The sequence below is a fragment of the Phyllostomus discolor genome, chromosome 4 (assembly GCF_004126475.2).
Source record: "Phyllostomus discolor isolate MPI-MPIP mPhyDis1 chromosome 4, mPhyDis1.pri.v3, whole genome shotgun sequence".
Taxonomy (NCBI): Eukaryota; Metazoa; Chordata; class Mammalia; order Chiroptera; family Phyllostomidae; genus Phyllostomus; species Phyllostomus discolor.
Window position 1 is genome coordinate 183,053,001 of NC_040906.2, and position 144,179 is coordinate 183,197,179.

General features: G+C 41.0%; 1 protein-coding gene and 1 long non-coding RNA gene across 2 annotated transcripts; both read left to right on the top strand.

The window, feature by feature from the left end:
• Nucleotides 1-439: 439 nt before the first annotated feature.
• On the top strand, nucleotides 440-70,196 carry TMEM200A (transmembrane protein 200A). Its single transcript, XM_028509415.2, has 2 exons — nucleotides 440-1,287; nucleotides 67,207-70,196. The coding sequence occupies exon 2, from the start codon at nucleotides 67,223-67,225 to the stop codon at nucleotides 68,699-68,701; it is 1,479 nt and encodes a 492-aa protein (XP_028365216.1). The 5' UTR covers nucleotides 440-1,287; nucleotides 67,207-67,222; the 3' UTR covers nucleotides 68,702-70,196.
• Nucleotides 70,197-116,764: 46,568 nt separating this feature from the next.
• LOC118499925 lies at nucleotides 116,765-120,810 on the top strand. The gene is made up of 3 exons (XR_004902463.1): nucleotides 116,765-116,776; nucleotides 120,589-120,594; nucleotides 120,677-120,810. It is a non-coding gene; the product is annotated as an uncharacterized LOC118499925 (long non-coding RNA).
• The last annotated feature ends 23,369 nt before the right edge of the window (nucleotides 120,811-144,179 follow it).

A 144,179-nucleotide genomic window follows, 5' to 3' on the forward strand; every position in this document is an offset into this window, starting at 1 on the left:
GGAGTTGAACCTCAGTACTGTTCTTCGTAGCTCTCAACGATCCACTTCATCCTCCTTGTCCCTGCCGCTTTCCCAGAGCCCCTTTCCGGGCCAGACTCCGGGTTTATCCTTCGGGCGTTCCAGAGCAGCGTGGACCGTGCGGGAGTTTGCGGTGTCGCTAGGAGCCGGTGTGGCTCCGCTCGCGCAGCGCCCGCGCAGCCCGCCAGGGGGACCCCGGCCCGCCCGGCGGCGTCTGATAAGAAAGACTCCGAGGGGCGTGGAAGCGAGGCGCCTGCTACCAGAAAACCGGATTCCGCCGGGACTGTGCCACTGCCCTGGGGACTGGCGGGTCGAGATCTCCCGCTCTGCTGCCCGGGGTTCCACCCCAGAAAGGGCGCGCCCTGCGGTGGGTGTGTCCCTTTCCATCCTCCGGCCTTCCAGCCCCGAGAAAACCTCCTGCAAGCGAGTATTTTATTTCCAAATATAGGTCTGGTCTGGGTGATCCTGGCTCTAGAAGTGCAACTTTGCGGCTGGGGCGCGGGTCGGGGGCGGGGGGCGGTGAGCGTCCTGGAGTGGGGAAGAACAGATCCTGCCTGCACGGATCACTAGGAGGCGGGACACGGCCGGGAGTTCCCACGGGTCGTGGGCGGTGGCGAGATTGGCTCCGGGCAGCTGTCGTGCGGCTACGGCTACGCTCCTGGAAGCCAGCCTCGAACCCATACACAGCCCCCCACCGGCCTCTTAGGCACTTAGGGCGGGAGGTTTCGTTGGGATCCGTCTGGAGCCGAGCGGAAAACTTTTCCCTTCCCAGTCCCACGGCCTCTTTTGTCTTTCTTGGCGGCTGCGACGCCAGAGCTGCGAGTCCCTGACCCCGGCCCAGCGCGCCCCGCCTGCTGACCACCAAGGGCAGGCGCGCTGGGATTCCTTGCTCCCTATGGCGGCGGCCAGAGGGCCCCCGACTAGTGGGAGTCCCAGGCAGCTGAGCGCCCTCCCCTCAGAGGCTGAGGCTGATCCGAGGGTGCGGGAGTAGGGACGTCCCCGTCCCCCCACCACGGTCCTGCACCCCTCGCCACCCGCCCCCTTGCCTGACTCATCCGCCCCCGGTGGCCGCGCGGCATCCGCTGCCCGAGCCCCGCCGGGATGGGGAGGAAGACAGCGGCTGCCTGCGGCTGCCGAGATTTCTGCTGATGCCCCCGACCCCAACGCCGCCTCCCTCGCTAGCCTCCGGAGGCGCCAGACGTCCCAACAGCTCTTGGGGTGAGAGCCCGGAGAAGCGACTGTACCTCCAAGTCCCCGCGCTCAGGACAGGTGAGGGGGAAGGAAAGGGTGCTGTCGGGGTGGGGAGATGGGTGGGCAACCGCAGCAGCCGAACCAAGGCGTATCTTCACCGCCCCCTTCCCCTTGCTTCAGCTTCCAGAGTTAGGGTAAACACTGTCTCCTGAAGTTTGGGAAATAAACTAAGTCCACCATCCTCAGCTCTAGATTCCCCGGTCCCTGGAGCGCAAGACCAGCCCTGCGGAGCAGTCTCCGAGAGCCCGGAGCCTTGGCGCGCCTGGCTGGGTTTCTCCAAGCTACACCCTCCTTTGTTTCCGTTCCAGAGTCAGCTTTCTCTGTAAAGATGTTCACAGCGTTAATTTATAGTAGTCCCTGGCAGGAGCAAAGTGTGCTCAGGGGCTCCTAAAGCATTTTCTGTCAGTGGTAGTATCTACATAGGCAAAATGGAGAGGCGAAGCATTATTTGCCAAACTCAGCATTACTCTTCTCCCTGTACAGTCTGTCCTTAAGAGAAAGGGCTGAGGGTTTGCAAGATTTGCCTCATTAATCATTCTTTTGCTATAATTAATTGTCCAAGCCAGCATTTCATATTGGGTGGTTGTAAGCTCTCTACTGTGTGTTTTCTGCCCTTAGGTTTACACTGAAAATTGTGTGTGTGTATTTGTGACAAAAAAAAACAACAACAATTCATTGTTCAGTACCAGGCGTTGGTAATGTCAGAAAGTCATATGCTTCACATCTATGTAATTTACTGATTGTAGTCAACCGCGGAACACCATAGTCTGGTGTATGTAAGAAATAAGTATCCTGAACTAGTGTCTCTTACCTACCTTGCTTTTTCTTCCAAAGACCTTCAGGAGTAGTGTGGGCAGTTGTATATATTGAAAACATTTCAAGAGTCAACAACTGTTCTTACTTTTTGAGTAAGAATATTAAACTTTTGGTTTTGCAGTCAAACCAAGGTCTGGTGTACAGTAACAGCTGTTGACTTTGATGGTTTGTCATGCCTTGCGTTGCGGTAACACTTACTACGCAAAATGACCTTCAGTTTAGTATTTGGCTATTGATACTAGAATATAGAACCGTTTTGTGAAAAGTAGGCTAAATTTTGAATCTTCTTAAATCTTACTCTATTTTTCTGCTACTGTTTACCCACCCATACAGAAGCACTGGCTCGTAGTTTTATGCTTTTCAAACAGCTTACATGAAGAGAAAGTGTCATTTTAAACTAAATATTTCCACTATGTGGAAATATAGTTAAATGCTTTAGCAATTTAATGTTATGGGGTTTTTTTACTCTATTTTAAAATTTTATTTTAAACGTTGTTCAAGTACAGTTTTCTGTCCTTTACTCCCATCTTTTTTTTACTCTTAAAAATATATTCTGAGGTGTTAGGAATGATTTTCTCTAAGGAAGTCCTAAATAGAGAGCCCATAACTGTGAGATGATTTAGCTGTAATGTGTAACCCTGGTTATATATATAGCTTTGTATCCCAGGCTGGGGAAGCTCGGTGAGAGAGAGTTGTGGCGTGGGGCGGCTCTGTGTGCAATTTCCAGGCAGTTGGCACAGGGAGGTTTTACCTGTTGCTTCTGTGTCAGGTCCAGGTAAATGCATGTAGTGTCCCGAAGATACCCGTAGTCAGAACGGGTTCTGAAGGAAAGATCATTGTGAAGAAGGGTGACTATACTTGTTATTTTAACTTGGAGACACTTTTAGTGAAGATTTTGAATGCACCAAGAGTTCGACTGTGGTAGCTGGACTGGTGTACTTTCCACATTTTGACAACAGCTTGTTGGGCAGAGAAAGGCAACTACTGATGTATAGGGGGAGTAAATCCAAATTGTTTGTTTAAATGTTCTCATTCTCACACTGACTCTTCTCTTAAAGGAAAAGAAATTCACCTTTAGCTTAGGGAAACCGGGAAGAAGAAAGATAAAAGCAGATGTCACATTTTGTATTTCTGAAACTAAATAAGTAGATGATAAAGTATGTCCTCATGGCAATGCGTATTGCTTTTCTAATAGAATGCAGAGTTTAAAAGAGGAGGTAGTTTAAAAATAAATTTCATTTAATGTTACTCTCTTTAAATAGGAGACAGCATGGGAAGTCTTCGTCAAGGGACACACAATTGGAATAGGAACTTGTGTGGAGACGAAACAAATCTGCAGTGATATGACCCTTTTATTTTAGTGAAGAATGTCTGAATTGCAGTTTTATCAAGTGTGCCCATTTCAGGACTTAAGGTCTGTTTTGTCTGCAGAGGTGTGACATGTACCCAGCACTGAGAAAGCACAGATGAACACTTGTAGGGTCAGGCTCCCTGCTGCAAGGCAAGGTAGCTACTCCTATGGGAGCTTACAGACTGCTGAAAAGGGGACAGGAAAATGTGCCCCGGTCACTAGGGTCCTGGGGTGGTCCTCGAGCATTAGGGGTTGCCAAAGGCATTGGAAGGGGAATTAGAAAAACCAAGTTGTTGTCCTGGCCAAGCCACTGATCATGTGACCCTGAATACATTCCTCGGCCTTTCTGAGACTTCGCCATCATTGACAGATCAAAGCTTTTGGACTGTGATCTTTCCGTCCTCTTTTTAAAATACTGCTTGACAGTCCTAGGGGAATTAAAGAGAGGGAGAAATCTGAATGGAGTGGAGAGGTGTTGGTGCCCTTAGTAGAGCTAGGGTGGGGAGAGGACACAGGGAATGGGTGTTGTGGTGATAGTAGGAGGTAAGGAGATCTGGCCTGGGGCATCTGGCCCGTCTGTGTTCACAATGCACAGTCAAGTAAATATAAATACCAGCCTTCGCTTAGTACTTCATGGTTTTCAGTGAGTTTTCACAAGTAATGGCAAGTGATTTTCACAACCCAAGAAGCAAGTAGAGCGGAAAGGTGATGAAACCAGGACTAATGCTGCACAGTAGCTCGGAGGAGCAAGCTCCGTTGCCTTTCTGCAGAATTTGTAGAGATAAGAGAAGCTAAATAGGACATGCTTTGGAAAGCTTGTGGAAATGGGAGAGAGCGATAAGGTTGGCTTCAGATTTTAGTGGAGGTTCAAACTTCTGAGTAAAAATTTAGGTTACATTCTGGAAGGGAAGGGTCTCCAGCTATGAAATAGAGACTTGAAATCTCTTGAATTCTGATCGCTGTTGAAGTTTAGTCTGATGACTCCTGTCTGTGCCGCCTGTCAGCTCACCTCCCTCTCCTTCCCCAGCAGGAATTCTGGGGATTTGATTATTACAGAGTCATTGATAAGACTCTTCCAAGAGCTTTCAGTGCAACTGGTAAAGGGAAATACTCATATAAAGGTGTGGATTTTGGGGCCATTGTGTTGTGCATTAATGGGATATGTTCCAGTAACAGGTTATGCTTTGAAAACTTTGTTGCTGGAGGTGAAATTACACAGAAGTCACAGAACTTCCTTCCTGCAGTGTCCTCTTCGTCTGCTCAAAGCATTAGGTGTATCAAGGGGGACAAGCCCCTCACCCACCACCCCACTCTGTGTTCCTGTGGAAGAGAGTTGGTCAGGATTCATCTGGTTATACATGTGAGAGTTAACTAGGTTAAGCAAAGAGGAAGATTTATTGGCTCACGTGACTGGAAAGTCCAAAGGTGGACTTTGCTTCAGTCAGAACTGAATGCCAGAAACACACAATTTTGTCAGTGTTCTTTCTTTCCCTGCTTCTCAGCTCCTCTTCTGGGTGAGTTTCATTCTGAGGCCCTTTTCCACGTGCCAAGAAAGATGATTGTCAATGGTTCCAGGCCTGCATCTCTGGGCGTTAGATCCATAAGAAATAAGAGGTCCTGTTACTTCTAGTTCCCATTTGCAGAAATCTCCTGGAAGCACTTGGATTGGCCCTGCTTTGATGTCATTAAATGAGTCTCTGTGCCCATCAGAGAGGGGTACCATGGTAGCCTTAGACTGGGCCATGTGTCCAACACTGTGTATGTGATGCTAGTGGTGGGGTGGAGTGGAGGAGACTATTAGGAGCACCATGACGGACAGTTCTGTCCAGTCACATTGAGGTGTGGTTCTCCCAAGTTAATGATGTGGTCAATCAAAAACAACGGACTGTGGCTGTTAAAGAGAGTTGCCCACTCCTTATTTGGGACAGTCACCTGCATTGTGATATCAAATTTGCACAGGGAGACAACTCAAATGCCATGCAAATTCCAGAAATGAGACCTTCCTCCCAGCCAAGGCAAAGCCTGGTGACGAAATAATGCCCCTTATGTCTTGACGTTGCCAAAAGGACTGCAGTTCACAGAATAGTATTGCATGAGGAACCCACCATTTATCTATATCTGTGTACTTTTAGCAAACACTTTGTACCTTATTTCCAGCTTAGGAATTTCATTTCCGGAAGCCCTGGTCACTTAGAGATCATGAGATCGGAGGCTCCTACTTCAAGCATTATACATCAGTGAAAGTCTGAGCAGGGAAGTGAAGTGATGGACACAGAACTATTGTTTATATACATTCATTGGGTTTGCGGGAGATGGGCAGAGGGGAAGCAGCAGGCTCAGATGAGGGTTATCACTTAGGGTATAGGTCCCAAATTAGAACACTGGTATATGTGGACAACATTATGAAAGTCTGGTGAGGTTGTATGTCAGGATGAAGGAGCATCTGTATGAACAGGAGCATTTTTGTGATGAACTGGATTAAGAGGGACTAGACCAAGTAGATGGGCGGGGCCAGTAGGTGAAATGGCTGTGTATTGTGGGCAGGTTCACAGCAACCAGACTGTGTAGAAAAGAGGCCTGTGGCCACCAGGAGTCCTAGGGACAAAACCTTTATATGTGTAGCACTCACTTTTATTGAAGACCTACCTAACAGACTAGATCCCATGCTACTACATTCATTATGTTAGACCTCATAATAGTCCTCTAAGGTGAGAAAACTGAAAGTTAGGGAGGTAAGGAACTTTCTCAAGGTTATGTGGTCATTAAATGGTGGAGCTAAGACTCAAATCCTGGAGGTCTGAAACAAAAAGCTGTGCTTTAAGACCCTGTGCAACATGACCTCTCATGCCGAAGGTCAGAATACAGGGTGGCAGGCCAATTGAGGGACAGGTGCCGTGCTGTGCCTTCTAATAGGCAACCAAAATGCCAGAAGTTCAGTTCAGACAGAGAGGGCGGGATAGAGGTTATCAGGGTGAAGGTGCAGAGCAGCCATGCTCAGAGGCAAACTGGACAGGAATGCCAAGTTAAAATAGATTCTTGGTGTGGGGTCTGGGATGTAGCAAGGGAAGTGGATGGGAGTGGTTTCAGGAACAGGTGGGCAGTTCTGTAGAACAACTAGGGCTTAATTGTTGATCTGACAACAAGAACTCTACCATCTGCTCTGACGTCACATTTTCATCCTAGTGTAAGTCACTAAGAATATGGAATGGGCGACTGACTCCTCCTGGGGAGACTGGGTTCTGTTAGTAGTCAGTCCCTGTAAAGAAAAAATAGCTAGCAATTAGAGTATTTTCCATGCACCTTACATACATAATCTCACTAAATCTTCATGAGAGACCTAGGAGGGGAATTATTAGGGCTGTTTTTTTTTAAACCCAGGAAATGGTGGGGGCTTAGAGCGGTTGTTACTTGCTCAGGCTTCTGGAGCTAGACCAGAAGATGACCAAGCGGTCATGGATACGCAGCTCCGTCTGAATCTAGACCTCTTCCTGGGTCTTCAGGGAGTCATCCTGGTCCTCGCAGGGCAAGGTCAGTTTCAAATTGGGCCATAGAAGTGGGGAAGGCAGCAGGGGCATATGTTTGTACAGGGAGACCATGAGCTAACGGTCGGACATCTGGATATAAGAGATGAAAGCAGGTCATCTGAAGACAATGGTCTGGCAGGGTTATATCCGGCATTGGCAGAAAACCTAATAATCTGGTACATTGTTTTCTGCCTCAATACAAGATCTCTGTCATTATGTAGGATCCATACGTCAGCAAGTCAGATGTTTGGACGACTTAATTTTACTTGCTGATTTCAGTTGAAGAGCAGGGACCTCTGCCAGCTGCCATGGCCTGGATTTACCTTTATATGTACGGGTACACATGATAAATAAGAGAGGGAGAGGGAGAAAGAAAGAGAAAGTGAGGGAGGGAGGAGAAGAAGAAAGAGAAGCACTAACACACACTGAATGTGTTATAAAGGTCTAAATGAAACTATTTACTAATGGAACACCATTGTATCATTCCCCAACAAATGCAAGGTCAAATTTGTATCTTCTTAGATGTATGACTGGAGGTGGGTCTTCACTATGTGTAGTGGACTGTGTTTATATGAGATAAGAGGAAGGGGAATGAGAAGATATATGAAAAACCATATTTGAGGCATTTGTGAGAACTCATAGCCTATTTGGGGAGGTAAGCAACCATGCATGAGACTTTTAAAACAACACAATGGAATAATATGATTTTTAGAGTTGGAAGGATCCTTTAGAGACTAATCAAGACTATAGTACTAGCTAACATTATGAAATACAAACATAACAGTAGCAGCTGAATGTAAGTGTTATGGAGACTAAAAGAAATGGAGCCATCGGAAACCTGGAAGGTTTCCAGGAGGAGGAGGAGAGTTCTGCTGAATACACGTGGGCAGAGAGATGAAAGGAGAGCATTCCAGGTGGGACTGAGAACTTGGCGACAGTGTGCTGATTGGGGTAGGAGGGTGTTTAAGGGAAATAAATGGTAATGAAAAAATGCAATAAAAATAAATGAAAAAAAAAAACAATAAGAAAAGAACTTATCAGTGCTCTCCAGCCAGATACCACCAGGAAATTACATGTAGTAAAATAGGGTTTGCTGCTTATTGTGGTGAGTGAGAATATACACTATAGGGAAAAGTGGGGCATCTCAGTAAGAGGGTGTTAGAAATTAGTTATTATGGCATTTGGGCTGTGTTAAGTGCTTTGGGAGAGAGATTAAAGAAGCAGGGCTTTGCTCTGGATTGGAGCAGGGATAATCCTATGATTTTGTTTCTTACTTAATCTTACCTAAAAGGAGGCAAGGCCAGAGAAGCTAACACTATAATTGGCAAAGAAGCATCAGGCTCTCAGTAGCCAGATTAGGGAGACATTGGTCATTTTGGGGCTGGATAGTGTTTGTGTTTTTGTTTGTGTTCAGATATGAGTACCGGTGGTCTTGTTTCTGTCCTGATCCGTGATGGTCATGAAGCATCCTTGTCTGGTGTGGCTGTTCTGTGGTACCATTTCTGTCTAACAGGGGGACATCAGGTTGTAGCTGTGGGTGCAAGGCCAGCTCTCAGGTGTCAGGAGCTACCCTGCTCTTTCAAAAACTGGAAATGATACTCTAGAGTATATCACATTCCATGCACCAACCAAGATTTCCATTACAATAGGACTCTGTTGAAGTGATTTTTTAGATAATGCTAGATAGTACTATAATCTTGATTACCCTTTAAAGATCCTCCCAACTCTAAAAATCATGTTATTCCAAGTTGTGCTGTTTTAAAAGTCTCATGCATGGTTGTTTACCCCTCTACTCTAATAACTGATTTAACAGGATTTATTACATGGCCACTGTTTACCCGGTGCTGTGTTAGATTCTGGGGATGTCAGGATGACAGCAATCTCAGGAGTCTCATAATCTAATGGAAGAGCCAGATATAAACCAATGATCGCCGTACATTGAAATGAAGCCGGTAGAGGTAACAGAATAGGTAAAGAATGCGAAGGTCTCTCGGAATAAAAGTAATGCTGAGCAGGAGCAGGCTCTTTCGCAGATAACGAGCTAATCACAGAGGTGCTGATAGGTTGCCAGCTGCTGTTCCTTTTTGAGAATCAATATCTTTGGGCTGAAATTCAGGGTGAATCAAAAAAAAATATCTCAGTACTGATTTTGGCATAGGAGAGGCACAAATTTTCACTCAGGGAATGTACATGTGCAAGTATTTGTAATATTGTAGAGTTAGCGTTTCTGAAGTGATTTTATTATTTCTAGTCATGAAAGCAGTACATGCTCCCAATAAAAACTTTGGAAAATATATTAAGTATAAAATATCAAGGAGAATATTTTCCTATAATCCAATGACCCAAAGGCAACCATAGCATTTTGGCATTTTTCTTTCCTTTTATTTTTAATGAATTTTTCCATAGTCAATAACATATTACAACCTACTCTGTTTGCTTAACTTCATGTCCTAAATATTTTCCAACTTCCAGGCAAGCTTTATTAATGTCTGTATAATATTTGATTGTATGGATACACCACAATTTATTAGTCATTCCTTCAAAATTGGACCTTCAGGCTGTTTCCAAATATGTTATTATAAATGGCACTTTGATGAACTCTACAGATTTCTGATTACTTCTGTAATGAACAAGATCCATGGGAAGGGTAATTCCCGGGTCAAAGGTAATGAATGTCTTAAGGTACTTGATGGTTTAATGCAAAACTGGTTTGTAGAATAGGGGAATTTGTGATTAACAGTACACAGAAATACCCCTTCACTATGCACTAGGGGTTTGTTTTTAAAATTAAAAAAAAAATGTACTACACCATGGTTGGGTAGCTCGGTTGGTTGGAGCGTTGTCCTACACACCAAAAAGGTTACAAGTTAGATTCACAATCAGTGAACATGCCCTGGCTGGGGTGGCTCAGTGGATTGAGTGCCTGCCTGTGAACCAAAGGGTTCAATTCCTAGTGAGGGCACATGTCTGGGTTGTGGGCCGTGGCCGTGGTGAGGGTCGTGTGAGAGGCAACCATGCATTGATGGTTCTCTTCATCTCTTTCTGCTCCCTCCCCCTCTCTCCAAAAACAAAAAGTTAAATCTTTAAAACATCAATAAACATGTCCTAGGGTGAGGATTCTTTTTTTTTTTTTTTTTTTGAAAAAAGCTATCACTTCAAAACAAGTAACAGTTTATGCTCTCAACTGATTTTGTTCCTTTGTTACCAAAAATTGCCTTTTAGAATGTATACCGGTAAAAGATTGTTATGAACCACTCAATTAAAAACGTATTTACAAGTGTTCTTGACTGCAGACGGGGCCGCAACAGAGAGAAGATCAATGCATCTCAGAGCCAATGATATGCACGTTCTGGGCGGGCACTCGGCGGACCATAGTGCCGAGAATCTGCAAGGGACTTGTGCTGAACTTTCGAATTTGAATGAAATATTGTTAAATATAGAAAAATGATGCAGGACAGGAGCCCCGCTCTGCGGAGCCAGCCCTCTGCTGGCCCCACGTCTGCAGCTGGGCGGCCAGGTCCTTGCAGTCCCGGAAAGCCGTGACTGCTGTGCGCGTGGTCCCTACGCTGTGCGGTGGGCTGTGACCCAAGTAAGGGCAGACCCGTGTCTGTTTTATTCCTGCGTGTGTCCCCAGAGGGTGGCCCGGGACCAGGCTGTGCCGGCAGGTAACACATGTGGTAAGATGTGTTCTGATGTTTGATGTGAGAACAGTTGGGATTCCCCGCCTTCCCTCCCCTGACCCCACTGGGGAACCTCTCCTCCATCGTTCACTGATTCCCTCACCGCACGCTGAAGATCTTGAATTTGAACCTTGTGATTGCCTTCCCTTTTCCAAAGAAGAGCACCACATCATAGGATCTAGTTTTCCCAGTGATGCACTTTGACTCATTCCACAAGCTGGAGGAACTTGAATGTCATTTAAACTGCGAAAGAGTTTTGTTGTGCTGTGAAAACATTACTTGAGACTACAAGGGAACTAGTAAACTTGCCCTAGCGGTCAATGGGAGGTGGATTTTGAGTGCCAGTTTTAATTTTCCACAAATGCTATTCTCCTACAAAAGTAATTCACAACTAAAATGGAAATAATTTTGGTGTTCTTCGAAAAGTTGAAGGAGAATATTATGCCATTATGACTCTATTTTCTTTTATGGACCTCAGTCGGTAATTTGGAACAAAATGGTTTTCATTCATTTGTTCACCAAATCATTATTTAGTGAGAGTCTCTCAACAGTTGCTATTAAATGACACTAATTAACTGTAAGATGTGAGGCACATTGTACACAATGATAATATAGAAAACCATGTAGAAAAGCATGACCTATCCATCTATTATTTGCTTTCTAATAAGACATGTAAAAGTTCTCATAACATGCGCGAAATAGAAAACACAACTCCTGTGGGAGGTGCACTAGTTAATAATTGATTTAGTACATGTTTGGAGCCTGCAGCTCAGAGCAGGGTGGGGAGCCAGACACAGGTGGTGGTGCACATACATTATAGCCGGGAGGATGGGCGGCAAAGGAGTGAGTGCATTTCGGGGGTGGGAAGGGCTAAGAGGAGAGTGAAGGAACCTGATGTGGCAGACCGCCTGGGCTCCTCCAGTCAGTGGCTGCGGAGGGGCTGGTTGTGTTTGAGGCTCTGGAACTAAGGCCTTTAAAATAATCAGGGGCCAGCCTTGCCTATTTGGGTGGGAAGGGGGTAGGCTTCATTCTCCGTTGCAGTGGGAAGCCATTAGCAGGCTTTCCTTTCGGAGTGTGACAGGTGAGGTCACTTACTAGAAAAGGAGCCCAGGTCAGGAATGGAAAGTGGTACCTCTTCACTGTGATGATAGCCCTGGGGGTGGGGGCAGAAGCAATATTCATGTTTGTCACTCCCTGTGTAGTTGTGCTCAAAATGTGCCGTGTGTCATGTGTGACCAGAGTCCTTCCATAAACAGTGTATCCACCTTCAAAGGGTTTTTTAATATAAATAAAAATAAGAAACAGTATTATAAATACTGTCTTCTCGGTAGGATGTAAATACCTTAGTTCACGGCAAAGATTTTTATTTTGTGAAGCATATATTTTTACTTTTCTAAAAAAGATTTTATTTATTTATTTATTTTTAGAGAGGGGAATGGAGGGAGTAGGTGAGGGAAAGAAACATCCATGTGTGGTTGCCTCTTGCACACCTCACTAGGGACCTGGCCCGCAAGCCAGGCGTGTGTCCTAGACTGGGAATCAATCCAGCGACCATTTGATTCTCAAGCCAGCGCTCAATCCACTGAGCCACACCAGCCAGGGCGAACCATATATTTTTGAATTGTATATTCTATACATTCAGTAAATGTTTGTTGAATTAATTATATTGAATCTTCTATAATGTCAGGGAAAAAAATCACTCTAGCATATAAAATCACATTTAAACAGTGTTTTCATGAAAAGACCAAATAATTTTTTGAAAAAACTTAGGTAAAATGTTAACTGTATTCTGATATTAATAATATTTTAAGATTATATTCAAAGTGTTAAAAATTGAAATATTGAAAATTAAAATACACAGCTATAATTATTTTTATGTTTCTCCCCACCCCCACCTCCTCAACGTAGGGAGAACGTTCTGGAAAATCCATCTGTTAGATCAAGCTTTCCTTATCATCAGTTAGTCTTATCACACTTTACTTGGCATATGTAGAGATTCCTTATTTATTTTGTGAGTTTCCCAACCTTTGAACTAATATCTATTCAGGAATCTTCTGCCAACACCTGCAGGGTTAGAGCAAAGCTGAGAGTTTTGAAGTAAGATAATCTATAAGCCTCCCTGATTCTGAGTTTAGGGAAAGGGGATGGTATTGAGTGAAATCATGGATTAATTCACAAGAGCTTCATATTCAGAATGTGGTTAAGTGAGTTCTAAGAGCCATTGCAAAAGGAAGACAAAGATGAAAAAGCACACGCTATCCATGTCCAGGTAACAAGGCCATAAGAATGAGTGTGTCCTCATTCTCATTTCTACTGGGGAGTCCCTGCTCTCCCGCCCCAGCTACCAGAGGCCCACTGTTCATTGTAGGTGTTGGGGGACTCAACCCCACCTGCCACGCCACAAGCCCAGCCCTGCCTTCTTCAGCCTCCTGGAAGGAATGGGGGTTGGAGGGCTATCTCGTGGCTCTCCTGCTTTGTGGTCCAGGGACTAAGCTGCTCTTCCCAGCCTTCTCCCTGGCCTTCATTTACTCTTGCAGCATTGGATGGGAAGATTCTCAATCCTACTTCCTTTTTCATTTCTTGTAGATCATCACTCATTCATTCATTCCTTTATTCATTCAAAAAATATTTTCTGAGTACCTACTATGTAGTATTTTAGGCACTGGATATACGTGTATAACAGGAAACAAAACGAAGTTTCTCTCCTTATGATAAACGTTGTTTCTATCCAAAGTTTCTCTACGTACCAGTTGGAGGAGACAAGCAATGCACATATTAATTTTTTGTGACAAACAATAAGAAAAATGAAGCTGGGCTCAGGGACAGAGAGCAAATGGGTTGGGAAGTAGTGGGGTATAGTCTCAGAAGCTCCTCTGGTGAAGTTGGACATTGCACAGAGACGTGAGTGAAGGGAAGGTAAGAATCGTTAGAATGCCTGGGGAGGACAGTATCAGGCAGCAGGAATAGGAAGAGCAACGGCCTAGAGGAGTCAGCAGGTGAGGTAGGAGTTGGCTTGGAATGTTTGAATAGCAAAGGGCCAAGGTGATTCAAATAAAGCAAGGGTTCATAGAGAACTTTGGACTTTATTCTGAGGAACAGGGGAAGCATCCGCTGGGATCCTAACTGACAGTGAGAGCTTTGCTGGGCTGCATCCTCAAGGTCATTACTAGTCTCAGAAGGAAACAGGCAGTGAGTGGAGGCCTGTGTGTCTGTATTCATCACCTGCTTGATGGGCCTGAACTTAATTCAGGGTTCTCAGAAGCCGTGTAATCAAATAAAAATGACATTGATATAGACCTTGAAGCAAGCATAGCCCAGAGAATTCCAAAGCCAATGGGAGTTGTTTTACTTTGGGTGTGAACAAAATTTTGTTGTGATTTTGAAACAGGGTGCATTCACAGATTCAGAGCATGTGAGCTGAGAGGAGGCTTTTTCATCCAATAGTGGGAAATATGAAGCCCGAGAAGCAGTTTTCTTTTTCTAAAGCCCATTTACCAAATACTAAATGCAGGTACAGGATTAAAATCAGGCTTTTCACCACCTGATCTGGGCCCTTGAATAATTACAGCGAAACACATCCAATAAGGAAAAGAAAACCTGGGAAATTCGGGTTGAAATGAGCTACTAATAAGAACCAGGGCTGCTGGGGTCAAAGACTTGGTGCATTTCCAGAAAACCTCCTTAAACATCAGCATTTTTTTGGTCAGAAGATACTCATGGAGCACTTACTATGATGTAGGCACTGGGTGTGTGTGATGCTGGGGAAAATGCTGTGAATGGGTTGGAGAGGGAGCTTATACTCTGATAGTAGGGGCAAAAACAATTACATCATGAGTAATGGGTGTAATTAGTGCCACAAAAGCATACAGGTTGCTAAGAGAGAGGGCTGTGAGTCATAGGGTTAGTGAATGCTTCCCCAGGAAATGTAAGATGAGATCAGAAACCAGAGGAGCTTGTCTGGAGAAGATGCGTGCCAGAGAGAGAAATCCATGCAGGCGGGTTGAAAAGGGAAAGAGTTTGTGTTTTGTGAGGAGCAGAAAGAAAGCCCTGTTATTGGATCATAGTGAGCAGGGGAGAGAGGGTAGAAGGACAGGTTATAAGCTGGGCAACAGTCCACCACGTAGTGCTGTGAGTGAAATGGGGAGGGTCTGACACTTGATCCAAAGTGCAGGCTTTGGAAAAAACAGGAAGGCCAGGAGCTGACCTACATTCACACAGAGCTCCAGCAGTTTCATGGTGAAGGAGTTGGAGGAGGCAAGAATGCATGAGAGAAAAGAAAACAGGGCTTGGGCTTGGGTGGCGGCACTGAAGATGGAGAGGAGAGACAGTGAAGAGGTTTGTAAAGCAGCATCAGCAGACTTTGGTAACTGACAGCACATGCGAAATTGTGGCTGAGGACATGCCAGGATTTTAGCATGAGCAAGTACGTGGATGGTGGAAGACTATACTCAAGTTCCATTCATGAGTTCAGGTTTGGACGTGCTACATCAGAGAGAGGTGCCTGTGAGACATCCCAAGGCAAAGAGCAAGTAGACATTTCCACAGATGGGTCTGGAGCTCTGATGAGAAATTTGGAATGGAGACATAAATTTGAGAGTCATTAGCATGTAGTTGGTGATAAAGCTGGGGAGAGAACAGAGACTGAGCAGAGAAGGTGACTTAGGCGCCCACTTTGGGGATTTCCACATTTATGGGTGGTTATGGAAGCCTGTGGAGACATAGCAGCCCTGGAAATGGGAGAGGAGCCAGGGTGGGGTGTCATTTGTGAGAGGTGTACATGACATTAGCAGTGAAGTTTGGCACATGCTCCTCAGTGAGCCCTTTCTGAAGATTTGGGTTCCATTTCTTTTTTCAATTCCATCCACCAGTGAAACTCTGATGTTGTCTATAGCCTTCCAACTTTTGGGTGCAATGAGATTAGAAACTAGCTGAAAGTTTTTTTTAATTTCATGTCATAGTTGTTGACACTGCATAAGGACAGACTAGATATACCAGTCATACTTTCACAAAAAAATAACAACAATAGCATATCTGAAGGTCAGTTGTATCATGCTGATTACTAATCTATTTTTACTATCAATTCTATTGCTGCCTTACAATTTAGTAGGTCTTTATATATTTTAAAGCATTTGAATATACTTTTTAAAATGAGACATAATGATATATAACACTATATTAGTTTCAGATGTACAACATGGTGATTTGATATATTATGTGTATATTGCAAAATGATTACCCCAATAAATCTAATTAACACCCATCACCAGAATAATTAATTTATTTTTGAGCCCTGGCTGGCATAGCTCAGTGGACTGAGCGCGGGCTGGGAACCAAAGTGTCCCAGGTTCGATTCCCAGCCAGGGTACATTCCTGGGTTGCAGGCCATAATCCCCAGCAACCGCACATTGATGTTTCTCTCTATCTCTCTCTCTGTCTCTATCTCCCTCCCTCCCCTCCCTAAAAAATAAATAAATAAAATCTTAAAAAAAAAAAGAATAATTAATTTCTTTTTGTAGTGGGAACTGTTAAGATCTACTGTCTTACCAACTTTCAAATATACAATACAGTATTGTTAACTTTGTCACCGCACTCTGCATAACATGCCTAGGGCTTGTCTTATATGTTTATTTTAGAGCATTACTGGGTCACATATCATCTTTGTGACAGATGTTTTTAAAAACCACAAATAGAGTTCTAGGCTGTTTGCTTTTCCTGGACACTACAAGGGAAGTATGTAATTTAAAAGGGGAGTGCTTGAGCAGCTATCAGAAGACTCAGAGGATTACCCTGGCTCTGATCACAAAATCCATTTCAGCTCATTAAAATCACAGAGAAAAACACCTGTTACTGAGGGTGGTCTGTGATGGCCCCGGAGGGAGAATCGCATCTTTGTTTCCGTTTGCCTGCAGAGAGAGACACGCTGGAGAGCTGCTAGTAGTACAGGGAACTAACGCTCAGAAACAGACAATCATTCTCATGTGAAGTATTGTCAAATTAGAGGTGATTAGCTACATTCACTTGACATTTTCTCTAATCTTCTGGTTTAGCCTTTTACTTTTCTATAGTTTCTTATTATATTTAATCATTACGATTCAGTGGTAACTTCATTTACCAAAAGAAGTTATCAGAGTACTTAATAGTGCTTTTATTATGGCCATAGGACCTTCTTAAGTTACGGCCGAAAAGTGTGAAGTGAAAACTCTCCTGGACTGTCAGCCCTTTGGGAGTTAGCACGATGCTCGCCAGAACCCGCTGCCATCTGGCCGCCTCGCTGACGTGGCTCTTCTTCAAAGATATTTTAAAACATATATAGTCAACTTTTGATTCTGTGGGCTATTTATGACTTAAGTGAGATTTTGTTTGACAGAGAGTCCCATTACCAGGGGTAGTTTGAAAATCACTGGGGAATTTGAGCTTTACCACCTAAAAGCTACGCCAGCCTGGTCACATTACTTAACCCTGCTGGGCTCACTCATCCTCAGCGGGGACAACCTGACTGCCTTAGAAGGGTCATTGAGGGTTGCAAAAGGTCATGTCAGTGAAGGATCCGCACAGTGGGTGGCACAAACTGGACACTGCCCTGTGTGTTCACTTCTCTCCTGCTCCCTTCTCTCATTCACCCCCGGGCGCCCTTTGCACCCGTGCCCTGCTGGGTGAAACAGCTGTTACCTCTGCCTGTTATCTATGCTGAAATCCTTCCTAGGGGAAGCACTCTGCGTTTTTCTAGATCCACCTCTTCTGTCCAGTTTTCTCCTGCCTCTCCTGGGAGGGTTGACTGTACCTCCCAGCCCTTTCTCAGTGCTTTGCCCATGCCAGCAATTAAGCCTGATGCACTGAGAGTGATTCTCGCAGCTTCTGTCTCAATCTGATACCAGGAATGTAAGTCGTGAAAGTGGACCTAACGTCTCCCTTGGAGCAGTGAAAAGAGTTGAATGGAGGTTGGAAGGAGGGTTTTCTGTTGTTGTTTTCCGCTAGCGGTGTCAGTGCAGGCAGTACTGCAAGAAAGAGCACACTCTGGCTCTAAGATGTGACCTTGAGCGGTCGCCTTCGGGACACCTGTGGATAGGGGTCTGGAGAAAGGCTGCAGCTCTCTAAGAAGTAGCCCTTCTTCACCTGCCCAGGGAAATTTTCTCCCCATCTTTTGGGGGAGGGGGCAAGGCAGCTGCACTAAGCAGGAACCTGTCTGCTGATGAGTCTGCCAAGTTTCTGTTACTACGTTTCTTCTGTGGAGTCATTCTTCTGAGGCTGGGCTATCCAAGGTACCTGCACTGGCCCCCTCGTGACTCCAGACCAGATGCAAACTCTCTCACCTGGTGAATTGTGTGAGCTCCTCAGGGTTGGGTGTGGGCTCCACTGTGCTCACGACTCCTGTCCGTGGTTAGCGAGTTGCTGAATTAGATTGAATTAGGGCAGCAGCTCTGAAGGGTTCATAGGCACCTGTAGCATTGGGTACAGTAGAGTCACCTTGACTGCGAAGTTGGTCTTATCAAGCGAGGATGTTAACTAGTTCAGAGGAAGCGCCGTCCTGACCAGAATGAGGCAGCCAGGTCGGGCTCGCTGGCACTCCCAGACACCGCCAGATGGGGAGGATTAAATGGCAGTAGATAACCCAGTTCTTTTTTTGGCCTTATTCAGTTTGATGTGTTGTAAGATCCATGAAGCCATTCTAATAAAATTTAAAGTTGAACGCTTGAATGCCTGGCGGCGGCAAATACCCTGGTTCCCATAACTCATAACTCAGCCCTGTCTCTAGATATTGCTTTCCAGGTCTCTCTGAAAACGCTGATCAACGAATTCTGCCCTGTCATGCTCAAAACCCACTGTCTCCATTTTTAAAAAAAACTTTAATGTTTTAATAAATCACATTTGGTAGATGTAGAAATAAAAAGGAACATCAAAAAGTGGTGAATACTGTCTTCAGAATGAGTACAGAATTTTTTTTCCTTTTAAAATTGCTTCTGATTAATTCTGACAGTTACTAAAACTTTGAAGGCCAAATGAACCCAAAGAATAATTTACTTAAATAATATGAAAAAATCACTTTCTTAAGTACTTTCTCAACATCGTAAGTTGGTTTTACCTTTATTTCATATAAAATAAATTTCCCCTTTATGAATGTATTTTTTTAGTTTATTGTAAACACTTGTCCTGGTACTGAAGTTTTTGAAAGCATGCCTTTCTAAAGGACGCATGATGTTCTGTTACCTATGTTTTTAAATTACAGTTTTTAATTAATAAAAAAGGTAATGTTAACTTGTGTGACATTTGGAACCGTCCTTTGCAGTTTCTTTGATTTAGGAAAGAAAAGCATGTTTTTCAAAAGAATCATTGGGTATTTTGGCCTTTTCTATCAATTTTAAGTGATGATCAAATCCCATTGCAGTTAAAGTTGTCAGAGGGCAGATAACTTTCTTGCAGACCTTTCTGATAATGTTTTCTCTTTTTAAAAAAGATTTTATTTATTTATTTTTAGAGAGATGGGGAAGGGAGAGAGAAAGAGAGGGAGTGAAACATCAGTGTACGGTTGCCTCTAGCACACCCCACACTGGGGATATGGCCTACAACCCAGGCATGTGCCCTGACTGGGAACCAAACCAGCGATGCTTTGGCTCTCAGGCCTGTGCTCAATCCACTGAGCCACACCAGCCCGGGAAAGTTTTTTCTCTTTTTAGAAGTTTCATGGTGTCAGACAGTTTGGGATTGTTTTTCTTTTTCTTCAAATATTACAAAAGTTTACATTTGGAGTACATTTATTTACTGCCTCTTTGCAGAAGGATTTATCTCTAGCACAGTGGTAGAGAGAAACACAAGAGACCATTTGGTCGTTTTTAATACAATCTTTTGGATGTACGTGTGGAAAGAAGTAGTCAGAAGAAAAGTGTTTTAGATCTAGAAAGGGAATTCACTTGGTTAACATTGTGTGCCATGCATGTACTATACTTCTGGAGCATTACTAATTATGGAGATTACATAATAACACTTTACATGTCTTACGTTGTGGAGCCACTGCCAGGCCTGGGGGTGCCAGGGCTCCCGCCTGGGATCACCTACCTGCAGGTGAGTCAGTGACAAGGAGGAATGACATCAGGGCTCTGGGGGCCTGATTGTCACCTGGAAGGTGGCTTTTTATGGTCATTTTTATAATCTGTTCTTCCAGTGATATAACGGAGTTCCTTTAAATTCTAAAGAGTTTATTGTCTGGGAATTGTCAGGCCATTCTTGTTGTTGCTGCTGCTAACCTTATTACATACGGCAGTTGTCTGTTTTTGCCAAATCAAAGTTCCTCCAATAAATTCTTTTAATGCACAATAAAGATAAGTCGCTGCCCTGGTAAAACATTCACTGTAAAAGTAGGTTCATAAATCATTTTGTAGAGGGAGGCTGTTTAACAAGGTTGTTCATCCAAACACCCCAGAGGAAATGTCTTTATTGGGAAGCCGTTGTCTAAAGAAAACATTATTTCTTTGCAGTTCTGTAATTTTATAATGACATCATGTTCTGCTTGGAGTAAAAGGAAGTTTATAACCTTTAACCAGCTATCCTTCATACCCTTTTCCATTTTCAAAACTTTTCTAAGAGTCTGAGCATCAGTCAACTCATAATGCTGTGTAATCTCACGTATTATAAATAAACCGCAGGAAGAATTTTCAGAGGAGTTTTTTACAGGTGACCTTTTTTTGCCCTTTGACCATGTTGTGAAAAGGAAATGAAAGTCCCCTTTTTCTGAAATCATATTGATATTTTGGGGGAAATTGCTTACATATTTGTGAGGGGAGGGCTCTTAAACTTGAGCGATCTGGAATTTTCCTACGTTCTTTATTTCATTTGTGTGTATTTATCTGGGTTTACACAATAACTGACACGCAGTTGTTGCTAAAAATATCTAAAGTATTGAAGGAGCTTTCTGGTTTCCGTTCTCTGAGGTGCTCCCAGCCCCCTCTCTGGAAGGTAAATGATGTCCAATGAAGTGAGACAGGAGCTGAAACAGGGGCAGGTCCTGTTCTCTGAACTCAGGGGAAGGGCGAGTGACACGGGTGTGACAGCATTTGCGTGTTTAGAAGTCTCTGCTGAAAGGGTAGCAGCCGCGTGTGCGTGGGGCAGAGCCGGAAGCTGCTCTGGACTGAGATTCTGCCCATCAGAGCGAGTGAGGGCTGCCTAATAGTGCACCGCTCCCTGCCTGCTTTTAGGAGTTCCTGAAGGAAACCATGCTGTTGTCAGCCATAGAAGCTGGCTTGTGGGAATCCATGGTCGTTTCAGACCAGCAGCGAGAATCTGAGAAGTTTAGAGAAGACTTCTAATCTCTTCATCTGAGATGCCATTGCAGCCTCCCCGCCCCGCCCCCCCCCCCCCCCCCCCCCCGTGGATGCAGCATTGCGCAATCTCTGTCCCTTTCCAACAGTAAGGAAACCGTCTGGGTTTAAAAGCTACTCTAGGTGATTAACCCTGAAATACGTTTTCACACGCCCCCACACAGGAAAAGAAAGAAAGAAAAAAAAAAAACTAGTCAAAATATAATCTCAACAGATAGGACCTTGGAACATTTTCTCATATAGCAAATTTGTTTTGCATTACAATACTGTTGTTTTAAAACTGTGTTAAAAGGCGGTGCTTTTGTTTCTCCATCAGCATCTTGGAAGGCCAGGCCCCTGCAAGCCCTCCCTCACAGAGAACCTGTTTCTAAACGTTTCCCTTGTGGCAGAGGCGGTCACATAGCTTACTCCAAAGTGAGTGGGTGGAAGAGGGCTTCTTCTTTAATTATCAATTCTAAGAGGAACTGACCTTTAAGGCTCTAGCTCTATTGTTTTGTGACCAAATGTGTCATGTGAAGGTGGTAGTGCAAGACGTGCTTGAGGAGAAAGAACGAGGGACCACCTGTCCGCAACGGCCGCCCAGACCTCTTGTGTTTATAATAAAAAATAATATTAACAACATTAAAGACCTTGGTAAAAATTCCCATAAATTCCTTTGTAGCAGAACACATGCTTTTGTTTGAATAGGGTTTTGAAAAGGTTAGGCAACCCTGGATTTTATGGACACGACCACCTGATTTCTCAAGTTTGTTTACAGTTGTCTGGGCCAACTTCAGTCTGTGGAGGGAATTCTGGACCAAAATCCCGGCACAGTTTCCACATCTGGAATAGTCATACAGGAAGCTCTCTGGCAAGTGCACTTGGGAATAGACAGGTTTAAACGTTCTGTCTACAAGGGTTTCGAGCCCAGTCCAATGTCTCTTTATTTATTTATTTTTTTCTTTTTGGAAGCTTTTGAAGTCCTGTTTGTTTTTTTGTTTTTTTTGTTTTTTTTTTGTGAAGGAAGGAAAGAACATGTAAAATCTGAGGGTAGCTATTGGAATGTTTTAGAGAATTGGAAATATACAGTGAGTTTCTGCTTCTCAAAATGACTTTCTTTTCACAGATGGAGGTTTTCATGATGAGTAGTAGTATGAGAGTGAAAGTGAGAATGGCAAGTACCACTCAGGAAAGAGGAGGGCAAAATTTTACAGTTCGCTAGGTTTATCATGCTATACACTAGCAGAGGTCCTTTGGAGATCATTGTATCCACTTCAGTAATCCACATACCAGGAAAGTGGAGGAGGCGGAGTTTTAGGTAATAATGAGGCTTGATTAAGAAGCTGGAAAATGTGAAAGGAAGTAGGATTATTCTGGAAATGAGAAGACTTGTATTAATGGTTTTCAGATGTAAGAATTAAATCTCCTTCTTTAAGGAAAAATAAGTTTAAAAGGAAATTTGCTTAAACTACAATATTAAGAAATTAGCTATTTATAGATACTTCTTAAGTTGATAACTTCCAAAACAAATGCTCAAGAGAGGTGTTATATGTGTCTTCAGAGAAAGTGGGACCCAGTCCCTTGGTGTGACAACTTGTTGCTTAGGTAAGTTCTGTTTCTGTTGATGTTCTATGTGCATTCTTGCTTATGTATATGTGTTTCACACATGTATAACATTTCATAATCTAAATTTATACATTCTTATTTTTTTCTATTTATGATAAGGTGATTGACTCCTTTAGTGAATGACATAATTAGATAATCATGCTTTCTCAATCTGGATATCAGAAACGATGGCTGTTAATATTTTATATTTGTAAGTATATATTTGATTTTTAAAATAATTATGTTACTTAAAAATTACATGCATCACTTGATTATAAACACTAACATTACCAAGACTGGAAAAAGAAAGCATTTGAATAGCCTTACTTAATGCATAATTATCATAATTTATGTGAATTATATCAACTAAAATCCATTGCATATAGTAGGTGCTTAATAAATCTGATAGTGGATTGGGACTTCCCAGCAAGGAGCAGATGTCCACTAAGATCAGATGTCGGCAGAGTCCTTCTGGAGTCAGTGCTCAGATTTGTGAGGTTGCTCTCACCCTCCAAGGCAGCCTTGAGTGTTTGAGTCCTCTGCCCCGGTCGTAGTTGGTTCTGCTTCATTGTAGCAGGACTTCTCACCCTGCTTACTGTTTACAGTCTGGGCCATATAATTCTTTGTTGCGGGAGGCTGTCCCCTGCAGTGTAGGATGTCTAGCCGCCTCTGTAGCCTCTACATGTGTTACTAGATATCAGTAACACTCTGACTCAAGTTGTAACAATGAAGAATGTCAATAGATATAACTTCTTTCCCATTAGGAACAAAGTTGCCTTCATTTGGGAACCACTGTTCACAGCAGTCTTCCAGCATTTACACTTTGCCATGTACTAATCAGTTTGCTTGTGCCCCCTCTGCACCAGACAGCCAGCCCCTGGAGGGTGATGCTGTGTCTTTGAGCCAGAGCTCCCACACGTGGTAGGAGTGCAATAAATACAGAAAGATAAAAAGGAACAGATACTTAACTAATCAGTTCTAGGGATTGTGTTGGTTCATTATATAGAGTGGATTTTTGTTTTCTTCTGGACCAAAAGGGTGAGGACTTGCCATAACCTCAAGTCTCTTTTCTGAGACCTTTAATGTCACCACATGCTCAGACTTTTCTCTCCCACCATGTCCTGATCGTTGACAGAATTATGCAGTGCGCTCACTCCAAAGTAGAGGGTGACCTGGGCTTGGCTACCTGAGACTTTAGGCTTCAAGGTCCAGGCAGGTATGAAAGACACCTCTCTCTCTTCCTCCATCAAACCCTGTAATGCCTTCTGCACCCAGGTTCCAACTACCACCTGTGCCCTGAAGATCCCCAAATATGTGTGTCTGGCATAGAACCTTCCTATTAATTCCAGAATCACGCTTTCTAGCCCAGTAAGAGACCTCTTCTTGTACAGTTTGTAATCTTAGACACAGAAGCCCTGTGTGTCTGAAGCTGAACTCATTCTTGTGCTTCTTTTGCTCCTGTTAAACTTCCTTTGGGGTTCTTTATCCCAGAGACTGGTGCCGGGCTCTGGAGTCAGTCTTCTGTTGCCACAGAATGACTCAGTGTTACCGGGCAGATGATTTCCTTACTGCCTCTTCATCTGTCAGATGGATACTGATCTCCCAGGGTGGTTGTGAGGCTTAAATAAGAAAGTATATGTAAATTAGTTATATGATGCATGTAAATTACTTACCAAAAAAGTCTGTCCTGCTTAACAAATGGTAGGCATTGCTAATTGTCCAAAACTTGCTTTAGCTGAATACCTGACAGCCATCTCTAACTTTATCTGTCAACGGTTACCTGTTCCCACAGGACAAAACCTTACATTTTGTTAACCCTACCTCCCATTTCAGTTCCACGTGCCCTGTCCTTCCGTTTCGAGTGCAATGGCTTCAGTGTAGGCCTGGCCTAGATTGGTACAGTAGCCTTTTAACCAGCCTTTCTTGCTTCCAGTTTCACCTTCAGTCTATCTGTGCATTGTCTTGCTGCCTGGGTGGAGATATTTTGTAGCGTCTCCTGTTGTCTTTGTAATGATGGTCAGCCTCTCCAGCACACGGCAGACGGCCCTCTGTGACCTGCCTGCTGCTTACCGTTCAGTCTCACCATCGATGTTTCCCGACACGCTTTAGCAATCTAATCCCATGCTTTCTTGCCTTCGTACCAGCTGTTTCCTTTTCCTTGTTTTTCTTCCCTTTTCTTTGTTGGGTGAACATCTATTCATCTTTAAGACAAAGCTCCATCATCTCTAAATGTCAGAAGCAGTGCTTGGCCACCCTGCCCTGAGGTCCTTGCTCCACCCTGTGCTGACATTTGGTATGTATGTATGTTCTAGCAGCTAACGTGTATAGCTTTGGTTTCTCGGTGGTGTCCCTCACTAAATGGTGATTTTTTTTTAGATTGAATTCATTTTGGTTTCTATACTGAGTAGCTAATTTCTTAGCACATACCAGGTTTGTTTAATAACTATTTCTTGTTAAATAAAGCTAGGATTTCAGAAGATCGAGTGAAGCAGAATAGACTGACAAAATTGTAGGAACAAAATGGAATTGGAATAAGTTGACAGAATACCAAGCAGTTCTGGGTGTTACAGCTTGCTGCCTCCTTTTAAACGGTTCCTGCCTTTAAGGAACTCGACTCCATAAGGGAGAAAGACCAGAGGAAAAATAAATCAATTCTCACAATAGAGGGCTATTTTAAAAGGTATGAACCTAGTATCACGGCATTAGAGACGAAGTAATTTTTCAACAAGTGGAGTCGTGTCGTTGCCTGAGGGCCAGAAATGATCAGCTCAGACATCAAAGGCAGGTCAGGTATGCAGTGCCATGTGTTTCACATCGGTTTCAAGCCTCCAGTGGCTGTAACAGCTGCACCTCCAGGGCTTGATCAGAGGTCACGTTTAGTGGTCCAGACTGTCTTGGGATCACATGGCCTGAACCACAAAAGATGCTCATGTTTTGGCATTTTCGACCTGAGCATTATTAGATTGGTTGGCTGCTAAGGGCAGTAGTCTTAAAAGTCCTTTTTTCAAGAAGATTATTTTCGGGCAATTCATGCAAGGCAGGGAAACACACTGTTCACTTTCTCAGCACTAAGGGTGACTCAAACATCAGTTAGCGACATCGCTAACCATTTTAACCTACGATTTTTACAAAGGAACCGTATTGGTCTCCTTGCTCCAGAGAACATGTTTTTACATTGCTTGAATGCGTGCTTTTATAAATTACATTTGAAAAATCTCCAGCTGCTCTTTAGCTTTTGGAATCTCCTCTCTTCTGAGAAAGGACTTCCTTTCTTGATTTTACAAATCGATTAGCACACATTGCTCTGAAATTAGAGTCATAAATGAATTTTCATCCCCACTATGTGCACACTGCATTGCTGTCGAGGTGAAATAGCAATGAACTACGTCCCCAGTTGTTGTTAGTGATTCAGTAAACTGCACTTGTGAATCGGTTGTTAGGATCAGTTGTTAGGTTAGTATTCACCTTTTCTCAAACATCTTACACCAGCCTCAGAGGATTTGGTTCTTGACTGCTCTGTATCCAAGGAACCAATACCCTTCCGCACCCCAGGCTGGATGGAGTCTGTGAGCCTGAGACTGCTTAAAGAAAAGTGCTAAACTCATGCCCAAGTAAGACTTTTGATCAAGGCCAGGTATGATTCTGCCGTTTGACACCTGTCACATTGAAATTCCCTACAGGAAGGAATAGTACTTACTTCTGCCAGCAGGTTCCTGCAGGAACTGGAATGACTCCCTGTAAATACGCAGAGCAGCAGGGGTGGAAGAGCTTTCCTCTCTCCCCATGCTGCTTCTGCTTCTGGCGCAGGCCCGGGGATCGGCAGGGGCGCCCCACCTCCGCACAGTCTGTGCTGGGGGGTGAGGGATTCCTCTGATTTCCAATTACCGGTTTCTTTACATGTGGGAGGACATTTTTTGGCACAGTTTATCCTCTCCTCTTGATGTCTGGCTGATGCTGCCCTGCCTAATTTATTTTTTGGCATCCTTTATGCATTTGTTAAGATGTCAACGGTATGTACAAAGCATTGGAGTGAAGGTTGAATTTACATCCTGGAGCTTCTAGTAGGTCCGAGGTATTAGAAGCTTTCTCTTTAGAATAGTGGTCACAGTGCTGGCTAAGGAGAGGGGAGTGGGTGTGATTTACTTCCCTTCTTGCAAAAGTCTCCAGACCCTTCAGTGAATAATGAATCATGGAATCTCAAATTTATAAGCAGGTTGGGATCTGAAAGTTTGTGTCATCTCTTGCCTTCATTACCCAGCTGAAGAAATTGAGGCCAGGAACACTTAAGGGACTTGCCCAAGGCCACGTAGCTGGCCAGTGCTGGACCTTGTGCCAGAATTCTGGTCTCTCTTTGCCTTGTATTATTCTTACTATATTACAATGTTTTGAAAGTAGTGGGCATTCAGTAAATTCCTTTAGGTGTATCAAATATCTGTCTTCATAGATCTTTCTGCACATAGGATGGAAAAAAAGAACCTCTCCCCTTTCCCATTCAAAAAAATTCCTGAAGCTTCTTAGCCATACTGGATGCATTGGCTCTGATCCTTGCCGCTAGATTGATTGCCTGGAAAAGGAGTCACTTCCATAGCTTTCCCGCTTCAAGTGGTTGGGGCCCTTCGTTGAAATGCCAGCACGCTGGAACATGTCAGAGTCAATCTGTGGTTTGGGAGGCTGTGGGAAAGCAGTTCCCATCGCCTGCCCCGGACGGTCTGTTCTGTTGTACTATCTGAAACATTCATAGCAGATTTGTGAAGGCATACTCAGGAAGAACATCTCACGAACTATTTCTTCAGAAGGGATGCTTATATAAACAACTAATTGGAGTGAAAGTAGCTCAGAAAATACTTCAGGTTCTAGTTGAGAATCTTAAGTGCCCCATACATTTTTAAAAAGTTCTTAGTAAACTTGATATTAGGAAGTGATTTTTTTTTAGAAAATAAAAGGTTAATAATAATTTAAGTTTCTGTTCATAACGATTGTTTTTATTTTTTACTTTTTCAATTCCAGCTGGCATTCAATGTGATCTTAGTTTTCAGGTTTTGCAGCAGAGTGGTTAGACATTTATATCACTTATGAAGTGATCCTCCTGGTAAGTGGTCCCCACCTGGCACTGTACGTGGTTACCACAGTATTATTGACTATATTTCCTATGCTGTTCTTTGCATCCCCATGACTATTCAGTAACTGACAATTTGTACTTCTTAGTCCTGTCTCCTTTTTCATCCAGCTCCTTAACTCCCTCCATCTGGCAACCATCACTTTGTTCTCCGTGTTTATGAGTCTGTTTCTGTTTTGTCAAAGGAATTGCTTTTAAACTCACTGGTCAAATGGAAGTTTTGTTGGTAATGATGATAAAACAGGCACACCACACACTTCCTTGACTGTATTGTGTTACATATCCAAGAAGTTAATTCGGGCAGCATCCAAGTCTGGTTGAATTTACAGCAAATGCTGCACACAACAGCAGGTAAACTCTGGTGGCCGTAAGAGTGTGGTCACTGGAGATAAGAATCGGTTTTTGACAGCATTTTAAAACAGGCAGGGATACGAAGCTTGTGATGGCACCGTTAGAGGCTACAACTTCACCCTTCAGCATCCCATTTTCCTGGAGTAAGTGGGAAGATGACGAGAAAGGATATTTGGTGTTGCAAATCATATTCAAAGAAAATTATCAGATCTATTTACTTATGAGCTTGTTTGCAAAATCAGTATAGTTTAATTATTTGGCTTAAAAATACCTACTAAAGTTTTTAAAAATTTCTCCTCTCAGACTTTTTTGGCTCATGTTCCTGATGTTTGTGTGCATAAAGCCAGCAGTGTCTCGCACACAGTAGGTGTTCTGCAGACACTAGCAAGTGATGGGGGAAATGATGTGGGAGATGAAAACATTTAAAAAATCTTCTGCAACATTTATGTATGTATGTATTCTTGTTTAATTAATTTTTATTGGAATTTTGAGAAATTCCTCAAGCTTAGTTTGGATTTTTTTTAAACTAAGAATATTCCAAACTGGTGATGTAAAAGTTGTAAAGAATCAAATTTCTCAAGAGAAAATGAGGGAATTGTTTTTTTTGTGATTGCTATTGTTGTTGGATTTATAGAAATAATATTTATTTCTCTTTTTAAAAAGCAAGTCATAATTTATCAAAGTGTAAAGAAGTAAATAAAAGTTGGCAGTAAGTTCTTACTCCAGAGAAATTGTTCATATTTTGTGCATAGCCTTCCTGACGTAAAAGATCCTATAAAATATACGCGCATTAGATATACACATACACACTTGTGTACTTTATGTATTTAACAAAAAGAGAATCATCCTATGCCTGTTTTTAAACTCCCATGGAAAATGGGAATAGGGCGATTTAAAAAATGGTAACAAATTTAAGAAACTCAGGAGACCTAAATGAAACCTTTTCTAAACAATCACCTTTTCTATTTATATATTATTAGGGATTTACTAACTGGTTAGGATATACAATGGAACTTTTTATTGTACTTACAGGAGTTACTTGGGCATCTATTAAATTTTAAAGAAGCTTGATTTTTGTGTTTATTATTCAATAAACCTGTATTGATTACCTGCCATGTTCCAGAAAATAATTTGTGGGTGATATTTTGGCTTATTAGATTGATCCATGTGAAATTGCTGATGTTTGACCTTCTTTCCCTGCAGAATCAGCAGTTTTATGTGGTTCCACCTGACATCAATGCAGCTTCATCCCTCTCCCCTCTTGCCTCCTTTCTCCTTCACCCCCAGTTGCTAGGAGGGAGGAGGCTTCAAGATTCAATAATTTACTATCTCTTCTAGAATTTGATTCCATCCATTATTCCTATCTTTCTTTATGTTTGATACATTCCCTTTCTCTTTGGCTCTTGTCCTTCGGCATATGTAATATAGCTGAGATTTTTCAAAGTGTATATAGTTTATTGTGAAACACACTGCAGATGCAAAAAAGAAGTAGACGTCTGTGCAGCTTAAACAACTCATAATGAAGTCAAGGAGTTTTTATAAATCCTGTATTTACAATTTACTTAATTTTACAGAAAATTGATAGAAAGATTACTAAGCATGTATGTTAGTCCCTAGCTGGTATGGCTCAGTGGATTGAGCTCCAGTTGCAAACCAAATGGTCGTTGGTTCAATTCCCAGTCAGGGCACATGCCTGAGTTGCAGACCAGGTCCCCAGTAGAGGATGCACGAGAAGTGACCACACATTGATGTTTCTCTCCCTCTCTTTCTCCTTCCCTTCTCTCTAAAGATAGATAAATAAAATCTTTAAAAAAGAGCCCTGGCTGGTGTAGCTCAGTGGATTGAGTGCCGGCTGCAAACCAAAGTGTCGCAGGTTCTATTCCCAGCCAGGGCACATGCCTGGGTTGCAGGCCATGGCCCCCAGCAATCGCACATTGATGTCTCTCTCTCTCTCTCTCTCTCTTTCTCCCTCCCTTCCCTCTCTAAAAATAAATACATAAATCTTAAAAAAGTACATGTTAGATGAAGCTAAATATCCCACCTGTTAGAAATGTTATTTGTATAATATCTTCTTAATTTACTGTTAAGATATTACCCATTTCACTTGTCTATTTGTATGTAAGAGCCATTCTTCATCTCTTCTCTATCCTTCTATATCACTTTTACTATAATTTTTGCATCTTGGTCCTGTTGACCATCCTCTATCTTCTGAATCTGCAGTGGTTTAATTTTATATTATTTCTGTCCCTGCTAGCTCTTCGTCTCTCCTTCTTCTATCTCTAGGTGCAGCCTCATCAAGTAAAAACATTGGGAAGAGCACATTGATGGAAAGTTCTGTCTTGGATTCCTCACATGTGACTGCATTAGTGATCACTGGTGATTAATTTGAACTCTATTGATGACTGTAACAAAATATTCCTGAGAATTTTTTATAGTTAATTTTAGATAACATCAGATCACAGGTTTCCTTTCCAGTTGTTCAGAGTGTCTGACCAAAGATGATACCACTTTTATACCAAGTGAATTCTAGATACTCCAAAGGTGAATTCTTCTTTGTTATTGTTATTATTTTGATAAATGGTCTCAAGAAATAGTTCTCTCTCTTTTTTTAACTTCAAGAAAATGTTTTCCTGCTCATTTACATTGAACAGTCAGAGTGTTATTTGAAAGAAGCAAATTATGTGTTTAAAAATTACAGAATTTTGAATGAGAAATGTGTAATCTGTATAAGTTGTATTTTTAAGTGAAAAAGCATGGGTCATTCTACCATTTTTTACTGAATTCTTATATGAGAAACTTTGAAGAACTGCTCTTACCATGTACATCCACTACTGTCACAGTTGGTTTTAATTTCTTTTCTTTTCTTGCATTTTTTCTTTTTTAGTGAAAAAGGAAAGGGGATGTTTATTTAAAGGTTATTCAGATTTGGAATAATGGCAGATTTCTGCTGTTTAGTCCCACTCCCTTCAAAAGTACCCCAACACACATAGTCCTGCCTCCCTTTGCCAGCCCAGGCCAGCTTCAGAACACACCACTCAGGTACCATGTTTCAGAGAAACAGAAGTCTGCAGATCAGCATTCTCCGTCACAGTTCAGCTCCAAGCATCTCTCACGGTTCCGGGTGCCCACACAGGTCCCTGCCGCTCCATCAGCTCTGCCACTGCCTTCTCCTGTCAGACCTCCCCTCCCTGCCCACCTAGTGGCTTGATCTCTTCTTACAGTCCCCTCTCCATTAGTTGACTTTGTGTCACAGTAGGAGTCACTCTAACTGAGAATGAGGAATTGTGTGCATTTATGTCCACGTGAGCAGTCACCCACCTCTGATAGGTGGATTGCTCGGTGCTGCTGGAGAGAAAGGTGCCGCTCTGTGTAATCCACTGTGTGCCGTCACACAGTTTGGTCTCCAGCCCCTGGAGCTTTTAGTGAGGCTCAGCTGCCTTCTGTGCGCCCCTCATCCTCTCCCATGCTGCTCACCCCGCCCTCCTGGTCTCCTCCCCCACTGAGTCCTAATCCAGATGACAGACCCTCACCAGGCAACACCTCACTGGACTGTTGCCTCTCCACGTAAGGGGTGGACCCATGTTTAGTTCCAACTCACAAAATCCGTAGTTGTGCCTCCTTCAACTCAAGAGAGTACATGCTTATCTTCACCCTTCTATCATTCCCTGACTTCCGGGAACAAACAGCCCTCTTCCCCACGGTTAATTCTTCCACCTCGGGAACCTGCAATCCTTTCCCTTTCGGGACCTGCCTCCCTCGCCTATCCTTGTCATTCCAGAGCTTTTGTTTCCAACTTCCACCTTGGCTTCATTAGCATGTTGCCAAGTGGTGTCTGTCTTTATATTTGATTTTGAAAACTCCCTACAACATACCACATGGATAAAAGAGAAATATAAATTATTTGGCAGTTTAAAGAATAATGGTGTAACAAACACTACCCAGCTTAAATCTAGGCCCTTTACAACATATCTGAAGGTATTATGTGATCGGATCCCTCCTCTCTCCCCCAAACACTATCCTGAATATTATATTATTCTCATGCTGTAGTTCTTTATAGTTTGATCAGATGTGCTTGTATCCCTTAAAAGTCTTTCCTTTAGTGCCACATGTATTTAACATCATAATATAAGTTGTCTTCTGAAACTAGTTCTTTTTTAAAAAAGATTTTATTTATTTATTTTTAGAGGAAAAGGAAGGGAGGGAGAAAGAGAGGGAGACAAATATTGATGTGAGAGAGAAACACTGATCGGCAAGAAACGTTGACTGGTTGCCTCTCATTTGTGCCTTGGCTGGGCACCAAACCGCCAGCCTAGACATGTGCCCTGACTGGGAATTGAACCAGTGACCAGTGACCTTTCCCTTTGTGGGACAATGCCCGACCAAGGCACACCAGTCAGGGCTGAAACTAACTTTTTCCAATCACAGTTATGTTTGTCAGGTTCATCTCTGTTAACATGTGTTCCAGGAGTTTCCTCTTATCTGATTACCATTTTCCAGGTGCATTGTTGTAGACTTTGTACCTGACCTGGTGCATAATGTCCTAAATTACAAACAAAATAACTTTACTTCTCAATTGTTATTCCCTGAAAAGAGCTTATTTTGTTTCATTTGGTCAGCCTTGTTGCCAGAAGCAAAGGTCTTCTGTCTTAATCAGAAACTGAGTCCCCTCTCCTTAAATGTCTGTCTCTAACTAATGCTCTGTCTCCTTTCCTTCAGGACTAGAATCTCAGAGTAGTTCATACTACCGACTCTCTGCATCTTAGCCTTCCACCCAGGCTTTGTTTGCCATCTCGATGGTCCACCTCTCTGTGATTTTTAAAACTTTCTCCTTTGGTTTTCTTGAAAAAGCTTTTAATAGGTTTAATAGGGTTTTTTTTTTCTTTTGCTAAATGTTAAACATAAGCTTCAAAGGATTTATACTTTGGTTTTCTTGGTTTTGAGCACACTGTACCTGATGTTAATGTAACATTTTATATTCAAATGGGTACAGTGAAGGCTTTCTTATACATTGTCAAAATTCCTGGAATTATAATTGTGTTCTGACAGTCTCATGATGCCCTGAATATCAAGTCTCTGTAGTTTAGGGGGTGGGAGGAGAAACTTGATCTTGCATCTAAAAATGCTTAAATGCATTTTAAGTTCCTTCTGAATAACAGTGATAGAATCAAAATCAATTGAAAAAAAATCTAACAATGTTTCCTTTTATTCAGGGATTCAATTCACTTTGGATGTGGTTCAGGCATCAAGTTTGTGAAATACCACAATTACTTGGCAGCGGGATCAATAAGTTCTTCTCATTTGGGCAAAGCTTTTACTGTAGTGGGGTTGGTGATGTTCAGCAGATCTATTTTGTCTGCATTTGCAAAGTTTAGCCAAGAGAATTGAAATAATGATCTAAGTAATTCAAATACAAAACCTTTTTTTGCCTCAGTTCTCTCTATTAAAATGATTACCCAAATAATACAGCATCAATCACCCACGTCACTTTACACCTGTGCACATGAAGAGACTTCATTTGGACAACATCAGAAATGCCTGCTGGTTGGTGCCGCAAGAAACTCAGAGCTGAATAGGAGATACAGCCCTCAAGTTGTCTCCAATCTGGAGGGGAGTAGACACATCATTTATACTGTAGATCAGACTGTAAATAGCATTTAAGGAACAGAAAAGGTATAAAAAGGCTCATGTGAAAAGGGAGCTTGACTTCTCACAAATTTTGGAATTTATTCTCTTTGAAGGAGGTATAAGAGACTACATCTCAGACCTGCTCTTGGAATTTTTTATTCTCTATCCTTTTTATTTTTATATAATGACTTGAATGATGTTATTTACGTACCACATGTGTCCTGACATTGGTGATAAATGCAGTTCATTCATCAGACCTGTTTTGCGTACTTACTGTGCTCCACTACAGCATGTGGGCATACAGAGTTGGGTAAGATGCGGCTGGGAAGTTCTGAGAGTAAGGAGGCAAATGTGGAAACTGTATTCCCAGTACACAACAAAAAGTGCCCCACTGTGCACAATACTGTAACAGCACAAAGCACAGAGGTGTGAGCTCTGATTAGGTAGAGCAGAGAACGCAGGCTTCAGGGCCCAGTGGGGCTCTCGAAGAAGGAATAGAAATTTACCAGAGAGACATGGAAGGAGAGCATTCCAGCTTTTCCACGCACCTTTTGAGGATTTTTCTCCAACCATTCCTGGGGTCGAAGGAAGTATATGATGAACCTTCCCAGACTCTGTGACTAGTTCTGCAATTCCTTCTGCCTTCACCTTCTACCAAGTTCTACTTTTTACTTACTTTCCATGAATGGATTTGGCAGGTGTTGCAGCTTAGACTGAGTAGGGGAATCAGACACAAGCAAAGAAGGGAGCTTGTGAGAAGCTGGGGAGGCAGACAGGGCATGAGGCACGTGGGGAGCATGAGTAGATGTGTGTGGCTTGAGCATAGGTGGGGCGTCTATGGGAGAGAGGTAGGAAATGGAGTTGACCAGTAAAGCACGGTCCACATAGGTGCTTTGCCGAGGAGTTTGGACGTTACTATGTGGGTAATGGGTGGGTGGAGGGTGAGTTTGAAAGGTCTTCGAGTAGCAGAGTGATGTGGAAAGACTTGTGTGGTCAGTGCACACTGTTTAGCTAGTCTTATTGTTTCTGCATTAAAGCCATGATGAGGTGTGCCGCTCCTGTCTCTCTTCATGAGGGAATCTGATGCAATAATTGGCCAACAGCTGGCAGGTGCCACATCTTCTGTTCACCACGGCATTCCCACAGGGCCACACCGTCTGTGGGCTGCTCCCAGGAGAGGACTGAGCATGGTGGGGTCCATGGAGGGGGCCCCCACCCCATGGGGCCCCCTCCATGGGGCAGGGGCTGCTGCCCAATGCAGGAGTCTTCTAGCGGGCAGTCTTGGACTGAATTTGGGCTGCAAAGACTACATCGGAGCCTCAAACATCTTGAGGCTCCTCCTACTCGATCCTTCTTTCTCCCTTTCCATTCACTGGTGCCAAGAATTTACCGTGAGCTGAAATAGGATTTCTCCGCCTGTTTCTGCACTCTACCCCCTTTATCCATCACAGGTGTTTCCCCCAGTAACCTTTTATACTTCTAATTCTGTCTTGACATCTGCTTCCCATAGAACATGAACTGACACATGGAGCCTTAAAGTCTATTTTTAAATTTTAGTATATATTTAAATGGTTATTTATGCTTTACTCTGTGACCTGGCATCCTTTCCTTTATAAGAAATAAACAGTTTTATGAAGTCAGTGGTAATCTTAAATAAATTAACTCAGATCATATTGGACCTCTGGGCATACAAAGCTTCTTCGCACAAGTTTATCATTTCAATGACCTGGGATCCGACAGGCTTCTGGAGGCTGGGTGTAGAACTGCCAGCCTTGCTTAGTTCTACTGAAGTTCACATCGTGGCAGGATTGGCTCAAGTTCAAGGAGTTGATGGACAGGAAATGCTTCAGACAGATATGACTTTTCCCCTGCCATTCTTATAAAGTATTTTGATATCTCATGACTAGCAGGTGGTTAGATAAAAAAGGAAGATAATTCTGCATCTTAAAAGCCTGTGGCTTACAATTCAGGAGGACAGGATTAGTTATAGCCAAGTGCCGTGTGATTTTTAAGGCAGTTTTTCTCCATGGAATATTGTGCCTTATGTATGAAAGGCACCTCTCTCTCTCTTTTTAATAAAAATTCACTGTGTATGTAGAAACATTGAATCTCGTTCCTGAGGTAGGTTGTAATCTCCAAACATCAGAAAAGTGTGGAAGTTAATTTTTAGTTTTTAGAAGGTCTATCATATTTACTGCAGTTTATATAATATGGCTGATAGCAAAATTGTACTCTACATTTATTTAAAATACATTGTGAGGTGGAGTATCATGTTTTTGAACTAAGACCAAAGTGTTTGAGGTAAGCTGTGAAGTTGAGTCTTATCTAATCTCCTGGGCAGACCTCTGAGCATCCTTGTGACCTGGGCCCCTTCGTGAATTCTCCGTGAATGGGAGTTCCCTGTGTGGTCCAGGACTGAAGGAGAGGTTGAGGACCATCCTCTTGGTTTTGGCTGCATTGCTTTGCTTTCGTCTTACACATTAGAATCTGTTTGTAGGAGATGACGAAATGGCTGACAAAAACACAAAATCTGGGGAGTGAGAAAATGTTAGATACCTTTACCATTAACTTTTACATTTAAAAAAATTTTTTAACTCCAAATGACATCATTGTGATTGTGGGCATTTTCTAGTAAGTTTTCATTTAAAGAGAACACAGAGTAGTTGCTTATATGAGAAAAGAACCATGTAAAGAAAAATATCTTATTTCCGTGAAGTTGTTTAATAGTGCTAGGAAGTCTGTTTGGTGAGAGGTCTCCTCTGCTACCGTAATTTTATAGTACTAGGAACCGTGTCCAAATGAGATGTTGGTCTTGTCCAGTTTAAACAAGGCTAAATGATAATCAGTGAACATGACAAAAATGATCACTTCAAAAGCCCAAGTGAAATGTTAAAAAACTTATATGTTAATTCTGATTAAGATTGCACGTGGGCAGCATGACCTTCTTATTTAATTAAGAAGAAGCTTTCAGTGTTGTTGTCGTGCCGGGGAAGCCACAGTGGGTGTACTCTGGGCTACAACGAGGAGGCTGCCTGTGCCAGGTGGGAGTTTTGGAAAATCAACGTGGCATCTCAGTGGACACTGGAGGTTGTTTGCAAACCAGTAGTTGACTATGCTGGGATGAGTGGATGGGGCACTAAGGCAAATCAATGCTATTTTTTCAGCTGTTCATTTCATTTTATTTTTTAAAAGATTTTATTTATTTATTTTTAGAGAGGGAAGGGCGGGAGAAAGAGAGAGAAAGAGAAACATCAATGTGCAGTTGCTGGGGGCCGTGGTCTGCAACCCAGGCATGTGCCCTGACTGGGAATTGAACCTGCAATGCTTTGGTTCGCAGCCCGCGCTCAATCCACTGAGCTACACCAGCCAGGCTTAGCTGTTTATTTTTAAAACTCACGCTTACAGTAATTTGCAAGTATAGCACACAAACCTTTTTTCCTAAACCATTGGAAAACAACTTGTTGGCATGATATCTTTACCTTCAAGTACTTGAGTGCACATTTCTTACACACAAAGACATTCCTTACAAACTACAACATAAGCACCAAGTTCAAAACATTAGTATCGATACATTACTACCATCTAATCCTCAGACCCCAATGGAGTTTCTCAAGTTGCTTCACTAATATTTTCTGTAATAAAAGGATGCAGTTCAGAATCACACGTTGGCTTCGGTGGTCATCGTCCGTCTCCTTCAGTCTGGTGTGTTTCCTTTGTGTTCTCTGGACTTGCATGACCTTGAAAGGCCAGGTATCATAGAATGTCTCTCAACGTGGTTTTGTCTGGTGCTTCCGGAGAATAACTTTTTCCTCTGCCTTCTTTGGTTTAGTGTTTGGAGGTTGGCCAATTAAACCAACAAAAGACAGATTAGCAAGAGGAAAGAAAAATATTTAATTATGAATGCACAGGAGTTCCCAAAGGAATGGGACTCAAAGAGCCACCTAGGATTTGGGGTTTACATTACCATCCTAACGGGGAATGAATGGGAGGGCTGGAGGAGCACTTCTGGGAGAACAAATGACTTCTTAGCAGCGAAGTGGTGGGGTAAAGGGCACTTACAGATAAACATGATTTTTTTTCGAAAGATGAGTGGACCCTTAGAGAATAGATGGGAGATACGATAGTATCTGAAAGAGGAGATTGGAATTGTTCCCCTGGATGTATTTATGATGAATTTTTCCGAGTTCTTTTGGGAGGTTCTGCTTTAAGGCGAGTAAGGGATTTCAAGAACACAAAAGCCTTTGGCTGAAAACAATTTTTAGTCCACAATGGCTTATTCTGGACCCCACCACGGTGTTGTGTCTCACCGTGTCAGTTAGTGGCCGAAGTCAGGTCGTCTCATGGTGACGATGGTCACTTTGGTCACTTCGTTCAGGGGTGTCTGCCACTGTCAAGTTGCACACTGCTTTCCACTTTTAATTAATGAATACTTTGTACGGGGGTACTTTGAATTTATGCAAGTATCTTGTTCTTCTTGAATTTTCGATTTATTTGTTAGTTTATATTATTATGGTCTCATGGTTTAATGGGTCATAATCTGCTACTATCACTTGTTTTGTTGTCCAGTTGTCACCTATTTGTCCAGTGGCAGATAATTCAAGCTGGCTTCTGTGTCCTTTGATATACCTTCATTATTCTTTGAGCATTTCCTTGCTTTTTGGAGGGGCGGGGGCACACGTTGTTCTGACATCGATTTATACTTTCCCTGCCCTAGCTCTAAAGTTAGCCTTTTCTCCCAGGTGCCCTGACTCCTTATAGCGGAGAATGGTATTTAGAAACCTAGATCTGGAAGACAGATGTGTTCATTGCCATCAGGGTGCTGCTGCTGCTCGAGACCTGCTCAGCACACAAACAGCCTCTCACCACTGCTGCCTACATCCCACCCCACAGGGACTCCCTTCTCGGCGTTAGTGCCCTGATTCCCTGTGCTGGGCCATTGTGCAGTAGCATCCCTTCCTCACACTGCTGAGAGGTCGACACCCGTGTCAGGCCACCCCGTCCCTTCCACAGGAGTCCCGTCTCACTTTGCTCAGGCTCTGACACCCTGTGCCTGCCCCAGTCCCACATGGAAGTATCTCTTGCTCTGCCTGGGCTCTGAGACGCTGCCTGGGCACCCCCACCCCCTCTCTGTGAGGATGCCTTCTTTGCTCTGCCCAGACTTGGACACCCTGGCTGGGACTGCCACCCTTCTGGGCGAACATCTTCCTCATGCTAGCCAATTTCTGACATCCCGTTCTCCGCCACCATGGCTCTCCCACTCCTGTGTGGCTTTCTGCCTTGCTCAGTCCCACCAAATGGCTTTAGGAATGAATTATTCATGAAGGGGAATGGGGCTTGATGCCATTTTAAAATGTTGATATAGAAGTTACCAAGTAATTTTCTACACTCGAAAAGTCTATGGTCATATTTTTCCACCAAGACTGTGGAACATATAATTGAAGAAAAATTATTGCTTAAGTCTCCTCATGCCAATTTATTAACATATATTTTTAATGTGAAGATATGTATTTTAATAAGGCCAATGTCTGATGTTTAATTAATCGTGCTTTCAATCACATATTTATAGCATGTCTTCTCCAAAACAGACTTGTGCTCTAATTACTTAGGAGTAAGTTGTCTGCAGAGGATTTTGTGTCTAAAGAACTCTATGGCGAATACTTTAGAATCAGGTACCAGCAAGTCCTCATTTACGTTCCATCAGATCTGTGGTCTTTTAAATCAAACAAAGGGTCAAAGGCACTTCCTATTGTACACAAGGGGATGTATACTCATGACTGCAGATTTATATTTCCGGCCTAGATCTTGGCCCTGGAATTGCTTACAAAGTCCTGTACTTTGGACTTCGCTTGTTATTGAGATGCTTGTGAAATATCAAAATGGACATGTCAAGCAGGCATCCCCTGGGCTCCATGCTCCTATAGCCAATGCCTCTGTGACATCTTCATTTTGATGTCTCGCAGGCTGCTCAAACTGAGCATGCTCACACCTGAACTCTTGATTTCCAATACCACCCTCCCCACACAGATTTTCTTTTCAGTCTTCCCTGTCCCAATGAATGGCACAACCATTCTCTAAGCCAGAAATCTGGAGATGTCCTTGGTTCTCCTCTTTGTACCTTTTGTAGAATAGGTCAGTGCAGTCTATGGTCTGTTCTGTCCTCAGCACCTCCTGTCCCAGCCATTATCCAACCCACCATCACTTCTCACCCGGGCTCCTTCTTCCTTCATTATTGTCATCTTGTGATTCATTATTCTCACAACTGCCAAAGTGATGTCTGCTATCAGATTATGTCATTGACCTGCCTCCACACACTTCACCGCCCTATGTACAGCCACATGAGCAGTCCATGTCCATCCCCCAGTCCCACCTCGTGCTGGTCACCCCTCACTATGCCCTGAGCACTTGACCTTCTTTCTAAATAGAACCTTTAATCATCACACTAGAACCTAATGCTTGCTGATGACTATGATTTGAGGACCATTTTCTGTTCTCTTACAATGTTATTTATTTTGTACTTGGAGAATTTCAATAGCAATTAGTATGAAATAGTTGTTAAACTTAATTCACTATTAAGAAAACAATAAGAAAGAGTCTGCTTCCGACTGCTTCTAAAATAAATGTCTTAATAAAAATCAATGTAATTATAACATTTAAAATATAAAAAGTAAAAAAAGCAACAGTGTTTATAAAATATTCAGTATATGAAACACTTTGAAACCCAAAATAAAATGGAATTAAAAGTATTATTGTTTTCAAATTCAAATTGTTACTAGTTTAATTTTCACATAACTCATTTCAGAAAAAATGATAAATTTTTATTAATGGTGTTTGTAAATACTTTAATAATTCCTTATATGTACATAAGAGTTGCAGTGTACAAAAATGTCATTCTTGAATTTCCAACCTTATGAGTACAGAGAATTGACTTGTGTAGCATCTCTTGGCAAAGACTCCACTTGTATTCAATAAATATTGTTTGAGAGTATGCTGTGCATGACGCCCTATGCTAGGAATTTGTGAACAAAATGTTTTCTTAGAGCTCATGATCTAATGGAAGAAACACATAACAAACAAATACAAACAGGGTTGGAGGGTTAATTTTCTCTTGCTCATACATAGTGTTTTCCTGGAGCCAGGAATATACTGAGCTTCCAAACCAACCTCTGGAAATGAAATACAAAGGAAAAGGTGAGTCAGAGACTCTTAGCATACTAAGTCATAGTAGATAAATTATTTGAGCCAATACACACGATTTTTATTGTTCTATAGATCTTCTGTCCACTATCACTTCATCCAGAGGAGAATTCATTAGCATGGAAGGACTTGGAAATTTATCCTCTAAGGAAGCAGGATAAAGGGGGGAAGAGAGCCAGGAGGTAGGGACCATGACAGATGGAAAGAACTGAGGTTTGGCCAAAAGGAGAAGGTTTTTTCTTCTCCTACCAAGTGTATGATAAGGTGCCCAGGCAGGAAGATGAGCAGAAGAGAGGAAGGGCACCTCTCCCACCCACAGTTTGTTATGTACTCTGGAGGCACTAAAAGAGAACATTGGAACCTGGAGAGAAGAATTGTTCAATATGTCCTCCTCAGTGCTGTGGGCTTGACTTGCCAACATCATGCTTTGTTATTAATGAAGTGTACCAATTCTTTGGTGAAGAAATCAGCTCTTTATAATTTATAATTCAAAGAGAACTACATGTCAGAACTTAGGAAAAAGCAAAAGTCTCCATAACATGATAGATATTTAAATTTTGAGAGGATACTGGGACTTCTTTGAGTCCCATATTCAGTTTATTAAATTACAAAAATTTGTCCACCCTTCCCCTGTTTATAAGATCTGCTTTTCTCTACTTAAGTGTCATTGGGTGCCTCCTTCCCTGACACCCACAAGACAATTCCTAAGGGTGTCTCAAGTTGTATCATTATGTAAAAACAAACAAACAACAACAGAAAACCCAATTGCCATTTGATATATAGAGAGATTCACGGATGTGAAGATCAATAGTGTGAAGTTTGAATTGTTTATCATTTTATCCCTGGCACCCAGCAAGGTGCTTTAGACATTGCAAATGCTCAGTCACTATTTCTTAGGTGGATAAAAGTGAATAAATGAATCGAATGAGTAAATGAATGAAAGGCTGGTATGAGGATTACTCAAATACTTATTTTTGGTGTTGAGTTACTGTGACAGCTGGAGTTCAAAGAAACCAAATAATGAAAATTTGAGCACAAGTGGGTGGTACTTTTTAAAAGTTTGTTTGAAAGTGTCATCAACAGTTTTGTCTACTCATAATTAGTGGACTTGGCGATGTATGGATATATATAGAAAAAGTCTTTTAGGTGAAGAAATTTAAACATGTTGATAAGCTCTGAACTAGAGGAAAAGGTTTTTTATGTGAATGTATATAGAATGTAAAGTCTAGAAAAGATTTTTCTTCTTTTATTCATATTTAAACAGCTCTTTACATAAAGGCTAATCCAACATACAACTTTATACTCATTGGAAATTTGCAGACCTACTAAGAATGCAGCAAAACTAGGAAGTAGACATGCACTGAAAATATAAACAGAAAAATTAAGTTAAATAGATAGATATAAAGTCCCCAAAATATGTATACCCAAAGTCTTCCTCCCAACTTTGCCTGTTCTTAGTTTGCACACAGTATCAGTAAACGTATTCACTTGGCACTCTCATTTCTAAGGCCAACCCCCCAAACAAGAGCTGGAAGGGAAAGTTGTTGTAGTAACCACTTTCCCAATGGCAGCACTGGTTGTCAGCAGTGTCATCTTGCCCTCCTCCTGACTTTTCTGGACCCCTATTTGTGTGGCAGCACTAATCACCTTTGCCTAGTGGCACAAATTATGCCTTTAAAAAGTAATTTCCCATTCTTGATCTTGAGCTTCTTAAGAAAGCACCTTGATTTTCACAGGTTTTCAGTGTATTGCACAAAACCATGTCCTAGTTGATATTCAAATCAAAACGAAGCAAAACAACTCTGACTCATCAAGACAAAATTAAATCATGTTTAGTATTGTTTGAGCAGCCTGGAATGAAGTATTACATTTTAGAAATGTTTTCTTCTGTAATAATGAAAGTAAAAATTATCTTTGAGGAATTGGCTAATGAATTTCCTTTGGCTCCTGAAGCCAAAGGACCAGGCATTAAACAAAACATTTACCTGGTGACCCTGCCCCTCTCTGTTTTACTAAGTTATTTTTTATCCTCTTAGGCTCTCAGTTTATTTATATATAACACTGGAATAATAATAGCACCTACATGTATCAATCAGAACATGTGCCATAACAAACAACCCCCGGATCCCAGTGATTTAAAATAACAAAATGTATTTCTCATTCATGCGTGTCCATTGTGGGTTGACCCATAACCCTTCCGCCTCATCATTATATGAGAACCTAGGGTGATTGATTTTTTTATTATCTGGAAGTCATCATGTCAAGGGGAAGGAATCAATGCAAATCACATGCAGCCTCTTAAAGATTTTCACTGAGAAGGGACACACATCTCTTCACTCACATTTCACTGATCAAAGTAATCGGCCTTTCTTGTCCACTTCATGCAGTCAGGAAAGTGCAGCCCAGCAGTGGGTCTCTGGCCTGAAAGGAGAACAGGCCATATGTTGGTAAAAGAGCTCTAATGAGCACCACCTGGTCCCATTCGGATTGTCAGGAGGCTTCTAGTCAAGATGGAGGCATAGTTAGACACAGCTCACCTCTTTGCACAACCACAGCGAAAATTACAACTAGACTACAAGACAAATATCATTCAGAATCCTCAGAAAATCAAGCTGTTTGGAAGTCCAACAACCAAGGAATTAAAGAAGTTACATCCAATCCAGTTGGGTAGGAGGGATGGAGATGGGGAATGAGCAGCCCCACACCCATATGTGGTGGATAAAAATGAGGAGGGATACCTTAGGAATGATGATCCCAACCCCACAGCAGACCACCCAGCCCAGGGTTCCAGTGCCAGGAAGATGAATCCCCATACTTCTGGCTATAAAAACCGCTGGGTATTGGGGTGGCAAAAGAAACTGGGGGATTCTCAGGAGTCTCCTCTTACAGGGCCCACAATGGACTTAGGACGTATACTCCCTCCCTCTGGGCTTTAGCACTGGGGCAGTAGCTGGCAGTGGCATATGCTAAGAAACTGAACTCTCTGGCATCAGGGTGAGTGCCAGGGGATGTCTTCCTCCCAGATAAAACTCCAGAGGCCAGGCAGTGGCCATTGTTCTCTTTCTGAGCCCTCCCTCACACAGAGCCACAGAACAGCAACACCATGTTGGAGACTCCATCAGCCCAGTTCATATGGCTGCCCTGCCCTGGCGATTACCTAAGGCTCCACCCCATCCAACTTACCAGTGTGCTTTTCTGCAATAGGCCACACTACTAAGACAGGGAGTCAAAGCAGCTTTACCTAATACATAGAAACAAACACTAAAATGAAGAGACAAACAAATATGATCCAAATGAAAGAACAGAACAAAATTCCAGGAAAAGAACTAAACAAAATGGAGATAGGCAATCTATCAGGTGCAGAGTTCAAAGCACTGGTTACTAAGATGCCCAATGAACTTCACTGGGCACTTCAACAGCATAAAAAAGACCCAGGAAGAAATGAAGTTTATACTAAGTGAAATAAAGAAAAATTTACAGGGAATTGACAGTGGAGTAGATGAAACTGAGAATCAAATCAGTGATTTGAAACATAAGGAAGAAAAAAAACAATGAGAATAGCGAGAAGATAAAGGAATCCAAAAAACAAACAAACTAACTAACAAACAAAAAACAACAGGCTAAGGAACCTCTGGGACAACTTCAGATATACCAATGTGTTAATCATAGGGGTGTGGGAAGGAGAAGAGGAAGAGCAAGAAATTGAAAACTTATTTGAAACAATAATGAAAAAAAAAACTTCCTTAATTTGGCAAAGGAAATGGACACACAAATTGAGGAAGCACAGACAGTCCCAAACCAGGTGGACACAAAGAGGACCACTCCAAGAAACATTATAATTAAAATGCCAAAGGTTAAAGATAAATAAAGAATCTTAAAAGCAGCAAGAGAAAAGCAGAGAGTTATCTAGAAAGGAGTTCCCATAAGGCTGTCAGCCAATTTCTCAAAAGAAACTTTGCAGGTTACATGTAACAGGCAAGAAGTATTCGAAGTGATGAAAAGGAAAAGCCTATACCCTCAATTACTCTACCCAGTAAAACTGTCATTTAGAGTTGAAGGGCAGATAAAGTGCTTCCCAGACAAGGTAAAACTAAAGGAGTTCATCATCATCAAACCATTATTATATAAAATGTGAAAAGGACTTATTTAAGAGAAATAAGAAGATCAAAACAATTAAAATGGCAATAAATTCATAGCTATCAACAATGGAATTTTTAAAAAACAAAGGAAACAGGCAGAACAGAAACAGAATCATAGACACGGAGATCATTCAGAGGGCTATCAGTTGGGAGGGGGCAGAGGAAGAATGGGGGAAAGGGGGAAAGGTACAGGGATTAAGAAGTTCAAATTGGTAGGTACAAAATAGACAGAGGTTTGTTAAGAAAAGCATAGGAAGTGGACTAGCCAAAGAATTTATATGAGTGACCCCATGAACATGAACTTAGGGGGGATTGCCAGAGAGAATGGGTGCTACTAGGTGGAGAGTGCAGTGGGGGGAAAATTGGGACAACTCTAATAGCATAATGAATAAAATATATTAAAAGAAAAGGATTGACACACTATGACTTCCTGCCAAGATGGAGGTGTAGGTAGACACACTGTGCCTCCTTGCACAACCAAAATAAGGACAACAATTTAGAAACAAAATAACAACCAGAACGGACAGAAAATTGAACTGTATGGAAATCTGACAACCAAGAAGTTAAAATAGACACATTCATCCAAACCAGTAGGCAGGGTGGAGTCAGGTGGTGAGGCGGAGAGGGGTCAAGGCACAAACCAGTGGCACCAGGTGGGACGGCAGCAGGCAGATCCTGGGGGCGGGGTGGCAATGGGCAGACCCAGCAAGGTGGCAATTGCAAAGTGAGGCACTGTGTGCCAGGTAGCTGGCTGACCAGGTGGTCCCACATTTGCACACAGATAAACCAGGTGAAACTGGGGGGCGAGACAGACCGCACAACCCAGGGTCCCAGCGCCGGGAAATAAAGCCTGAAAATGCTGATTTAAAACACCTGTGGGGGTTGAGGCCCAGGGAGAGACTCCCAGCCTCACTGGAGAGTTTGTTGGAGAGACCCACAGGGTCCTAGAACATGCACAAGCCCACCCACATGGGAATTAGCACCAGAAAGGCCCAGTTTGCTTGGGAGAAGCGGCCAAAGGGACTGAAATCCAACAGAGAGCAGAGCAAGCACCATTATTCCCTCTTGGACCGTGTCCCCACATACAGCGTCACAACCCAGCAACTGGGGCGCCCCGCCCTGGAGAACACCTAAGGCTCTGACCCTCATACATAGCAGGTGCATCAAGACAAAAAAAAAATGGTCCAAACAGAAGAACAGATCAAAGCTCCACAGCAAATACAACTAAGTAACGAAGAGATAGCCAACCTATCAGATGCACAGTTCAAAGCACTGGTGATCAGGATGCTCATAGAATTGGTTGAATTTGGTTGCAAATTAGATGAAAAAATGAAGGCTACACTAAGTGAAATGAAGGAAAATGTACAGGGAACCAATAGTGATGGGAAGAAAACTGGAACTCAAATCAATAGAGTGGGGAACTCAAATCAAATCTTCCAGAAGGAAGAAAGAAACAACCAAACAGAAAAGAATGAAGAAACAAGATTTTAAAAAATGAGGAGAGGCTTAGGAACCTCCAGGACATCTTGAAACATTCCAACATACAAATTATAGGGGTACCAGAAGAGGAAGAGGAAGAGTAACAAGTGAAAAAGTTATTTGAACAAATAATAAAGGAGAACTTCCCCCATCTGGCAAAGGAAATAGACTTCCAGGAATTCCAGGAAGCTCAGAGAGTCCCAAAGAATTTGGACCCAAGGAGGAACACACCAAGGCACATCATAATTACATTGCCCAAGATTAAAATGAAGGAGAAAATCCTAGAAGCAGCAAGAGCTAAGGAGACAGTAACCTATCAAGGAGTTCCCATCAGACTGTCAGCTGATTTCTCAAAAGAGACCTTGCAGGCAAGAAGGGGCTGGAAAGAAGTATTCCAAGTCATGAAAGGCAAGGACCTACATCCAAGATTACTCTGTCTAGCAAAGCTTTCATTTAGAATGGAAGGGCAGATAAAGTGCTTCCCAGAGAAGGTCAAGTTAAAGCAGTTCATCATAACCAAGTCCTTATTTTATGAAATGTTAAAGGGACTTATCTAAGAAAAAGAAGATAAAAAGCATGTATAGTAAAATGACAGCAAATTCACAATTATTAACAACCACACCTAAAACAAAACCAAAAACAAACTAAGCAAACAACTAGAACAGGAACAGAATCACAGAAATGGAGATCACGTGGAGGGTTAGCAACAGTGGAGTGGGAGGAGGAGAGAGGGGGGAAAGGTACAGAGAATAAGCAGCATAGGTGGTAGGTAGAAAATAAACAGGGGGAGGGCAAGAATAGTATGGGAAATGTAAAAGCTAAAGAACTTACGACACATGGACATGAACTGAAGGGAAGAGTGTGGGTGGGAGACGGTGTGCAGGGTGGAGGGGAATGGAAGGGGGAAATGGGACAACTGTAATAGCATAATCAATAAAATATATTAAAAAAGAAAAGGATTGTCAGGAAGACTAAGTTAGTGACTTAAAACACTAAGCACAAAGCTTGGCACCTTACAAGAACTAAGTAAATATTAGGGATAGTTATGACTTACATTGGTTACAAACTTTATTAATAACGATGACTTGAAACCTTGTTCAGCTCGTTGCATGCAGTATCTCTTAAGAAAATGAAACACATGAAATAAAACCTGTCTGAAAAAATGTGGGGCTGCATAACTTAACCTTGTGTGATGGAAATGCCTCTGTGCTACACAGACATAGCATAATGATTTGGATGACTTAGGTGTAACAGTGGCCAGTTACTCTTTTCTACCCAGATGGGAAATTTGTGATTTATAAACTGCTGAAGAACAAAGAGGATTGGAATGCTGCATTTCGTTTTATGGAGCCACTTTCATCATCTTTGAGTGTCCAGCCTTGTTTCTGCACATTCCGTGGCACCGTGTTAAGCTGCAAAACACACAGACCTGCTTAGGGTTCACAGATTCTTCCAGGTTGACAAGAACCAGGTCAGATTGTAGTCAAAACATTTCAGGCAAAAACAGATCCTTTTGGTTGGTAGAGTCCTGTAGATGGAGACCCCTCCTGAAGCAGGAAGCCTCCCTAATCCCAACAGCACAGCTGGACGTTGTCTCCAGCCACATTTCTTTCTCTAATGGCATTCCCTTTCTCTGACTGGCCTATTCACTCAACATAATGTTCTCCAGGTCCATCCATGCCGTTGCAAAGGGTAACATTTGCTTCTTTTTTATGGTCAAGTAGTATTCCATTGTGTAAAGCTCCCATAGTTGTTTTATCCACTCATCTACTGATGGACACCTGGGCTGCTTCCAAATCTTGGGTATTGTAAATAATGCTGCAGTGAACATGAAGGTGCTTATATTCTTTCAAACTAGGTTTTCGGATATCTTTGGATAAGTTCCCAGAAGTGGAATCGCTGGGTCATTAGGCAGTTCCATTTTTAATTTTTTGAGGTAACTCCACACTGCTTTCCACAGTGGCTGCATCTACTCATATGTGGAATCTAATGAGCAAACTGGACTAACAAGTAAAATAACAACAGGCCCATAGATAGAGAAATGGGCTGACAGCTCTGGGGCAGGGGTAGAGTTGGGGGTGGAGGAATGGAGCAAAAAAGAAAAAGTACTCATGGACACGGACATAGTGCAGTGATTACAAAGGGGGAGCGGGGAGGGACAGGTGGTTCAGGGTATATAGTAGATAAGTGGTAATGGAAAAATACAATAAAAATAAACTATTAAAAATACCAAAACAATATTCCCTCCCCCACCTCATTTCACCCCAGAAAAAGAGTCCTGTTTTAGAAGAAATGCAGTCAGTAGTTCCATCCTCCCTTTTCATCTGAGCCGAGTCTGGGTCTGTTGAAGAAACTCTTGCATCTCAGTGACCCTCAAACTTGACCAGGCCTCAGAATGACCTTGAGGGCTTGTTAGAACAGAAGTGTGGGTGCACCCCCCATTTCCACGGGTGGCAGCGGGCCCATGAGCTTGCATTTCTAACAAGCCCCCGTGTTACACCCACGTTGCCACATTTTGAGCAGCACTGCTCCATCTGCACGAACGCTCCCGGCGCCCCTTCCTCCCCTTGCTCCTAGACTTCCGTGTTCTTTTTTTTTCTGGTACTTAGTCTGTCATGTCACTTTTGAACTGTTGGAATGATCTTATTTCTCTCCTTTTATGATATCATAATACCAGTGTTCCCTTTTATGCATCTGCCAAAATGTTTTGAGTGTTACGGATCATGAATTCTTAGGCATTGGAACTGTCTCGTCCCTGAAGACCTCATGGAGAGAGAAAGGGGAGGGAGCACCTGCCCAGCACTCCTGAAAGCTCTGCTTGGTTTCAGGGAGTGTAAAACACTACACACAATGAACGCACAGTACCTTACAAGGGTAAGATGGTTTTCTCGTAGCAGAGACATTTGGACCTTGTAACCAACTGTTTAAAAAATTTATGAGTGTTTTTGTTATACTCTTAGTAATAGCTTGTTAGCTGGTTAGCCTTTTTGAAATCATTAAAACAAGATTTATTTTAGCTGTATTGGTGAGAGAGAAAATTAAGGTGTCTGCAGTTTTTCACAAGGAATTTTATCAATTAGTTGACTTATTTGAACTATAAATTCATAGTTGCTCATGGTGTAACAACAAAGTAATTTGACTTTCGAAAATAAAGGCATACATTAGCCTAAAGAAAAGTCCAGAATTTAAGCTATCTCCTGTTTGCGATGTTTATTCATAGACAAGCAAATAAAATTTCTATTTAGTTGGACCACGGAGCGAGCTCTTCTCAGATGGCTTATCAGGACTTTTCCTTCATGTGTATTCCTCCTCAGTGTGCCTCCAGCCTTCAGTGAGCAGAGCCGTGGGTGCGGCTCGGTCCGCGGGAGACTGTGGGCCCTTTCGGGATCTGTTCTCCAGCTCCTTGGTTATGTGGGCAAAACATATTTTTTAGACAGAATTGCTTACCCAACAGTGGTTTTTATAGTCAATTAACTTATTTTTTGAACATTTCCTGTCAGTAAATGATTTTCTGCATTTTTAAGTGACTACCTAGTACTCCTTTACTTGAATGTACCATAAGTAGTTGATCACACCACTGTGTTAATATAACTGAAAGAAAAAAATACAGGTTGTCAGATTACCCTTTGGAAAGACAGAGGAAACTTTTATAAACATTGCTAAAAATAAAAAAGCTTTTGCTGATATTTCCTCAGTTTATATTTCTCCTATGATATATTAGGGGGGAAATGAAATCTTTAAACTGATTGGGTTTTGAAGTATTATCAATCAATTTAGGGTGATAGGAGCAATTTTTTAATATCCTCTTAATTTTGGAGACAGATGACCAAGTCTGTAGCAGCAAAGAGATAAAATACCAAAACTTATGACCCAACGTACTACGATACTTAGGAAACTAGGTAAAGTATCTCCACTGTTAACCTGCTTTTGTGAACATTTGATTTTTATTTTATTTGTGCATTGGGTAGTATGGTTTGGGGTTTGTTTTTTATTATTTCTCATACACAACCTTATTCCTTTTTATAGAAGTGGGCTCTTATAAAGGTTAGAAGTTGAACTCATTTTGCCCTACCTAGCACTTTCAAGTTATTGAGGGCATAGCATGATGTTATGCAGTTCGCAGATGCATTTGATGTCTTTTCTTAAATGACATACTTTGTTCTTATCTAAATAACATTTTTCTCACTGCACTCTAAATTCGTAATCATGAACTCTTCTCTCTCACCCTCTCACCCTGTTTTCTCTAACCATTTCCAATATGCCTCCGCCTGCCCCTATTCCTGTTTCTGATAATGTACAATGTGATGGAGGAGAAATTACATATTCTTTCATTTGAAACATTGTTCTTCTAATTCCTGGTTGTGTAGCATTGAGCAAATTGCTAACCCTCTCTGAGCCTCAATGAAATGGTATACATTTTTGTCTGTTAAAGAATTTTACTAAAGATTAAACATGATTATATGAGGGGGGACCCCCAAAACAGGAAATTAATTTATTGAAAAATTGTGTATTTATTCTTACATATTTAAACTTCAGTCACCTTCAAAGTGTTCTCCATTTGATGCAATCCACCTATTGAGACTTTCCACTGCTCATAACAATTTTCAAACTCATCGATTTTGATGCCTTGTATTAACTGCTTTTGTTATTTTTTGTTTTCCTTTTTCCACATCAGTAAAGTCCCTTGAGGACTTTTTTCTATCCAGAGGGACAAAAGAAGGCACTCAGGGTGAGAGCAGGTGAATAAGGAGTGTGGCTTGGGGGCGGGGGGAGCGTTATCCCATTTTTGGTCAAAAACTGAACACTCAGTGTGGTGTGGGCTGGTGCACTTGTAAATCACCTGTCATGAAATGGGCAAATGCTTTGAAAGACTCTTAAGAAGTCACTGAAGCTGAACACAGCCTCCCACAACAGCGCCAGCTGGCGCACTGGTATGGGTGGGTTCCTGGAACACCCACGTGGTGGGGGAAGCCTGTACTACAAGGGCCCTCCCATGAGAAAATTACGGGTGTTTTTGTATCCCTGCCTTGCATAAATCTTAAAAATATCGGAACACACTTCTCACTTTTCATTCTTTTTTCTCAATTTTCATACTCCCCACCAAGTTGCTAAATAAATAACTTGAACCTCTTGGCAGTTCTCTTGGAAAAGATGCAAATTAAAACTTTTTTCTTTCCTTCTGGAATTCATCATGATTACAAAGTCACCATTTAACTAATATTTACTTTGATCTCAGTAAGGTTGTACACTTTAGTTTAGTCAACTTTATTCCATTGAGATCTGAACAAATCCTAAAGTGACCTTTGAAGCAAGAACATAGTCCTCAACTATTTTATGAGAAGGGATTACTGTCTGAGATATCTTAGGTTCGGCAGGCAGGGCTGGGTAGGGGCAGCTGTGATGGTGATCAGTGTCTCCATCAAGATAAAGACTTCCCGCTGAATTCAGTCTCTGCTTGGGGACTGCGGAGAGAAAGTTATGCTTCTTAGGTCTAAACCCCCAACCGGTCTGAATTCATGTGGGTCTATCTATGCTGTACTTGTGATGAATCTTCCCTCTGTTTCCTGGGAGCTCCTCTTCGCTTCTCTGCTTTTCTTCTTCCCTTCTCTGAAGATAGCTCTAGGATCACCTTCTTCATGAGATCTCTTCTGTCCATCCCCACTCCTACCCCTAACCCCTTAGCTCACTGTCACCTTCTGACCTTCTCATCCCATGAACTCTTCCATTGCTGTACAGAAGGCTTCCCAGTACTGGCTCGTCTCCTCTCTTCGACACGCTCAGCCTGATAAGATCACAGAGGATGTGGGATTCACATTGGAGCTCTGGTACATGTTGGGTGTTCAACGAGTATCAGTGGAACGCAGAAATAAATGTTGGACATCACAGGCATGGATTCCTCCGATAAAGGAGCATAGATTTAAATGAGGATAAGTGATGATCCGGATTAAAAACAGTGCAGGCAGAGCTAAATGAGATGAGAGAAATTCTCTGCTTTTCAAAGTGAACTAGAAACTTGAATCAATTATCCTCCTTCTGGAGGAGTTAGGAATGTGATTTAATTTATTTAATTACTTGATTTCATTAAAATATTCCGATTTAAGAAGGAAGAAGAGTCTTCTTCATCACTCAAAAAGTAATGCAAAAATAGTCCAGACACCCTATAAATAAATGGTTTAAAGCAAAGGATACTGAAGCCTGAACAAGCTGAGGAATTACTTCAATTCTGTACATGATTTTCATTTTGAAGATACAGCCGGTTCAGAAGTAATGCAATTGCTACAGAAGTTGTATAATAAGAACTTGGGTTGGAAGGCCTATAAAACAGTCACATACAAGTTACATACCTTCTTGGACTCTGAGCTCATCCGTGTATGGGGGATGTTGAAAAGTACTTCTCAGAGTTGTTAAGAGGATTTATTGAGCCAATATGTGAATAAGCCAACAATGTCTGATTAATCTCCAAAAGGCTACAAATAAAATTTTTGGTTTAGCATGTAATTCTAGCAAATATATAAAATCTTAGAAAATTGTAGTAAATTATGTTTGTGGATCTGATATCACTAAAAATCAAAAATGTTAACAAATGCCAAGTAGTTGTTTATAAGGCACACACATATCAAAACTCAGTATAAGCCTACTGGTATTAGATTTTGATGGAAAAAAAATCAAGATTAAAAGCTTTTCCAAAACTCAGATTGAAGTCACATGAATTTATAGGACAGCTCAGTCTTGGCATAAACTCGTCTTAAATAGGCCCCAGGAGTGTCAATGCCTTGAAGAAAGGTTCAATGTAAATATACTTTCTTTAGGTTCAGATTAAGCAGGGAAATGGCATGCATGGGGTGACCCTTGAGCCCAAGGGTCTGCCTACTTCCCACCACCCCACATGCTCCTGCCATGGGCCCTGCACACTAAGGATGAAACAGGGTAAACAGAGGGGCCAGAACAGAGATTTAATTCCAGGACGTGAAAATCAAATAAGGTTCCGTCTTGCTCTGTCATCCTTGTGAGAAGATGAACGTGCCTCAGGTTAAGTGGAGGACCCTTTCCTGAGCCATGCATTGGTTTTCCTCTCAGAATGAAGCTGGAGATCTCTGTCCAGCCTCTGTGGCTGCATGCTTCATGAGAAGAATAATTCTGGAGTTGCAGAATATTCGAAGAAAGAAGCTCATTTCCGTAAGCGAGTCAAGTTGTAAGGTGAGAGTCTCTGAGGGTCACCAGTGAGGCCCGAGTTGAGGGAAAGCAAGCAAGCCACACCTCCTCTGAAGGCAGAAGAGAGCTGTTTGACTAAGGCAGGGGCACCCAGGGCAGTTGAAGCTTATCAATCCTGATAAAGGATTTGCTTTACAATGCACAGCATCATCCTGGAGCGTATTCCAGATACACATTTCTTACAGGCAGGTACCAATTCTTAATTCATCCCATATGTTATCTTGTACCCAATAAACATGGGGATTTTCTGGGAAGGCAGAATTGTGTTCTGTGCTTTAAGATTATGATGTATCATAAGCAAGTCTTTTTTCTCCCGAATTTCTAATTTAGTCTAGTTAGTGATTTTAGCCATTTGCTCTTTTCTCATGTTTTTAAATGAGTCAGCCTGCCTACTTACCCAAATATGTACCAGGTGGGTCTGCCTTTTACTCTAATTTTCTGAAGTACAACATCCTCTTTTTGCTCTGTCTTTCACTAGAATTCCAAAGTGGAAACGGAATGAAAGCAGCGCGTGCTCCTTGCAACAAGGCGAATAGTGCGGTAACATACAAAGTGGGAGACGTGTTACCTGTCGCCCACAGTGTCACTCTGTAACCAGAAGCTCTGTTACTGGTGATGCGACCGCACACATCTCTTCAGTGCATAATCAAATCGTGTTCTGTATGGTTGACATAAACAGGACCTTCCTCCTCATTTCTCTTCTCCAATCTACAAAATACGATGTGAAAGATTTCCTGTAGTGTCACATGTGAATCCTTTTAAATATCTCTATCATATTCCATTATATAGATGTAGCATAATTGATCTGGCCAACCTTCCATCAGTGTGCATTAAGTTGTTTTCAAGGGGCTGCCATCGCTATAGTATGAAATGTATACTTTTATGTGTATGTCTGCCTACAAGTATCTTTTAAAAGGTTTTATTTACTTAATTTTAGAGGGAGAGGAAGGGAGAGAGAAAGAGAGGGAGAGAACTGTTAACGTGTGAGAGATACATCCATCAGTTGCCCTTTGCGCACACCCAGTTGGGGTCCTGGCCCGCCACCAGGCATGTGCCCCAACTGGGAATCAAGCCAGCGTGACCTTTCCATTCGCAGGCCGGCAGTCAGTCTACTGAGCCACGCCAGCCAGGGCTTTATGTCTACAAGTATTTTTAAAGGCACTCATAGATGTGAAATGGGGGTGATGGGTATTTAAACTTGTAGAAGTCTTTCCCAAATTATGTATTTTTCGGACTATAAGACACAATCCCCCAGATTTGAGAGGAACTGAGGGTGCATCTTACAGTCCAAATGTAGCTTTTCTGGCTCGCTGTGGTAGGTGGGGGGGGACCTATGTTATTTATGTCATTAAATACTTTACCACATTTTTTGCCTCAAATTTTTTTTCCTATTTTCTTCCTCTAAAATCAAGGTGCATCTTTCATTCCAGTGCATCTTACAGTCCAAAAAATTCTATAAATTTTAAAAAGTACCAATTTGTCCTCTCATTGCCAACTTATTAGAGTTTGTTTCCTTACACTCCACCAATAATGGGCATAATCAATCCCTCTTTTTTCATTTTTTTCAGCTAGTGAAGTAATATTTTTACTTTTGAAATTACTTTAGCTTGCTCTTCTTCACTTACTGTTGAGTTACGGGGACTCTTTCCATTTGTTAACTGGACAGTTGTATGTTTTCTTCTGTGAGTTGGCTATTAACATCTTTGGTCCATTTTGGTCTGGGATTGCTCTGTCTCAAAGGAAATAGCAGTGAAGCAAATCATTACAAAGTGTAACAGCTATTTGAAGCTAAAAATATCTCAGGCACAACCCAGAAACACCCTCCCCGAGTAGAGCATGGTAGCCTGCACATGGTGTTTGGAGGCATGGCTTCGTCGTCTTTTGTTGGGTTAGTCTTCCCTTGAAACCACTTTTAGTACTAAGTATTTCTTCCTGTCTTTTTTATATTCCTAATGTCATATGCAGTATATCATTCTTCTGAACTTTCCCCTTTCAGCTAATTTATATAGAGTCAGGATTTGGTACATAATCCAGTAATCCTAGCAATCCCATGAGACAATGCCTGCCCTTACATAAATGTTTCTTAAAAAGAGATGGAAAGAAGTAAGGACCTTATAGAAAATACAGGGTCCAGCAGAAGTAACGCCTGATTGAGTGTGGTTGGTAGGGTAATAATATGGGTGTAACAGTTTATCATTTTAATTTGAACATATCATCTTAAATGTCCTATGGTGTGCTTGAACATTATATTGTTATGTTATAGAATTACATGCTTATGATTTTGTAATAAAAAGGAGTGTTATTTGTGCTGGACCCTGTGTATAAGGGTTACCTATCATTTCAGATAGTTAATGTTTGCAATAATTATCCATAATTTTCTCCCCCCATACGGATTTCTCCATCTCTTCCTCTTCCTTCCTTTCTGCTCTTTGCCCTTCTCCGGCTCCTTCCTTTTACTTCCCCCATCTTCTTCTCCAGGATCTGAATCCATTACTTTTGTCTCCTGGAATTCTAGGTAAAAAACTCTAGGTAAAGCAGGCATTGAATGGTACTTTTTCAGTGGTGAAACAGTAGGCAACCCACTATATTTAGGAGAGAGGAAAGGATGTCCTTGTCATCCTTGTTGTTTGCGTGTTCACCTTTGTTCTCCAGGTAATGAGTGATAACAGTTGGAAAATAACAATTGTAAATTTGAAGTTGGGGAAGGGAATATTACTACATCTGAATGATATAATTGTATTTCTAGATCACGTAAGAGGATCAACTGAAAACTTTTTATAAAACATTGATCAAGTTCAGTAAAGTAGTTAGTACAGAATTAATGCACAAAAATCAGCAGCCTCCCTACATCCAAACAGCAACCACTTGAAAGTAGAAATGGCAGTGGAAGAAAGCACACTGATATACAATGGAAACCCAGTGGGAAACTACCCAGGGAACAAACAATAAGAAATAAGGAAGACTTTATCTTAGAAACTGACATAAAAGAACACATTTTAGATAAAATCTGCAGTGGTATAACAATGTCAGTTCTCCCTGTGTTTATGCAGAGATTTAGCATGATCCCAATAAAAACACTAACAAGATTTTAATCAATCAAATTCTAAAGTCCACAGGCCACATGAAATATGTAAGGATAGATTAAAAACATATGACAAAGGAGAATGAGAACAGTCTAATCTTGTCAGATAGTCAAATATGTATTACAGTATGAATAGTAATTAATTCAGTTTAGTTCTGGCAAATTAATAGATTAATGGAATAGGATGGTAAGGCTTTTATAATACATCATCTGTATATAGTATTGTGTGTTTAACCCCCAAAGTGAAGTCTCTTTCTTTCACCATTTACCCCCTTTGCCCTCTCCAATCCCCCCTACCCCCTTTCCCTGTGGTAATCACCATACGATTGTCTGTGTCATTGGGGTTTTTTTCTTCCTTAATCCCTTCACCATTTTCATCGCCCCCCCAGCCACCCTCCCTTCTGACAGCTGTCAGTCTCTTTTCTGAGTCTGTGAGTCTTTCTAATTTTAACCAATGTCACCCCAATAGCTTCAATCAAAGTGAAAAGGAATGGTAAGTCTTATTATTGACCCAAATGCATGAGATCTGTTATATAGTACAAATATATGAAATTAATATGTAATGAAAGTATCGCATACCAAAGAAGGAGATATTGATTACCTATAAACATACTAGATTCTAGCCTCAATTCTTATACAAAAGCAAATTCCAGATACATAAAAAAAATTAGAATGTAAGAGAATTATAGACCATAAAATTATTGGGATAACTAATGGAATTTTTAAAAACATAAACTTAGACTGTTAAAGATCTTTCTAATGGTTATACAAAGACATCAATCAACATACTGATATAGTTAACCGCATACAATTGAATTTTTCTTTTTGATAAAAGATACAATCAAGAGTAGTAAAAATATAAATTAAATATGTCTTCCAGACATATCACCCCTACAGAGCAGAGTCTTTCAATATGGAAAGTGCTTTTATAAATCAATTCTATGAAAACCAAATGAGAAAACATCTCCCCCTTCTCCGGAAATAGTTGCAAGAAATTCTAAACTGCGGGAAGGGGCCCCAGGGGAAGTGCTGGTGGAGAGACTTAATGCTTTACTTTGTACTGTGGGGATTTTACTGTAAGCACAAGTCGTTTCCAAGATGAAGAGAGAGGAGACAGACACACTGACCAACATGTGCTTTTTTTAAAAAATTTTTTAATTTTAATTTTTTATTTTTATTTATTTTTAGGGAGGGAAGGAAGGGAGAGAGAGAGAGAGAGAGAGAGAGAGAGAGAGAAACATCAATGTGCAGTTGCTGGAGGTTATCGCCTGCAACCCAGGAATGTACCCTGGCTGGGAATCGAACCTGGGACACTTTGGTTCCCAGCCAGCGCTCAATCCACTGAGCTACGCCAGCCAGGGCAACGTGTGCTTTTTTAAATGGGAAGACTAAACATGTGTTTTCCTCAGTTCCCCTTGCTGCCACCAACAGGTTCAAGTAGGGGAACAGAGGGAAGAAGATGAAAATAGAAATAGTCACATGCACTGCACAGCCTCCCTTCTTGGAGCTCCTCTAAAGGACCTGTAGAATATGTCCCTCAAATGCTAAAGGGCTTGTGTATTTCCAGGCTTACTAGTCTCATTCTTGTGCCTGGTGAGGAGTTTGGTCTTGCCATTCCTCACGAGGCCTCCCCTTCCTTACACTTCTTTCTATCTTGCTTTAGGGGCAATCCTGCTCAGATTTTACTTAAGAAAAAAAAAGTAAAATTCTTCAGTGGAAATGATGTAGTTCAAACTATCTCCTAGTGTTTTTCTAGGGTTTTAAAAATGCTAATGATAGCTTTGAGCTACCACGGGTTGGCAAATTCGAAGTAAATTTGATGTGTGTAACTGGATTAAAAGATGACACAGCTCATTGGTAATTTAGATGGTGTTTTTGCTCTGGTGAGAGATGGTTCCTTATTTGCAGTACAGAAGAAAGATCTTTTGCATCCTTAACAGTGTTAGCACAACTGGGTAACCTGCAAAAGTGATAGGCTTATACGAAATGATAGAAAGTGGCACAGCTGGAGTGGAAACTTACCGCTGCCCTCCATGGTCCTCAAGGGCTGTTGGCAGTGTGGGGGATTTTTCCAGGAATTTGAGATCACTGGAAGGAATATTAATAACTATTATAATCTCATTTTCCAATGTTGTCTCCACCAACATGGTCATCAGACCGTGTTCATTAGACCTCTAAGTGAAGTTCCAGTACCTGTTCTGCAGAGGTGGGATCTGTATAAAAGTCTAATTTGTGATTTTAAACGCTTCAGCTCTTTAACCGGGGATATCTCAGCTAATTTCCTGCATTTAGTAAATACGTGACTCGTTAGGGATAGCTTCTTTATACCAATTTCAAGTTGACTTCCTGCCAGGAAATGCATTGGAAAGGGAGTGTGACAGTCATTGTAAGAGCTTGTCCAGATTTAAAGAATTGGGGTACAGGGCGTGGAGCATATTTCTACGTTGGGGAAAATAGACTTCTAATTTCTTCTGCTCCTGCAGACAATGTCTCCCACTGGGCCTCAGCGGGGTTTTTTCTAATGGCTCATTATAGATCCTTTATTTGGCACCCCGAAGACTTTTTGTGTTCTGTGGAGTTTATACAGAGCAATTGTTCCATGTCATTGTTACACAGCTTATAATTGGTTTGGGCCCGTATTTTATAGTTTGTCAGGGTGGCAGGTTTGGAAGGCATTAGGGACAAAGAACACACACAGTATAGATTTCCAAGGGTATTCTCTACTCCTAGCATTTTCTGCACGCTCAGGAAGTACTTGACCAAAAAATGATATTTTGTATTTAATGGCTTAACTGTCTTTCTGCTAGTTATTAAAAAATGTTCTACTTCCTTTTAATCCCAGCATTCATTTGGATGTAGAGCTATACTGAGTATTAGGAAACCATTCTCTCCAAAACAGACCAACAGAGGCCTTCAGAATATACCTAAAACCATAGCGTGAAGTTATTTTCATACAATTCACATTTTGCACATTTTCACTTACAGCATTTTCCCTAGTCCCCCTATCCCTAATCCCCATATATCTCTGTTTTAGCTTTTCTACGCCCAAGTGTCCCAGTGGGAGGAGGATGGTGCTTGCAGAATCGATCAGGTTGCTGATGCATTTGATTCAATGGCGTCATTAAGATGAGTGAAAACATCAGATGAACTGCTTTGGGTTTTTCTACCTTGTTTTGATTATTGCTGTTGTTTTTGTTACAAGTCTTCCAATCTGAAGCAATGGAATGAATTAAAAGGAAAGGCATGCTTTATTTTTTCTGTAATATAGTCCCCACCTATCTCTCTTATATATATTCTTCTTTGCAACTACCAGATTATTCGTGCCCTGCCACTAAAGTACACAGATTCCACTTAGAAAGTGTTTGACTCTACATCTCAGTACAAGCTTGAAGTCATAGTTTCCTTTCCACATGCAATGAGCCATCATTAATTATTTAACTTAATATATTAAAATATATTTTTGGTTTGCCTCGATGAGTGATGAAAGAATTAATACTGAGTAATAAAGAGTTAATAATATTAGCTTGTTTACTGAGAAATTACTGTAATCAACACTGTAAAAACTTTCTATATATTACTTAATTTTGTCCTTAAAAAGACCTTAAACTCAGGCGTAGCTGATGTCACCAATACAGACCTCAGTTCCCAGACACTGGGCTGTGATTGGCATTCATTATTTCCTTCTCTTTACAACAGGCCTAGACGGACTGTTGCTGTCCTCATTTTACAGATGAGGAAACTGAGGCGCCAAGGGGTTGAGTCAGTTGTTCAAGTGGGGCTATGAAGTGGGGTGTGCCGTATACTGTGTATTAAAGAGGGTTTTGCCATCTTACATGTGGAAGAACTGAGATACGAAGAGTTTAAAACAATGTGGCCAAAGTGGCATGGCTATCAAATGATGAAGCAGAAATGGGATCCTTGTTTCTCTGATTCCAAAGTCCATGTACAAAATGTTTATGCTACACGTTAGAAAATGATTCCTATTCCATCTTATCTTTTAAACGTTAATATGATTGAAGTTTTAGTCTCCATAGGCATTTAGTCTTTGAACTCTGGTAAAGATATAGGCTAGAAATTCTGTTATAAAAGTTTAAAATGATTCTATGGGGAAGAAAGTTCTTAAACTGTTCTAGCTTGAACAGAAAATATTTCCATCTGTCACATTTGTGGATACCACATGGGGGTTTTTATATAATGTTTTTGTTTGGTCCTGAAGGCATAGATTAATTTTTACTTTCATTTGGCAGGCCTCACATTCTGGCAAATTTTAAAACTTTGAGATATAAATTGAAATTCAGCCTTGGCTGGTGTGGCTCAGTGGACTGAGTGCTGGCCTGCAGACCAAAGGATTGCTGGTTCAGTTCCCAGTCAGGACACATGCTTGGGTTGCGGGCCAGGTCCCTGGTAGGGAGCACACGAAGAGACACCATGAGACAAGGACCCTGGTGAAAGAATCAGAGACAAGGATGAATTAGAATCTGTCTATATGGCAAACTCCTGTTGATGTACCACGCCTTTAAGCTTGCTGGTTCTTGGAAGCCTCCCCTGATACCTCCAGATAGTGCAGAAGAAGACTCTTCAGTGTTTCCTAACTCCATCATAGGCATGAGCTCATTTCCTTTTAAATTACATTTTGACTGCTTTCCCGTGGGACTCCAGACTCCTGGAAGCCCGAGTGTGCCTAGTGTCTAGCATATTTCAATGATATTTAAGCCAGTTCGCAGTCAACAGATAAACTTTCTGAGTATTTATTACATTCTAGGCACTTTGTGAGGCACTGGGATAACATAGAAAACAAAGGACTATTTCACCAAAAATGAACATTGCAATGAAGCCTGAAAAAAACTTGAATTCCAATCCTGTTCTTCCTGCTCATTCATTATTGGAACTTAGACAACATTCCTGGTCTGTAGATGGCTAAAAGGAATATCTGATTCAAAAACTTCTAAAGTCTGTCAACGCTGCAAGCCTATTTACTTACCATCAACTCAGATGTAAGTGTGTGAATGCATCTGGAACCATAGCTGGTGCCAGTAGGCTTGCAGTATGGTCAGAAGAGAACCTGCGTGTACAAGAATAAACTTCCACAAGAATTTGAGTACTAAAAATGGTATAGATCATTGCCATGAAATGCAAAGTCCAGAATGTGCTTCAGCATGTAAACATGGTCAAGGACAACAGTACAGCCTTAAAAATGATCAGAGCAAATATAAGAGAGACTAAGCCTGACGATCAGATGGGATGGTGTAGTGTTAACACGTGACATGCAAGGCAGAAATCTCATTCCAGGAGAGCGCTTCTGACTGAAAGGGTAAAATAAACATGGCCTGGAAGGAAGATGAGCCCATGGTAGGTGTGCAGACTAATAGAACGCTTGAATGGGTGGAGGGGTCTGCACCTGCACTGAGAAAGGCAACAAATGGGATTGAATTCCTGCTGATGACTTATGAGCACTGTGATGAATGGGTGAGATGGCAAAGGCCTGGAGACAGCCCTGCAGGACCCTGGTCTGCACAGTGAAGAAGAAGGTGTGTTGTGCAAATTTTAAGCCTGGCAACCTTGAGAGCTGTTGCTAGCAAAATTACAGCTGTTTTGTGAACACTGGGAATGAAAAATAGAATGATAGATATGTAGCCAAGAGTTAACCCAATTTTTTTGTTTGTTTTTTGGTTGTCAGCAGAATATATACATATGTCTTTTCATTTGGCTTTTGATAAAAATTATAAAAATCATGAGAATATGGAAATCAAGTGTGGCTGACCTTCTAGTTAGGTTTATTAATAACTGGTCAAATGAACTCCACAAAAAGGTAGCTGCTGATCATTCTTGGGGCCAGGAGACACACTCTGAGCCCTATATCTATTGCCTACCAGACATCTGTTCTCTCTAATTACCTGAATGAATATTCACACAGAATAACATCTCCCTAGAAAGAGATCTCTACCAGAATGCCACAGGGCTTTCTACAGCTACATTTTGGGTGAAGCTTTGAATCCAGAGACTGGTCAGCAAAAGCTGTACCCATGTTAACAAAGGAAAATTGACTGTAGACAGATTTTTTGTTTTTCTCTTTGAGGAAATAAGTCTCTGCTCAGCCCTGTCGATGAGGATGGCAGAGAACAAAGAGGACTGCGGTGGGGGGTGGTCTCTCCTGAGCCTGAACCTGAGCCTGAACCTGAGCCTGCCCCTGCACACACGCCGAAGGGGATCTGGACAGGGGTGGGAGGTCCTGGCTCTCCCTAGGACAACAGTCCTTCAACCTCCTCTCCACCCGGTGGCTTTTCCCATGTGGTCAGTGTGATTTGAGAAATGACACTTTGTTGCCCCATGGTCACAGTTTTAAAGGCAAAGAGTATTCTCTAAGGTCTGGTGTTCTGAAGGGAAGAGGAATCAAAAGAAATGAAATGGACGGGGAAAGAAAACCTCAGGGAAAGCAAACTTGGAGGCCCGTGTCCGTTTCAAATTCTGTGAGAGCACAGGCTCTGGAGCCCCCCCCCCCGAGCTGCGTGACTTTAGGTGCTACCCAAACTCTCTTGCTTCAGTTTTCTCATCTGCAAAACAGGGCTCATAGTGATTATATCCACTTCCAGAACTGTGAGAATAAATATGCTCTCACACCTGCAGCACTTAGAACGGTGCCTGGCTGTAAGCAGTGCGTGTTTGTATGTTAACAGCATTACTATCATTTTTATTGTTAAAACTTAGAAGAAGGCCCTCCACACTGCCACCTCCACCCCACCCTGCAAAGTGATAAATGTGTAGGATGTAGCTTTGCAGCATAAACTGAGAAGTAAACTTCGGCTGCTTTGCTTACACAGAGCAGTCTGGGCCAGGCAGACACTGAGGCTGCAGGGGCAGAGGCCTGTGCTTTTCCTCCCTCCAGGGTGCCCAGTCTCACTAGGCTTCTTCCTGCAAAACTGCCCTTAACGTCCCTGTGCTCTTTCCCAATATCAGGCCTGCACGGTTGTGTTCATCTACAAATTGAGATGGATGTTCCTAAGGTAACGGCAGCAGTGCTCGTATCTTACTCTGTGTTGTGTGTTGAGTGTAAAATCAAGCATTTAGATGTGACGAGTCCTAATTTCCGAGTCCTGGCCCTTCTTCCCTTTCTGACTTACCTGGTTTCCTTCCCCAGTGCTGATCTGTGTGTGAAGGCAGGCTGAAGCTCTGTCATCCAGCTTTTCTTCTCTTTGCCTTACCTGAAATGCAGTTCACCTGATCTTTACGTGTTAGAGTGGAGCTGCCTGCCAGAAGGCTGTTGCCAAGGTCCCCCCTAATTGAAATTTTCCTTCTAGGGGTTGTCCCATTGTTTTTGGTGGATATGACAGCTCCTTCATTAGGGTCTAAGCTTTTCAAACAGTGGCTGAGTTTGCACACCTTGCCACCGTGCCCTGAGTCACAATGGAGGCCCAGTGTCGAACTGCCCCCAGTGGAGTTAAAGGAGGACAAGGGCTCCCAGCCTGAGTTTGCTGATCCTGGGATCAGGTGGCCTGCCTGGACCTCACCAGGGCTGGCTTGCTGGAGAAGCTATGTGTCGCTTTGATTTCTCCCAATTTGATTCTTTAGTTCTAAACTCCTCCAGGAATCTTTTCTCCTTTCGTTTTTAAAATAAATTGTCATACTCCTAAACTGCTCTTGCTACTTCTTCATGTCTTGTCTAACCCGCTTTGCTTACTCACAGAGAAACTCAATCCCTCATGACTCTTTTCCACCTTCATAGTCCAATCTATCTTTCAAAATATGTATTTTTCTTTTTCCGCCCCCTTTTCCCCATCAGCCTCAGAAATAGAAAATGGCACAGCTTGCAGTGAGTGTCGTACCGAGTGGAGGAGGACTGCGAGTCTGCAAGGAATGATAATTCACGGTGGTTGTTTTTAAACCAGGCGAAGGCCTTTTGCCCTTGTTTTCACTTGATTTGGAAGAATTTCAGCGTAAACCCTATCCTGCCATATGGGAATAACTGAGGGAGATGCCTGCTATCTAATAAGCATTTTTCCCCAAACACTTAAAACTGTTTTTAATATAAGAAAACATAAGCTGACGCTAAGTTCTGTTTCAGGCAAGGTTTGGGGGAAGTTTAAAACTGTAATATGTGTACTTTGATAAGTTCTATAGACTGGAGCTATGGGTTACAACACAGGTTGTTCTTTGATCATTAAACTCTTGTCGTCCCAGCTACGACTCCAGGGAAGGCTGGATTTACTCACCAGCTTGTTCGCCTGCTAAAAGGGTGGGCACCATCACAAGGGTAGGCTGTTCTTTTAAACATGATTCAGAAATCATACATAGAAACTCGAAAGGAGAGCTCACTCTCACAAAACTTGTTGCTGTGAAGAAACCCTCTCAGGTATTCACTAGAGACATTGTGTGTCTTAAAAATATCTTCCATCTCCTACTAGTCAGATTTGGCAGCTTAACTTCTCATTACAAATAAAGACAAATATTTTACCAGCCCACAAAATGTTGCTTTCTGTTTGGCATTAACTTTGTTTATGTTTTGAACTAGGAAATTTAGAATACTGCCGTGATGGTCATTCGGCAAATCTCAGGAGAAGAATTGCTCCCGTATTGAACACTGTAGTACATATGTCTTGAGCAGTGGCCACGTGAAAGGTGCTATAGTGAATGTTTCTGGTGATAAAGATATGAATTAAAGTTGATGTTTGGCTACAAGATATGGGAGAACTAAGACTCTCTAATACAGTGAGTGCCATAGAAAACTTGCCAAAATGCTCCGAGGAATGAGAGCTCACATGGATTTGCTGAGTCAGTCAGAGAATAGAGGAAGTGGAATAAGAGCTTTGATGACTAAGCCAGATGTCAATATGTGAAACTGGGTGGGGGAGGGAGTGGTAAGAGGGTTCTTGATGCATTATGAACATTATGCATCATGTAACCTTGAAACATTATGAACAAAGTCTCTGGAACAGTGTAATACGGACTATGGATGGGTTTTAGTTTTATGTAAACAAAAGGGTGCAATTAGAGATAAAGCTAAATTTTATAGGTTTGAAGTGCCAGATTAAACTTCGGTAGGTAGGGGAGAATATTTTATCCATTATTCCACTCTTTAAACAACTTCAGAGTTGTGTGTTTTAGATAAATTAATCCACCTTCAGTGAGTAAGCTTGATTGTGCAGGAAGAGAAGCTGGAGTTTGGAAGACCAGTTGGGAGGCTATTACAATAGTTTAGTAAGAGTTAGTGAGAGCTGCTGGGGCTGGGAAGAGTAGGTTGGAATGGAGGGGTAGAACTGAGAAACATCTTGTAGTAAAAATTTCTAGGGTTTAGAACCTGATTGAAAGATAGAAGAATAAGAAAGAGTGGAGTTAAAAAAGACTATGAAGAGTCAAGCCCGAGAACAACAGCATTAAAAAAGTTAAGTAGTGCCCTGGCTGGTGTGGCTCAGTGGATTGAGTGCCGGCCTACGAACCAAAGGGTCGCTGGTTCGATTTGCAGTTGGGGCACATGCCTGGGTTGTGGACCAGGTCCCCAGTTGGGGGTGCACAAGACCACATATTGACATTTCTGTCCCTCTCTTTCCCTCTTTTCCCCTCTCTCTAAAAATAAAAATTAATTAATTAATTTTAAAAAGTGAAGTAGTGCTGGCAGAAAGTAAGTTCAGCTTTGCTACTGGTGCTTGAATGTATGTATGTTTCTCACTGGAGAGCTGGAAATGTGACATTGAAACTCAGGCTATGATTTGAAATATAGACTTGGGGGTCATTAGCATAAAGGAAATGGTAGAAGGTACAGGAGTGGATGTGAGTGCCAAGAGAGAGTATAAAGAGAAGATGGCCAAGGACAGGACCTTCAGGGGACAATGGTCTACTTTTAGATGAGGAATGATGAGCCAGAATGGAAACAGGGAGGTCAGGGAAGAGCCAGAAGACTTAGAATCATTAAAGACTGTTTCAGGAAAGGAGGGGACAGTAATATGTATGGAAATAGAGAAGTAAAGAAGATGAGAATTGAGAAATTAAATGTGGGACTTTATGAGTTCATGGGTGACTTTCACAAGAGTGGTCTTAGAAATGTGAGCTGCTGAATGTATTTTCTTTTTAAGTCTAGAGTTTGTTTGTTTGTTTGGGGCCTGTCAAGTGTTTTGGATTTCCCCACTTCTTTAAAATAACACAGATGAGGAGGACAGAGTGTGTGGTGGTGGTGGGGGAGGTGGGGTAGAAGGTCTTATGGTCATGACCAGGGGACTATTGTATATAAAAAGCAATAAAATTAGTTAAGTAAAATAGACCTTGAATTTGCATTTCATTAGTAATAGAGACACTAATTCAGCCAAAAAAAGGAAGTCTCCAGGATTTTACATCAGTCAGTAAATAAGCCTTCTGCCCAAACTATGTCAATTAAAAAACTATTCTCCTGCCCCATTTCATTATATGGAACAACATATTCAATTGTTGAATTTATGAGCATTCCCCAAAACATATTTAGATTATCATCTTTTTCCCTTCCTTCCAGAATAAAAGACCGAGCTATGATAGCGACTGGTGGAGTGATAACCGGCCTGGCCGCCCTGAAAAGGCAAGACTCAGCCAGATCGCAGCATCACGTCAACCTCAGCCCATCGCCTGCCGCCCAAGAGAAGAAACCAGTCAGGCGTCGGCCTCAGGCTGATGTCGTGGTCGTTCGAGGCAAAATCCGGCTTTATTCCCCCTCTGGTTTCTTCCTCATTTTAGGAGTGCTTATTTCCATTATAGGAATTGCAATGGCAGTTCTTGGATATTGGCCCCAGAAAGAACATTTTATCGATGCTGAGACCACATTGTCAACAAACGAAACTCAGGTCATTCGGAACCAAAGTGGTGTGGTGGTTCGCTTCTTTGAGCAGCATTTACATTCTGATAAGATGAAAATGCTCGGCCCTTTCACAATGGGGATTGGCATTTTCATTTTCATTTGTGCTAATGCCATTCTTCATGAGAACCGTGACAAGGAAACCAAAATCATACACATGAGAGACATCTATTCCACAGTCATCGACATCCACACGCTAAGAATCAAGGAGCAAAAGCATATGAATGGCATCTACACTGGTGTGATAGGAGAAACAGAAGTTAAACAGAATGGGAGCTCCTGTGCATCAAGACTGGCAGCAAACACCATTGCTTCTTTCTCAGGTCTTAGGAGCAGTTTTCGGATGGACAGCTCTGTCGAAGAGGATGAGCTTGTGCCAAATGAAAATAAGAGTTTGGGGCATCTTATGCCGCCTTTGCTGTCTGACAGCTCTGTCTCTGTCTTTGGCCTCTACCCACCTCCTTCCAAGACAACTGATGATAATAAGACCAGCAGCTCTAAGAAATGTGAAACCAAGTCAATTGTGTCATCATCCATCAGTGCTTTTACATTGCCTGTGATCAAACTTAATAACTGTGTTATTGATGAGCCCAGTATAGATAACATCACGGAAGATGCTGAGAACCTCAAAAGCAGGTCAAGGAATTTATCCATGGATTCCCTTGTGGTCCCTTTGCCCAACACCAGTGAGTGTTTCCAGCCCATCAGCATGGCACTCCCGAGGAATAATTCCGTCGGAGAGTCATTGTCTAGTCAATACAAGTCCTCCGTGGCCCTTGGACCTGGGGCTGGACAGCTTTTGTCTCCCGGGGCTGCTAGAAGACAGTTTGGGTCCAACACATCCTTGCATGTGCTGTCATCACATTCAAAATCCCTAGACTTAGACCGAGGTCGCTCCACCCTCACTGTTCACGCAGAACAACGGAAACATCCCAGTTGGCCTCGGTTGGATCGAAGCAATAGCAAAGGATATGTGAAACTCGAGAACAAAGAGGACCCAATGGAGAGGTTGCTTGTGCCCCAAGCTGCAATCAAAAAAGACTTTACCAATAAGGAGAAGCTTCTTATGATTTCAAGATCTCACAATAATTTGAGTTTTGAACATGATGAGTTTTTGAGTAACAACCTAAAGCGAGGAACTTCTGAAACAAGGTTTTAAATGTTTTAAAATACATAATTTTACAAGGCTATATATTTTAAAACTATTTTCAGCAGTGGGTCCTTGTTAAAGCATTGGTTATAAATATTTTTAATCAAATGGGTTGTACTATATTAGAACTGGCTGCTTAATTCTGTCATGGAGGTAGTTGTATGCTTGGGTTACAAGATGCGGTACTCTCTATTATCACATAAGATTTTATTTTTTTCCATTCCTTTGAAAGCATGATCTCTTTTATTAATATGAATACAGAATACTTCCACTTGACTTAAAGCTCATTTTCTTTATTACTTTTGATTTTCTCATTAATGATCATATTCATAGAATGAAGTGTCTGCTTTTGAAAAGGTATACTAGGAACCAAAGTGTGGACTAGGAGTAGCAAATTCAGGCCCAAGCCACAGTATTTATTTATGAATGAGTAGGAGTGCAAATCTTAGGTGTGCTTTTCTGAATAATTGCTTTTGCATAGAATTGGTTAGATTATTTAAAAGGAAAAAGATCTAGCTTCTGTGGGAGCTAAATAACATGAATTGGTTTAGTTCTCTGTGAGCTAACTGACGTGAATTGGTTAAGTTGGTAGGTAGGTATTTGTTTAACATCAGCACTATTTAGTAATATTTTATCAAGAAGCCATATATTCAAGAGTTATGGCTGAGAATGCAAGATATTCTTCGGGATAAGAAATCAAATGCTATCAGCTAGAACTCTAAGTATCCAGAATCAAAATTTCTTTGCAACTGACTTAAAAAATGAATGGACCAATTAAGTTTTAGAAATGCTACCTTAAAATAATAATATACATGAAGAAAATGTTAACTAATGAATTAAAATACATTGTATGCTAGTTAATGTTAACTAGTCTCAGTTCCTTTTGCTAGTCATCTCTATTATCATCCAATATCCACTCATTCTCACGTTCTTATTTTCCCCCAATATTTTTTAGATCCTGTGTTTTGGAAAATAATCAGCTAATCTTGACATTTCTTTTTATCTTTGCATATCACTAGCTTGGTGATTTAAGAAAATTCAGTCATTGATAAATTGCCTTGAAATTGACCTTGTGCTGGAAAGCCTAATGATGACTCCAGTGACTTTCTTATGATATAATACATTTTGGGGATTGTGGCTCTCAGTTATTGAAGATAGTAAATATTAAAATGGATGTTTCCATCAAAAATTTTTCATGTTTGCCATTAAGGTAACATATAATTTTAAGAATTGTTTAATGGAATACTTAGGGAACTTTACAGGTTTTTCTCAGTACCTAAACATTTCTGAACATCACTATTGCATTTGTTGTGGAAGAAGAGAAGGAAGATGTATTTCTGATTGTAAGTTCCCACAATTCCATCTTGTGTTGGCGTCATGAATTTGAGGCACAGTGTTACTTATTAGACCATCGAGCCTGTGTATTGTAATAGAGTGGGCTCAGTATTTCACCATAAAGCATTTAATAAATTTCTTTTCTTAATAAAAATGTGTGTTCTTCATACATTTGCTATAATTTTTTAAATAAAATGTAAATTTCTGTTTAAAGTATTGCTTTTCAAATTTTCAGACACATCTCCAGAAGGCAGTTAATACTCTAATGCATGTACTGGGTGCTGTGGCTTTTTTATTTTGCTTCTTTCAGATTAGAGAGGTAGGTTCCTTCACCTATTTAATTAAGCTATTTTCATATTTTGTTCTCTTGATGTGATGGTTAATTTTATGTGTCATCTTGACTGGGCTAAGGGACGCCTACATCTCCAGGGTATTTACGAGAGAGAGATTAGCATTGCATCCGTGTCCTCACCAATTCCGGTGAATATCATCAAATCTATTGAGGGACTGAATGGAACAAAAAGGCAGAGGAAAGGCAAATTTGTGCCTGAGCGGGGACATCCGTCTTGCCCTTGGACTAGAGTGCACATGCTTGACTCCTCTGGTTCTCAAGCCCTCAGGGTTGAATTGGAAGGAACTACACTGCCTTCTTTCCTGGGCCTCGAGCTTGCAGAAGGCAGATCATGGGACTTCTTGGCCTCCACAACCCTGTGAGCCAGTCCTTTCTTATGATAGTCTCCCTGTATATGTCTGTATCCTATTGGATCAGTGTCTCTGGAGAACCCTGACTAACACACTTAGGATCATTTTCACTTAAAATTTCATCGACTCACAGAAGAATAACCAGACATATAGTATCTAGCAAAAGTCAGTGATACAGGCTTAAAAACAATGGCTCTCAGCACCCCTGAGGTGACAAATGACTGAAGTCATGTAATTTGCTCAGTTCACGCCTGAAAGAGCTCTAACAATGTGAAGAGGATTAAACAGCATGGGTCTTGGGGGATGCAAATGAAAGAATTGGGGCTTAAAAAGCAGTGATTCTTGTTCACTCTCTCTCCATCAGAAAACCTGAGTTTTATATTTACCAAACAAATCAACTTTATTAAATGATAAATACTTTCCTCATTTTAAATTAATCAAAGATACGTTCTGTAATTAAAGCTTCGGATGAACATGAGCTAAGTGATGCTACTGTATTGGAATTTTAATTAGACTATTTCTACATTTTCCTGAGGCTTTTTAAATATTGACAATTATTTGGAAACTCCATCTCTTCTTGTGGGAAACCTCAGGAATCTGGATCATGGGCCAGCTGCTGCAGGATAAAGAGTTTCTAAGGCTTGTGGCCTGTCCTGGGGCCTGTTGGTTTGCCAGGGCCGCCATAACAAAATACCACAGACCGAGTGGCTTAAACAACAGAAATTCATTTTTTCACAGATTTGGAGATTAGATGTCCAAGATCAGGGTGTTTGGTTTCTCCTGAGGCCTCTCTCTCTGGCTTGCAGATGGCTGTCTTCTGTCCATATCCTCATGTGGCCTTCCCTTTGTGCATGAGTATCTCTGGCATTCTTTCCTCATAAGGACACCAGCCATGTGGGATGAGGGCCCCATTCTATAGGCTTCTTTTTGCCTTCATCACTATTGCCAAATGCTGTGCTCATCTCCAAATACAGTTACATTCTGAAGTACAGGAGGTTAGGACTTCAACAAAGGTATTTGGGGGTTTACAATTGAGCCCCTAACATGAGGTGTGCTGTTGAAAAGTGGGAGAGTTGAGCAAGTGTTCTTAGCGTGCAGGTGCCCTAGGTGAGAAGATCACAATACGCCCCCAATGACCTTGCCCCTTCTCTCCATACAGCCTTGAGTAAATCACTTAACCCCCCAATATTAATTGATTCTATTTCAATTGGTTTCTTAATTTTAAGCCCTTAGATTCCTCCACTGTGAAATGAGACGAGTACGAACATAAGCTGTAAAGTCCCACCTCCAAAGGTGCAGGGTTCCTAGTACCCTGAATGAAGATCTTTCTTGCCTGTCTCCATCTCTGAGGCAGTTTGCTTGTCCAGTGAGGGGCAGTGGTAGAGCAGACTGCTTAGATTTATGGATGCTGGAGCCAGAGGACCAGGATTTGCAGCTGGCTCTTCCACATTCTGGTCATGTGGCCTTGGGCACTGACCCAACAGAGGTGCTGAGAACTACTGAGACAAGACCACTGAGTGCCACACTCCTCCGCTGTTGTACATTAAATGAGTCGATGCTCATAGAGGGTCTAGGAGGGTGCCCGAGTTGGCATATAGTGAGCATTCATCATGTATATGTGCTATTACCATCTGAAAGTGTTACCTAAGAGCTTTCAGACCTTTACCTTGTCCTCATCCCAACCCCACGTATATCCTCTGTGGTAGGGTGAAAAAAAGGCCCCTAAAAATGCCCATGCCCACAATCCCCAGCACTGTGAATGCTACCTCATATGGCAAGATGGACTTGCAACTCTAAATTAAGGATATTGAGATGAGGGAGATTATCCTGGATTATTCAGGTAGAACCACTGAAATCATGGAGTCCTTATAATTAGGAAGCAAGGGAAGATTTGACTACAGAGAAGATGATATGACCAAAGCAGAGAAAGAACGGATGATTCTAACTAAGATCCTGGCTGTGAAAACGGAGGAAGGAGCCAAGAAATGCAAGGGACAAAGGTCTAGTTGCAAGGAAGTGCATTCTGCCCGCAGAGCCTCTGCTGGAACCAGCCCTGCCGACACCTTGACCTTAGCCCCGTGAAACTGATTTTGGACTTCTGGCCTCCAGAGTTATAAGTGAATAAATATGTGTTACTTTAACCCACTAAATTTGTGTGATTTGTGAACAGCAACCATAAGGAACTAATACATTCCTCCAAACCAAACGAGCTTTTACAGAGCAGTGAGCCAGCTGTCAGCCAACTTGTAAGCAAGGGGAATGGCAGCTACACCAGGTGGAGGCAAGAGGCCCAGACCAGGGTGTATGATTCACTTTAGATTAACCTTAGCATTAATAATCTTAATGTAAGCATAGTAATTTAAACAGAGCTTCTTTGAAGCAGTAAATACTGATTTTGATAGGTAATAAAAATATAAAGCTCACAGTTGGTTTAAGAGTAGGCATCAGTTGTAAAAGCTTTCAGGCCCAAAAGAATGTCTGTTATGTAATTTTAGAAAACATAGTGGTAATATAAGTAAAAAGAAAAACGCTTTTAGCACGACTTTGTATCAAAATGGATATTATATTTAACACTTGCTAGATGAAGGTAAGGCTTTAGTTGTTTCAGCAGTTCAAATTTAACCTATTTTAAACCTTATTGAAACATACTATGAATAACTAAAAGAAGCAAAATATTGGATTGGCCAAAAAAGTAATTTTTTTCAGTAGGATAGAGCCTACTCTTTCTTACTAAGACAGAGCTTACTCTTTCAGTAAGATAGGGTCTAGCAGAGCCTACTTGTCTTTAATTTCATTGAAACAATTTTGTTAGATTGTGTTGTGACAGCTGTCATATCAGTGTGCATTTAAAAAAATCAAAATTGGTGAATTTTCATGTAGCCATTTTAATATTGAGGTTAGAAGGAAATAAGCAACATTTTTTGGCATGTTATGCTTTATTATTTCAAGAAAGGTAAAAACACAAATGAAACACAATAGAATATGTTAGACCAAGTGGGAGATAGCCAACATACTCAAAATATCCACATCAATAAAGTTATTGGTGAAAATGAGAAATGTGTTTTTTAAACTAAATGGACTTTTTGGCCAACCTTTACATTTTTTAAAAATTTTTAGTTTACCAAAACTTTAACTATGGTATTCTAAATACGAAAGCTGTGGCTTTCCTGGTGATGTGATGGAACTGCTATGGCATTCAGAGTGTTCAAAGATCTTCATCACTTGTTTTTAGGTAAGAACCAAAAGAGTAACTGTACGCGGATCCGCCTGTCTTTCCCTTTCAGGGAATTGCCATTACCCTTTCCCCACCACACATGCAACCCTGTTTGGAACCATTTGTCAGTAATGGGGTACAATCTTGATATTGGATTAGATCCCTGTTTAATGATCTCAGACCTCTGTCATTGTAATTCAAACTGAAGTAATTTTGTTGGTTTTCCTCTATATTCTGTTTCTCTCGGGATGGTAGCCCAAGGGGGAAAAGGCCAAATCATTGAGGTGGCTTTTATTCTCTGATGTCATTTTGAGGTAGTAATTTAAAACTGAGGCCCACCCAAGAGCTGGGCTCAGTCAAGTAAACAAATGAAGTCACCCAACCTTTATATCAGGTCAGCAGGTCAATTTCTGTTCTTGCAACACGTCTTTGGTAAACTTATTAATGTTTATAGTTCTTCTTTTGCTGACAGTGTGAGAGAAAATCAGTAATAAATTAGATACAGGAAATTTCTACACATGGGATTTTGTCATTCCCACAGCATAAAGTTAGTTTTCACTACACTGTGTAATCTTAAATGTCATGCATTCTCTTCTTATTGTTTTTCTGTACTATTGGTTGATTCAGTAGCTGTTTTATTATAGAAATGATTGAGAAAATGACTCATGTTTGCCTTCTCTTTTATTAAGTCAGCATTTAACACAGTGAGATTTCTAACAATTCTCTAATTCTTTCTCATCATCGAACAGTATAGATGCATTTCCAGGGACTTGTTTACTCTACAAATTAAATTTAGAGATTTGTGTTCGTAGTGCAGTTGTTTATAATCTAGACAAGGCCACAGTATTTGCGGTACAAAAGATTGGATGCTTGCTAACAGAAACATAAAAATCTGGAATTAGAAGCAATAAGGACATTAGAGTTGACATCCAGTAGAACACGCAACTCAGTGGCAGAATCAGCCCTTGCATCCAGGACTGTTGACTCTCAGTATCCCTATCAATTAAAACCAAACCAGGTTTTTAAAAAAGGTTTAAAAATGTTCAAAATCTGATGAATAAATATGGCTTTATTAGGACTGGTAAAGAGAAAAATATCTAAGTTTCAGGCAGAAAATATAGGTTGAAATTTTCATCACATTTTAGGGGAGTGTGTGGGGTGCCTGGGGGGTGATCTGTACCAGGGGCTGACATTAGAGATGGCACAGAGTGTGGAATGGGAATCTTCGTATTTATTTTATGCATCGGTTTCCTGTGTTTTGATATATATTAGCTGTATAACTGCCATGAAAATTATGCCATTATGTCCTTCTGAGCCATTATATTCTCTTTGAACATGATCTATGAAACTAAAATGAGTCATTTATATCCATATGTGATAAACCACATGTCCTGGAAGGGAGGCAGGAAGACGAGGAGGAGGGAAGGAAGAAGTGTGGGTTAGGGGCATAAAGGAGAGAATGACACGTGTTTCCTGATTATTGAAAACTCACACACAGCAAAGTCATTCTATTTGTGCATTATTTTGGAATAAAACCAAGCTTATAATTTTTAATCCCTGAAGCAGTGAAAAAAGTATTCTTAGTTGATTTTAAAATACATTAAGAGTGTTTATTATTCAGTTTATTAGAGTCAGTCACCCTAAGGGTTAGTGAATTAATTAGTAATTTAAGGTTGTCAACCAGTGAGTCATCAATAACTCAAAGCTTTTCAGAGTTTATTTTTAAAAAAATGAAGCCACTTTTTTGCACTAATTTCCTGTGTTCATTAGACATAAATCTTTCCCTAAAGCATTTCAAACTTCCAAATGAGCTAACTTCTGTTATCATTTACAATGTTCATAACCTTAGAAGAATGAAGTTGAGAAAATGTCTTTCAAAGTCTATTGCATTTTATGAGTTCATCATTATATTTTATTACTGTTTCAGAGCCTTAAGAGGATAAAATAAAATATATATGAGTAAAAAATATGAACATTTAGAAGTTGGGTCATATTCAATATGGGCTATAATTAATTATCCCGTAAACATGCTCATTATCATTTAACAGATAGGAAAATTTTTTAATGAATACTCTAAGTGAAACATATTCTTTTTGACATGTGAACATTACCTTGTGTTTAATACTGGCTAGCAAGATGTTTAGCACCTTACAAAGTAAATTTAATACAAGTCATTTTTTTTTACTCTGGAGTTCTGGCAATGACAGACACTAAGAAATTCTGATACAAAATTATTTGATGTTTATGAAATTACACCAAAGGAGTCTAGTCTTAGATGTATAGCCTGTTCTAAAATATTTAGTATTTAATCTGTGGATCATTCAGACACTTCTCTTTCAACTTATTTTACTTATTTATATATCTCATTGTTTATTTTTGTTCACATGACTTTATGGTTACATTCTCTGCTTGGTAGGTTAAAGGCGAAGTAAAATTCACTATTGACCATTCTGCAATGTAACAGTAATACTGCCATTGGCTCATAATGGAATGGAGAAGCTCTATGATGTGGAGTACTTCTAACTATATACTTTATATGAGTTACCTTTATTCTCTCATTCCTGTTGCCATAGTCAACCAAGAGTTGACTCTTGGTCAGAACGAAGGTTATTTATTGCCAACTCAGGTATGTCAATGGATTACTTATATACTGGAAAGTCCAGGAAATTCTGAAATTGATTTTAATGTATTCTTTGTATACTCCCTTTTCAATATTTCTCTTTTTCTAAACTTCAGACTTTATTCATCAACATGCTTCAGAGTATTGCCTTGCTGGTACACACTGGTCTCACAATGCATATTTATACAATTAATTTACTTTTTAGTTCATGGTGAAAAATATAGCCTATGTTTTATTGCCCTACGCTTGTAAGTCAGTTTGCAAAATACTCTGTGATAACAAAGGGAGAGCACATGCAGCTGGTTATACAATTTTACGTTTTATTGGACTGCAAGGCATGGACTGGCTTATAAACCAATTGCAGGAAGGGAAAGGAAGAATTAATCCAGTGGTACTTTTGGTTATTTGGCATTAGAATGAATAAGAAAAATAATTTCAAAAGATGTGTATATCCTTTAAAAACTTTAAAAAAACCAGAAAAGCTATTTCTGAAATGCAGAAGGAATTTGGTAATTATAGAGCTGGTCGATGGCCTCTTTGAAAATTAACTTTGTACTTTTTGTCCCATATATTTGCCTTTTAACATTGAGGCCCAAGTCCTATTTGAAATAAAGCTGATATTACTTTTTACCAGTGAAACAATTATCCATAAGCCAAAATAATTACTTTCAGTTACTGCATCTTGGGAATCTCAGGTTATAGTCCCCAAGCGAAGATCTTGTGATGGGTATAGAACATCTTTTTCATTCTCTAGTCTCCCAGGAAGCCCAACATTACCTGAGCATGCAAATTGCTTTCATTTCCTAGATGTAAACCCAAAATAGGAACTTGCTCTTAATGAACTTTTATGTATATGAGCTAACAGCAGATACCAAAAGAATGAAAAAAGATATTCAACATGCAAATATTCATTCTTGCAAGTTAAAATTCATCCTGACATTATTAATTTATAAATGGGTAAAAAAATAGATTGTTTTAAAAGACTATAAAACATCTTACACATTCATACAACTTCTGTTAATGGCTTTGGGAACCAACTACAAGACCTGCACTCTCCTTGACACCTTAAAGGAATGTATCAAAGAAAAGAAAATGCTCCTTAGGATGAAATATTTTAAGGTAGACTTTGAAGGATCTGTGTATATCAGAGAAATATTTTAAGGACACTCTTGTTGCAGGAAATTGCAGCTAAGGTTAAGACAGAATCAGGGAGAGGTAAAGCCCGCTGGCTGCATGGCTGCCTGGAGTATCGAGTTTGAATTGATGAAGAACCAAAGATAAACTGGAAAGAAACATGGGGCTTCAGATTAGCAGTAATTTTAAAAGCCAGGCCAAGGAGCTGGGTTTTAGGGTGGTGGTGAGACTTCCTAAGCATAATGGAAATACACTGGGAGAGGTTTTCTAGGAATATAAACTTGGCCGTGGTTTGCAGAGTGGACTGGGGAATATTGGAGGCAAGGGGAAAAAGAATACTTGGACCTGAATCAAAGCAGCAACAAGGAAAAGGGGGAAATGTCTGATTCCCAGTCATCATCCAACCTAATTCATCATCTAGTCTGCTTGTCTCTCTCCTATCCTTGGTTTCCAGAACATGGGTATTTTTCCCACTTTACTAGTCCTGTCCGCTCAGTCTCCATGGCTGACTTCATGTTGGAGAGCTCTGCGGCTTGGTTCTTGCTTTTCCTTTCTCCCATGTCTACCTTCACTTGGTGATGTAACAGTTTCTATTTTATTTTACATTTTATTTATAAAGTGCTCCTGCAACTTGATAAGAAGAAGATAAATAATCCAACAAAAATTTGCAAACTTCATAAGAAAACTTCATAAAAGAAGATACAAAATGGCCAATAATCACCTAAAAAATGCTCATCATCACTAGTCATCAAGGAACTGCATATCAAAACCACAGTGAGATAACACTTCACACCCCTTAGAATAGCTATAATCAAAAAGACAGAAAATTTAAAAAGTGTTTATGAGGATATGGAATAACTGAAATTCTCATATACTAGTACAAAAACACATTCTATCTATCTATCTATCATCTATCTATCTATCTATCTAATCTAATCAAACATCCCTCTTGTGGCTTATTTGAAGCTGTCTCTGTTTAAAAGAGAAGAAGTTTAGTTATTTACTATACATCCACTGTCAATGTGACCTAAGAGAAACAAGAAGGTAGAATGGTGCCGAAAGAGAAAAAGTTTTTGTATTTCTCCATGAAATACAAAAGTCAGAAACAGCAACTTTATTAGGTGGTCTCTCATTATTCATTGCAATCTTGGATTAAAAATTTTTTTCTTGCACCCACCACCACCTGCTTTTGGCAACCACCAATCTGTTCTCTGTATCTATGAGATTATTGTTAATTTTGCTTTGTTTTGTTTTTAGACTCAACATGTAAGGGGGATCATATAATATTTGTCTTTGTCTGACTTATTTCACTTAGCACAATGCCCTTGAGTTCCTTCCATGTTGTCACAAATGGCATGATTTCATTCTTTTTTATTGCTCAATATTCCATTATATATGGACTTTTAAAACTATCTAATGCCCATGACTCTCAAACTTTTCCCTTTATTCCAGAGTCTTGTCTTTTCCACTTGGAAGTCTAATAGGCAAGTGAAATTTAACATATAAGAAACTGAACTCTGATCATTCCTTAAACCTGATGCATTTGTGGTCTACCCTTCTCCATTGATGGAAATTCCAATATTCTAACTGCTCAGTCCCAAACCTTAGCATCATTATTGACTCTAAACTTTTTTCACATCCCATATCCAATCTTTCAGCAAAAACTGTTGGCTCTGTGTGCCTTCAAAATATATGCACAAGCCTCACATTTCTTACTCCTTCCACTGATCCAGTCCATCACCTCTCACCTGGAATTCTGAAACACCCACCTAACTCATCTTCCTACTTCTGTCCTTGCTTTTGTGTAGTCTATTCTCAACGTGGCAACCAGATTGTTCATGCGACTTGTCTCCTCAAGCTTTGCAATAGCTTCCCACCCCAGGCAAGGCCCCACATAATCTATCCCTTGTTTCTGCTCTAACCTTATCTATTACTGTCCCCATTACTCAGCTCTAGCCACTCACTTTTCCTGCTCTTCACTGAACACAAGAGACACTCTCCTGCCTTAAGGCTATCTGCAGTGTGTGTCTTTTTGCCTCAGATTTTATTCCTCCAGGTAGCTGTCCCTACCGTAGATCAAGTGGCATGTCTTCTTCATTTCAGAGGCTGAGTTAGTATTTCTGGTTTATTCTTTTCTCATAGTCTTTCCCTCTCCTGGTTTCCCAAGGCAGAGCTTGAATCTTGAATATGGGTTCTGCCTCATTTGGTGCTATTTCTTACCAGAAGTATGTCTTTCAAAATAGACATGAAATATTCCCCATGATCCTACCCTAGGATACCTAGGATCTTTCAGTTCTTGAGAGCCACGTGTACTAGGCATTGAGTTAGGTGTTGCAAAAACAAAGTCAAGTGAGACATTGTTTGCCCGTTAAGCAGCACACAAAACTCAGAATAACAAAATGCCCCTTTCCTGCATTGGAGTAGTCACTGTGCTATGACCTTTATCTCACACCTCACTCTGGACACAAACCATCTATTCTAACTGGTCACCCTCCTGCCTCTCTGGCCTTTTCTAGCTCTGTGAATGCGCAGAACCCCCTGCTGACAATATGAGGGATGAGGAGGTGGAAACAATGGATTCAGAATGAAGAGGCTGGATGAGGCCAGGAAGACCAAAGGCAAACAGTTTTGAAAAGACTGTTTCTGAGATGATCCAGAAACTCAGAAATTATTGTTGTGTCACCTGTAACTGAATGGATTTGAACAGATTCTGTTTCTTGCTTTTCCAGTGACAGGTCTTCTCAGAACTAAAATCATTATTAAAAAAGCAAAAGGAAACATCTTCCAAAACTTGAAAAACAGAGTGACACATATTTTTAACTACCCTTGAAAAAGGACCCAAGTAAGTAGTACTTGACCCAGCCTGGGGAAACCCTAAGGAAATTTTGAATATGTGTCTGTTTATAGTTAAGCCTTCATTGCTCACTTTTTCCTGTCTCTACACATGTCTCTCTGGGAGCAACTTCCTTCATCCCCTGAGCTCCCAAGAGGAAAAAATCTAAAATAAACATTTGTGCCTATTAATTGGTTGATTACACTTTAATGTAAAGCCTTTTATCAATAACTGTGAAGTGAATATCTTTGTACTCTTTACAAGCAGGTGGGGCATGGGAAATTTATACTTCTGTGGTCGCTACTCTTCTTCTGAAAACTCCTTTCTCAAGAAGGGAAAACCAGGTCTGGCTCAGTTGCCAGAGAAGTGTTTCAGGAACTGCTAGGAATGAAGGAGTCTAAGTCCCATATCTCCTGCTTTTTCTAGGACTTAGGACCTCTGCACTGGATCCTTTACGTTCCCTCCATACGAGCCCTTCCCTCAACTCCTCCTGGTCTCTTCCCTGCCTGAATTTGGATTTCATTCTGTCTTCTCATCCCCTGGCCTTATTTCCCATTCAGTTTCCTAGTACTCTGTTTCAAGTCTTCTGGGCATATATGCTTTATGGTTTTCATTACTGGTACAAAGAGGCCTAAGCCAATGTGGGCACAAATGACCATTAAGTATTTTTTTATTGATTATAATACTCACCAATACACATCAGTGTCTTAATTATTGGTGAATGTTAAGTTAGTTTCTTATCTTGCTACCAGGTTATAATGAAGGCAAGTCTTCTACCATATTCTGGGACAATAAAGACAGTAATTCACAAGTAAGAGAAAAACAGTTTGTTCTATAAGCTTAATAAAGTCATAATTCTCCAAAAATTCATAGGCTCCTACTACACTGTAGGGGAGGAAATAGTTTTCCTCAAACCTCTCTCAGTCCCTGTATGGGTCTAAAAATGAAACTGACAGAGGCAGATTAACAGTAGAAAAGCATACACATTTTATTAAATTTTTATGTGTACATGGGCATCTTCACAGGAGAATGAAGACCTGAAGAAATGACCAGAACAGGAAGGATTATGCCTTAGACAAAGAAACAATACATTTGTGAAGAATTGATAAGACAAAAGGGTTTGGGGTAGGAGCAGTAAGTGATGAGAAAGGAACAAGTTTTCTTTATATAGCCTTCTTGGCCCTAAATTCTCTCTGGTGATGAGGATGTCTGATTCCTCCTGGTACAGAGAGGGTAACTTTCACATGGTAAATTTATCTCCTGCTTTCAAGAAAGAAGGATGAGTGTGGGGGGAGATCAGAGTAACCTTCCTACTTCTGTGATCTTCTCAAACTTTTCAGCTTAAGATATTCAATATGCCAAGGAGCCGTATTTTGGGCAGCATGTCCTGGACCCTATTAATACCTTGCATGACAGTTTCATTCAAGGGAGACGTGATAACAGTCTCAAGTAGTGCTACTCCAACATTTTGGGCTCAGGAATCAATCCTTTGCTGACAAATTTTATTAAGGACTCCAGAAAGGTTTCATTATGTTTTATATCTGTGGGTATTTATTTTATAGGAAAATAAACTTTTGTAGAAGAAACACACATCTCTAAACACACTAGCTACCAGAGCAATAATGTTTTTGCATAGCGTGTAGCCTCTGGACAGCTCCGGCATACACTCCTGAGACAACGAGAGTGAGAAGAGCAAACACAGCCTTATTATTAGGAAAATAATTTTCATCTCGTGAACCTCTTCCAAGTCTTGAGGCCCCCAGAGGTCCCAGAAACATGCTTTCAGATTCAGCAATCTAGAGTCAGGATTCAGTTATTCAAAAACTAGCAGATGCAACTAGAATCCTCTGACCCCAATATCTGGATGTAGGACAATTTAGAAATAAAACCTCAGGCACCATCCCTAGGAATGAAAGAGAGAGAATGAAATTAAAGGGATCCCAGGGCTTCTAAGTCTGTTCACGTCAGCGTAGGGATATCACCAAAACGTTTCAGCCAGTCTTCTTGTCGTGAACACCATGGGTTTCACAGTGGAAGCCCATCTTTCACAACCATTTTGCTTTTTAGAAAGCCACAAATTTTAGCAATGGGAAGTCCTTTCTAATATTGTCATACTAAGTAGCAAAGCTTCTGCTGTTGCTGAGAGATTGGAAAAAAACTCCAACTGCCACTGTCCACTGCATTGTTTTGGAGCAGATCTCGGATATACTATTGTACCTGTAATGTTTCAACAGCCCTAATTTAATCAAAACACCACTATTGCACCAAAAGTATTTGTTTTTAAATATGATTAAATATTTAGTATTAAAATTTCCCCAATTGTTTCATAATTTTCTTTTCTGTTGGTTGATTCCTACCAAAATGCAAATAAGGTTCATACATTACAGTTGGCTAACATGCCTCTTAAGTCTCTTTTAATATTTCGGCTCCTCTTCCATTGTTTTTTCCTTGAAATTGTTGTGCTGAAGAAACCAGACTATTTGTGCCTTATTATTTTCCACATTCTGGTTCAGCTCATTGCATCTCTCTGGGGTTATTTCACAAGTTTCTCTTCCCCACACGTATCGTGTATGGTTTGTCTGATCAGTGAGGTTTTTTGGCAAGAGCATTTTATAGATGCTGTTGTGTACTTTTCCTGGGATCTAAGGAGCTACATGAAATCTATGGTCTCTTTTGTGATGTGAAAATTATTCAGTGGGCCATTAAAATTATACTGTATTGGAATGGAGAAGTAATCTTTGCAGAATTAAATCTCTGAGGCTTCTGGGATTTTCTGCTACAAAAGCTATGCTACTCCTCGCTCTTTACGCATCAATAGTAACATCACTTTTTCCAGAAGAATTGTGAATTACAGGCACCAAATAATCATCTTTGACATTATCAATTTTAATAACATTTTCATAATGTAACCCTCTTTACTTCAAAAGCACAAGTATTTCTATTATTTTGTCTCCCTTCACTACTAAAATTTCCGACAGAGATAGGTGACTAGAACAGTCTAGTTGATAATGATTTTATTGTGTTTTAAAACCAAGACAGCCTAATCTCCAGCCAACCATGCCAGGTAACAAAGAAGTTTTTATTGCCTCAACATTCTATTAAGAACTCTTTTGTTTAAGCAATAATAATTTCTTCCTGTCCAATTTTAGACTTTTTTGATAGCATCACATATTTGGTGGTTTAGCAATCTCTCTCAAACAAAGCAACCTCTGAAAAAGCCACAAACATTTGCATCAAGGACTATAATAATGTAGCATCACCAGATTCTCAAAAGATAAGGATTCCTAGCAAAAGGAAAAAAATAATAAAAGGTGCTCATAAGTTTTCCTTTATGTGTTGCTCATCAAACCTTCCTTTCCTCTCTGAGTCATTCAACGCCCCCTCCAACTGAGTGAATAAAAAGTTGGTTGGTAAATGAAAACATAACTATTTACATTTTCTTCTTTAATGTAAGAGACTTCTTTACTCACAGAGAAAAAATAATATGATGATAATTCTTCAATGGTCTGGAAAAGAGGACTTTGCTTCATGTGTCATTATAAAAGTGTTAGCTGCTCTTTGTTTGATCGGGATTAATTTGGCCAGATGATGTGATTGCAACCTCCACTGTTAGCCCTGCTGCTATTAATCATCGCCAAGGTGATCTCAGTTTCCGTGGCAACTGTAATATTTATTTTTGCACCACAGCACTGGCTGGTCGCTGATGGCAGCGTAATCCTGAAATGTTAAGCCTCAGTCATAAATTTCTCATTGCTGATGTTAGAAAAGCAGCTCACCATTTCCAATAATTAATCTGTATTCAGACAACTGGATTACAAAGGTGTTCTTAGCCAAGCTGTCCTTTGGCTCCAGGGTACGAGACTTTAAGATCCAAAGGGTTTTTGCTCACTGAAAAAGCTCCTGGTTGCGTCAAATATTTATTATAACTTCAAGCATACATAATGCATCACTATCGTATTTACCTGGAAATAGACTGAGGAGGTCTAGGTATAACTCCCTCAAGGAAAAAAGAAAATAAATATTAAGCATAACCTAACATATTCTTCAGAACCAGAGGTATCAATCAAGTTGAACCGAGATTGAATTACAGTTTCTGAATTTCATTAAAATTAATACAATTTTGGAGTGAACAGTAAATGAGGAAAAGTCTCCGATCCTTTCTGTATTTATCAGAGGTAATAAATACTGTACCAGATATCAAGATTTTCCTAGAAAGTGTCCCAGGAACAATGGAAGAGAGTAGGCTGTCATACAACTCGAGGTGGATTCAAAGGTAGAAGAAAGCCTTTTTTGAAAGATGGCAAAATTATAGGTTCTTGGTACCCTTGGATTACCAGCCTTTGTATTCCTGTCACGTTCCTTAAGTTCTTTTCATCCTGTGTGTCTTTTAAAATATCCGATCACCCCAATAGACTAACAAACTTTAAAATGTTAGCTCTCATAGGTTTAAAAAAATCATGCCATGTAATCTTCTTCCACACTGCCTGTGCTCCCTGGCCAAGGATTGCAATGGTGCCACAGAATGGCACATTGTCCTCTTAGAAACCTGATCTTACCATCTCTGGAAAGGAGGCAGGACAAGTTGCAGTGGAGGCAGAGGGAAGGAAGTGTGAGGAGAGACTGAAGGCACTAGTGTCCGACTGGCCACTTAGTAGGCTCACGCTGCTGTGGACAGTAGAAGTCTTAACCTGTCCTATAGGGAGAGCCCGCCTACTCAGTGCAGAAGTGTTCATCGCTGGTGCCTGATGGTTGTAGAGGAGACAACCTCTCTAGAGGTTTAGGGAAGATGAGCACCCAGAAGGAGAAATTTATACATGGTCTGCTTAGAGAATCCACTGCAAGAAGATGGAAGGTGAAACCTTATTTGTAGCCAAAGGCACAGTTTAAAACAAAGAGTGGTCTCTTAGGCTGCCTACATCCAAACTTTTGAACTTTTCCAACTATAGTCCTTAAATTCAGAAACAGCGGGTATCTCCAGATATGAAAATGTGACCAAACAGAATGAATTCTATTTGAGTCCCTGTTACTTCCTCCAGAATGTGAACAATTAAGTTGTTCTATTTATTTATTTATTTGTTAATGCTTGCAATATAAAGGGAGGTAGTGGGGAGGCAATGTAGAAAAAAAAAACCACTGCCAGCATTGATCACGGTAACTACGTCTGCTTCTCTGTCATGTTTTTAGACTCACGTGGAAGAAAACCCCCAAAGAACCTCAGACTGGTTTCAAGGTCCACTGTCATCATGATAAAAGGAATCACTTGAATTAGACATGAATGTAATTATCTCAGTTCTCTCGAAGAGAGCACTTTAGCTCTGAGGTAGCTATTCAGAAGGTGGACACTCCCCTGGGGAAGCCTTTAAAATACACATGATTGATGTGATTCTTTAAAACCAAATGATTTTATGAACGCAAGCTGCAGAGTCTGGGTTCCTGCTCTCTACTGGTGCATGGAATTTGGGTTTCCTGATGCCACTCAGGGAGTTTTGCCCGTGTGTGCACACACACTCGCGTCTGTAAAATGAGGCCCTTTTGGGTGAAAACAAAGGGAAATCTGCTTCCTTTATTTTTCTTCAACTTTGAGCATTTTCTTATTGTGTAATGGGTATTTCTCTGCACAAAGGAAAACAGTAGCTGGAGTGGAGTACTTACAAAGTACAGGGCACAATGGCCTTGGATTGAAAGCCTTGCTCTCTCCACTGCACTGCCTGCTGCACGGGGAGAAACAGGTATCAAGTGCTTTGCTCACAGCCCATTCTCCCCCAAGGATACATATAAGTGAAACAACTTGAAGCAAGTCCAAGAAAAGCCCTCATTCACAATGTTTCAGATTTGCAGGTTGCTAACAGGAAGACTTGGAGCAGAAAGAAGGAAAAGGAGGAGCAGGGGATGGCTCCATTCTCCGGCAGCTCCGTCTCCGGCCAGGCCTGAGGACAAGCACTGGCCCTCTTGGGAGCATGTCCTACTGGAGGCATGATAGGTTTTGAAAACAAATTGTAGCTCAATTTTATGCTTTAATTGACATTTTCTATGTTACTTGGGGGATTTGAATTTGGGGGAGCCACAAGCAAACAAAATGTGCTAACAAATATAAAAATACATCATCATGGCCTCAGATCGTGCCTTAAGAGGCACTGTGTTTTCTGGACCAAATGAGAAGGGAAAAAAAGGAAGTAAAAGATGTCAAAGATGATCATATCACGGAGGCACAAAGCAGACAAATGCAAATAAATTCTAATGTTAATATACTTGATTGGATATTATGATTGCAAGATCCCATCAGAATACCATGTCTTTCTGTCTCTCTCTCTCTGTCCTGCCCTTCCTCTTTCCCTCCCCCACTCCTGATTTAAATAAACCAAGCTTGCTGTCCTCTGTTTCCTTCAGACACTCAGCTCTGAAGCCACCTTCCTTCCAATCCTGATCTTCCTTCTCCTCCAGGTGACTAAGAGACCCCTCAGGGTCTCTGCAAATCTCAGGAGCCACAGCCTCCCCTGCAGGGATGCAGAGCTGGAAAAATCACTGGGATTCATCCTCCTCACCTCCTTTTATTTTTAAGTGAATGAATTCAGATGAAAGAGAATGTCTTAGAGAAAAAAAGAAGGCATGGAAGGGAGTACACAGTGGAAGGGAAGAGTACAGAAGAGAAAATCAGATGATACTGAACTGTTTAAAGGGCTCTGGTCTACCTACATTCATGCCAGCTGGGAGAACTACTATTCTCAGCCCCTGGGGGAGCCAGGGCCTTGCTCTTCTGCTGGGCCTCTGGGGGATAGTCCAGCTACTCTAGCCACAGCCCTCCTCATCCTTACCCTTAGGACAGCCCACCAAGATGGCAGAAGGATATGACGCTGATACAATAGAAGCCTGAATTACAAACCAAATCAAAACAATTCTAATAGATTAGTTGTTATTAATTAGATTAGGATAGATTCTAATAGATCTACAGAAGCCTGGGGACTTCTGTCCCCCTAGAGGGTTTTTTGAAGCTGAACTCTTTGGAATTTAGGCTGCTCATCATGTAATGGTAAGAACGTGGATAATGTTCTAGAAGGGAGACCTGTATTCAGGTCATGATTTTGCCTCTCAGCTTGGATTTTCCCATCTGCAGTGGAGTGCTTTCCTCCTGTGGCTATCGCGATTTCATGGGGTAAGGCCCATTAAATGTGGAGAACATGCCTTACGAATGTAATCTGTTGTTACTGGCAGAGTCAGGCCCGAAGAAAAATTTTTAGGCCAAGTCTTTGTTCTGTTTTCAGTTCTTCCACATCTTATTGGGCAGCTTCAATCCTTCCATGCCCAGAGGAGTGTCCGTGTACTGCATTCCCCATAATTACCACAGCTAGGACTCTGACAGCATAAACCCCTTCCCAAAATTAACCAGGCACACAGCACCAGTGAAAGCCTTGGGTGGCAAACTTCACACACACAATGTTTCCATCCCAGTGATTCTGGAGTGGTCTCTAAGACTCTGTATTTTAATGAGCACACTGGGTGTTTCTGATATAACAATTATGTTTTGAGAAAAGCTTCTATAGACACATTCTCTATAATGGCAGTTCATAACTGGGGGTAAATTTGTCTCCAGGGAACATTTGACAACGTCCAAAGGTGATTTTAATGGTCACAACTTGGGATGAGGTACTACTGGCATGCAGCAGGGAGACGTCAAAGATGCTGGTAGACATACTACAAGGCACAGGACTGCACCCAACAACAAAAAATTATCTGATTCAAAATACTGTAGTTTGAGCCCTGGCCAGGTAGCTCTGTGGGTTAGACTGTCGTCCCTATACACCAAGGCTGCAGGTTCGATCTCCAGTCAACATGCATGCAAGAATCAACCAATGAGTGCATAAATAAGTGGAATCACAAACTGATCTCTCTCTCTCTCTCCCTCTCTCTCCTCCCCACCCCTTCTTCTCTCCCTTTCCCTCTAAAATCAATAAATACAAATTTTTTAAAATGACAATTATACTAAGATTGAGAAAACCTGCCCTATAGCCACACTGACCGAGTCAGACCTTGGTCCAAAACTCAGAACATCTGCCTTTAGTTTACAGTTGCCCACTTTCCCCAACCCCTATGAGCTCAGTCTCAGGAGTTCACTACAGAGCATTCTGAAAACCTGGGTACAGAGATGAAGGATGAAAATGTTGATTTATACCTGGCTCTCTGGGGGCATTTATACTCACAGGCTTGAGGGATAGTGATTGGCTGCTATGTGGCAACTCCTGAGTCACTACTGCATTTGGCAGACACACCGATGCTGGGAAGATTTCTCTGTGGATTTCAATTCTGCTTGCAGTTCTGAAACAGTGGAGTTGGAATCAAAGTAGATGATAGAAAAGATGGCTAAATGAGAAAGCTGTGGAGGCTTTGCTGACCAATTATGACTGTCTCATTTCAACTCAACAATCAACAAACAGTTCTGTGCCAGGCAAAGTGTGAGATACAGGGGAGGATTCAAAACTGGCTAAGACGGTCCCTTCCTCAAGAAGTCACAGCCTCGGCTCCCTCCACCTTCCTTCTCTCTGCTGTGTGCTTCCTACTCACCTGCTCAAAAGCTTTTCCTTATGACTTACTTCTACTTATTGGCTGCTTAGAACCTACAAAGCTAAAAGGACCTACAGAGACCAATCTAGAACAGGCAAAGAACCATATCCTTCTTTATTGGAGGTTCTGCTAATTTATCATTTATAAACAGCTTTCGGTGGAGCTATCAAATACTGAATTTCTGTATACAAGAACTATCTGCTAATGCCTGTCAATTGTAGAAAGCACCTATTTGCAGATGAGGTTACTCTTCCAGTTCAAGTGTAATAATTGTAGGGCTATAATTTGCCTGGGAGGGAAATGCAGAAGGCATTGAAGTACCACATACTGGAATTTGAGTAAGGATGGCAACCCCTGCTGGCCCACTCTGACCACATCAATAAACCCAAAGACTGCCCAGGTAACCTCTGCCGCACTGAGAAGCTAGGGTACAGTCAGAGCACACAGAAAACCCCTGGTGTTTCTCTTGAGGAAAAGAGTTACTCAATGAAATCATATCTGCCCTCCTTTCACCCATACCATGTACTCTCCTGTGCATTTCTTTTCAACGAGAACCTCACATTTCTGGGCTCTAAGTTCAGGACAGAGACTACCTTCTCAGGGCAAGGGAGGCTGTCTGAGACTGGTGCCCAGGAAGCTTCAACAGTGGGCAATGTTCTTTGTTCTAAGTGGAGTGTGGTGAGTATTTGATATAATTATAATGCACCAGCCTTCATTTATGTGTTATCGATTTCCTTGGGATATAGAAAATATATCAATGTAGTGAAAAACAAAAGTTCCCAAGATTAATTCTTATGACCAGCCAGATGTACATTTAGGGTTGTTGTTCCAACTATCATTGTTCTTGCTTCCAAACACTTATTCCTCTGTTACTCCTGTTCCCTCCTCCTAACTCCTTTCTCTGTGTCTTTCTAGATCCTGTATCTCCACCTGCCACTTCCTCCCACTGCCTCCCCTGCCCTTCTGGCTCTGTGTCCCGTTTCTGCAAAACCTCCTACTCTTCCTCCCACAGCTCCAGCATCTGTGAGGAGGGCGGGGCTGGTGGGAGCAGGCAGATTGTCCACATGGTCCCTAAATCCTCAGGTGTTTTCATACTTATTTAAAAGTGTTTATTACCTAATGTTTTGCATCAAGGATTTGAGAGTATTTGCAAAGACGCATAGAATATAAAAAGGATTCAAAATATGGAAAGAATCAGAACAAAGGTCCCTGTTGGGTTGTGTTTGAATTAAATTATTCTATTATCAACTCAACTAAGCTGCCTCTATAACCCCCATTGTTATAGAGGGGTTCCAGGTTAGAAATGGCCAAAAGGGAAACTTGAGCCAGACTGAGGAATTAAGCAGCAGCCTCCCTCTCTGAAGGTCCTGTGGTCAGAGATGCTGGCAGGTTCTAGTCCCAGCTTATTCCCCTCTGCTTCTCTTTCAGTGATTTTTCCTGACTTTTGAGCCAGGTTGATAAGCATACCAACATGTCCCTAAGTCTATCTCTGGACACTTGCCTGTGGACTTCTCCACCAGCTCCACTTTTGCTTCCTCTCCTACAGCTACATGGCCTTGGATTCTCAAACGGAGGAAGGGTCAGCCACTCCACTGATCCTCCGACACCCTTATGAGACCATCAGATCTCCTGTGCCTTTCTGCTCCCCACAACTGTGAAAGGTCTAGCTCCTGAAATAAGTCAATTGTCTCATAACAACTAGAGATTTGGTTTCCTAGATTGATTCAGTGAGAACAGTGGTCAGGACCAAAAAGACAATGCCAGTTGGGTATTCCCTTTGAAGCGCTGGCTGTGATCATCGTGTGGCTGCAGGGCAAGCTAGTCCACCAGTCTCGCTCACAGAGAAGGACACTGACGCGTGGACACGTCACCATCCAGGTCACAAGGCTGTACCTGCAGACACAGGACTAGGACTTGTCTCACTGATTTGTATCGTTTCAATTTTTTAACAACCACTATTGCCATATTTTAGACTACTGACTTTCAAATCAGTTTGCTTTCAAAAAAATGTGTCAAAGGAGTAATTAGTACTTTGACACTGCTTGGAACATTATTTAAGAAAATAGAGAACTGGTATGATTGTTTAATATCTGATAGAAAACTAGGTAGTATATCATACAAGTGCTAAATTTCACTTTCTTTTAAAAAATCTACAATAAAGGTCATTGTAATGAAAAATTCTGAGCATATAAGAACCTGAATCTAAGGTTACTATGGTAACATTACTAGCAAAGTTGTATTAATTTTGTGATTCACTAAAAATATTAGCATTTCCAATTTTTTATTTAAAAATAAACATTCACCTCAAGATCTTCCTATTTATATTTTTAACAAGTAGATATATAGCCTATGGAGGGGTTTTTTTTTTTAGCTGTCATTAAGATACACACTGGAGTGTCTTCACTTTCAGTTTTGAATTTTTTCTCCTAAAATCCAATTTGCATTCATAAAAATATAAATAGAATACGTCTGGATTGAAACAGCAGTAGTTACAGCAATAGTTGAAATTATTTCTGGGTATGAAAGAAAGAAAAGACGGAGACTGTGTGAACCATTGTTTCTGTAGCTCCCTCAGCAGGGCCCTGGGGAAGACACGAGCCCAGCAGTCCTGGCAGCTCTAGCTGCTGGTCGGTGAGGCTGCTTGTGAGGCGGTCATGGTCGGGGAAGGTGCTCTGGCCAGAGGCCCCTTCCTGCCACTCACTGACTGGCCAACCCTGAGAAAATCCTGTCACCACTGCTCTGGTGTGTTTTCTCATTTGAGAAATAAAAGAATAAATCTGGACAGCCTTGGATGCATCTTGCTATTCTTAAAATCCATTTTTTGTAGTGCCAAGATATAAAATAATGGTACAAATGAAATTTTATTAGGGATATTACACTAGTATAAATATATTCTGCTTTTCCCTAATTCATACAATTGTGATTCTGTCAAATTTCTAGATACGGTGCCAATCATTATTAAAAGTTAACTTTTTTAGGATGCCTATCATGCAGAACTCATCATCAGAGCAGCTCCATCTCCATAGAGATTTTTTTCAACAAAACACCCAAAGTTTCCTCTAAAGCAGGTCTGGTGTATGCTAATGCAGACGCTATGGCTTGGCATTCCAAAGCATTCACAACCTCCCTTTCCTTCTTTTCCCTACTGCGAGAATCCAAAAAAACTATTAACACTCAGCTCCCCAGACTCTTGTATCTGGATTGACGACATGATCCAGGTCTGGCCAGTGAAATTCAGGCTGAAGTCTTGAGAATTGACTTAGGAACATGTCATAGAAGAGACAGCAAGCTGGCCTTCTCTTCTGTCCTTTGGCACACCTCCTTTCCACCTGAGACAAGGACTCATAGCTGAGAGGCACAGGGGTGCTCTTGCAACCATGAGGCCATGGCCACACTTGAAGGAAGGAGGAACAACCTGTAGAAATCTGGGCCCCCATAATACCTCTGAACTGTTGTCCGGCTTTACATGCCTCAGGCTCCTTGTTAGGGAAAACAGAATCCTCACCAGCTTAAGCTTTGGCTGTTCTATGGCTCGCAGCCAAACACAGTCTGATACATGTGGACTCTGTGAGCAGTGTTAAAACAGGGCTCTAACTTGCCTGGCTTAAAGTGGGCAAAGGAGACAAATAAGTGTAGTTGACTACTCCTCAATGCTGTTATTCAAAGCCATGGATTTTAAATATACGAAGTAAGAGCAACAACAGTTACAACAGAATGCAGAAGGAATGCCGCTGCTTTGTAGAGAGGGTGAGGAGCAAAGCCACAAACCCATGGAGGTAAGTGGAGGGAAACAATGATAAGGTTCCTCCTGAAGGAAGTGGAGAAGCAATTCCCTCCTCTCCCTGACCCTCTATGTGGACCACACCTACAACAGCAGAACACTTTTAACAGTTTCATTAAAAGGAAATACATGTTTTTAAAACTTAGATCATCACAATTCCTCTGTATCCATCACGACTCATTGCTCACGTGGGACAATCCTCATTTCTCCACATTCCCAACAACACAGACGGTGTGCAATCTTTGGGGTTTTTTCCAGTTGGACAAGAGGTTGGATATATAACACCTTGGGCTTTTACTAACTTTAATAGACTGAATAATGGCACCCCAAAGATGCTCTCATGCTTCTAATCCTAAGAACCTATGAATATGTTACTTTACTGGGTAAAAGAAGTTTTACATGTGTGATAAGTTAAGGATCTTGGGTAAGGCACCTTGAGATGAATTACTTCCTAGGTGATGGGAATGAACCCACTGTAATCACAAGGATGCTTACGAGAGAGACGAGATGGTCCAAGTCAGTAAAGGGCCGTGTAATGACAGAAGCAGAGAGAGAGATCGGAAGATGCTGTGCTGCTGGCTTTGAACATGGAAGATGGGGCCATGAGTACAAAATGCAGGCACCCATCCGTAAAGAGCTAGAAAAGTCAAGCAAATGGATTCTAGAGCCTCCAGAGGATACAGAGCCCTGCCCACATCTTGATTTTAGGACTTCTGACCTCCAGAACTATAAGATGATATGTTGTTTTAAGTCACTAAATATATAGGAATTTTTTACAGTAGCAGTAGGAAACTAATACAGAGACATTTTGACCTCAGAAGAACCTACCTGGACTAATCCAAACTGGCAATACTGAACTATGTCCAAGGTCAGCTTCAGACGGTTTTACATTTTTGGAGTTTTGTTTTGTTTTCCAGCTTTAATGATGTATCATTGACATATGTAATATGTACATTGTGATGATTAGACACATGTATATATTGCTAAATGATTATCCTCATAAGATTAGTTAACACTTATCTATATATACATTTTCTTTATCCATTAATCTATCAACGGGCACGTAGGTATTTCCATGTCCTGGCTCTTGTGAATAATCAGACAGTTTCAGGTAAGATTCAGGCAGGCTTCTTTCAGAGGCCTTCCCCTACCTGTGCCCAACTCCTCCTTTCCACCGTGCCTTCCTGCCTGGCTCTCTCACTCTCCGTGCCCCAGGCCTCTCCTTTTCCCCTGCTTTCTGTCCTGTTCTCTGTCCTGTTTTCTCAAGGTCATGGGCTGTTTCCTGTGCACGCTAGTAAATGACTTGTCAATATACAGTAAGGTTTTGGAGTCCAGCTTTGGAATTGGGCTGGTAGGATTTGGCTCCTTGATGTTCATATGGTCTTACACAAATTCCCCTGGGCAAAGAAATTCCCCTATTTCATTTATGAAATAGGGATAATAGGAGTATTTTCTAGGGATGTGGTTGAGATTTAAATATTTGTGAGGTGTTCAGCGTAGGCACATAGTAACACTCAATGAACATTAATAATAAATGCTGATGACTTATTATTATTTCATTTAAGTCATTTGGAGTTTAAAAGGTCTTTTTCAAAATACCAGCTTAACACAGAACTTTTGATCTCTTATTACAGAAGTTCTTTCATGTGACAGACTAATCTGAGTGATATTGGGGGCCAGCAAGACCTTTCCTGGCTCATCCTATCCATTGGTCAACCTATAACTATGCATTAGTCGTCTTCAACATCCTCAGTGAGGCAGCAAGCCTGGGGGCAAGGCGTGTGTGCATGGTGAGGAGGCCCAGATGGATAGGAGCATTTCTTTACCGTAGGAGTTCACTGTGTCTCAGGCTGGCTGGGTTTCTTCTACCAGAATCATCCTAACCCTCACAGATCATCCATAGTCCTGGGTGGGGCTGAGCACCCGCAAGAGTGGTGGGGTTTGGGCAGTATAACTCAGGCTGCAGTGAGAGAGGAACTTGCTGCATTTGGGGGTTGGTTCTGCTCTGTGCAACGGCTTTGTTGCCTACTTACTGTGGGACCCAAAAGAACACCTCAGAGGCCTTCGAGTAGTTTCTTCCCACAAAAGGGTGTGGTTTTCTAAAGCCCATAGTATGATTACCTGTATCCCTAGCCTATAACAGTTTCTCTCTTCTATTAAGGTTATTTTCCAATATTAAATATTCTTGTTTTAGTCCAAACAATTTAACTGACCATCAGGGGTAAGTTAGAGGTGGAACAGGAACTGTGAATTAAAAGTAGAACTATTTCCACTGATGCCAAACAAGAGTGACAAACGGGTAATTAAGGCCAGCATATTCCTAATTAAAACTCTAATCACGTCAAGTTTTTCTGACCCAAATAGAAAGCCGCAATTCCTACTGCTTAATAAAAACAAAATTCTCACCAATCAATGCTCTATTCTAATACTCATTCATTTATATAAAGGTCAATTGCCCAGTAATATCCACTGCGGATTGCCACCCACAGAAAAAAGTGGTGGGAGGGAAAAAATTCATGTGATGTTGGTTTTCTTGCCTAGTTTTCCAGCTTTTTAAAGTACCTGTGTCTGTGTGATGACTACACCAGGAGGCCTTGATTGCAGCCCATTTTATATAATGGATTAGAAGCAACTGTGCTTTTTTAACTATTATAATATAACATTGAATGGTAGCGACAGGACAGCCAGTCCTTTGCTTTGTTGTCATTATCATAGTTGGTCACACAGAGAGTATACAAGTGCATCCAGCCCAGTTTCTGAAAGTGCCTCCACTGCTTATTGCCAAAGCATTGTCAGACATAATTCACGTTCCCACCTCTCAAATTTCAATGCTACTTGCAAACACTTAGGAGCAAGATTTTATACCATAGCCAAATCACAAACCATGAAGATCTCAAAGGACCTGGCAGCCGACTCGTGAAGCAAAAGGCTTCCCTCCAGATATTTAACTACTTTTCATGTTAGAAATTTTATGTGCTCTGCTAATTAGCTAACCGGGAATGAAAAAGACACATCTCACAACACAGCAGAGGATGGGAATAGCTTATACAGCATAATGTAAGATTATGTATACGGTTTTAATCAGAGACAAAGTTGTTGGTGAGTCAAGTTTAGTAATGAGATGGTACTTGAGGCAAATTCCAAACATCAGAAGAAAATTTACTTGGAAGTGCTCTCTGAAAAGCAGAAAGGATGCCTTAGTTTATTTCTCCCTGCAAACAAGGATGAAGTAGTATTGTGGAAGGGAGTGAGATGATTCAGAGGTTACGCTAAGACACTTAGAGTCACTATAGACACAGCTGACAGTTGGCAGGTGATACTTATCAGCTGGTTTTTGTTTTTTGGTTTTTCTGGTTTCCTTTCCCATCTGGAACCCATTGTCAGGGATACTAGGCTTTCCCTTTGGATACCTGCACATTGTTGTCCCACCTCCTACCTCTTTACCTGTTTCACAATATGGAACATTTCAGACCCCAAGCTTACTGTTATTCACCCAAAACTTGATGGTTCTCTTCTATTTTTCTCAAAAAATATTTTTATTCTGCTAACCATAAGGAACCTATTTAACCTAAGTGTTAATGACCCTTAATGGTTTCACTGTGTTATTACATCCTGTTTCCTTACCCACCCCTCCTCGACCACTAGGTATTTGATTTGCAATTGAAAAGGTGTTTTCTCAAAGTAATATCTGAATGTCACCATATGTTAAACCAGAAAGTAGGGGTGTAAATTGTCACTGAACAAGCACTATCCCCTCAGAGCTCTCACACCAGTTTCAGGTGGGGCTGCTAGAGTAACCCAAATTCCCCACAGCACATACCCCCAGCATACGAGAAAATTTTGTAGTTGGGATGGTCATGGCCAATCAATACTAACGTCTTTTAGCTGCAGGTGGACTGAGGCAGGGGAACATGGGCTCGAGGACCACTAATAGCTGTGGGCTGATGAAAATGTCAAATCTCTTCCTCTTGTGGTGCAGATTTGCATATGTGTAAATGAGCTAATTTTTCTTTGGTGTCCCTAACATATCGTAAAGGATTTTTAAATTGGAATTTTTGCTCTTTGTTAAAGGCCAAAATTGTTTGCAAAAATGCAGACCTGATTATGTTGCTATGAGGCTTAATACTCTTCAGTGCCTTTTTGTCCTCTTTTTAATAGAGACCAAAATCTTTAACACGACCTAGGAGCCTCTGTCTGATCTGGCCCAGGCGGACCACAACTCCTTTTCCCTCTGCTTCTTTGCCCCACTCTCCTCTCCACCCACTCATTGCTCTCCACCCCTCCTGAAAATATGATCCGAGACTTGTTACAATGGTTAGAAAGACTTTATTCAGGACTATTGCAATAGGTATATCAAATAACAAAACAAAAAAAACTTTTAGTAACAGCTTTGTTATGTTAGGTACTTAGCTAGATATTAATAAAGGAAGGAAGCAAAGGGAATCAGACATATTTAAGCATAATCACCTGGGGAGCATAAGCATGTTTCACCAGGAAATTATAGCTTCACACACTCTTCAGAGGATTGCAGCGCTAACCCCGCAAAGGGGATTAACACTCTCCCCACCACCCCCTTATACAGAGAGGAAGGCTTTTCAGTCTTCCTGGTCCACTTGTCCAGACCATGAGGGGAAATAAACACATGCGCAGGACAGGTCAAAGTGGTACAGTGGGAAGAGCTTGACTGTAGAGGCCTGTCAGCCTAACCTGGGAAAGAGGTTAATTGGCCAAGAAGCAGACTCATCAGAAGTGTACAAAAGTTTGGGAAGTTGATTGGCTGTTTTAGAAAAGCACCTGGTCCATCCCAAGCCCAAAATGACATAATGCAGTTTAACAAAGAAGCTCCCACTCTCTCTCACTCCGGAACACATGCTGTCCTGTTTGTTCACCTGTTCTCTTGGTAGCAACCGTGCAGGTCTAGCAGCTGTACAGACTCCAAACACAAGATCCAGGTGGGAGCCTAGGTACAGTAGCACAGCTGGAAATAGCGTTAAGCTACCTGGATTGGGACTTAGACTGCTTAGTAGCTGCCTGTGGGTGCCAAAGACTAAGCTTTAATAGGAAACAGAAGGTCTGGACACTGGCCTTTATATTGGCCTTGCTGAAGGCGTGGTTGGACTTTTTCCATGCAGGATGGACAGAGATGGGACAGAAGAAACCTTTTATTTCCACCTGAATAAATCTTGCCACACCACAATCTCCCATGCATGGGTCCATGAAATGTTTTTCTTAGAATCCCGTGAGAGATCTCTACTTCTACCAGCAACAGTTTGATGTTCTTTGTTCAAAGGAAAGCAATCCATGCATTGGGGAAGCACAGTGACTCGAAAGCAGTGGGGCACTCTTCCCAAAGAATGTTAGGCAAGAACAAATTTTGTAGAATATTAGAAGAGGAAACGTGGTGTCTTACAGCCTGTCAAGGTCTGGCAAGTTCCTGAATTAGGGCAGATGGAAGAAAATGCATGGAGCCGTGGGGATGTCTGACATGCCTGTATCCAAGGGTGGGCGAGCCACGCACACTGTAAGCTGTGTGTCCTCCCACCAGAAGCCCCTACCCCCTTATATACTAAATACAGACAAAGCCTACAGGGGGCCAAAATACATTGTATAAGGCAGTGAGATTCTGTGCATGCGTGCCCACTTAATGCTATGGGAACCGTTTATTGGACCCAGTCTCAAGCCTTTGAGAACACTACTGATCAGGCACATTCTCAAGGTTATGGGAAACTGTTTCCCTTAGTTGCCCAGACATCCGGGTGAGGAAGCGAGACTCCCTCCATTTACCCTACACATGGAAATGTGCTAGGAGGTTGGAAATTTCCTTTTAAGGTAGCAAGTCCTATTTTCTAGGGTAAGCTTATTAAAACTGAATTAGAGGGTTCTGATTATTGTATATTAGATTTCCTTGACAGGTGTTTCCTGTAAGTACAGGCTGACTTAGCTTTACCTTTGTGATGTGGACTGGCCCTGGGGCCACTCTCTTTTGTGGGTCCCAATATGCCACTTTATTAGGTGTCAAGACTATCACAGTAGGGAACTATAAAAAATATCACAATAAGCCTCCTCAACTCTTAGCACAACAAGAACAGTGAGGATTTATCATCAGTGGGCAGAGAGGAAGTCAGCGATGGAAAATACTGAAATGAGATATCAGAGTCTGGGGGAGGCTGGTTCATGCTAAACTGACTCAACAGGATTCTTGCTGGGAGCAGGCCAGGGGGATCAGGCACTAATGGTGGGGGATTCTTTCTCAACTGATTTAGCAGGACTCTTGCTAAAAATGGCCAAAGACAGGACTAGAGGGAAGGAGGCAAGGTCAAGGATGAGTGAAAAAGAGGTCAAAGGAGTGTAACTACAGTTGGTAAAAGAGAGATTCTTTATTACTCCTTTGACTCCCAACCAGGCCCCAGTCAGGCCCTTCTGCTCCCTGCTCTCCTTCCTCAGAGGGAACATTCTTCCCTGCCTCCCCTCCCCCAGCATCTGCTCATCGCCGAGATCTCAGCTCACAGGCCCCTTCTCCTTTGGAAGATTTCTTCCATCTAGCAGACCCCTGGCTACTTCTTCCTAACTGAAGACATCCAGAAACCTTATGACTGTCTCCTCCATTAGCAGAGCATATGAGGGAGACTCTTTTTTCTTTTTATCTTCTTTTTTATTGTTGTTCAAGTACAGTTGTCATGTAGTATTCCATTATATAAATGTACTATAGTTTTTTGATCCACTCATTTACAGATGGGCACTTAGGTTGCTTCCAGCACTTGGCTATTGTAAATTGTTCTGCTATGAACATAGGGGTACATAAGTTATTTTGAATTGGTGTTTCAGGATTCTTAGGGTATAATTGCAGCAGTGGAATAGCCAGGTCAAAAGGCAGTTCCATTTTTAGTTTTCTGAGGAAATTCCATACTGTTTTCCACAGTGGCTGCACCAGTCTGCATTCCCACCAACAGGGTACTAGAGTTCCCTTTTCTCCACATCCTTGCCAGCACTTGTTGTTTGTTGAAGTGTTTATGATGGCCATTCTGACTGGTGCGAAGCAGTGTCTCATTGTGGTTTTAATTTGCATCTCTCTGGTGGCTAGTGAGAACTCTTTTTACAGACTCAGCCTGTTGGAAGGAAGATATCCCCCACCACTGGAAGCTGGGTGGTGAGAGCATCAATACAGACAACACACATTGTCAAATCCCTGGGATCCTGCTTGGGTATCTGCTTAGACGTTTTAACCCAGTTAATGAAAATGATTTGTTATACTATTTTGCAATTTAAAGATAAGGGAGTAAAAAAATGATGTAAAGGACTCAATTTTTTGATAAGATCCAAAACCCAATTAAATGTGATACTTTGAATTCCTAGTTCTTTATTTAGCTCCAAACCATGCTAATGTCTGCATTGATTTAAAGAGCACTTATAAATTGTTTGCCTATTTCTTGCAGAATGTGTTTGGTTAGTTTTTTTAATAACAAATAATACAATTAATTTAATGGGACAATGAAATGTTTTCTGGAATGTTTGGTGGTATTCCACCAGCATTTAATGAGGTGCTTTGTGTGACCATGCTTTTCTAAGCCATTTGACAAGGAAATGCTTATAGCTTTTTTTAAAACAGAGGTAATTGGGTTTGGTCTTTATCATGTTGGCTCAATCTCTGAACCTTCTTTCCTAATAATGATAACTGAAAACTTCAGGAAAGTTCTATTCTGAGTGACTCTAGGCTCATAAATATTTTACCATAGATGATTTTTCCCCAAGTTAAAATGAGTGTTTGACACCATTAATTTTCCCTTTTGTTATATAACCCCCATTTAAGATTTCTGAATTGGAAACACTAAGATATTTTTCTCTTGTAAAGGTTCAATAAGTTTTTTGAATCATATATTTGCTATGTAAGCCCTAAGATGACACATCAGTGACTGAACAATTTAAAATTCTAAAATGACTATTTGGTTGATGGGCTGAACTATTGATTACAGTATCTTATTTGTCTCTTTCAGTATGAAAACAATCCAATTCTGAACCCACGGTGATGCCCAGAAATGCCCAGAGTCAACTCAGCAGTCTTTGACCACCCATACAGAACTAACTTACATTGTTTCCTCTTGGCCACCGTTTCATTTATTATTTTTCAAGTCCATAAAGCATGTCATAAAAATGTGGAGTGGATTGTTACTATTGATTATCATTAAGGAGAAGACATGATCTTAAATTTGCCATGAAATAAATATCATATATTTTAATGGGCCAGCCAGTTGTGAATGTTGCAACTGGGAGTTGACAGCCAATTTCTCGAGCAGATAATCATAATCATAAAAATCACTCACACTTACTGCTCATGTACTGTGTAACAGGTATTGTGCTCAGCTTTTGTATACATTTGCAGTATAATCCAGTGTTTATACTGAGTTATAATTAACAACTGGTGGAGGGGTTGTGTTCAGGCCATTACAATTGTAAAAAGCATAATCAATACTACAATTACTTCTATTTTTTTTTGTTAGTCAGGATAACTTATATCTTTTGAAACACAAGAAACATTAAAATGAGGGTACTGGATTTTTTCCAAAATGGAGGAATGCATTGAAGAAATTGAGGTATTATCCTGAAGGGACAAATAACTATTTATAAAGCAGAATAAGGTCAATGTCACAGAATAGTCATGAGCAGATCTCAGCTGGCTCAAGAAGGGTAATGAGATGGACTGAAAAATAATCTTCAGGAAAGAGGTCACAGTGAAAGAGGTTTTGCATGGCTGGTTGATGCAGACATGGGCCTGCAGTGTCCGAGTCATTACAGATGAAATGAGACATTCACACTGACTACTGAGTCCAGTGGAAGAAAAGGGACAGCACAGCTTTTCTCTCAAGGGGAGCAAACCATGGCCTCCACCTTAACAGGCCTTTATTGGTTTCTTGGCACCTTACAGGATGGTCCTCATTTGCTTTAGGTGGTTACCTTTTACAGAAAGCAAAGAAGCCAATGCCGTTAATCACATCACAGAAGAGGGATATTTCAAATGCAAAGGCAAAAGTGGTTGAACCAGTTACACTCATCCTTGGAAGGTTTAGCATGGATTTTAGGAAGTTACTCTGTAGTAAATGTCCTCAATTTAGGGTGAGGGAGTTTTTTTAGCAAGAGCAAGACTCAAAGTGGCCTAGGCACATTGCAGGCCTGTTTCCCCATGGGAGAACCCATCCATGGGTGTGGGTCCTGTGCATCCCCTAGTGGGAACTGGGCCCATGCCACACAGAACAGTCTCCTACAGCTGGTCACATTCTTTTGTTTTGACAAACAAAAATTGTCATAAATCAAGAAGGGAGGGTGATTGATGTAAAAGAAATAGCAATTATGGAGGGAGAAAAGGGATTGGGGGATGGGTTGATGAGCAAGAAGAAGACAGAGCCTGAGTGATAGCCACAGAAAAAGTAGAAGTGGGAGAGGAGCCTGTTTCATCAGCAGACTGAGGAGCTCAGGTTTGATCTGTGAGGTGGTGGGGGTACACAAATTAATCTTGCAGGGATGCTTTGAAGGCGCAGGTCTGGGAGGGGCCTGTTTTGGAGGAAACCCGATAGAAGGCTATTGAAATAGTCCAGGTGACAGGTAATGAGGGCCTGGGCCAGGGTGGTGACAGTGATCACAAGGAGCTAGGAAACAATCAGCCTGCATGTGGCTGAAGATCCTGATCACCATATCATCAGTCCCCAAATTAATGGGTAAATGAACAGAACTGTTCTCACCATTGTGAAAACACCTCATGGTTTTATGTTTAATTCAGCAGATCACTTCCTGTATTTGGTCCAGAGTAAAAGTCTTTTTTGTTGTTGTTTACTTTTAGTAGAAGCAATTGAATTTTTTCTGAGTAATAAACAAATAAGAATTCAAGGTGGAAAAATGCAAAGAAATGTTTAGTTTATTTCTCTGAGGATGAAGAGCACAACCCATGTGTGAAATCAAGGTTAAGTGCATGCCATGGGCACGAAACCCTTTCAGGTGGTGCTTGTGTGTGTCTCTGTGTGTCATGTGTAACAGAGTTGTGCCATATATAACTTTCTGAAAAAAATAGTCGAGGCAATAATTCTTTTTTTTAAGATTTTATTTATTTATTTTTAGAGAGGGAAGGGAGGGAGAAAGAGAGAGAGAGAGAAACATCAATGTGCAGTTGCTGGGGGCCATGGCCTGCAACCCAGGCATGTGCCCTGACTGGGAATCGAACCTGCGATACTTTGGTTTACAGCCCCCACTCAATCCACTGAGCTACGCCAGCCAGGGCGAGGCAATAATTCTTACAAGATTGACCCTTTGTTGAAATGCCACAATTGATTTTGAGTTCTCAAAATGCACAAAGGCAAGAAAATGTGTTTCTGATTATGGCTGTAACAGCAGAAAAGTCCAGTACCTGCCATACAATTATTCATATTGCAATTATGTTTTTAATTAAGTTACATTCACTTTCTATTCTAACTCCTAAAAATGCATTAAACACATCATGCTTTATAGACTCACTCATCAATGTTGCTAGACTCACTTATTGATGGGAAAGGTTGAATTTGACCACTGCCATTAATTTTCTATTTCAGAGGAAACCTCTGGTGGGTAATGGCTTCCTTTTAATGTTCTAATTGCCTTCCAGTGGTTCATGCTGTGTAGGTTTTCTCTAAATCTCCTTGCCAACTTCCTATGTTTCTTCATATGTAATACCCTGAATGCCAGGAAAGAAAAAAACGGGGGTCCTGAAGCTGAGGTGGAGGTGGTATATAGAGAGAAGAATGTCCCCATTTCTCCATCTACTGAGTAGCTTCTTTTTCTCCCCTTCAACCTCCATCACCTGTATAGTTCACTTGTGAACAGGTAAACATTCTCCAAGAACATCAGAAAGCTGAACACACATGGACAGACTTTGATATTATATTCAGATGAAACTTGCATCCAAAAATTTCTGAAACCCACTAACTGATTCAGCATTATCAATCAACAAAGTGTCAGCCAATAATCTGTATGAGATTTGTACAAACTAATTTTAGGGTTAGAGATTTTTATTTGTTTTTTTTCCAAGTAACAACGTGCTACAATAAATTTGCTCCCTTGTTCTTTCCAAAGGTTACCCCACAACCACATAAAAAAAGGCTTCACATGCATGCACACACACACACTGATTTGTGTTGCTCCCATAAACCTCAAGTACAGTAGACCCTTTGTCCAAAAGGGAAGCTCTCATTCCCTTTCCATCACCTCCAAGACCTGCTTGTCTCCCTGCATTCCATGTCTCAGTAGCACCGTCATGCTGTTGGTTACCGCCCTCCAGCCAGAAACTGGAATTACCTGAGAGCACTCCCTGTCTCGCTCCCCTACCCTCAGCATCCAGCTCCTAGCAAGTTTACTTTCTAGATACTTTTGGAATGCATAATCTTTTGTTAATTTCTACCATCACTCTCCTAGTTAAGGCCCATCTTATCCTGGAAGAGAGAAATCAGCCAAGCCCACAGTGCTTCTAACTTACAGAACTGTAAGATAATAAACCTCTAATGTTTTAAAATGTTAACATTGTTCATACAGACTGTCTTTTCAATTCTATTCAACTTACTGTTTTAGTTCAATATATGTATTTTGACTGTCTCTTGTTATGCTAGAGACTGGTGGTTTTAATTATGTGCCTGTGCCACATTTGTATTTATATTTACTTACATGTGTGAATATATTTATACACACACACACACAAACACACACACACACATTTAGTGATCATTTATATGTATATTTGATCTTCCACACCTACCAGAGTTGTCTAAATAGCCTAAGTAAATCTGTTGTTCCCACAACTGTGCTAAAGTTTGAAGTCAGTGGGGAAGGCAGCTGAGAAGGGAAAAATAATGTGAAGTGAGGGAGAGAGAGAAGGCAAACTGGAACCAGAAGCTCAGACTGGAATTCAGATAAACTGGGACCCATATTGCTTACTCAACACCCTCAAGCCCCCCAAATCGATGATGATGTGTTCTTCTATGGCAAAGCTAAATACACACTTGGCCTAGGAGTCCGAGAAAGTGAAGAAAGATGTAATGGGAGCTGGAGCAGCTACATGTCTCTTGTTGCCCCATGCAAACAAGGTGAGCCAGCATCTAAGCATCAGTGTGTATAAGCTGCCAGAGTACTTGGTGCCTCTACACTTACTTTCTGAGATTTAAAGCAATGTGGTTGCTTCTTCTGCCTTCTAATCTTGTGCAAAATATCACTTGCATGGTAAAATGGTGAAACAAGGAAAGGAATCCTGGGAAGTATAGTCTCAACTTACTTAAGTTGACACAACATTAATTCTCTATATTCCACCCATCTATACCCACTTCCTTTAACCAGATTTACAACAGGAGATGAGATCATTGTTCAGTTTAACATAATGTGACAATCTTCTCAAGTAACTGCAAACATGGTAATCCCCTTCCCCAGGGAAGATGCCCAGTGTGTTCCCATCGTTAGGTGGTGTTCATTCTTCTTCCAGCTTAGTTACACTGCCTCTTGAAGTCCTGTGACTTAAATATTGATACACAGTTAGCTCCTACTATCATATACTAGATGCTAGAAGATTGGGGCAGACTGAAGACAAATCTATATCTCATATCAAAATAAGGAAGAAATACTCAAACTATATCTTTTGTTTCTATACTGGTCATGCAGTCACAGGTGGTGATTAAAACTATCATCTTCCTCTTTCCAATTTTTTTGCCCTCAGCAAGCACTTCAGATGGCCATAGTTCACTGCCTGGTAGGATAACCCAAACCTTCCTTTTTGAAGAGTCTGGGCCTTTATCAGTACTGCCTGAATTGAGTCATTGTAGTTTTTCATTGAATTAGTTGTAGAACATGGGAGCACTCCAGAGGCACCCTCTGAGATCTCCTGCATCCCAGACATGCTCATCCCTGCTCCCACTGTGTAGAAGCAGCTCAGTTTCCCTTTAATAATCAGGATCAAGCATCCCATCCAATATAGAAACCCCTTCTTTGCCTGGTGATTTGCTGGCACAAGTGAATTAAAAATGTCAATAGTAGCTTCAACTTTCAGTGTTGTGGAACCACGGCTGTGTTGTCTAGTGGAAGAATTTCTTACTTGAAAACTAAAATATCTGATAGTATGAGAGTTATAAGTCATGAGTACAGTAAGCAAAAATGTCACTAGTTGATTTCTAGGGAAAGGAGCTATCCCATTTCAATCCTTTTCATTCCTGGACCTGTGAATCCTCGCTGTGGGAGAAACAGCTTTTTAGCGGTTGCTGATTTAGAGCGTATAACATACATTGGAGACAGTCACCCCAACCCTGGTGTTGCCATTCACAGCCGAGTCTTCAAAAAGCCGTTCTTCCCACAGGCCAACTGCTTCAAGGTAATAAAGGATATAATCATACTAATAAATTCCATGAGTTCATTGCTGCACTGGGTTAGCTGTTATCACTGGGAACAAGGTCATTGATGATTCTAAATCTAATCATATCAGAAAATCAATTCTAGATCATGTAAAACCAATTCAGAGAACCCGCCCTTACAGCTCTGTGTAAATACTTCCAGTATCAAAATTTGCATTTGTCAAGGTTCAATCAGAGAAAGAGAACCATTAGGAGACTTAGTAATGCATTTGGTGTTACATATTTGTGGGAGCTATTAAACGGTGTCTGTGAGATTGCTGTCTTTACATCTGGTGCTAGAGTTTGAGGCCACGGGGAAGAGGAAATGAATGGGAAGATGGAGAGAGAGAGAGAAGAAAACCTGGACCCCCTAAGATGGACTGGAAATTGTGTTGGTCTCTCACTAACTCTAAGTTTTTGTTCTGGTGGGTATTCTATGGGAGCTAAAGGCCTGGAAGTCAGAGAAGCTGAGGAGGATCTGGCAGGAGCTGGAGGAGATGCCTGCCCAGTACTGCCTGCCCCACACCAATGAGATGAACCAGCAGATAAATGAGATTATGCAAGGGCTTTGGCCACCATGTCTCCCAGCATAAATCAGTATGGCTGTGGCTTCACTTCTGCCTTCCAAATCTCAGCCAAAATATCTCTTGTAGCCCATGCTAACATGAAACTATTTGGAATTCTGGAAAATGTAGTTTCATCTTAGCTAAGCTGGATTAATAGAAACCCATCAGCATGTATGACTTTTACAGCTGACATTGTGAACTCAACTGGCTCCGCTAAATAGGACGGCAGTCCTTCTGATAGTCGGAGGTAGCAGTGGTACGCTGGTTCTAACCCTTTTTGTCATAGTGCTTCAATTCTTATTCAGTGAAGTGTACTGGTTATTCTGATTATTTTTAGAGCTGTTGTTGCAAACAGTGTAAACCCATATTAAATACCAATGTCTACTGCTCATGGTATATTTTGTTGAGTGAGTGTGCCAGAGAGTGTGCTAAGTTCTGAACGGAACACGGAGGGACACTTGGACAGTGGCCAGCTGGCTTTCCATCCAAACATAGTTCAAAGCAGACAGGATCTGTTTCTTGTTAAAGGTTTTTTAGTTCTAGGTCCCCAAACTGGTTTTTTAAAGTGATTGTAAACTTACCTTTCCAAATGCATTGTTCCTTTTTAAAGATGTAGCATCAGTAAAGGAATAAAAGTGAAGAATGTTTGAGGATAGCACCAATCTCATGTTACAGATGTTGCTAGACATTGAGGGTTTTAATGGAACTGCGAGGAAATAATTCTCTTCTTTTTCAGATTCCAGCCAAACAGAGGATAGTCTCACTGACTGTCAGCTTCTTTAGTTCTGTTCACCGCTAGATTTCAAGGCTTACACTACAGTGATCAGGTATTTTAGAGTAATGGGACCTTATTCTCACTGAGTCTTGGGAACTGGCTGCGAGGGCAGATGAAGCAGTATGTATGGTGGATATCAAGTGCACTCGTCTGTTCTAACTGCTCCAAGATGAGCAGGGTGGCTTTGTGTGCCTACTCACCAGCAGTGACCAATAAGAGACCTATATATGTGGGAAAGTAGGCTCATTTATGGTAACAGAGTAGCAGGAAGTTAAGAGGAGGGCTGGAATGAATGAACATGCTCCTCATCTGATTCCACAAACATGTCTGAGAAAAAAAGGACTGGCTAAGTGTGAGCCATGTGCCCTGCCCACCAAAACCCTGGGCCATTCTGCTCCCTTTGAAGAGGAGGAATAAGAGGCCAAAAGAAGCCTCCCCAATACTCACCCCTTGGGGGTGGGGAGCAGAAGTCCCTTGTTATGAAAATGTGAGGGGTAAGGGATAAGGACAGCCTCCGACAGATACGTAAATCTGTAGAGATCTTAAATCTCAAACTGTTTTCATATAAACCAGTCAATCTTTATAATCATTTTGTGAAGAAAGTTGTTTTTCACAGAATCAAGTACATCTTCTCTTCATTTACTGAAAAGAAAGCCAACATCTGAAGAGGTTCAATGGCTAACGCAAGTTCACACAAATACCATCGTTCCAACCAGGACATAAAACTAGGTCTTCTGACAGTGATTACTCTTTTTGCATCACAACATGTGATTTTTAGAGTGCTAAGGAATCTCAGAGGCTATGCTGCTCAACCTTCAGAAAGCGAACCTCAGGCGATGTGTGTCTATTAAAGTTTTATCAGGGAGTGCAACCCCAGAGAGGCAAGCGTGAGGGAGAGGGGAAGCTGGGTGGAAGAGGAGTGAGAGCCAAAGGGAGTGTTACTGACTCAGGCACTGCTTTGCAGCCAGCTGAGTGCATCTTCTTTGTCAGGCACTGGCCTAAGGATTTTCCATGTAAAAACACCTTTGGCCTTTGCATAACCCTGAGGTATGCACTATTATCATCCTCATGCCACAGATTGAATGTTTGTGGCCTCCAACCCCTCAAATCCATATGTTGAAACCTAATCCAGTTTGTCAATATATTTGAAGGTGGGGGCTTTTGAAGTGTTTAGGTCATAAGTGAGATTAGTAGTCCTAAAAAAAGAAAGGCCCAAAAAGCTCCCTTGCCCCTTCCCAAGTGTGTGAGCTCACAACAAAAAGACGGCCACTATGAAGAAGCAGCTCTTACCAGACACCAAATCTGCCAGCACCCTGGCCTTGGACTCTCTAGCCACCAAAACTGAGAGAAATAAGCGTTGTTTAAGCCATTTAACTTATGGCATTCTGTGATAGCAGCCTGAACAGACTAAGGCAGCTTGTTTTATACAAATAAGGCAACTGAGGCACAGGGAGGTTAAGTAACTCACTCATGGGTATTCAGTTGTAAATGTCATGCTGGGATTGAAAGCCGGCCGCTGACTGTAGGTGCTGCACACTCCCGCCCTGTGCTCTCCCACCTCTCTGGTGGCAGAGCCTTTACACAGGGGGCTAATGGAGGAGGCAGCGTGCGGCCCATCCTCCCAAGGCTGAAGCACTGATTTGTATGTGTGTGAACTGTACGCCACTCAGGCTAGAAAGAAAGGTGCTTTAAGGCAGAAGCTGTTTGATTTAAATCTACTGTATGAGATCTATCTAATCACTGGGTGATGCAAGGATTTTCTATTATATTAAAGGCTGTTTTTCTTTTAATTTTACTTTGACAAGGGTCAGGAAGCAGAGAGCAAATGCTGCGTTCATTCTTAAGATAAATTGTTTACAAGTAGCATTTTGATCAAAATACATGTAATTATAGAAGTTTCCATTTTCAGCCATCAGCCCACTTATTTCTCTGGTATTTATTTTATGCAACACAATCCTAGAATAAAAAGCAAATACGAGAGAATCGAGGTCGTGGAGTCCTCTTAATGATGAGAGGGATAACAGCGCTACACAAAATCCCCAGATCACCGCAGAAGAAATCACGGAAGTGTTTTCGTTGATGCTAACCACTCTGAAGTCCGTGTCTCAGAAAGGTCTCAGCATAAAAGGCACTTGAGAGCCGCAGTCTCTCAGGCACAGATAGCTCTCAGAACACATGACGTTCGTTGTGTGAGCATAATTCATGCTCCTGCGATTTCTTGCTTATGGGGCTTCTTCAGAGATTTAGTCAATCTTCAAAGAGTTCAGTGGTCTTCGAGTTCAGAGGAGCTGTATGAACACTCAGGAATATTACGAGATAAAAATTGCCTGAGAACTCCTAGTTTTTACAGAAGCATTCTTAGTTTTTCGACCTTTCATTAACCTTATGTAGAAGATACAGGGATGATAACAAGCTATCCCCAGAGTTTTGAAGTATAGTCATTTGTGGAGAATAGCATTACAGAAAATCAATTTATAAAAAGAACACCATTTGCATATCTAAAGCTGTACTTAAGTCAGGGTTTTAATTTCTTTGGTTCCGACAATTGTTTTTAACACTCCATCAAAATCAGGGGCTTTAACATTTTTATTTAATATTGTGTTCCTAGTGTCTCGAACAGTCTGGTTGTTAGAGATGCACAATATACAATAGATTGAATGAGTGGATGTGACTCTGAGACAAGGCAGCATTTTCATGCGATGTGTCTAAATAATAGCAGTGGTATTCTGTACTCAGTGCCGCCCATGGGAGGGTGAGTAATGGCCAAGGGACAGCACCAGGAGCAACCCGCGTTCTAACCGAGTGAGGAAGACTCTCTTAATGGAGGCGCCTTACACTAAAGACAATATTAGCACTGTATTTTGGATTCATACTGACCAAGTCATATTCTGAATATAATTTTGCTTCCTAAGTAACTCTTTAACTTAGTGACAGAATGCATGAAATTTTGGACTCAAGCATTTTAGTCTTCTTTGTCAGTGTCATTTCTCCACTAGAGCTCTTTTAATGAACCAGTCTCCTATGAACTCAACTAGTATGAATATACCCAGAAAGGTCTTATCAATTTTGAATGTACTGACAAAAATGACCTCCTAGCCCTGCAAAGTTATAGGAAGGACACTTTTTGGAGGAAGACAGATCTGAGTTTAATTCTTAATTCTAATGACTTAACATGTGGGCTTCAAGGGGACAGATTTTCCGAGCTTCTGTTTCATGATTTCCTGTTATGAAAATGTGGGCAGTAAGGGGGATAAGATGAGATATAACAAAGCTCCTATAGGTGGCTCCTTCTGCAAAGAAAGACTAAACAGATTAGTACTTGCTATCCCCCAAATGATGCCACCTGCCAGCATGCCACCAGAAAAGCTGACAAGTATTCTAGATGACATTGCTACTCTTCCAATTTCTATTGAGCTGTCCTCGATGTCAGAGCAGCGTTTTCATGACTCCAGGTGGTAGCCCAGGCTTGATCTCATCAGGTGTTGAAGGGCCCACCTAACCAGCAGTCAGCCCTGTCTAGCTTGTGTCTACCAGTCCTGTTTCTACCAGCTGGTGGATCTGGAAATACTCTTTGCCCCTAGCCTCTTGTGGACCTTAGGGTCCTGTATGCCTTTATAAGTCAGCGTTCTCCAGAGAACCAGAACCAATAAAGATATATAGGTACATAGAATGAGATTTACTGTGTAGAATTGGCTCATGAGCTCATGAGGTTGAGAAGTGCTTACAACCTGTTCTCTACAAGCTGGAGGCCCAGAAAAGCCAATGGTAGAGCTCACAGGCCTGAGAGCCAGGCAGCCAATGGTGTAGCATTCAGTCTGGATGGGAAGGTCTGAGAACCAGAAACACTGAAGGCAGGATAAGATTGATGTCCTGGCCCCCTGGACAGGTTGAAAGTGAATTCAACCTACCTCAGCCTTTTCGTTCTATTCAGGACGTCAAAGGATTGGATGATGCCCAGCCACATTACTGAGAGTCATCTGCTTCACTCAGCCCATCAGTTCAAATGCTAATCTCTTTGCAAACTCCCTCACAGGTACTTCCAAAACCAGTGTTTAACCAGGTATCTGGGCATCCCTGGGTTCAGTCCAGTGAACACATAAAATAAAGATCACAATGCCTATCAAGTTACAGCACCCGAGTTACCATTGTACTGAAGGCTGGCCCTTGACTGGCACCTGCTGCTTGGCCTCAGCCCCACCCATTGCTCACTTACTGTCTTTTCTCCACCTCGAGGTTCCAGACCACCTTAAAGCCAGTGCTATAGTGGTTAAATCACTGATGTATAAACAAATACATCTCACCTTACTTTTTGATATTTCTAGTGGGCCATAAGAGTCATATTTTCATGGTATAACAGCTTTGCTTTTTCACATTTCTTTGCATAGGAGAGGAAACAGATGGTTTGTATTTGCTGAGAGATACCAATATGCAGATTAGCTTTAAAAACTGTAATATTGCTGAATATGTTTCAAATGTCAAAATTATAAACAATTTAGGAAATTAGAGACTTTATAGTAGGCCTGAATATTGATAAAAAACATCCTGATTGTACAATTTATTTACTCCAAGAAGGTGTGTATTATTGACCATAGTTCTAGTCAAAAGAAGAATTAATTCTTGTTGCTAATGAGTGATCACTTCGGAGTATCCACTCTGGGGATGAGAGATCGAGCATTTCTCCAGCCTGCATGAGCTCTGGAAATGGTTGACCGGACAGCTTCCTGATCATTGCCTGCCTACTTTCATGGAGTTTCACTCCTAAGTATCCACCCACCACATATTGCTCAGCAAAAACTCAAGGGGACTTCTGTTAGCATTCTGCGTTCTTTATCTGTGCTGTGTTCTCCCTTCCAGAGCTCTGTTCCACCTTCAATAGACCCCGTCAGCCTCCCTGAAGCCCGATTTCTTCTCGGTCAACTCACTGAGCTGCTGGGCTATGTCTGCATTCCCCTTCTCTGCTTCTATGGTCTTGACACTGGTTTTAGCCAGAAAACCACCCAATCACAGTGTTCCGCTTGTTTGTTTCCCTTTCTCAGGAATGGAAGTGCTGGGATGCCTATATATAGCTAATGTCTGACAAAAGCTGTTACATACATTTGCAGATGTAAGTTTTGGTGGGAGGAGGTTAAGTCCTGTCTCTGTTACTTCATCTTGGCTGAAAGTAGAATTCTTAAAATGTTAATTTCTATATCTTGCCTGCATTCTAGGTTGTTACTCAGAACCCTTATTTTGGAAAACATGTTATAGTGTTAAATGGGAATTCAGCAAAGATAGTAACAATTTGAAGACTCAAGCTGAGATCAATTGTTTTAAATAGCTAGACATAAATTCTTCTCAACTAGGCCAGCTTTAGTTCAAGCATGATGCACTGGAAAACTGTTTGGTGCTGAGTGCATCTTTTTGCCTGTATATTCTTCAGAAACCCACATAGAATTCTAAGCTTTAACATTGTGGCCATTTCTCCTGGGTCATCACTTTCATTCCTTTAAGGAGTTCAGTTGCCCAAGAAGGAGCACTCGTTCTGCATAGATGTTTCCTCTTAGTCATGACAACGTGACTCGTGGAAACTTACAGCTTTATTCACTGTTTTTATTTAGCTACGTAGTGTTTTCAACTCATAAGCTCTGAAAACGTGATGCCTTCTTTACTTTCCCTTGAGTAACAGCTCTATCTACTAAATGGTAGGCATCTTGAGGTACTTATTTTTCAAGCCTGAAGGCAATGAATGCGACAACTAAAATTAAAAGTTGTATGAACTGCCACCACCCAGGGAGAATTTAAGACTCTCTAAACAATTCATTTGATATCGAGTCTATCTGGAAAATGTCTGCCAATTCCATGCAGCTGCTAGTTTGCTCCAGAGTAACGTATTTGGTGCATGTAATTAAAGAAGAGCACAGTATTTTATTTCTCTTTTGCTCTGTCCTTTATGTGTTTATTTATTTATTTTTACTTAAAATTCCAGTGCTAAAAATAAAATCCAAGCCTTTTGGGGAATAGCACTAAAATTGTTGAGCAACTTTATTCAAAACATTTGTTGTTATTCAGATTCTCTCACCCATACAGGTGTGTGCATGATGGATTAATTTAATAGACATTTTATTCCACAGTTTTCATTATCAGTGCAGGCCAAGTAAAGGCCCACTCATAAATTGATTCATTCATTTATTCACTCAGCAAATTTGTACTGAGTCTATTATTATGATTTGCACTGGTGAATTGAATATAGTCTCTGTCCTCACAGATTTTATAGTACCAAATCAGGGCTGAACAGTTAACATATCAACAGAAAATGAATAATGACAAAATATGATAGATTGTGAAGGAAACAAAAGCCCTTGTAATAGAGACTCACAGGGGCCAGCAAGCAGATTCTTTTGCTGGCCCCTGTGAGTCTGTCAGTGAGGATTCAAAAGGTGACATGGAAGCTGAGACAAAAAAATCAGAAGAAGCCAGTCATGCAGAGATGGGAGAATTTTCCAGTCAAGGAGAACTACAGGTACAAAGGTCAGAAAGACTTGGTATTACAAGGAGCTGAACACAGGCATGTGAATTGACTATAATGAGCAAATGAGAAAGCAATCGAAAAAGTAAGCAGGTCCCAGATTATTTAGGGCCCTTTGATCAAGGTAAGATGGCTGGATTTCATTATTGATGCAACAGAAAGCTCCAGAAGGAGTTAAGCCAAAGAGTGGCATGAGATATTTTATATTTTAAAAACACACAACTTAGAGTGGGGTGATTGTTTGAGGAAAGTCAAAAGATAAACCAGGGAGATAATTATTATTGGCAAAGGGGATGGTACAGACAAAGATGTGGAACTAAGATATATTTTGGTTGTATAAATGGATGTGCTCATGTATGTTGCCATTTGTAGGTGTATGTAATCTTTGTTAGTGGAATCTAAAATAATGCTGAATCATACAGCTAATAACTGACTTGGATTCTGTGGCATTTGGTATAATGCTTGTCATAGACATTTGATCTGAAATCCTTACTAAACTGGAGAAATTTGCTTTTACTTCTAGTTTGATAAGATATAACCATAGATATTGGACTTTACCTGATTTGTTTTTTTACTTCTAGTAAGAAAACTACATTGTATCCCTTCTGAGCAATTAATGTGGAGAATTATGTTGATATACTCTCTAATATTTAACTAACTTTGCATTTCTGTGGTAAACTCATTGCTGGTGCTGTATTTTTTAAATACACTATTTAGTTCAGTTAGCTGGTCTATTATTTAGAAATTATGCATCTATGTTCATCAGCAAAATGAGTCCGTGGTTTCTTGTGTTGCTTTCTCTAATTTTGAAATCACTACACAAAGCTCATGAAATAAGCTTGGAAATGCCTTTCATTTTCTAGGAAAATATGTGTGAGTCACCATTTAAGTATTCCTTGAAATTAGTAGAACTGATAAAATAATACTGTCTTGGCTTGTTAACTTTCTGGGATGAAAATTTCTTAAAACAACAGTTTCTATTTCTTTAACACTCATTTACCTACTCAAGTTTTCTGTTTCTTTTTGTGCTAATCAGTGGCATTTTATTTTTCTTTGGAAATGTGTATATTTATGATATTAAAAATTTTATTAGCATAAAGTTATTTACTTTTAAAAATTATTTTAAAACTTGGTTTTATTTTTCAACTTATTTATTTTGTATTTTGTTTATTTTAACCTTTTTCCCTTTGAAAAGTCTTGCCTAAGGTCTATGTATTTAATCTTTTCAAAGAATTTTTTTTGTTATGTATATTTTTGTTCTTCAGTACCTTTTTAAAAAAGATTTTATTTATTTATTTTTAGAGAGGAGACGAGAGGGAGAAAGAGAGAGGGAAACATCAATGTGTGGTTGCTTCTCCTGTGGCCCCCACTGGGGACCTGGCCTGAAACCCAGGCATGTGACCTGACTGGGAAACGAACCTGTGATGCTTTAGTTCAAGGCCTGCACTCAATCCACTGAGCTATGCCAGCCTGGGTCTTTTCAAATAACTTTTTTATTAAGTGAACTGAATTTTTATTTCATTTGTTTCTGTCCTTATCTATATTACTTCTTTGCTTTCATTTTATACTACTGTTTTCTCTTTTTCTGATTGATTTAATTGAAAGTTTAGCTCATTTTACTTTATTTTCTTTTTTCCAGTAAGTAAATTATATTTTATTGTGGTAAAAAACACATAACATAAAATTTACCATCTTAGTCATTCTTTCCCATCTTAACCACTTTTATTTTTTTATTTTTACCTTTCATTGTTGTTTTATTCCTGTTTTCCCAATTTCCCCCCATTGCTCTCCCCTGCCCCGCCTATGCCCTCCCCATAGTCAGTCCTCACCTGTCATCCATGTCCATGGGTCATGTATACCTGTTCTTTGACTAGGCCCTTCTCCTTCTTTCTTCCTTTCTCCCCTCCCTCTGGTTGCTGTCACTCTGTTCCTTGTTTCCATGTCTCTGGTTCTGTTTTGCTTGTTTGTTTGATTGTTTTTAATTTTATTATTGTTCAAGTATAGTTGTCTTTGTTGTCCCACCACCACTTTACTCTACCTCCCCCACCCCCCCACCCTCAATCACACCCTCCTTTGGCTTCAACCATGCGTCCTTTGTACATGTTCCTTGACAACCCTTCCCCTTATTTCCCCCATTATCCCCCTCTCCCCTCCCCTCTGGTTGCTGTTGGTTTGTTCTTTATTTCCATGTCTCTGGTTGTATTTTGCTTGCTTGTTTGCTTTGTTCATTAGGTTCCATTTATAGGTGAGATTATATGGGGTTTGTCTTTCACCACTTGGCTTGTCTTACTTAGCATAATGCTCTGCAGTTCCATCCATGCTGTTGTGAAAGGTAAGAGCTCCTTCCTTTCTGCTGTGTAGTATTCCGTTGTGTAAATGTACCACAGTTTTTGGATCCACTCTTTTACTGATGGGCTCTTAGGCTATTTACAGCACTTGGCTATTACAAATTGCACTGCTATGAACATTAAGGTGCATAGGTTCTCTTGAATTGGTATTTCAGGATTCTTAGGGTACAATCCTAGCAGTGGAATTGCTGGTCAAAAGGCAGGTCCATTTTTAGTTTTTTGAGGAAATTCCATACTGTTTTCCACAGTGGCTGCACCAGTCCGCATTCGCATTCCCACCAACAGTGCACTGGAGTTCCCTTTTCTCCACAGCCTCGCCAGCACCTGTTATTTGTTGATTTGTTTATGATGGCCATTCTGACCAGTGTGAAGTGGTATCTCATTGTGGTTTTAACTTGCATCTCTTTGATGGCTAGTGATGCTGAGCATTCTTTCATGTCTCTGGGCCCTCTGCATGTCTTCCTTGGAGAAGTGTCTGTTCAGGTCCTCTGCCTATTTTTCAATTGGACTGTCTTCCTGGTCATGTGAGTTCTTTATACATTTTGGAGGTCAAACCCTTGTCCGAGGTATCATTTGCAAATATATTTTCCCATATGGTTGATTCCCTTTTCATTTTTCTGATGTTTTCTTTAACCATGCAGAAGCTTTTTATTTTGATGGAGTCCCTTTTGTTCATTTTTTCCTTCATGTCCCTTGTTCTAGGGGACATATTAGTGAAAATATTGCTGTGTGGAATATCTGAGATTTTCCTGCCTATGTTCTCCTCTAAGATTTTTATGGTGTTATGACTTACATTCAAGTCTTTTATCCATCTTGAGTTTATTTTCCTGTATGATGTAAGTTGGTGGTTGAATTTCATTTTTTTTTCCATGTAGCTGTTCAGATTCCGGAATTCCAATGGCTTCAGCTCCATTTATGTGTTCATTTCTGTGCAGTTTCTGGTTCATGAGGATTTTATCTTGGTTTTGAACCTGTATATGTATATGTATATGGCCTCACCCAATGATATGTTCTCTTTCTCTTTCTCTTCTTATTGAAGAGAAAGAGAAAGCAAGAGGGAGAGAGAGAAACATCAATGTGAGAGAGAAACATCAATCGGTTGCCTCCTATGTACAACCTGGCCAGGGACTGAATCCACAACCTAGGTAAGTGCCCTGGACAGGAATTGAACCTGAATTCTGTTTGGTGTGTGGGACGACGCTCCAGCTGAGCCACCTCACCTGGTCCAGGATGATTTTCTATTTTATCTATTATTGCTCTCGGTTTGGAGCATAAGCTCAATGCACAAACTCAGCTGTGCTATATTTACCTGAAGCACAACCACAGGAATTTGCATTTCACCTGAAATTTTATTTAATGTGAACAGATGCACAAATCTTTGTGAGTGAAATAAAAATAGCTGCCCAATACAAGAAGGGACAATTCGTACCATACGATAACCTGCTAAAGACATATATCAAACGTTTTAATCCATTATGTTTTTTAAAACGTCATGTGTAATTGGGTTTTCTAACAAAGCATTTTATAGGGATACTCACATTTTTTAACATGCTAAAAATGTTGTGAGATATGAAATTAAAGTCTTATCACAGCTATTTACTGTTACTACCAATAGCTATTAATAAACACCCCCCAAAACAACGGCAGCAGTGAATAGAAGCCCATCCTTTACCACATAAACAAGGTATCACATGCAGTCAGGCCACAGAAGCAAAAGGTTAATGCACCTGCAACCTCCACACATACTTCATCCCCCTTTCATATTTTAAGAGGAATTGTACTGCAATTGCGCAGGAGAAGAACTTAGGGAAATTAACTGACAGCTTTGCAGGGCATCACCTGATAAATGCAATATTCCATCATGTTTTCTTCCTCAGTTCTATTTCCCTGAAATTCCATTCTTAGCTGGGAACAATACTACACCTGGTTAATTATCTCTCCTGCCTACACCCTGATATGCTACACCATCTGGTTTAGCTCTGTGCTGCTTGGAGAGGAAATCTGCCTCTCTTTTAGTTCCCATAACAAGAGTGGACAGTCAACCCAGGCCATTCAGGACTCATGCTGCATTGGGGCCCTGTCGTGTCTTGCCTGTTGCCCACATTTTTCACACTAACACATCATGGCCAGGTTTCATGTCACGCTGTGCAGTGTCGAGGCCGTCCTCATGTCTCATGACTGCTGTGTAAATTCATTTTTACCCGATTCATATGCCACTGCACGAGATGAGCACTATTCACTTAAAAACTGGCAGGGTCAGGAACGGAACACATTTTTCTAGAACATGGGTTCCACATCTTAAGCATTAATAAACAAGTTAAACAAATTTGATAATAATTAATCATATTTTCCCTATTGACTTTACTTCTGTGAATAAATCAATAAAAACATGAGAATTGAGACAAGTTGTACATATGCCAAATCTAAAAAAAATACCCAATTGATTGCTGGTCTCGCAACATCAGCACTGTTGACATTTTGGTCCAGATAATCCTTCGACCTGGGGAGCTGTCCTGTGCACTGCAGGGTGTTTAGCAGCATCTCTGGCCCCAGTGAGATACGTGCTGGTAGCCAGCCTGCCCTCTAAGTCAGGATGACCCAGAATGTCTGCAGACACTGACAACTCTCTCTGAGGGTGCGTAATTCCCCACCTCCCTACTAGAAACCATGGCTTCAGCTTGATTTTTTTTTTCAGGATATTGGTATTTTTTCACCTTCTAACTCTTCAGTTTCCTGGTATGAACATGACCTTAGAATTTTCCTATGTGGACCCAGCCACTATAACACAACTTTTCCCCTTCTCTATACATGGATAATAAATGCTCTAAATTAATAATGTGAAACATTAACCAGCTGTCCTGGTCTGTTTTCTCACTCTACCCCTAGTTACTCTTATGCAACATAAGAGCTACCATTTGCCCAGAGACTGAGAGGAGAATTTTCAATATGCAGTGAAGAAACCCACTTCAATGCTTCTCAGGCTTTAAAGCGGTTTGTGGAGAGCCAAAAACCGAATTTAGATTGACACCTCAATTTCTCTAGTGACTAAAAATTCATCGAGGCTCTATTTTAAAAAGCAATATGAATTTTGTGACCTATTTACTAAAGAGGTTTACATTTCAAGACATCTTGATGCATATAAAATTTCAATGTTCCATGTAAATTAACATACAAGCAATTCATATAGAACTCTATAATGCTTTACAAATTGGCCAATACATAGATATCTTAGACCTGAAATGAATCATTTAAACACAATGGTTTTTGTTTTTTAAAAACATTTTATGCCCATTTTCTTCCCATTACCATTTAATTCCCTTATATCCCCTATCTCTCTGCAATCACCACACTGGGGGGTCCATGTCCAGGAGTCCTTTTCCCATTTTGCTCAGTCCCTCCACCCCTTTCCTTGACCTTTTCCTGGAGGATAGCTTAGTTTCCAAAAGCAGGCTAATTGCGATGGCTTTCACATTAATTTGAATGCTGTTCCTTTGCACATTTTTTTAGGCTTCTTTTAAAAAATCCTGATATATGACAATGTAACAAGCACCTCAGTATCTTCAGATTGGCTCTGCAACTTTTAGCTAGTGCTTTGAAGTGATTTTCTGAATTACTACTGTGTAGGAATATTGTATAATTATAGCACAGTCTGCGAGCACCAACGATGTTTGAATAACAAAGCAAATTAGAAACACTAACACGAAGAGTTAGATGTAAATCCATAGGAATACGGACATGTTGGATGGTGTCCATTCCACAAATATGACAAGAGCATTTTATAACATTATCTAAGAAAACAGACTTGTTTTAAAGGATAATATTTAGCACTGTATGTGAAGAGACAATTCACATCTTTTTTTACAGGTGTAGAAACATACAAGCAAGAGGTTAGAAACAGAGGAACTAATTATAATAAACACATAGTTATTGCTATTATTTATTAATTCTATATTTTTATTATTTTCTTGGAGTTTGATAAGAAAGACAGGTAGACAGAAGACAAAAGTAATTCATAAAGTAATAAGTATAATTAGTAAATACACTTTGAAACATGTACAAACTGCTGGCAATCACATGCAAGGTGGGACAAAAGTAAGTTTACAGTTGTTTGTATGGAAAATAATTCGGTAATTTTAATCATGCAGCACGGGGTTTGGCCTCTTGTCACCCTAATATATGGCCCAAAGATTTATGTTGAAGGAAACAGGTTTTTATTAAACAGCCCCTCCACAGGCTCCAACTGTGGAGGTGCTGAGAGCACTCCCGCTGTGATCCCTTCTCTCCCATGAGACCCAGCACTTCTCTTGCTCCCCAAAAGATTACAAGCCAAAACCATGCCCAGAAGTTCCCCATTTCCTCATCTGCCCTTTTTCGAGCTTACGCCAGCCATGCAAACAGATCTCCCTCCTCCCTGGAATGTGCACTGTAGGTTTCAGAGTAGCCATCTTGCAGCAGCTCTCTCTCCCAGGACTTGGGTGCACTGCTCTCAGTCTCCATGTAGCAGTCAGGACCCGTGTGCTGTGGTGCACGGGATCACAGTGCCCCAGAGGCTGGAGTCCAGAGAGGCGCGCATCCCAGCGTGGGACCCCACCTCCAAGGCTCAACTTCCAACCCTGCGAGGCCTAAGCCCCTGGTGGGCGTGGTATCTGCCTGGTCCGATGAGTGCTCCTGTCCTTGTAAGGAGCAAGGGCCAGAGACCCGGAGTGTCCAAGTGCCAAAGCAAGAGAGCCCAAGCCAAGAGCCTGCACCCAGCACCAAAAGCCCAGAGACAGAGGGAAAAGGCGGGGCAGGGAGAGAGAGAAAGCCTGCATCAAACTCCAAAGCAAGAGAGCTTCCACAAAAGCAGGAGAGAGGCTTCTCTGTGACTTTGGTTTAAAAAGGGCCTTCCCCAAATCCCACGCTCGCTCCCAGGAAGTCATTGGGAGTGTTTTTCAACCAGTGGCTATGTTTGTCTTTTCCCCCTTCCCCAGGGCAGAGTCTCCAGTCACCCTGAGTGGGGCGTCCAACCCCCACAGCTCTGCAAGTGCTGTGTGGCCGTGTCAGGAGCTAGTTGCCCCCAAGGCTTGAGCTATTAATCTCCAGCTCTGGTTTCAGTCCTGGCAGTTCTCTGCCCCTCCTTCTGCGGACTGCATGGTGTTATACTAGCCTCTTGCCTGGGGCAATTCCCCTTTTTCAGGCAGCCCCTCCCTTTGCAGAAGGCAGGCTGCTTTAATCTGCCACTTCCCCACCCCCTTGCTTCTTCACTGGATTTGGGTAAGGGGTTCCCCTGGACCTGGGGTCTCCCCTGTTCTCCAGCAACCTCAGGTCTGACCTACCCAGTTACAATACATGAATAAACTCTGTGTTTTGCATACTCACAACTGTAAGCCTACTTGTAAATATATGTGGAAATTAAACCAAGGTGACATTTTTGTTTTGTGTCTGTTAAATCAGAAAGAATAATGGTGAATAATGATGACAGCTTCTTCCTGTCATACATTGCTAAGACATTATTAATTATTTATTTTTGGAAAACAGATTGGGAATTGTTTAAGAGCAGCTTATTTCTATTTTTTTAAAGATGTTATGTATTTTATTTTTAGAGAGGGGGAAAGGAGAAAGAGAGAGAGAAAAACATCAATATGTGGTCACTCCCCATGTGCCCCCTACTGGGGACCCGGCCTGCAACCCAGGCATGCACCCTGACTGGGAATCAAACCGAAAATCCCCTTGCTTCACAGTCCGGCGCTCAGTCCACTAAGCCACACCAGCCAGGGCTAAGAGCAATCTTTAATATCCATTACTGTTACAGAACACACAAGGGGGGGCCTGGGACGATATACTATTATTAAAAGAAGGCCCCGGTCCGTTATGTCCGCCGCCCTAGGAAAGACGTCTCTCAATGCCAGAGATTCGTGAAAAGGAAAGGAAATGTTTATTTAATGCTATACTAACTTAAAGTAGTGACCTAATGTCTTTATCAAAAAAATCCTAAAGTCCCTAAAAACACCCACAAACACACAGTCCTTCCTTCCTTCCCCCTTTGCCCAGTCCAGAGTACTGTATCTCAGGAAAAGAAGTAGAAGTCCATGACTTAGGTAGTCTTCTGGTTCTTCCCAGTTAGAACTCCATCTCGACTGGGAGACCTCCCTGGATTCCCGGCACCCTCGGCTGAGTCACCAGGATCTCTGCTAAAACCAGGTGGTGGTTCCCCCTTCTAAAGCTGTGGGGGTCCCCACTCTGCCAGGCATGTGGTCCTCTCTCTCTCAGGGCTGCAGGAAGGGAGAGTCCCCACTCTGCCAAAACTGCATGGTTCTCTCCTCCAAGGCTGCCGCGTGGTTCTCCCTCTCTCAGGGCTGCAGGAGTCTCCACTCCGTCAAGGCCGCGTAGTTTTTCTCTCAATGGCTGCCATGTCTGGTTTAAATCCCCCACGCCAATCTTCTTCTGCAGCCCCATTTCCGACTCCTCCTACACTTGGGCACACTTGCCCTCAATCTGCTGTCTTCTCCAGCTTTTCTCGTCGCCATCGTGGGTCTGGGCAGGTGTCACCCCATGTCATGGAGCCAATCTTCTCCCAGCTCCCACGCAGGCGCTGTAACTCAGGGGACCTGCCTCCCAGGTCCCATCTTGCGGGGAAGGTCCCTTTCCATCCCCCTGGCCTGGAGCATGGCCATAGCTATTTAACCTATCTATGCAACCAGCCAAAGGCTATAGATATGTTAAATGACCAACCCAGAGGTTAGCTGCAAGGCTGTTGCTATGCAAAACAGCTCTCAATGGCCCTGCTCCATTTGTCCCTTCCCCCAACCCACACCCTGGGGTGGGGGATGGAGACATCTTAAAATCTCCTGGACACCTTAAGTTCTGGACCCCATTTCAAATGCCTATTTGGGGCCCCCCTCTTGGCTGCACCCTGTAACATTATTTTTCAAATAAACATATAATTTGACCCAATTTACAGCACTAAAATTTATCTTTAGGGACTATGTCCCTAAAACTAGAGTTTCTGAGTCAAAGATACTTTATTTTCACATTTAAAAGATTGTAACATTTTATTTATCAACAAATACACCCAGAAATCTATATTAAGAAAATAAAATCTAAGATACAGAAAAACTATATAATTGATAATATAGTTATCACTGTTTATTTATACATTATCAATGTTTATTTATAAACTATATAACTGATAATAAAAATATATATCAACATTTATTTATAGAGAAAATCTGAAACAAGCTAGGTTTCATGCAATAGGGAAACATTTATGTAATTATGGAACATCCACAGGATATAATATAATACAAGTACTGAAGCATATATCAAGTTCATGTGATATGTAAAATATAAAGTAATTAAAATAAAAATTAAACTAAAAATATTGAGAAGCAACAGAAAGAGAAGAAGTAAAAGTGATATCACAGCAAAAATGTCTGCCTCCCTAACACAAAGCACACACGTGGAGGCAAGATGCAGCACAGGGAGGCATTTCAACTCTTCAGCATCTGGGAGTCTTATTCTGTTAAAAGCACACTAATCAATTTCTACTTGCTTTGTTGAGAATTTCAAGACTAAGGAAGGAACAAGCAGAATGACTCATTCTCCAGCAGGATATAATGTAATACACAAGGACTTTACTGTTTGCAAAGCAAACTGCTTCACATATATATTCACAATGTTTCATCCCAATTTTCACCAGCCTTAATAATAAATAACTATTTTAGGATGTGCAACTGATAGAAATCTCAACAGTTAGATGACTGTACCATTTTAGGAGTCACGTGATCAAAGAAGAGAAAATCAGGGTATAAAATTATGTTTTACCAGACCTTGTAAAAGTCAATTTCCAAAAGCTCAGAGGGAACTGGAAGGTGAGAGATGAACAGAGTAACAGGGAGAAGATGGCTTAAGAGGTTCGACAAAGCTGAATCCTGATGCTGCAGTGTTCAACATGCAGAAGTGTGTGTGAGGGCATTGAAAAACCAATGTGACTTCTTGGAGTGGAGGACACATTCAGAAATGGCAAAAGAAGACACAAAGACAGGGATGCAAAAAGGATGGGGGACAAATGACAGTTCAGCTAGTGGGACTCAATTCTAAAATGAACTGAGGTCTGCTCTGATACTGAGGATAAAGAAGCACTAAAAACATGGAAAGGAGAGGGTCACATCTTAGGTTATGGGGGATAATTTTAACCTAAAATAGTCAGAAAACAGCATCCTCAACGTTTTTTTTTTTTTTTTGCTTAAGTCATCTCTATCAAGAATAGTTTTCAAACTCTAGAAGGTAAGAAAACCATAGTGAGGAAGGAAGTGAAGCATAGATTTGGTAGTACAGTGACAAGGCATCTGGTATTTTGCTGTACCCTAGAGACCAACCACACAACCCCTGGAAACACAGACTCTATGGCCCACTGTGGACTTCTTAGGATTAGGATCTTTTTTTTTTCTAATTTTATTTTAATCATTGTTCAAGTACAGTTTTCTGTCCTTTACTCCCATCCCAGCCCACCCACCCATCTCTCCCCACCTCCCTCCCATTTCCCCCAGTTTTTGTCCATGTGTCCTTTATATTTGTTCCTGTAAGCCCTTCCCATTCTCCCCTGAAATTCCCTTGAAATTCCCTCTCCTCTCCCCTCTGGTCACTGTCAGTCTGTTCTGTATTTCAGTGTCTTTGGCTATATTTTGCTTGTTTGTTTGTTTTGTTGTTTAGATTCCTGTTAAAGGTGAGATCATATGGTATTTGTCTTTCACTGCCTGGCTTGTTTCACTTAGCGTATTGCTTTCCAGCTCCATCCATGCTGTTGCAAAGGGTAGGAGCTCCTTCTTTCTTTCCGCTGCATAGAATTCCATTGTGTAAATGTACCATAGTTTTTTGATCCATTCATTTACTGATGGGCACCTAGGTTGCTTCCAGCACTTGGCTATTGTAAATTGTGCTGCTATACCTATTAAAGTACCAATGGCATATTTCACAGACATAGAACAAACATTTCAAAAATTTATATGAAACCATAAATGACCCCAAAAAGCTGCTGCAATTTTGAGAAAGAAAAACAAAGTAGGAGGGATCACAATACCTGCTACTAAACTATATTACAAGGCCACTGTAATCAAAACAGCCTGGTACTGGCATAAAAACAGGCACATGGACCAATGGAACAGAACAGAGAGCCCAGAAATAAACCCAAGTCTCCATGGTCAATTAATATTTGACAAAGGGGGCAGCAACATAAAATGGAGTAAAAATAGCCTCTTCAACAAATAATGTTGGGAAAACTGGACAGCTACATGCAAAAAAATGAAACTTGAGCACCAACTTACACCATACACAAAGATAAATTCAAGGTGGATAAAAGATTTATATATAAACCGTGACACCATTAAAGTCCTAGAGGAGAGCACAGGCAGGAAAATCTCAGATATTTCACGCAGCAATATTTTTACTGATACATCCCCCAGAGCAAGGGACATAAAGGAAAGAATAAACAAATGGGATCTCATCAAAATAAAAAGCTTCTACAAGGCTAAAGGATCTGCATTTTTAACAAGATCCTCAGGTGATTTCTATTTCTGGAAGCACAGGTCTAAACCGAAGGGAGGTTTCTGACATTGATGTGTGGAGGAAGAAGGGGCCGCCTCCTGACCTGACGAGCTCGGGGGAGGCCAGCACGGCAGCCTTACAAACTCAGAGACCAAAAGTGACCACAGAGGGTGGTCTGAAATCAAAAGTTCCTAACTGAAAGCAGTTTATGGCAGTAGTCATGTTCTAGAACACTGTTTCCCCGCTAACAAAGGTCAGTCTTTACCTTAACTGAGCCTGTCTGTTACCTTTTTTAGCATGTCTGATAACATACCTTTGGAATATCAAAGTAATTTCTTTCCCCCACCATCACACCTCAAAGCCCAGCCACCACACCAGAGCAGAGACCAGAAATCCCCTCAATGTTATTATTATCATGTTAATTGTTAAGTGTTAACCGTCCTGTACCCACCTATGTAGAGGTATGTCTTTCTGTTCCACTTCTTATCCAATCTCAATGATTTCCGACTTTGCTTTTTCCCACCTCCCTAACCTGTCACCAATGGATTTCATGTAACGCCTTTCACCTCCTTCTTTGATTGTAACATATAAAATAATCTGTAGAACTGTCATTCTCTGGAGCATTTTCTAAATCTGTTGAGATTTTGCTTCCTGACAATCGTCATCAGTTTGGTTCAAACAAACTCATAAAAATTTTTACAGATTTGGGTGTTTCTTACACTGACAGATGCCTCATGGTTTTCCCTTGTTAGATGTTCCCTTTTGATGATGCCAGAGGTGTGTTTATCTAGTGAGGTTGTGGAGCAGTGCTGGGAAAGCTAGCTTAAAGGCCCTATGATGGAATCAAGATATAGAAACATCTCAAATCAATAGGATAAAGTAAATAATACAGAAACATGTCCTAACTTGCAGAAAAATGTTAATGTAAAATTAAGGAAGTGTTGTAAGTCAATTCAGAATGGTTTCATTAGTTATGATGTTGGGGGAATAAGCTATTTGAAAGACAATATCAAATTTGATCTTTACTCATACCATACCCTTTAATAACTTTGAGACAGTTTCAAAGAGTTCAGATTTAAAAATGAAAACCACAGAATGAAGACAATGAAGTGACTATCTGCTTCTGTAATTCATAAAACACTTTAAAGAATTACAAAGAGGTCAACAGACTTATCGACTTAAAACTTAACCTTGCTTTCATAAACTATCACAAAACTAGAAGACAAAAATAGTGTGTCGGTGGGGCAGGAGATACGTGGTGCGACATGGCACGGGCTGCTGTCCTCAATTTGCAAAGAATCCTGAGCCAGACACTAAGATTCCAAGTACAAGTCAGCCAAAGACACAAACAGGTAATTCACACGAGAAGCAGGAATGAGTAAGAAAAAGATTCAAACTCACTACAAATGAAAGAAATGCACATTAAAATGAGTAACCATGACTTTTCACACACATACAAAAATAAAGCATAAAGATATCATCAATTCTGGAAAAGGTAGGGTCAGATAAAGTGCCAAAGACAGACTCTACCTCTCAAGAAATTTGGCTGTGGAAACTGACACTAGTTGAACTTTTCCAAAAAGATAATATGTCAGACTTCAAAATGATCATCTTTGGCCCAACAATTCCTCTGACATTAATTTTTCCTAAAAAAATAAGCAGAGATCTGGAAAATACACAAAGATGTTTTCACTTAAAAAAAAAAAAATGGAAACAACCCTGTTGGGAACTTCCCTGCCTGGTTTCAGGAGCTGTAACCCCCCCATGGCTAAGGGTGAGTGAGCGACCTTCCAACCATAAGCCACTAAAGAGACAAAGTTTGTCTCCCTGGTAGGAGCACTGCCTCTGCCTCTTTTACTTCACCCTGCCTGGCCCCCAGTGCTTGATCGATTAGCCAATGACAGGTAAGATTTCTCAAGGGAGGGACAACCTAAGACAGGCACAATCACGGGGGACCCCAGGGAAGGACTTGGGGGCTATAGAAAAGGAGTTGATGGACCCTCGCCCCTTGGCTTTGATATAGCCTGAGTCCTAACATAGCCTAAGTCATTCTGTCTTTGAGAAGTCTCCTAATCTCTTGGCTGCCTTAATTGCCTTGCTCCACCTAAGCCTGAAACAATGACAGAGGGTGGTACAGCCCTGTGCTGGAAAGGGCAGGTTCCCTGGGCAATCAGGCCTAAGAAAGAATATGTAAAATCCTGTGAAACCTGCTTTGTTTAGAATGCTGTCAACTAAATGATAAGGGTCCAAGCAGGAAGTGAGTTTGTTCCCCAAAGTCTTACGGCCATCTAGCTATCTGGCCGTGACTCAAAATAGGCTCTCAGAGTTCTTCCTATGTTATCTATTATTTGATCCTTACTGCCTGATAATGATTAATGAGCTTTATGTATACACCCTGTATTCCTATGCAAATTGAACTCAATAAAAGCTTCTCCAGGGAAGGGTCGAGGTGCTCCGAGGCTGGCTCTCCACTTGAGAGAGAAGTCAGACTAAGTCACGCCGTCCCTGTTCCTCCACAGGACTTGATAGTCCGTGTGAATTTACTTCGTCTCATCCATAACACCACGGACAGTGAAGGCCAGTGTCATGTCACAACCCAAAAATCTATCAGTAGGAGAATAACTAAATATAATGTATCATCCATGAATCTTATTATATCATACAGATACTAAATATTCTTCAAAATAAGTTTTAATAAATATGAGAACATGTTATATACTTAAGAGAATAAGATAAAATAAAACTCTACATGTGATTTTATAGTTCCATGTAGTACATTTATACATGTAAAAATAAAATCAGATTTCTTTATTTTACAGATTTTATTTTATTTTTTATTTTATTTTTTTAAGATTTTATTTATTTTTTAGAGAGGGAATGGAGGGAGAGAGAGAGAAACATCAATGTGAGGTTGTTGGGAGTCATGGCCTGCAACCCAGGAATATACCCTGACTGGGGAATTGATCCTGTGACACTTTGGTTCGCAGCCCACGCTCAATCCACTGAGCTACGCCAGCCAGGGCAAATCAGATTTCTTTTGATTATAGCTTTGATTTTCTTCTTTAGAAGTGTCTGTATTTTTCTATAAGGATATCTTCTATAATCAAAAAAACAGACTAGTAAAACACAAATAACAAAAATAGTAACTAATATTTATTTAACATTTACTATGTTTCAGACAGTGTGGTGGTTTAAATGAATTTCATTTAGTCCTATAACTCCCCGATATATGTTGGTATTTGATATGGACTAATCTGAACCTTGCTATAAAACTCCATAAAATAAAACTAACTGACTCTCAGAATATTTGCTTTGTTGCTAGCATCTGGAATAGCGCTCAATAAAAGTGTATTAAATAAGTATATTGAAGTCAACTATATGGAATTCATTAGACTTACATGTCAGGCCCTTCTCTTAGTTTCAGAAAAACTGACAAAGAAAGGCAGAACAAGAGACGCCTGACTTTGCATGGCTCGTGTTCTCCGTCAGCCTCGGGGGCCTCAGAAGGCCTGAAGTTCCCTGCAGTGGGCATGCTCTTTGATCACCTGACCACAAGGCTGAGGAGTTGAATTTTCCTTGGAGTGAACGCACGATGAAGTTTCCTGTACCTTTGAAATCACTTTAAAAGCTGTTTTAAAAAAAATTGGAATGGAAATCTCATTTATTATCTGCAGTTTCACATTCCAAAATCACTGTTAACCTTAAAGCCAAATTCTTTTTTTTTTTTTGCCTTTGAAATTTTCCATTAAAGGAAGATTTTCTTAGAAGCAGATTGAAAACTCTTAATTTTTTTTCCAGGAACAAGAGAGACAAAGGATACTCACTGGCTGAATTCCACAGCTAGTCCTGAAGTTTTCATTGTCAAGAGAAGAGGCGATACTTTCCTCTCAATATCAAAAAAGGAAGGAAATTCTCTTACATGCTCCCTGCTGCCTAAAGAGAAGGCGCGTAAGTGTGGCAGTTGTACATTTCAAGTGTAGGTATGTAAGAAATATCACTTCCTCCACTCCCCATAACTCAACTTCATTTTCAACTGTGAGGCCCGTATTCAAGCTGCGGGCAGGATATGAGTCACTTCTCCCCCAACTCAACGTGTGTGTGAGTTCTGGATGGCCGGCGTGCACGACAGCACCAAGGTGTGTGTGGTCTATCCCCCGACTGCATGGTCCCATATCTGTGCTATGCTTCTTATGAGGGCATTTGGGAAGTTTGATACCCTCAACATTAGACCTCCAGGTCCTAATGGGCCCCACCATGCTGACTTGCTGCTCAGTTGCCCCACCCAAGGCCCTCACCTGATGTTCAGGCACCCACCCAGCTCTCTTGTCTTCCCTCTGCTGAGTGAAGGCCTTCGTTTTCAGGTGGGCTTTAAGAAATGCCCCTTATTTCCCTTCATTTCTTCTAAGCCACTCTGCACCTTTCTCAGAACTTCTTTATCAGGTCTTGATGCAAGTCAAGAAGTATTATAGACCACACTTTCCTTCTCGCTCTGTCTCAAAGATCCTTTACACGAGAAAGCTAACAGGGTCCCATATGCCTCAGTCCTGAGGAAGAAACCAAAGTTTATAAGGCACAAGGAAAGATAGTCAGCTACTTGGGAGACAAAGATTGGTATTTGACGTTGGGGTATATTATTAAGTCCCACATTTTATGTGGCATAGTAGATGGGATGGCGACTTTGCCCAGATACCAATTAGATACAAATCAGATACCAATTTAGCAGCAGAGTATTTTAAAGTATGTGTCATAATTTATTTACCTGTTGGTGGACATGTAGCATGTTTCCATTTTTTTGCTACAGCAAGCAATGAATCAATAAACATTCTTTTACATGTATTACTACATATTCTCGCTTTTATTACTATCATAAATATTTCTGCAAGTGGGTTAGTAGTTATGCACATTTAAATTTTAAAAGTCTTGCAAGAATTATTTTCCTAAAATGCTATGTACAAGTTGACAACCTTGTTAAATGAACATGAGAATACCAATTTTCCCCATACCCTTGCCATTCTAGATGTTATCAATCCTTTTAGCCAATCTGATGAATAATAAATTATAAGGCATTTTTAAAATTTTGTTTCCTCAACTTCTAGTTCATTAAGCATCTTCTAATATATTCATTGTTCACATGCAATTATTTTTCTGTGAATTGTCCTGTTTATACTCATACCCAGTTTTATCTTTCCTTTCTAAAGAGATTTTCTTGTGTTTTTTTTTAATAAGTGCTTTTTTCTCAGTCTATCTGAGTTTGAGTTTTAAGCTGACCTTTCCTCATGAGTTTCACAGCCTTATTGTTCGGTGTGTGCAGTCGCACAGCTGTGCCAGCCTCTCCGTGCTCTGTATGTGTCGTGATGATACCGTATGCCTTTGACCAGCTGAAGGGTACTGGTTGTAAATTAGACTTCAAATGACATTAATATTGCCAGTTTTCTGTTTTTGTTTCGTTTTCATGTGCCTGATTTTGCTGTAACTGTTTATTTGTTTAACTTGAAATATTCCTTTTTATTTTATTCTAGATAGTAACTTTTGATTTTTAAATCACTCTGAGACTACTTTCCTGGCTGTGTTGTTGAGATGGTTAATGAAATACAGTAGGATGTAAAAATACCTCCTATTGTGCAAAGGACAGCAGCGCTCAGTGAAGGTTAGTTTCCTATGTTATTTTCTTGTTTCCTTTCTCAGGGCTCCATCAAGGGTATGGGTGTACTTTCAGGAAGACCAGAGTGGACTGAGTTGTTGCAAGGAATCTGTAACTGATTAAAGTGTGCCACAACTGTCCTATTTGGGGTTATGATAATTAATAGCGATTTCTGTGGAGTATTGGAAGTCTGTAAGAAGGGAGCTAGTTGAGCGAGAATTTGTCAGTACTTTTCTCTTGGTCTCCAGGATACTGGTGTTTTGTTTATAGACAATTAATAAGATTCTACAGATGATAGAAGAATCCCTCATGGATATATCTCTAAAGCTACACTTGCATACACCCACAACCATGTCACAAAGTTGCATATTAATAAAAGGAAAAGAAAATCGAAAAATGTAACAAGAAATGTCTTCAAGGAGAGACTAATTGGCTGTTTTATAAAGACGTTATATAGAGATTTCATTGCTTTGTGGTGATGGGTCATATGAATAAAGTCCTTTACAACTCCATTTCTATTTAAAATAAGATACTACAGTGACCAATTCTCAAGTTACAGTGCTAATTAATTCAGTTTTACTGTACAATAATAGAATGCAGTGAAAACAATTTGACACTATAAAATCTGCCTAATTAGAATCTGAGTCAGTTCACACAGGAATAGATTTTCTACCCTATATTTAAGGCAAATATTTTAAAATATATTTTACAACAGGCAAATTTTATAAAATTATACTCTCATTCTAATACTTATTTGCCAGCCATTTGATATGACAAGTTACTACCCTCATCTGAAAATTTTCTGTAAATCATTTGCTCTTTGGTTTAATTGCTTTAATAAAACTTTTCTGGGAGATAATATAATTATTAAGATCAATAACCTCACTTATAAGACAGTCATGAGAGGGGTCTAGATACATACCTAGTTCAATCCTTTCTTTATAGGGAAGCAGAGGCCCACAGATTTCAGAATGTAAATAGAATGTTTCCTTGTGATTCATAAGATAATGAGAGGAAGTACTATGGGAATTAAATGAAATAATACATGTGAAAACAGATAACTCATTACCTCGTACTTATGATGTACCCTGTAAAAGTTATTTGTATTCATATGTATCCCCACTGAATAAAAATTTTGTTATGAAATATCCTAGACATATCCATAGTCCAGAATAAGAAATAAGGTGCTACCAATGCTGTTGAAGCCCCTCTGTGTAATACTCTAAGATACTGCTCTATTCCCCCCAATTACCTATAATTTGGATATTTAATATTTAGCATATTTCTCTGATTTTATCATTTCTTTATAATTTCACATATATATACCAAAAGCATTATATTTTACTATTTATATGTTTTAAACTTTATGTAAATGCTATAATACCATATATCTTGCAAACTAATTTTTTTCACTCAACATTATGTTTAGGGGATTTATTTTTGTTGATTTAATTACCTCTAGTTTATGCATTCATATACATTGCTGTACAACATTCTGATCTATGAAGAAATCACAATATAAATACTTGGTCTTCTGTTAAATGTCTTTTATAGGAGGTTTCCAGGTTTGTTTGTTTTTTTGCCATACAAATAATTCTGCTATAAACATTGGTGTATGTTTTCTTATATATATGCGCAAGAATTTCCCCAAGGGATAGTCTTAGGAATACAATTTTGCTGAGTTACGGGTGTGTGCATCTTCCATCTTACTAGATACTATCAAGCTGTTGTTCAAAATGGTATGCCAGTGCAGAAGAGTTCCTGTTGCTCCACATCCCTGTCAACTCTTGGCATTGTCAGACAAAAATTTTAGCAATATTCAGGGTGTGAGTTTGTATCTTATTGTGGTTTTAATTTGCATTTTCCTTGATCATCTTTTTCATTGGCTATTTGTGTTTTCTTTTTTTGGTGAGTTGGCCATTCATATATTTAGCTCATTTTTCTATTGAATTGTGTTTATTTCAAATTGATTTTTTGGACTTCTGTGTGTGTGTGTGTGAATATATATATATTCTGATGTTAATTTTTGTGGGGTTTGTGTGTGAAAATATCCTCTGAAATATGGTTTGTCTTTCAACTGTACCTATGGTGTTTTTGTTGTAAAGAAGTTTAAAATTTTATTATTTGCATTTAGTCTTAATGTTTGTGTATTTTTAACGATCCCTCCAACTTAAGTTCACAAAGATTCTCTAACACCTACAAATTTAAATATTTTTAAATAAATTTAAATTTTTACCTTTTACATTTAAGTCTTTAATCCACTTGGAATTCATTTGTGTGCATTGTTTGAAATAGGAATCCAAGTTACATTCTATTCAGGTATAATCCAATTTTCCCAGGACTATTTCTTGAATCTTTTTCCCACTGCTTTGTAATGTTATATCTATATATGTTCCTGACTTACCAATTACACTTGTTTATCTCTGAATTAATATCATACTGTCATTGTTATGTAGTTGTATAGCTCTATAAATTAATGTCTTGGTATCTGGTAAGGCTAGCCACCCTTTGCCTCTGATTTTACTGTGAATCTTGACTTCTTACTTTCTTGAGAGCAAGTGATTAACTCAGGCAAAAATTTCAGAGAAGTGTCAGACCTCGCGGGAGACTGGCAGATCGCTAGTCAGCCCAGGGTGGTAGAGGAAGCACTGAACACTGAGTCACGAGTAGCAAGAAGTGGTGTGATCGCAAACTCTCTGGGATCCAGTTCTCTCCTCTTTAAATGAGTCTATTATTGGTTAGTAAAAGTTTCTATTTTGAAGGAAGGCAGCAAGGCTCATGAAAAAGAGAAAACTGTATATAAAAAAAGGAAGTAATAAATTTTATGGGACATCTGTGTGTAGGTAGCTGAGAGTGGCTGGAAGGCCTTCTGGAAAGGACAGACACGGCAGGTTGTGTTCAAAGCCATCTGTGGAGATGCAGTTTTCCAGTGGGATTTAGATGTCTTTTCTGTAGCTTAAAAACAACAGAATGTCTCCCATGGCTGGGCCACAGAGTAAGCTACTTAGCTTTGAAATGAAACAGAAGCACAGGTATAAAAAAATCTAATGGTTTTAAGGCCAGGTTAAGTTGAATTAAATATCTATACATTCTTATATTTATGCAATTGATCCTTGAGATTTCCTTCTCCTAGGAAAATAGTCATTGTACCTGACACAGCTGACAGATCTTGTGCATAAAAATCCAACAGGATGGAGGAGTACTTGCCATTAAAGGGTGATAAGAAGGAAGTCACCTACATACATGATTCAGGGAAGGGAAGCACTCTGATCTGCACACGGTGGAAGGGATGACCAGCAGGTGTGTTCCCCTGTTTAGAGCTCCCATGATGAATTTTACCATGTTTGTAAGTTTTTGGTCGTACTGCCTGATTCGGGGCCTCACTGCCTTCCTCAGTTTAGATCTATATACTCAAGACCAATGGCAATACTATTAACACCATCACTTTTTACTTCTTTTATTATTCTTGCTTATTCTATTACAGTTGTCCCAATTTTTTCCTACCACTTTAACAACCGGCCCCATATCAATTCAGGGTTCCTACTGGTGGGTAGAGAGACATGAGACAGAATTATGGAATTTAACCAGAAAACTGCATTAAAGGCAACTGAAATTAAAACTGAAAGCTGTTCCCATTCTTTTTTGAGAGCCTGTAAGAAGATGTCGGAATCTTATAAATTAAAAAAGTAAATAAAGTGTATGAATTCGCTATAAAAATGTCTAGCCTTTGTTGACTGATTTTATACTTCTGGCAAATCTATGAGATGGTTCACATGTCTTCTCTATTTCACAGGTATGAAAACAAGGTGCAGAAGAAGTACTTGCCTAAGGGACTGAGTGAATAAGGCAGAGTTAGGATGCAAACCAGAGAGCCTTTCTCTTCCTCCTTTCCTCCATCACTGTGCTTGTTTTTACTTCATGGCCTTGATGTTGGATTGTGAAGGGGTGTTCGGATAGAGACTCTAGTCCAGCAGTCTGAATTCACACTCACAGTGTCTTCTTATAGTGAGACAGCAACCTCAACCCCTTTGATGCTTTTATTTTACATTCTCATAGTGCTCTGAGCTTCACCTCATTATGTCAGAACATATAGTTCATAGGAGTTGTGGGTTAATGTTTCTATTCTCTTGCTGCATACTAGGCATTTTGAGAACAAAGACTCTCATTTTCTCATCTGTGTCTCCCCAGGGATTAGCACTGTGCCATGGCAGGCACATAGCGCATTTTGGCTGAGTGAGTAAATGAAGAGCAACTCCACTGTAAATGCCTTTAACATTCTTCATTTTACCAATAATAAAACTGAGGTAAACTTGACTCGCCCAAGACCCACATTCCCCGTGTGGTAAAGCAGACGCAGGATGTTGTGTCCAGAACCTTCACCCAGGGCTCTTTTCACCGTGGACAACTTAGATCTATGAATGTGAATAGGAGGAGAGGGAAACCGCCTATAGGGTGAAAAATTCCAGATATTTTCTGTTACCTAGCAACACCACGAGAAACATTTTGTTTCAGTTTCGTCACTCATAAAAACAAGGGATGGTATTGTTAATATGTGACTCACGCAAGTGCAGGGACAACCTCATAGTCTTAGCACCTGGATGAACCAAGTAGCTTCAGTAAGTGTTCCCACTACAGAACCATTAATGAGGCAATTTGTGGAATCAGAATCCCCGTACAAACCAAAACCAGACAAATGAGTTAGTACGTTGGAAGATTTAAGGAAAATGAAGTTCTCAGTAGACATGGAAATGAGGCTATGCCAGGTATTTGTGACATAGTAAGTTCATCTGAAACAAGCACTATGACTCCCTCTCATGTGGAAAACTCCGGACACCCTGCCTGTCCACTGTGCATGGTCACGAGGGTGCTGACAGACAGGATGGCTTCATTTGGGAGGACCCTCTCCTTCTCCTCACCCACTGTGGAACAAGACATGGCCAGAAATGTTTTCCAAGGAACTATAATTTTTTTTTTTTACTGATTCTTATACTCTGAGAAAAAGGGCAACAAATGAAATAATTTTTAAAAAATCTGAGATGCTCATTGTACTGAAATGTGATATGTACATCTCATTCCTCTTACTGTCTCTCCTAGCTGTCTAAATGACCTCTTCCCACACTTTCACTTAAAAAACTTGTGATGGTTAATTTTGTGTGTCAACTTGACTGGGAAAAGGGACGCCAGACAGCTGATAAGACCTTATTTCTGGGCGTGTCTATGAGGATTTTTCAGGAAGAGATTTGTATCAGTAGGTTAAGTAAAAACATCAACTTTTCAACAATGTGGGTGGGCACCATTTAACTAGCAGAAGGTCCAAATAAAACTAGGAAGAGGAAGATGAATTTTCCCACTCTTCTTGAGCTAGGGAAGACCCATCTCTTCCTGCCCTCGGATATTGAATCTCCTGGTTCTTGGACCTTTGGACTGGGACTGAATTAGACCACTGGCTTTTCTGGCTCTCCAACTCACAGACAGCAGACTGTGGTATATCTCTACCTCCATAATCCTGGGAGTCAGTTTCCATAATAAATCTCCTCATCTATATCCTATTGGTTCTGTTTCTCTGGAGAACTCTGGCTAATATAAAACCCTACTCTTGGAAATACTGGCACTTCTGCCCTCACTCTGTATTCAGTCCTGACCTAGGTCCCTACTTCAGTGACATTGCCCTGAACTTTCTGTCTTTGTGACTTGGCAGCATCATCACTGAAGACCCCAAACCCTGGATCAAAGCCAGTGAAACTTCTTTGGTCCTATGCCTGAGCAGAGGTGGGAGGCACTTGTGGACTCTCAGCTTCTAGATGCTCCTCCAAGTACCTAATAAGTGAGTGCTACTGATGACACTGTGACTAGGGAGGGTCTTGTCACACGGGAGAAGCAACATCGTGTGCTGCCACACATTCCTTCTTATATGCCTGTATCAGCATTTCAGAAGAACGTGCACAACCCTCTACTCTGTACAGACTTCGGGCTCCCCTGGGTCTGGCTACTTCCATGACGTCTCAGGCCCACTGGGGGCCAGTGCTGAAGAATGCCAACTCGTCTCTTTGCCTCTGGCTGCCCACAGGAGCATTTCTGCACAACCAGAAAACAAATAGTCACATTCCCACTTTCTCTTCTTAACTCCAAGAAAATCCCTTGGAGGAGGATTCTAGTCAGGACCGGCTAGCTCCCCGAGACAGGAGAGCGCCAGAGAAGAGCAGGGGACTGGGAGAGGGAGTCCCCGGCCCCAGGCCTCAGCTTGGACTCTAACTGAGACAATCACACTGTTACCTGACTGGGTATTTTCTGGTCCCTTCTTTTATAAAATAATGAAAATAAAATGTCCCCTATCAGACAGATGTGCAGACTTAGGATAAAATCAATAACATGTATAAGCTGACTCTGGGATTGCAAAAAGCACAGCGAGTAAGGTCATTACTGGGATAATGATTGTCGTTGAAGAGCAAGAAACCCTGTATTGTCCTGAGAGCCAAAATAGTTTATGGATCTTCACAGAGCGACTATAATCTTTAACATTTGTGAAGAGTTTCACAGAGCACTTTTCTATATATTATGCCACTTAATCCTCATATTGGCATTAAAATATGCATGGTCATTTTTCCATTTTTTAAAAAGTGAGGAAACTGAGTTCTAAAGAGATTAATCTACTTTAGAAGGCTCAGCTGGTTCCAAGAGACATGAACTTTGGTCTTCTGACTCTCATTTTATTTTTATGACTCTTCTGTTTCAAGAAAATGATTACATAAAAAGTTGTATTAAAAAAGTGTTACATGTCATACTTTGTTATTTCTGCAAGACAGAAATATCCTGCGGGCATATAATATTCTGATTCCTTTCATAAAACCAAATTATCCTTGAAAATTATTAAAAGATTGTACTGAGATTCGTGTACGTGTTATGTGGACTGATACTTCCTGCAGAGGTTATTAACTGCTACGAAGAACATTTTTACCACTCTCCTCGTTAAATAGGCTTCATCATAGAACCAAAAACAATACATGGAATTAGACAGCAGCTTTAGTAATTACAATTAAAGCTAAATGTAAAGACATAAATGAAATATTGTAAATTATGTCTAAATGGAATCACTTTTCAGACAGCTTGTATGAAATATCAGTAGGGTTTCAGTAACAATAGGTTTGCTTGATAATTCTTATATACAGGCTCATCAAGAGTATTATGACTGATGAATAAGAATATAGTACAAATACTAGAATAGAACATTGTGTGTGCATTACAAAAACACCTTTAAAGGTGTTTTTAAAATAAGTATAATTTTTTATTAAGTAAACAAATTTGGTATTTGAATTAATAAGGCCAGGGCTGAAGGATCTGTTTTCTCACCACATTAAGAGTGATTGTTCATTTATTCGCCATCCCCAGGAGGGAATGAAATATCTGTGAAAATTAAATGGTGCATGGCAGACGGACCTTTCTGAAGCCTGGTAACAGAAATGGCAGAATAAATATTCATCGAAGCCCCTCTATGCCACACGAAAGTTGTTCTGATGGGATCTCCCTACTGTGGCTCTTCACAGTGCTGTGCTTACAAATCAGATTACAGAATCAACATTCAGTAAATGATCATGTCCTTCTCCTTCCCGATGAGCACGCCATCCCTGAGTTTAAGGGTGGCAAAGGCAACATGTCTCTCTGCCATCTTTGCTGAAACTAGAGAGCTGAGAACAAGGTTCAGGAAGTGAGACTGAAATCTTGCCTTTTTTCCTTGAAGCAGAGAGCATGTCTCCTGAATGTCCTCTGCGATGACTAGGATGAGGAAAGGAAAAGGGAAGTCAGGACCCAGTTTCTAACTGTCGCTGTTTTTATAAAGTGTAGGGCCTTGAGCAAATCTCCAGGTTTCAAAACCATCAAGGGGTCTGGAAAAACAGTAATTTGTGAATAAATGCATCAAACTCGATAATCTCCACTTCATTCCAGAGCTAATATTCTGTTATTGTGTATGCATAAAAACTTTTATCTAAAATGCCTATTTTTAAATTAGTATGATTCATTTAATAAGATATGAATGAATTCAGACTCACCATGGGATTACCAAGCTCCTTTGTACAATAGTTCCCAAACCTAGGTGATCATCGGTATCATTAGAGGAAGTTTGAAACCACAGGCTGCTGTGTCACCCACAGCCTACTGAACAGACCTATGGCAGTGGGCCCCAGCACACATTTCTTGTAAAAGTTCGACCTGTGACTTAATGGTCTGGCAGATGGGCACTGTTGCTTTATCAGTGGTTCTAGAAGGATTCCATTTAACAACCCGACTCTATCAAAAACTTGGCAACCACACTGACAGATAAAATGCTGAGTTTTCCAAAGAAGACTATTGATATTTCACAGAAAAACAGAACCGTAATAGTATCCGTGGATCTCTAAGATCCAGTTTATTTAGGTGACTTATAAAAGGCCAAGGAGCAGGTAGGTAGCAGAGGTCAGGCATGAGCCCAGTTCTTCTGACTTCAAATCCAGTGCCATAGCCACTGTACCATCAAAACTTCTCATCATTTAAATCACCATAATAATTACTCAACGTGTGCTGGGTGCTGTTATAAGCCTTTAAAAAGAATTAAGTCATTGAATCCACAGCACAAATCTATGAGATTGATACAGATACTATACCACTTTTATGAAACAACTAAGGCACAGAGGGGGTGAATAATTTGCCCAAAAACACACAGAAAATGACAGGATTAGGATTAGAACCCAGGTGCTCAGCTTCAAAATCCAAGCTCTTTGAAAACCAGGCAACACTGTGTAAGAAATAATGTTTATTGAATATCCTGGAGTTGAGGGTGCTACAGATATCATGTCATTTAATCCTCCTGAGGAAACAGGCTCAGGAGTTTGAGTCATTTACCCACAGTCACATGGACAATAAGTAAATTGGTTGAACAGTATATCACTTAGCATTCTTTTAGATGCAAGTGACAGAAACCTTACCGGCGATGAGCTTAAACAAAAATGAAATATATTGGCTCAATGTGGAGAGCAGGACTAATAAAATTGTGATGGTTAGGTCAAGATAGCATAAAGTGGCCCTGGCTGGCATAGCTCAGTGGATTGAGTGCGGGCTGGGAACCAAAGTGTCGCAGGTTTGATTCCCAGTCAGGGTACATGCATGGGTTGCAGGCCATGACCCCAGCAACCGCACATCGATGTTTCTCTTTCTCTCTCTCTCCCTCCCTCCCTTCCCTCTCTATAAATAAATTTTAAAAGATAGCATAAAGTGTATAAAACAAAGCGGAATCAGCCATGTGAACCAAGACGGCTGCCAGTCAGCCAGGACACTTCAGTTCAAGTGGGAAACTACCTAAGTCATGCCTGGCTGGTCAAATGGTTCAAGATATCTGCATATGTGACTTGAATAGACACGTCTGTGCAGGTGGAGTACCCCAGGATAAGCCCAGTGCCATCAGGGGTGCCAAAACACTTATCAAAAGAGCTGGGGGCGGGGGCGTACATGCCCCTCAACTGTATAACTGAGGCAGGCTTCAGACCACTGCTGAGACAGCTGAGCACCACACACCAAGACGCTGTCCCACGCCACACTGATCTCCTGACTGCCATGCTGCCAGAGGCTCTGCCCTGCCAGACTGAGAATTTCATCTGCCCCACTGCTGACCTGGCTCTGGAGATTGTGCCTTGTAAAGCCCTGCCTACCGCGCTGTCTCCCAGCCCCACAGACTGAGACTCTGGGACTTGGGCTTGTCAGCCCCCACTTCTCTTGTGTGATGTTTTTACTGATTGTTTCTGAGTGATTCGTATTGTTATTACATTAGTATGGGTTTGGAGCGAACCTGCATTTATAAAAGCTGAGTGAATAGCATAGTCACCTGTGTTGGCCCCCTGTTATTCCTTGGTGCTGGTGTCACCTGCAGGACTGGAGGTCCTACAGGCAGCTCAGTGCCTTTCGTTCTTAAGCCCCAGATCAGGCCACCCGAGCAGGGACCAAAGGCAGGCTTATAGGAAAGACCATATTGTGAAACAGACGCTTGTGACACTCAAACTACTGGGAAGTCTACGGTACAGTTTCAGGGATCAGATTCAGGTACAGTTTGGTTGGGGCCAAATGTCGTCATCCAGACCTGATTTTCTTGGTCTCTACTTCAGCATCCTCTGTGTTGATTTCATTCTCTACCCCCACATGGTGCTTCATGGAAACAGCCCCTCTCTAAGAAAACAATGTACTTTTCAATAGTTAAAAATGGCAAGTTTCTGCTCTGAGACTGCGTGCCTGCTACTAAAGCAATCATGCAGGGTTTGTAATATGCTGGCAGGTTTAGCCAGGATGCAGAGGCAGGGACCAAAAATAACAAATGTCCACTGCAAACCAAACCCCATCCCAGCCTGGCTCCCTATAAATAACAAATTATCTGTGAGAGCATTGATGTGTTTTCTTAGTGAGTCCCACGGTGCTCTCTTCATATAATCTTGACTTTAAAAGCTTTTCCCTGGGCTCCAGGGAGAAAAACATGTGGTTAACCTTTTGCTGAGGTTGCTACTGAAGTAGCTCACCCCTGCCTGCCTGCCTCTGCAGGTCTACACTCGCTCTGCTACAGACGGGCCCTGCTGGGCGGTGGAAGAGCTGGAAGGAGCCTGTCATTCACCGCACAGACCCCTCCGCTCTGCCCGAGCACTACCATCTCCCTGCAGCTCCACCCTGGAGCAGAACACAGGTTCCTTCCTCCTCTTGGATCCCAGGATCCTGCTTGGGTTTCAGAGTCTTGTAGAGGCTCTGACCAGAGAGAGGCCATTAAAGTCCTTTAATCTAGATGCAACCACCAGAGCAGATGTGGTTATTGCTTTTCATCCAATCTCTCTTCCTACTTGTTTGTTGAGGAATGTTCATTAAATATCAGGGTTTGGGGTATAAACAATAATATACATGGAGGTGATTTCAAACAGAGCCAGGGCTGCCCTGCCAGAGGAACTGCCTTACACATCTTTTGTCTCAAAACTTTGGATGTTAAAACAGGACAAAATAAGCTTTGCACTGGACCTAAGCAACCTTGTGTCCCCAAGAACTGTGTGCAAAGATGACAAGAAAGCAGTTATTATGAGTATAAGACTGATAACTACTGAAATAAACATTTAAAATATTTAGAATGAACATTCACTATGTTAGCTTATCTGCACCAATAGAAATGTCTCCCTTCTACTGATGTAATTATCCTCCTTCCCCTTCTCATAAATACCATTGCCTTTCTTTCCTAATCAAAACACACTTCGGGTTTCTGTCTGAATCACTGCATCCTGCTATTCTTTGATATCAAATAAATGCTTCTTGCCTCTCATTTTGAAAGGCTTTTTATTTTTAGGTTAACAGGAAGTTGCGTCCATTAGAAAGGAAATCTCTACCTACTCAAACCTCTGTCTCAGACATTTTGCCTAGACCTTCCAGACCCCAAAGACACAAACTTTGGAAGGCAAAAGCCAGGGAGAGGCTCAAGGCTCTTTCCCCTGCCCACTTCTCTCCTGAACTAAGAATAAGGAAGAGAAAGAGAACACTAGTATGAGAAGCAATGACCAATATTGCAAAAACATCTTCCCCCCACTCTACCTTATATCAAATGCTTATAATGTGCCAGGATGCATACGGGGCACTTTCCACGTGGCCTTTATTTTCCACAACTATATGCTGTGTCCCTGCTTCACAGACCAGGAGACCAGTCTCAAAGAGGTGACGTAACTTGCCCACTGTCATTAAGTCCACTGTCATAGGCCTCTTTGCCCTCAGATGTGTTCTTCAGCCTTTCCCTATTTTGCTCTGCATGGGAAAAAGGAGGCTACCTTTCCTGTCTCCCACATCAGCTGAGGCCCAGCTTGGTTTGGCCAATAGGAAGCACTGATTGGAGGCCCGGGATGAAGAAGAAGCCAAGGTATGTCTCTCCCCATCAGAGGCAGCCTCTCTGGCAGCTACTGAATCCCTTCTGTGGATCTAGACAAGCCACTGTCCTTCTAGCTTCTACAAGTCCCTGCCCTGGGTTAAGATAATGAAAGTGACCAATCATTTATGTTGGCCTGCAGCTGATGGTGCTCTAGGACACAGAGGTTCAATGCCCAAACAGAAAGTTCTAGACAAACCGACAACTGGTCATCCTAGGGGTAACACCACCTTCTCCTTCTGTCTCCTCAGCCTAAGCGACAGTGCCCGTCTAAGGTCAACTATGTCCTGGGCGGCTTCCCAGCTTCCCTCGCTGATTCACCCATTCCCTTCATCAGATTCCTTCTGTTGTAAGGGGTGTCCCCTGGTTTTTTGGTTAGAACAGGTTCTTATATTGGCATTTCCTTTCTCTTCTTAGCTTTTCATACCTCGGGGGAATCTCATCTGTTAACCAGCGAGTAAGTAGCAAAGCTGATATTTTTATCAAAGGCTCTTATCACCACCTTAGCTTCAATCAGAAAAACAGCACTGCAGCTTAGGGGAAGACGGTTCTCCACACCTGCCTGTCCCCACCTAGATAATTTCCCCATCAGGAAGTGTGATTTTATTTTACCTTTGCCTTGAAGGATAAAGTCATGGTAGCAAAATTTACAAATGAGTAATTTTGAGCTC

What these genes read in the sequence shown, in the direction of transcription:
- TMEM200A (XM_028509415.2), top strand. Translation starts at nt 67,223, where the DNA reads ATGATAGCGACTGGTGGAGTGATAACCGGCCTGGCCGCCCTGAAAAGG.